This window comes from Schistocerca americana, chromosome 4 (assembly GCF_021461395.2).
Source record: "Schistocerca americana isolate TAMUIC-IGC-003095 chromosome 4, iqSchAmer2.1, whole genome shotgun sequence".
NCBI lineage: Eukaryota > Metazoa > Arthropoda > Insecta > Orthoptera > Acrididae > Schistocerca > Schistocerca americana.
In genome coordinates this window covers 309,186,992-309,331,170 of record NC_060122.1, presented here as the reverse complement: position 1 = coordinate 309,331,170, position 144,179 = coordinate 309,186,992, and the positions used below count along the sequence as shown (strand labels likewise).

The 144,179-nt window shown below is 42.9% G+C and overlaps 1 non-coding gene across 1 annotated transcript; it reads left to right on the top strand.

Annotated features, from left to right (window-relative positions):
• Positions 1–5,209: 5,209 nt before the first annotated feature.
• Trnat-agu lies at positions 5,210–5,282 on the top strand. Its single transcript has one exon. It is a non-coding gene; the product is annotated as a tRNA-Thr (tRNA).
• The last annotated feature ends 138,897 nt before the right edge of the window (positions 5,283–144,179 follow it).

Here is a 144,179-nt window from a genome sequence, read left to right as displayed (position 1 = left end):
TTGACGATTGCACGACACAAAGCTTTACGCCTAGCCTGGGTCCGTCAACACCGCCATTGTACTGTTGATGATTGGAAAAATGTTGCCTGGTCGGACGAGTATGTTTCAAATTGTATCGAGCAGATGGACATGTACGGGTATGGATTCAACCTCATGAATCTATGGAACTCGCATGTTAGCAGGGGACTGTTCAAGCTGGTGGAGGTTCTGTAACGGTGTGGAGCGTGCGCAATTGGAGTGATATGGGACCCCTGATACGTCTAGATACGACTCTGACAGGTGACACGTACGTAAGCATCCTGTCTGATCACCAGCGTCCATTCATATCCATTGTCCATTCCGACAGACTTGAGCAATTTCAGCAGGACAGTGCGACACCACACACGGCCAGAATGAATACAGAGTGGCTCCAGGAACACTTTTCTAGGTTTAAACACTTCCGCTGGCCACCAGCCTCCCTAGACATGAACATTATTGAGCATAACTGGGATGCCCTACAACGTGCAGTTCAGAAGAGATCTCCACCCTCTGGTATTCTTACGGATCTATGGACAGCCCTGCAGGATTATTGGTGTGAATTCCCTCCTGTACTACTTCAGACGTTAGTCGAGTCCATGGCACGGTGTGTTGCGGCACTTTTACGTCCTCGCGGAGGCCCTCCACGATATTAGGCAGGTGTACCAGAGTCTTGGGTTCTTCAGTGTATTATCCAAATGCCGTTCATTCTATCGCCCAAACCTTCATATAATTAATGCAGTGGATGAAACAGTTTTTCATTGGCAGCAAACAAGGAGTTCCCATTCTTCATGAATAATGACATAACCAAAAGCCTAATGAAGTATACCGATCAGTCAGCGAAATATAACAACAAGCACAAAAAAAATATAATCGCGTTGTTATAGAGATCAAAATCTCAACCTGTACATATGCAGAACGCACAGAATTACTGTTTTTGTACATGAAGACCGTATAAAATACTTTGTTTTGGGCAGCAAGGAGTGGATGACTGGTATTTGGATGTAGCCCTTACGTAAGGCGCACAAACACACACACACACACACACACACACACACACACACACACACACACACAGTAGCGCCTTTGCCGACCTGGCGTGTTACGAAATTGCGGTGAGCCGACCGGGACAGCGGCGATGTTCTGATACGGCGCCCGCAAACAAATTGCTTTCACTGGCCGCCTTTCCTGCACCTTCTGTATCACGTTTCTGGTCCAGCCAACACAATGGGGTAGCGTGTGGAGCTGAAACACCGGGCGTCCATTCACGGGGAAATGAGACCGACATCTAGTGATACGATCTTTCCCCCCTCGATATAGTTTTCAAGAGGTGCTGTCCTGTACTAGTGATGAAAACATTGTTGCGTGCGGGTCTGATATGCAGTTGTAGTTTGCAAATGACGCGGATGGCCGCAGAGTGCTTCAGCACGACACCAACTATGTATATTGTGTCCGGGGACTGTATTTCACACCATAGACGCTGAAGTGCTACTAGTCGCAGTAAACGATGTAACGCAGAAAAGTCACTAACAAATTTGTTCAGTCAACCATTATGTCCACGTATTAACAACACTGTGACACCACTACAGCTATAAGCACGACGGTCCAAACCATTACGGCCACTTGTTTAATACCGTGTGTTCCATCTTCGGAACGCAGTACAAAACAGCGATTTTGGGTGGCATGGATTCCGCAAGACGTTGGTAGATTTTCGGAGGTATGTGGCACCAGATGTGTAGATGGTTCAAATGGCTCTGAGCACTATGGGACTTAACATCACTGGTCATCAGTCCCCTAGAACTTAGAACTACTTAAACATAACTAACCTAAGGACATCACACACATCCATGCCCGAGGCAGGATTCGAACCTGCGACCGTAGCAGTCGCGCGGTTCCAGACTGAGCGCCTGAACCGCTAGACCACCGCGGCCGGCGATGTGTAGATGCAGGTCAAGCAGTTGCCGGTGGGTTCGAGCGAAGATGACGCCCAATAGCACCTCACATGTAAAACCATAAAGTTCTGTGTAAAATTGTTTTAAGAAATTCTGCAACCAGCCACTTTTTTATGTATTTTTATTTTTGCTAATACGCAGTTCGGGATTTCATCCATCTTCAGTTGGCGTAATACATATCTGAATACTCTCTAATTTCATCGTTAGAATATATCAACAGCGTGCTGCAGCTGGCCTGTGCAAAATAACAATTTCCTTTAGCTTCTACATTTAAAGAGTTGTATATTTGTTATATATTTCTGGTTAGGTGGACTTATTTACTACTCTGCTTGTCATGATCCCATTTTCGCATTTATACACGTGGCACAAACACTTTTCCGCTTGTATCTCACGCAAAAACAGCACAGTACCCGCCATGTTGTCGACTGGCATCTGTGTTTACATTGTAAAAATATATCTATGGTCGAAGTTATACCTTACTTACAGGTTCTCAATGTATTATCTTTAGTTCAAGCTTCGTTATGGCTAAAAAGAAATTGTTTAGCCTGAATGTGCTGAGTACTCTGTTTGGTTATTAAATAAGTGCAGCACAGATTGTTTGATTCGATTACGTGGAACGTTAAAAAAATAATGTACTCGTAGTACATTTTATGTAAAAAAATTAATATTACATCTTTTAGTCACAGCTGGAGTTACATTTAAAAATAATAAAAACAGAACAACACACTTACATGGTGATGGTTGTTCTGTTCCACAAAAGTTCTATTCCGCAGAGCCTTCATCTCAGTTTCAATTGCGGAATTCCATGTTTCATTCTGATACGTCGTGGAAAACTGAAATGCTTGAAATAGTTATCAAACGTAGCATTATGTTGGAGGATTCAAAGCACAATATATAGAGTGTTGCTTCAGGTTTTGCCGAAGGACTATCTGTAGAAATAGTTCTCGGGCGAGACGTCGGATGTCGTAAAATTCTCCGTCTTGTGTAAGAATCGTTTCTGCAACGATATGGCACATTTGCGGCATTTAAAGCAGGTGCCCAAACTGACATGCTACAGTCGAAGGCTAACAAAGTCCAGGAAACAGTCGGCTGTCTCCCCGGTTATAGGTCTCTCGTAGCAGCCCCTGAATGTCATTTGGGCAGCAATTACCAGCGAAATGAGTTGAGCAGCCTAATGGCAGGCCTCAACGTCTCGGCCTCTAGCATTATCCGTTTCGCAAACATTTCTTTCAAGTTCGGTGCATATGAGGGTAAAAAATTACGTGGCCTACAGAAAAACGTGAGCAAATAATATGGAGGTTGAAACTAGACAGCATAATTACAATAACTAGCGTAATGCAAAAACTTGAAATGAAGGGAGAAGAATAATCCATCTGTCCATTAGCTTTCCATTGCCTACAGTTACAAGGTAACTGTGACCTTAGATGTGGTAGTGTGTATCAAGAGAATAGAATTACGGCCCTGAGATGGCATACCATCGGGACTCAAGGAAGTTAAAGCAACATCTTGTCCATTAGCGAAGTTCAGTGACGAATCAGTCTACAATTATTTTGAACCATTGATAATTGTCTTTCCGTGACAGATTTTATTACATAATTCTTGTTTTAAGAGATGATCAATTTATTAACAGTTGTTTCGTATTTCGAGGACAAAGAATTAAAACCGATCGTTTATTTATGATGAAGGTGATCACGAACTCATTCCGGCTGTTATGAGTCACCTTCCGATACGTACCGATTGGTTACAGTATAACAAGCATATTGGGATATTTAAAGTTGAGGCAGCTACACGCGAGGAAGAAAGCGAAATGATATTCAGCAATGACGTAGCTATTCACGGCGACGAACGTGATTTGGTCGTGATCACATCCTGAATCATTGCGCACATGCTACTGTGGTAAATAGTTAATTTCTCGTTAAAATGAAATCATTTGTTTGTAAAATATAATCTTCCACGTACTGAAGTGTCACTCTTATTGGCATTAGTGGTCTATGTGCCATAAATTAAAATTTATATTTTCACTATATTGAAGTAATACGAATATATGGCTAATACCGAACAAAAACTGTTGGGTTATATCTGACAGTAAATTTCTAGGCCGAACCAATGGAACTTCGCTACCTGAGTACACTGGTAAACACAACAAGAAAAAAAGTTGCACTTATGGCAGATTCACTCACACAATATAATTGATAGTAGTAAAGGAATGCCTATGAATATAGCTAAAGGATTCAGCCATACTAAGAAAAATGTAGAAAAGAAAGAAATGTGTAGTTAATAAATGGGGGACCTGACAATAGCAGCATGCGGCAGAAACACATAGTTTTTCTTGAATGAGATTTTCACTCTGCAGCGGAGTATGCGCTAATACGAAACTTACTGGCACATTAAAACTGTGTGCCGGACCGAGACTCGAACTCGGGACCCTTGCATTTCACGGGCAAGTGCTACCAACTTTTTTTTGCACTTTCTTTTTTTTCTTTTTTAAATCTCATTTTGTTCGCTTTTCGCTTTTGTTCGTTGCACCTGCTCGGGGCGGACGTTGTACGACATCCGTTTAAGTTCGTTGTTGATCGATTAACTCAGTTTTTTTTTTATTACAGAGGGCAGCGAACCCTCTGACCGTATACGCTGAGCTACCGTGCCGGCACCAACTGAGCTACCCAAGCACGACTCTCGCCCCGTCCTCATAGCTTTACTTCTGCCAGTATCTCGTCTGCTACCTTCCAAACTTTACAGAAGCTCTCCTGCGAACCTGATAGAGAACAAAGATAAAGGTCCCGAGTTCGAGTCTCGGTCCGGCACACAGTTTTAATCTGCCAGAAAGTTTCATAGTTTTTGTTTCTTGCTATTAAACGTGACTGAAGGAGCAAAGTATCTCGTTTAAAAAGTGGTAAGACAGTTGCTGATTACATGCACTTGCTACAGAATGTGGTTACGAGTTTTGGCTGTTGCTTCACTACCTATCCATCAGTCTATTTTGAGCCAATAGTGTCCAAGTGTTACTCATTGAATTAATTGTTTGAACGCGAGGTGTCTGTTCTTTCCGACATGTCGCCTAGCTGGGCAATGGATCCCCTTCTTCAGTGCGGATGCACAAATACGTCCGACCTCCTGTGGGAATCTCAGAGTAGCGAACATGGAGGAAATGGAAAGAGACTGCAGATAGGTGGGGCTCGGTGGGCGTGTGAATCGACCATGGGGCGTGCCGAGATATTCCTCGCAATTGCGGTAACGCTGTGTCCCGGATGGCGCAGTGGTTAACGCTCCTGCCTAGTAAGCTGGAGATCGCGAGTTCGAATCCCGGTCCGGGACACATTTTCAATAGTCGCCGCTGGTTCCGCGTAATGTCCCAATGCAGCTGACAGCACTGATCCCCTCCCTCCCCTTTCCTTTCTTCCCCTCTCCACCTTCAATTTACATTTAATATATCGCAGCTGCGGATTCTGTGTGGTGTTTATCGTTTCGGACGTATACGAAAGAATAGACACCACGCCTTCATATAACTAGGCGTAATGGTCACGTAGGAAACAGGTGGGTGTCTTCGTAAAGCAGCCAAAAGTGAGGCGCCGATTACGGCAGAGCACCGCACAGACCGTGGAGTGCCATAGGCCACGGCCGAACTCTGCTCGCCCGCGCCCCTTCATCATCTTGTCTCCGTCCTCGATCTCTTGCTCCTCCTCCTCCTCGCCCCAAGAAGAATGCGGATACAGGTACAACACAATGCGAGCGGGAGAGCCGGCTGTAATGAAAGACGATCGGGAGAGTGCGACAGCCTCGCGGCTACTGTCCGCAGAACGCCTATAACGTCTCAGGGTGTCTCTACACGGGCCATATTTTGCAGCGCGTTGCAGTTATATTGCTGCCGTCAGCGTTACTGAAACAAACAGACGCACTGATAAAATACCTAAGAATTCGTCGGAAATATATCCATCATTTTTACTTTGAGCAAGTTCGTGTTGTCCACGTGGGCTAGAGAATATATCAAGTCAAATAGCACACTGAAACTAGTCAGCCACTGGAAGCCTTCTCTGGAGGCGTTGTGGAGGTCTTCAATTCCTCGTCCTTTGAAACTGTAAATTACACAATTTAAAATATGGTCCACGGTTTTAAGTTTACATCTCTCACAGAAAGGATGATTTGCTAGATCCCAATTCGTCATTAAGCTTTGACAGCGATCCGTTCCATTCCTCATTCTGTTTAATCTTGTCGAGAGTCTTTTTGAAAGGTCATGACCAGAAACTTGTCTGGTCACGTCAGCAATAAGGGATCTATTTTGTGTGGTGCTTCACCGCCAGTGTTCCCCTCAACCCTTTTTTACTCAAAATCTAATCTTTTGATGGTTTTCCAGAGTTTGAAAAACAGACATAATGTCTGCAGGGATACCGCAATCACTTTTTATATACTGTTACTGATAATCCATCTTGATTGCAAAAATGTTTATTCATATGATCGGTTTCGGTTCCTCTAGAACCATCTTCAGATCTGAAATGACAATGATACTAATTTAGTATTTCATAAATGCAAGCCTATTTCGTCCTACCCGATCAACATCAAATGTACCAGAACGTACCTGCAATTTCGGTTACAGGAGTAAACCGTCCACACACAGCAACCTTCACATGCTGCGTCACATTAAATTGGTTGACAGGATGCACGTCATTTATATTAATTAAAAACTCTTACCGACAGGTGGCGTCTGGTACATTTGTTACATTACATATGCACATACTGTATTAAGTAGGTTTTTCTAATTTACTTTTATCTCTAAAAATATTTAGTTAAGATCTATCGTTGTCAAGGTTAAAATCTGTACTTGTCAAAATTAAAACCGCAACCAAAACCACAACCATCATCATCATCAGGATATGTCCGGAATCGAATCCCTGTGGGACCACGAATATTTTCAGTGTGCCTTTACTCCAGGCTTCACCCGTCAGCGATGTGAGGAGTCGCCAGGAACGACAGTTGGCTCGGATTCCATGTTAAACTGTAGGTCTCCGTTCCCCAGTTCTGTAACGCAGGTAGATTATGGTCACGAAGTGGCGTTCAATTGGAAGACTTGCACCCAGCCACTGAGCAACACGAAATTATCAATTATTAATGTTTCCAGTTACAGTCCAAGTGGCATATGCTTCAATCATAGTCAATACGGTTCGTTCACTACTCATTTAGCCGTAAATTCTGCGTTATCTTCCATACATTAATTTGCTTTGCTGACGTTGTCTGACACAATAGTGAAAACCACTGCCCCAATATAGTGGAGAATAGTAACATGAAAAACAAAGGAAGGAATCTGTCGACATTGTAGCTGCAGCTTATTTTAGAAGACGACTTTTAGTACTAATGTACTAATATTTGGAGCCCTATTTTTAGTTGAACCTACTGTGCTTTCCACAATACAGAACTTAATTTTTCTGATTTTTTCAATCAAATTAAAGTTATGAATTCTTACTGTTCCTCAGTCAAGGAACTGTAAACATAAATTAGGGGAGTTGGAACTTTAATAGTGACAACTATTTATTTACAGCTCTTACAAAATAGATACGTGTTTCAAAGTTTTACTCACCTTCAATGTAGTTACCAGCATTGTGTATAATCCGTTGCCAGCGATGTGGAAGTCTTAGGATACTCTTAGCAGTGCCAGTTGTGTTGACAGTTCGAGCGGCGCGGTCTACTGCCCGACGAATTTGTAGCCATTCTGAAGCGAATGCAATGAAGTGTTTTCTTCAGTTTAGAAATCGAGTTGAACTCACGGGGGCTTAAGTCAGGGGAGTGCAGTAGGTGGTGTAGCACTTGAGCAGCCCCATCAGTCAAACAAATCAGTAATAGCTTGCACTGTACGTGCTTGAGCATTCTCCCGCAAATTGATAGTCAGGTCCTGCAGAAAGTATCATCACTTCTGTCTCTGTGCTGTTCATTTTTCGAGCACAACCTACGACCAGCTTAGAGACAGAAGTGATGACACTTCTCTGCAGGACATGACCATCATTTTGCAGGACAATGCTCACGCACTTACAGTGAAAGCTGTTACTGATTTGTTTGACTGATGGGGCTGCTAAGTGCTGTACCACCTACTGCACTCGCCTGACTTGAGCCCTCGTGAGTTCAACTCGATTTCTAAACTGAAGGAAACACTTCACGGCATTAGCTTCAGAACTATTACAAATTCGTCGGGCAATAGACCGCGTCGCTCCAACTGTCAACACAACTGGCACTGCTGAGAGTATCCTAAGGCTTCCACATCGCTGGCAACGGGTTATGCACAATGCTGGTGACTACTTTGAGGATTGAGCAGAACTTTTAAACACGTATCTATTTTGAACGAGCTGTAAATAAATAATTGCCACTATTAAAGTTCCAATCCTCGTACAAAGATGCTTATAAATTGACAGTGCACTACAAAATGCATAAATAAAATTCCTAAAAGAATCGTCGATAACAAGCCATATGAAGACAATCGCCAATTTGTAACTGGTGTACAGTCTCTCATATTGTTATTGGTCTCACCAGTTCTTGGACAAAGTTCATTTACGAAATATCCATCATCGGTTTTCTACATTCTGGTGAGGTTCTGCGGAATCAGACCTCCCTGTTTTGCCTAATGTTCAGAACAGAATTGAAAAATACAGCCTAAAACATTAATCAATGTTTCCATCACATTAAACTGTCAATGAGTTCATTTTTTGAAGCTACTAACTTACTTACACTGCACAGCTGTATGCCTAGCACCAACAATGCTCTAGTAAACACAGCGTGTAGAGCTGGCGTATAGTGAATATCACACAACTTACGATTAGGCAGCTAGCTGTCGCGAATTTACTCTCTACATTTGCACTGTCAATTGACGAGTGATCGTATACTACACGCAAGCAAAAGTCACAGCTAGATGTTCAATACTTGCTTTGTGTGCGCGTCAGCTTCATTATTGTCCACTCAGTTTCTGCTTAGCGAAACAAGGACGTCAAAACGCGTTAAGTTGAAGCCGCAAATACATGACTATGGACGAAGCAAACCCTCGTTAAAAGAACTGGTATGGAATCCTGTGATATCGGTGTTATCTGTCTGTTCGTGCCTATGGTAGAAGAAGCTTTCTGTTAAGCACTGTACTTGGAATAGAAACGGCCGTCATAACAAGCGATACCACACGCGTTTGCCCGTGAATACGTTTCCTGGCATTCACAGCTAGCGTCAGCACGTTTTGTTGCGTGCTTATCTGTATCAAGCATGTCAAATAAATTCACAACTTTCAGTTCTGTGTCACTGTAATAAGGAAGTCGGGTATAAACACGAAGTTATGTTTAAATGAGTGAGCAAACCAATTTACTAAAAGTACAGCCAAGAGTTATTCACTGCTTACGAAAGTTTCGAAGCAGAGAGTTTTGTGATTATCTTTAACCAAAACACGAAACTAACAGGAATAGCTCAGTGGGTTGAGTTCGACTTTATGGACCTGAGGCAAATCTATTATCGTAGGTAAAATTGTATTATCAAACTGATGTATTCTGAAGAGACATCTCACAACAGAGAACAGCGTTTGCTCATCTCTTGCAAATGAGATATTTTGAAAGTGAGTCATTACTTACGAAACTACTTATTACATTAATAAGACAACATAGTAATTATATGATTTTGTACACCGTGCAATGTTCGTTAACTGCTCATAAACGTTTGTGATAACACTGGTGCTTATTGTGTGAGTCGTGAATATCACCGCAATAATTTAATTTAGGACACCGTCTCGCAGCAGAACGAAATTGACGTTGTTGTTGATTCACCATATTTCTTCGGGACGGGTGGGTTAGGAATCCATCACTTGTCACTTGATGTCTTTGAGAACTAGAATATTATTTGAAAATTACACTGATTTTTGTTACGAAGAGGACAAGGTGAATATCTTCTCTGGCTGTCTTCAGATAACCAAGGAAAGTGTTTCAGCCTTTTAATTCTCCTAGATCTTTGGAATATGTTGCACACATCTTATTTTGGATTAAAGTCCACATTATTTCGCTACCTACCTAATTTTACAAAAATATAAGCAGCAGTTATCTCTCTATTTTCATAACGTACAGCATAAAACATGATTTGAAGCCTCGCTGCATCTTGCAGTTTATAGTATTCTCGTGAGAATTTTTAATTATGGCTATAGGTAAGTAGTTTAATATGATGAGAATTTATATTCCCTTATACGGATGTGACGGAATTAGAGAAATGAGATTCGAGATACAATAGACAATAAATCGTAGAAGAAGTACTCTACAGATTGGTTGGTATAAGCGGTGTGCCTGGCGATGAAGCAGAATTGTACCTAGTATCTTGGAAGAAAGTGGATTAAACTATTCGAGAAGCAGAGCAAATACAATTTACAGTAATGTAAAAAATATTAGTAATGTTCTCTACGAGAATACATAGGAGGCAGAAGCTAAGATGTACTGTATAGTTCTGTTACCACCTCAAACGGTTCCAAATACACCAGTATCACATACTTCGAATGGCTCAGTTGTAGCAGAAAAGGCGTGTGGCATTGTAGCGAAATATCACTTGTGGAACATGGACCGTGAACAGAATCCGTCAGCCTTATTCAAAACCCTTACGTTAGACCAAAGTAGCTACGGTATGAAAACAACTAGATATCAATTAATTCGGGGTTCCAGTTAAACAGTTTAAAGGACTACAAAACTCCTTAGAGATGATTGCAGCCTGAAAATTTATGAAGCAAAACTTTGCGGTACATGGGAAAACAAAAACAATTTCAGTGGAATGGCTGATCAGGAGACTGTTATAAATACGTGAATCTAAAACTCATTCTCTTGACAAACTAATTTTGCTATTGTAATCCAACAGGCCGCAGCAGTAAATTGATATGTGGGTTATGGGTTATAGGATTCGAATGTGTTTCTTTTTATTTTCATACACCGAAGAGGTGAGAACTGTCTTTCATTTTCAATATGTGACCTCCTGAAAACTTGAAACTTTATTTATTTACTTATCGTTATCGTAAAAATAACAAAGTAACTGTATTGCTGTATGTATTGTTTTGTATCATAATTTACAAAATTGGTTTTCAAGGTCAGATGTGATTCTGTATAAATATTAAACCAATAAAGCATAATGAATGGACGCAAATAATCAGTGTCTTCCATTCATTTGAATTGAAAACAATTTTGCGTTAAACCATCCTCTGTAATAGATGTTTCCACAACCTCTAGCTAAATCAGCGGATAGGGGAAGGACAGGAAATATATTTTTACAAAGATTTCTGAACGATTAAAATTATAAACTTGAATTTTGAGATAAATAATCAATGGCCGAAAAGAATCTATCAGGCAGTACGAACTCTTGAACGAGCAATGTACGTGAAGCAAGTGTTTGTAAACTGGTTACGTTTCGTAACAAACAACTGCCTGACGCATTGACGTTGGTAACACTACTTTGAAAAGCAATACACTATCCTGTGTGATTTGTCCACGATGGACAAAGTTTACTCGTTGCACGAACTTGTAGATATGCAGTAGCAAGATGAAGTTCCCGGATGTATGTAGACTAATTGGAATAACTAATTGATGTGGACAGTAAATTACAAGTAAATGGATCTTTAAGCCACGGAGAGCAGGTTAAGATTCTCAAGAAAGAATTGCCCGCGTAGCAGCATTTGAGGAGATGGTGTGTGATCATATGGGAGAATATTCTAAATAAGCACCCCTAAAAATACCCGTGAAAATGCACTCATCCAACTGGTGGAGAAGTAGTTACCCATCTATCATAAATAACGTCGTGCAAGCAATGGAGTCACGTAATTCTGAACCCAGACTTCACTTCTAGGAGTAGATTATCCATCGCAATACTGTAGTACTAATCTTCCGTTGTCGCTTCTAACGATTGCTATTCGTTCCATTGTTGCTGGTAACAGCATTAACTTGATTTACACTATATCTCAACTCGAACAACAACGCCCGCCTCTCCAAAGATAACAAATCTTTTTATAGTCAATTGGTAACGGAACACGGCGAAAATATATTTAAAAAAACACCATTCAATCAAAATCATGTTTAAAATTGCCCAAAAATACTCATTATAAAACACTATAACAAAATAAATACCCAGCACAAATCACTAACTACCCGTAGTTCTTGTACTTCGTTGTATGTTCTTAAGTTCACGGTTGTTTCAATTTTATTGAATTATTAGTTCCTTTGGGAGAGAGGCGAAATTATTAAGTAACTTCGCTACTTAAAAGAACCTCTTGCTCATAAGCTTGCAGATTGGTGGATTATAAATAGATGCCAAATACATTTTAAATAATATAAGAGGCTTTTTTGTTATGTTCATTGTAAGTTTATGTGTTTGTATGTTGGCAGCTCTATAAGCTGCATTAATATCACTGACAGCGCTCTACGCCCTCGCTAAGAGACTCTGTGGTTGGACGGACTCGCAGTTGAGAGTTAATAGCAGTGATGGAGGTTAGCAGTGTTAGCGTGAGCGGACAGTTTGGACGTGTATCCGTCATGGAGATTTAATGTTGGTTGGAAGTGGATTGTAAAATGATGATTTATGTATTTTCTAATGTCTGGGAAATTGAATTATTGACGATTATATAATTTTAGAACTGGATGTCAGATGATTAAGGTAAAATCTGCTAAATACATTGTTTGCTCCGAAACAAAATCTTTCCTTTCTAACCACATGCCTATTAGTAGTTAGACCCTATAGTAGTTAGAATCTTTTTATTTAGCTGGCTTTAGTTGCTGCTTTCTGTATTTGCTGTAGTTAGTGTCATGAAGATTTTCTGTAAGGTCCTCCCGGCCAACGATGCCATACGCTCATTTTTATTTCTTTGAGGTAAGTGACTTATGAAATATATGGGTTATTGTTAGAATTTCTTCTAATTCAGGGCCATTCTTCTGTGTTAACTATTTGCAGTCGGATTGCGTTGCGCTTGTATATTGTGAGCAATAAATGAATAGAATAAGTTTGAGTTGTATTTGCCAGGCAAAATTCTGTAGGTCAGTTAAATGATAAAAACAAGCAAAGGGACAGTAGGTTCAGATGAATTCAGGAATTTCGTCTAGTGGTAAAGACTATGAAGTTGCACTCATCTGCATTCAGTAGGTTCAGTTGCATTCAGAAGTTTAAGTAAAATCACAGAAGTTTTTAATAGTGATTATCACAAAAAAAGAAAATCACAATGATCTCTTTGTATTTTTGTTAGTATTTATCGTCCGTAAATATGATACCAATACTTTAAAAGTTAGATTTAGTAGCAATTTACTTCCGTTAAAATCATAACCACAGGTAAAACCAAATCATGATACAAAACACATCAAATCACACTCCCCATTCCTCAAACACATTCCTTCCGAACAAAAACATCCCGCTCCTTCTCCTCCTCTTTCGACAGTCATATGTCCCTATCCATCTCATGAACGTCAAAATCCAAACTTTTTAGTTAATCGTTCAGACTACATCCAGTGACAAAAACTAGTCTTACCTGTGCGCCGTTTGAAGTTCCTTATCCCAAAGCAGAGTTTCTGCAGTTGTCAATGTCAATGAAATTTACCAACAGCCGTGTAACTTAAGATGTTATATTATTTTATTTTTATTTTGAAGGCTACCAGTTTCAGCGTTTCACTATACCATCTTCAGGCCCCATGTACATCTCTCCAAATAAACGAAATATGTCATATGGAGCCATAAATCTCGATGTCGTGACTTCGATCGTTACACTAGTGCTTTATTCGAAGACTTGACAAAGTTTCTATCAGATCTCCGAATGAAGCACTACAGTAAGGATTGAATTCAACATCCAGATGTTTATGGCTCTATATGACATTTTCGTTTATTTGGAGAGATGCATATGGGGCCTGAAGACGGCATAGTGAAATGCTGAAATGGTAGCCTTCAAAATAAAAACAAAATAAAATAACATCTGAAGTTACACGGCTGTTGGTAAATTTCATTGACATCGACAATTACTTAACCAGCCGATGTCCTTTGTCCATGATGGACCAACAGAGAGTTTCTATAGTTTGATTTTCTTTCGTCAACCATGCCTATAATTTTGCTACAATCCCCGAAACACCCTGTATGGGTAAGTAAGGCTTTATCAGAGAGGAAAGTAATATATAAGGAATAATGAGCAGTATAAATCGGAGTATCAACCCTGATGTTAAGCAAAACTTGCAGTTCCCATACACACATCTTGACAAAATCACAATTGTTCAGTCGGGATGCTGCCCGTTTACTAATGATGTCGACTTGACATTAAGTTTAAAGGACTTCATTTTTACAGCTGCTAGTGCACTGCGCATCAAGTAATCTGCGGAACTCTAAGGAAGTCCAATGCATTCAGTGGAGCTCTTACGCAAAGAGCACGTGGCCGACACGCGACTCCAGTAGCCCTCGCATAGCTGCGGGCCGAGAGACGATACCGATGACCTCCGCAGGTTGCGAGCAAGGACATCGCGAACTCAAGAATGACGGTGGCCGCCTGCAAGACGTCCTCAAGACGGGTTGCGCTGGTTCATCCAGTACCCGCGACCTTGACGCTCAGCCGATGCCTCAGTGATGTATTTATGGGATGCGCAGAAGCGAGCGTGATCTAACGTCGCCACCGACAACAAATACCGAGACCGAGCTGCTTCGTCTTCGTTATGATAATTAGACTGGAGGCCCTCAAGCGTAAATAAAAGGCGCAGGGGACCTCGCAAACCACTTCGCAGGTTCGGAGCACAGCCAGAGATATAATCCGTAAGCAGTGTAAACATTGAGGAGAGTTGATGTATCGCTCAGTAATCATCTTGATTAGACTCACACTGCTCGACAATATAAGACTTCTCAATGTAACCGTCTCATAAATACAGTACAAGCAGGTAACGAAAGCATGTTGGTCTATACCGAACTATTCAATCGTTGAGAGGCCCTACCTGGCTGCCCAATACCGCACAACATGTTATTACGTTCTCTGCTTGTACTGATGGCTGTGATTGTCAGACGGCTAGAGAAATGCTCCACTGTGCTCGTCGTGCTCCAGAATGAGACTTTTAGCGTTATGTGTGGTTCAAATGGCTCTGAGCACTATGGGACTTAACTTCTGAAGTCATCAGTCCCCTAGAACTTAGAACTACTTAAACCTAACTAACCTAAGGACATCACACACATCCATGCCCGAGGCAGGATTCGAACCTGCGACCGTAGCGGGCACGCGGTTCCAGACTGTAGCGCCTAGAACCGCTCGAACACTTCGGCCGGCAGCGTTATGTGTGGTGATTAGACACTTCTGACAAGGGAACCTCCCCATCGCACCCCCCTCAGATTTAGTTATAAGTTGGCACAGTGGATAGGCCTCGGAAAATTGAACACAGATCAATCGAGAAAACAGGAAGAAGTTGTGTGGAACTATGAAAAAAATAAGCAAAATATACAAACTGAGTAGTCCATGTGCAAGATAGGCAATATCAAGGATAGTGTAAACTCCGGAACGCCGTGGTCCCGTGGCTACCGTGAGCAACTGCAGAACTAGAGGTCCTCGGTTCAAGTCTCCCTTCGCGTAAAAAATTTATTGTCTTTATTTCCGCAAAGTTATGATCTGTCCATTCGTTCATTGACGTCACTGTTCACTGTTGCGACCGCATCGCAAAGCCGTGTGATTAGTAGACGAAAGTACGTGCTTCTCCAATGGGAACCGAAAACATTTGATCGCAAGGTCATAGGTCAACCGTTTCCTCCACAGGAAAACACTTCTGATATATTGTATGCGACACTGGTGACGGCATGTGCGTCACATGACAGGAATATTTTGTCGACCCACCTAACTTGTACACTTAGCGAATGGGTAAAAAGATTCTTCTACCTTGCCCGATCTAGGTTTTCTTGTGGATGTGATAATCACTCCCAAAAAAGTGATGAAAACATAAGAGTTTGTCACATAAACTGAAAATAAAAAAGTTAAACTTTTCACTGGAAGGAAGGCTTGAACCAAGGACCTCTCGCTCTACAGCTGCTGACGCTAACCACGGGACCACGACACTCCTGAGCCCATATTTTCCTTGATGTTGCGTATCTTGCGCATGAACTACTTGTTTGTATATTTTGCTTATTTTTTTCATAGTTCCACACAACTTCTTCCTGTTTTCTCGATTGATCTGTGTTCAGTTTTTCAAGGCCTATCCACTGTGCCAACATATAACTAAATCTGAGGGGGGTGCGATGGGGAGGTTCCCTTGTGAGTCATGACGCTGGCCCATTTCTGCCACTTTGAGAGAAGTAGTTTCGAAAATCGGTGAAATACCGGTGTCCCTTGTACTGTGTCCAACTGCGATACCACATACTGAAATAAACGATACCAGGACTAATAACGTATTCGATCTTAAAGCCGCGTATATTTCTCGCACTTTTTCAGTAACTGCGTATATTCGCGATTGAATCGTGTAGAAGTAAGTTCCGACCTCTAATTCAAGTTTATAATGCAGATTTATTTTTCATAGAACATTCTAGTATTATCAACAATTATGGAAGCTCCCTCCCGGCCATTCAGAAATGTGGACGACACAGGAGGCTCTCAACAGGCTATGCTCTAGTACCACGAGAGGCAAGACCAACTTGCAGAAGTGGTTTCCTTTGGAGTGAGTTTTTTCCAAGTGTGATGCTACACAGTCTACTACAGTGTTCATCTCCAGCCACATCCACCATGAGACACTTAATGAGGGCGACACCGAATGCATCCGACGTGGTCAGTTTATGGTCAACCAGTGTACTGATGTCAACGATCGATTCCTTTCTGTTGATTATATACTTTGTGCTTCTGACACGATTATAAAAGAATAAACCGTTGTGGAACAGGACATTATTACTTGTTCACCTGAAAAGATTTGTATACAACAGAATACACAACGCGCATAAATACCGAAAAAACGTTTGCTACAAAATCCGTTGAGTAATTAATTTGTAACTGAAACAGTAAGTTAAGTCACTGTTCTGAAAAAGATATTTGACTGAATCTCGAATTGTTTTAATAACAGAAGATTTGTTTGATTTTTTAGTGCTACACAAGGTCAAAAACTTGTTATAAAATTTAAATTTTTGACTGTAGATTAATTAATTCAGTACTGATAGTAATGAAGTTCATTACACGTAACTGTTCTTGCATTATTTAATGTGAATTGGCAGTGACCATTCAACTTCAATTGACTGCAGTTTTCGTGCGAAGTTGGACTGCGTGCCGTATGGCGATATTATGTTAATATCCATGTATTTAATTAGATTTTTTCAATATAGTGAATACGAATTTGAAAGGCGTCGGTTCATCATCTCAGTAACTAGAGTGCTACCATTCTGTCACTGCACACATGATGAATCCAATTAGAATATCTGAAATATAGCAATGGTGATATATTTAAGTAGGAAGTGCTGTAGATGAATGTAATTTATTTGAGGGTAGTGATGATATCTTACTAAATTGAGGTCTCGAAAAGCAAATATTATCTTCATTCAGTTGCTTAAGACGGCCTAACTCAAAACCTGTAGAATATCATTTACTAGCCGCCCCAGTTCGGTATTGTAGTGGACTGGGCCTGTTGCAGGGAGAAGGATTGTTGTTTTTTCATCCTGGAACTGCTAGGCCTTCCCTAATCCTCCTAAATAGGCTGTGGCCAGAGTATACATGGCGGGTTTACGCGGAGGGTAGTTTCCCCACGACGGGGGGTGTTTCTAACATACGTTGCAGGAAAGGTTCCTAATGTCCTACCAGGAGGCAGCACCTCAGAGAAGCGGTATAGACAGGGGCAGCAAACGACTAATGAAAATATCTACTGCTAGTTCTGACTCTTTAAGAGTCCTATATGTTAAATAAATTTCGCAGAGGGATTTGGAGCTCGCAGAAATCTAGGAGGGGAGGGAGAAGGATGCATATTGGGGTTGGGGGGGGGGGGGGGGGGGAGAGGAGGCAGAGGGTGCGGGAGAACACTTGTAAGGTTAAAGCGTCAAGTCGGGCACTATTTGCGGCGGAGCTACCATCTTGAAAATCTGGAGTTAGTAATACTTCGCGATCAGCGAAGTTACTTTTCCTGTACGGAAAGCGTACAGAGTGTTTGATAGTGCGTTCCCGTGCTTGGGCGTCAAATTCTGTTAACGAACTTTTCCGTTTTCCTCTTCGAGTGTTGTGGATTAATATGAGTGTAAACTCGTTCGTTAAACGAAGGCCACAAAGCAGTAGGTGATGTTAATAGCTAGCTGGAGTTTTTGTTACATGAAAGCAACGGATTTGGTTAGGGTTAATGGACATGTATAAATTTTACTTTCTTCCACGTAAATTTCTGCTTCTGCTTTGTTGTTCTTGTAATTATCAGCGGCAGTTGCTAATAGCCAGTTGAAGGCGTCACATAGGTTAACGGCGAACATACGGGGCGACAGTTATTGAACTGTATGAAATAAAATCGTCATAACTACTGAACTGTTTGCGTTAGGACATTCAAACTGCACGGTTGGCCGCGGGACATGATGGGAATTAGTAGGCACATGGATGGTTTGCTTTAGCGACGAAGCCCACTTTCATTTGGATGGATTCGTCAATAAGCAAAATTGGCCCATTTTGGGGACTGAGAATCCGCATTTCGCTATCGAGAAGTCTCTTCACCCTCAACAGGTGACTGTGCGGTGTGCCATCTCCAGTCGCGGAATAATCGGTGCGACGTTCCTTGATGGAACGGTGACTACCGAACGGTACCTGAAGAATTTGGAAGACAATTTGATCCCACTTATCCAAAGTGACCCTGATTTCGAAAAGATGTGGTTCATGCAAGACGGAGCTCGATCCCATCGAAGTAGGAGAGCGATGTTGATGTCCTGGAGGAGCACTTTGGGGATTGCATTCTGGCTCTGGGGTACCCAGACGCTACTTGCATGGGCCTCGATTGGCCGCCATATTCTCCGGATATGAACACATGCGACTCCTTTTTGTGGGGCTGTATTAAAGACGAGGCGTACAGCAATAACCCCAAAACCACTGCTGAGCTGAAAACAGCCATTCAGGAAGTCTTCAACAGCATGGAAGTTCCGACACTTCTGCGGGTCGTACAGAAGTTCGCTTTTCGGCCGCGTTACATCTTCGCCAATGATGGTAGGTATATCGAACATGTCATAGCCTAAATACGAATATCTGTAGTAACGTTTATATGTTGAGTAAAGCGCGTGCAGGCCGTAGTCTATAACTCATGTACCGGGTGATCAAAAAAACAGTATAAATTTGAAAAATTAATAAACCACGGAATAATGTAGATAGAGAGGTAACGACATGGGGTTTTATTGGAACAAAAAAAAAACACACCATATTGCTATGCTCGTGAAAGATCTCTTGCGAGCGTCGTTTCGTGATGATCGTGGGCTCAGCCGCCACTTTCGTCATGCTTGGCCTCCCAGGTCCCCAGACCTCAGACCGTGCGATTATTGGCTTTCGGGTTACCTGAAGTCGCAAGTGTATCGTGATCGACCGACATATCTAGGGATGCTGAAAGACAACATCCGACGCCAATGCCTCACCATAACTCCGGACATGCTTTACAGTGCTGTTCACAACATTATTCCTCGACTACAGCTATTGTTGAGGAATGATGGTGGACATGTTGAGCATTTCCTGTAAAGAACATCATCTTTGCTTTGTCTTACTTTGTTACGCTAATTATTGCTATTCTGATCAGATGAAGCGCCATCTGTCGGACATTTTTTGAACTTTTGAATTTTTTTGGTTCTAATAAAACTCCATGTCATTCCAAGGATATGTGTCAATTTGTACCTCTCTATCTACATTACTCCGTGATTTATTCAGTTTTCAAATTTATACTGACTTTTTGATCACCAGGTACGTTTTTTTTTTTTTTTCATGTAGTTCAATTATTGTCGCCCTGTATTCCAGTCCACTGGTCTATTAATAGCAACTCAGAACTGACAGATCAACAACATTAAAGATGAAACTTTCTGGCAGATTAAAACTGTGTGCCGGACCGAGACTCGAACTCGGGACCTTTGCCTTTCGCGGGCAAATGCTCTACCAACTGAGTTACCGAAGCACGACTCACGACCCGTTTTCACAGCTTTACTTCTGCCCGTACCTCGTCTCCTACCTTCCAAACATTCTGGTAACATTAAAGATGTAAACAGGACGAGTTCAGAATGCCGCCCGTATGTTTTGCCGCATTCACTGCGTCAATTGTTTCTCCTTTTGTGCCACAATCCACTCCGCATGTCAGATAGAGACTGGACAATAATAATTTCGTGTGGCTCAAGGGCCTGGTGCACGTCTCTCAGTAGGAGACCACTTTGTCGACTTGCCTCTCGCAAACCTACACCCGTTATCCAACCGAGGTAAGGGAACCTACAGTTTAACGTAAACTGAGCGGTCGTGGGATCGAATCCCGCTCGGACCTTACATTTCTGAGTTTACGTTTTAATCTAGCCTTCACCTCTGAGCGACGTGGTGGAGACTGGAACACAGATGAGCTGCGCCCGCTCTCTGGATGAAGTTGGAACTGTCTGAAGGGCAGAGCGTTTTGCTGGGAGCGCAGAGCTGGTGCGTGACTCACCGGCGCAGCTGCCGGGCGCTGGATGGGTGCTGCAGCTGGGCGGGTTGGGCTGCGGTCGGCCGCCGTGGATGGCGCGGCGAGCTCGACTGGCGCGGGCCCGCCAGCCCGCCAGCGGCTGCGGCTCCGCCGGAGCTGTACGGCCCGGCCACGCCCTGCAAGGACGCGGCTCGCAGCCGGAACCCGCCACCCGGCACCCGGCGCCGCGAACCACCGCCGGCCTTTCCTTTGTCCGGGGCATTCCCACAGCGCCGGCCCACCTCCAGACGAACCCTCCCAGATACATCTGCCGAGACTGTGACCGCTATCCTACATCTACATCTACATTTATACTCCGCAAGCCACCCAACGGTGGTGGCGGAGGGCACTTTACGTGCCACTGTCATTACCTCCCTTTCCTGTTCCAGTCGCGTGTGGTTCGCGGGAAGAACAACTGCCGGAAAGCCTCCGTGCGCGCTCGAATCTCTCTAATTTTACATTCGTGATCTCAAACGTTCAAATGTGTGTGAAATCTTATGGGACTTAACTGCTAAGGTCATCAGTCCCTAAGCTTACACACTACTTAACGTAAATTATGCTAAGGACAAACACACACACCCATGCCCGAGGGAGGACTCGAACCTCCGCCGAAACCAGCCGCACAGTCTATGACTGCAGCGCCTAAGACCGCTCGGCTAATCCCGCGCGGCCATTCGTGATTTCCTCTGGAGGTATAAGTAGTGAAAGGGTACAGTACCGCCCGACATTGAAAATAGGTACAACATACTTCATTATTTTTGTCAGAAGAACACATTTTTTTTTTTGTAAAATAACTCAATTTCAATTAATACAGTGAAGCCGGATACCAGTGTGGGAAAGAATGACAATTTATTTATTTAATTGATCACATGTGCACTCCCACAAAGTAAATCCCTACATCCAGTTTGGTGAGATCTGTGAAATGAATGAATGTATGGTCGTCTGCTAACTGCAGATAGTGAATGTGAATATATGATCATCTTTGAGTCGATCCTTTGGCCACCTTTGGTGGGACCAAAGAGATGAAATTTGCCTGAGCTTTGAGCGCCTGAAATGTGGCTGACCAATGCGGTAGAAAGGTGCTCCCCCACTTCGACAGAGGTGGGAGAGAACCTCAAGAACGGCCATGTTTCAGCACTCTGCTGCTGGATCTTGTGCTGTTAAGACCTGTTTTAGTTGTGCTCCGTAATGACGAAAGAGTGGAGACACGGTATGCATGTGGAATATTTAAGAGTAGTTTGAAATAATAATTTCTCTATTTCAGGAACTTTTGTGGGGAGAATTAAATGTCGGGCAGGTAATATTAATGGGATTGTAGGAATCTTCGGAAGTGACCAACGGTCACAATGAAACCACGTGTAACAATAAGTTGAACTACTTCTGTGTGCTTAAGTTAAGCTGAATTTACTAGCGTGTGTACAATTTTTGTGCGTACAATATTTAAGAAATAGCATGTGTACCATAAGTTGAAATATTTAAGAAATGGCGTGTGCAGGACTTGAAATTAGAGACGAGTACTTCCACGTGGTGAGTACTGTGTGAGTCTCAAACTGTGTATGAGACAAAAGATAAAGAGAAGTACTCGTCCATGGTATCAGTTGAGAACTCGCGTGTGTGATGAATACGTTCTTAATATTACTTTGCGTGATATGATTCCGTGTGACGCTAGAGTCAAACTCTGAGAGAGAAGCAAGGTGAGTCGTCCGTCTATCCAGCAACGCCACTTGGCTTGCATTGCACAGGAAGACGTGCAAATATCTCCAGAGTTCATAGTAGGAAAGTAGAATTACAAAGGGGGGCAGTGTCGTGTGAAACTGGGATAAATACTAATTGAAGTGGGAAAGCTAAAAGTGATAGTGTTGTGACTATTTTGTGTTTTGTATTCCGTGTCGTAGTGTGGTGTATGTCATGTAATTTGGGTATGTGTGGTTTGCGTGGGAGAGTAGCAAGGTAGTTTCAAAAGATTAGTGGGTTATGCTTGTTCCTTCTGTATCGCTCGATCTGGAGGAAAGTTTCGTGATGATGATTGTGAGAGTCGAAGTGTGAGATATAATAAAAGATCCACCATCCTATCCAGAAAGTGCACTGTACCGTTAAATAATTACGAGACCATAATATAGAGATTCACCAATGTAAAGCTGTGCCCACTTGGCGGAATTTCTCATGTGTTATTGTTGTAGGTTATAGAATTTGTGTGATTAGGTTAGAGAATTTATCGGAATAAATAAGATAGTGAAAAGAAAAAGATTGGTGGACCTTTCCTTCGAATTGTATGTTGTCATTATGTCCCGAATTTATAATGTGTGCGCCATTCATATTCAGTGCGGTGGCCACGTGTAGACAAAAGCCGTTAAATAAATGACAAAAAGGAAATGTGGTATTGCCAGTGCGTAGTGTACAGTCTGAGTTCTGTTAATTACTGATAGTCAGATGCGTGTTTCCGTTGCGTATTAATCATATAGGAGGATAACTTGTAACTTAAGTGTGAGTACTAGAGTTCATGTTACTCGATAAATAAGAATGAATCCACTCGCTTGGCAGACCACTCATCTTGCAGGCCTGACTGCTTGATGCCACAGTATGAGCAAGGCATGTGGGTGCCTCTCAGTAGGGGGAAGCAATATATTCGATACCTCATCCAGAAACGCACCCTCTCGAAACCTGGACAGCAAGCTACACCGCAATGCAGAGCGCCTCTCTTGCAGGGTCTGCCACTTGAGTTTGCTAAACATCTCCGTAACACTATCACGCTTAACAAATAACCCTGTGACGAAACGCGCCGCTCTTCTTTGGATCTTCTCTATCTCCTTTGTCAACCAGACCTGGTACGAATTCCACACTGATGAGCAATACTCAAGTATAGGTCGAACGAGTGTTTTGTAAGCCACCTCCTTTGTTGATGGACTACATTTTCTAAGGACTCTCCCAATGAATCTCAAGCTGGTACCCACCTTACCAACTGTGGTGTGCATACTGTAAGACCTTCGGTACACACACCATCAAATTATATGACTTGTCGCTCTAACGAAGTAGGCGAGCGTCAGCAATATGTCTCGTGGTCTTATCGTGGCGTGTTTATCTTCTGCCATTAGGTCAGACGATAGAAATGCCACTTGCACGCTTAGAGTAGCAGATTGACGATGACCAACTTTAAACAGAACTTGATTAATTTTCACACACATTTATTAAAATAATAAAAAGCACAGACATTATGTAACTTGATTCTGGATGCTGTTTACAATTGACAATCGGAAGTTCCTTTGGTCTTGGTACGTTAATCTATTCTCACATATCTCTGATACTTGACAAAGTGTCTATTCATTTATCTTCATCGCTATGTACAGGAATATGGTAATCTTATTAGTCGCAGACTGAAACTTGACTATAGACTGGTACAGACAAATGCAGACAAATGCAGACTGACTCATCGGAGGTCTGTAAACTCGCTCAGGTATCACTGCGCGAGTGTGATCAGTGGGGAGAGTAGGTTCTACGTTAGCAGCAATCTCATTGGCTGCGTTACATATTAATACGCTGATCGGCGGAAGCAGAATTTGGTCCATCTCTAAGGCAGCGCCATTTCGTAGTGCAGAGACGGACGAGCGCTGCGCCTGTGCTGTTGTGCTTAGCGGGGCGCGCTCTAGTGGGAAAGTTGCGTGCGCGCTGACTACGTGGAACTATGTACACAACACCAACAATTAACTTTATATGATCATTCCACTTCAAATCGTTCCGCACACATACTCCCAGATATTTTACAGCAGTAACTGCCACCAGTGTTTGTTCCGCTATCAGATAATCATACAATAAAGGATCCTTCTTTCTATGTATTCGCAATACATTACATTTGTCTATGTTAAGGGTCAGTTGGCACTCCCTGCACCAAGTGCCTATCCGCTGTACATCTCCCTGCGTTTCGCTGCAATTTTCTAATGCTGCAACTTCTCTGTATACTACAGCATCATCCGCGAAAAGCCGCATGGAACTTCCGACACTATCTACTAGGTCATTTATATATATTGTGAAAAGCAATGGTCCCATAACACTCCCCTGTGGCACGCCAGAGGTTACTTTAACGTCTGTAGACGTCTCTCCATTGATAACAACATGCTGTGTTCTGTTTGCTAAAAACTCTTCAATCCAGCCACACAGCTGGTCTGATCATTCCGTAAGCTCTTACTTTGTTTATCAGGCGACAGCGCGGAACTGTATCGAACGCCTTCCGGAAGTCAAGGAAAATGGCATCTACCTGGGAGCCTGTATCTAATATTTTCTGGGTCTCATGAACAAATAAAGCGAGTTGGGTCCCACACGATCTCTGTTTCCGGAATCCATGTTGATTCCTACAGAGTAGATTCTGGGTTTCCAGAAACGACATGATACGCGAGCAAAAAACATGTTCTAAAATTCTGCAACAGATCGATGTCAGAGACATAGGCCTATAGTTTTGTGCATCTCCTTGACGACCCTTCTTGGAGACTGGGACTGCCTGTGCTCTTTTCCAACCATTTGGAACCTTCCGTTCCTCTAGAGCCTGGTGCGAGAGTGACGAAAACCAAGCGACGTGGTGCACTGATTAGACTGAAACCGCAGCTGAGAGGACCGGTGTCCACTTCCCCTGAGGCCTCCCAGATTTCCGTACTTTCATTTAATTGCTAAGGTTTCTTTCGACACCTTCATTCATCTCACCACACAAAATATTACACTCCGATTAAAATTACCCTGTGATGGACAGATTGCAGTGGTGGTGAGGAGGGAGAGGAGGGGGCAGTGTTGTCGTTATGCAGCCAGACACAGTAGGCAAAAGTATGTACCTACAAAACTGGCAACACGGCGAGTATATGGCGCTCGAGAAAGAACTAAGAATGGCTAGCGGCTAGCCTTTACCACTCGACTCGCTCAAACGTCAATCACAAACTAATTTTGATCAGAGTGTAGTAACCCTCTTAAAAGAGGACAGAGCGCCGTACACGGTGTGCACAGCTGGCGGCAAGCAATGAACTGACCCTCCACTGCTGTCGTAATTCGTGGCATTGAAGGGATGGGAGTGTGTGTGTGTGTGTGTGTGTGTGTGTGTGTGTGTGTGTGTGTGTGTGTGTGTGTGTGAGAGTCTATTTGTGTCTGTGTGTTTGGTGGCCGGCCGGAGTGGCCGGCCGGGGTGGCCGAGCGGTTCTATGTGCTTCAGTCTGGTACCGCGCTACCGCTACTGTGGCAGATTCGAATCCTGCCTCGGGTATGGATGTGTATGATGTCCTTAGTTAGGTTTAAGTAGTTCTGAGTTCTAGGGGACTGATGACCTCAGATGTTAAGTCCCATAGTGCTCAGAGCCATTTTTTTGTATTTGGTGTGTGAGAGAACGCCAGTCTGTTCTATGGGACCGAGTCTGCGAGGAGACGTTACAGAATGTCAGTAAAGACCGTTCGTGTTTGAACGGGTCCATGATCACGTTGTGAACGAAGATACACGATTTGTCGGTGTATCGACGTCGACTCTCAACGTATGGCATTTCTCACTGAATATCCTGTGAACTATGGATGAAGGGCAGCAAGCAGATTCCGTATTCCTAAAATTACGAAAATTGTTTCACGTAGTGGCACATACAGACTCTTAACGAAGGTCTGAACATAAGTTCTCAGGTATCACAGTGGCTCGAAGACGTTTCCAGTAACAGAATCTAGGATCTTGTCCTAGACGGCGAGACACAAGGGTACAGTCCGAGGCGTCCAATGGAAGTACACTGCTGGCCATTAAAGTTGGTGCACCACGAAGATGACGAGCTACAGAAGCGAAATTTAACCGACAGGAAGAAGATGCTGTGATATGCAAAGGATTAGCTTTTCAGAGCATTCACACAAGGTTGGCGCCGGTGGCGACACCTACAACGTGCTGACATGAGGAAAGTTCAAAACCGATTTCTCATACACAAACGGCAGTTGACCGGCGTTGCCTGGTGAAGCGTTATTGTGATGCCTCGTGTAACGAGGAGAAATGAGTACCATCACGTTTCCGACTTTGATAAAGGTGGGATTGTAGCCTATCGCGATTGCAGTCTATCGCATCGCAACATTGCTGCTCGCATTGGTCGAGATCCAATGACTGTTAGCAGAATATGGACTCGGTGGGTTCAGGAGGGTAATACGGAACGCCGTGCTCGATCCCAACGGCCTCGTTTCACTAGCAGTCGAGATGACAGGCATCTTATCCGCATGGCTGTAACGGATCGTACAGCCACAGCTCGATGCCTGAGTCAACAGATGGGGACGTTTGCAAGACAACAACCATCTGCACGAACAGTTGGACAACGTTTGCAGCAGCATGGACTATCAGCTCGGAAACCATGGCTGCGGTTATCCTTGGCGCTGCATCACAGACAGGAGAGCCTGCGATGGTGTATTCAACGACGAACCTGGGTGCACGAATGGCAAAACGTCATTTTTTTGGATGAATCCATGATCTGTTTACAGCATCATGATAGTCGCATCCGTGTTTGGCGACATCGCCGTGAACGCACATTGGAAGAGTGTATTCGTCATCACCATACTGGCGTATCACTCAGCGTGATCGTACACGTCTCGGTCACCTCTTGTTCGCAGGGGACGTTACATTTCAGATGTGTTACGACCCGTGGCTCTACCCTTCATTCCATCCCTGCGGCCGGCCGCGGTGGCCGTGCGGTTCTGGCGCTGCAGTCCGGAACCGCGGGACTGCTACGGTCGCAGGTTCGAATCCTGCCTCGGGCATGGGTGTGTGTGATGTCCTTAGGTTAGTTAGGTTTAAGCAGTTCTAAGTTCTAGGGGACTTATGATCTAAGATGTTGAATCCCATAGTGCTCAGAGCCATTTGAACCATTTGAACCATCCCTGCGAAACCCTACATTTCAGCAGGATAATGCACGACCGCTAGTTGCAGGTCCTGTACGGTCCTTTCTGGATACGGAAAATGTTCGACTGCTGCCCTGGCCAGCACATTCTCCAGATCTCTCACCAATTGAAAACGTCTGGTCAATGGTGGCCGAGCAACTGGCTTGTCACAATAAGCCAGTCACTACTCTTGTTGAACTGTGATATCGTGTTGAAGCTGTATGGGCAGCTGTACCTGTACACGCCATCCAAGCTCTGTTTGACTCAATGTCCAGGCGTATTAAGGCCGTTATTACGGCCAGAGGTGGTTGTTCTGGGTACTGATTTCTCAGGATCTATGCACCCAAATTGCGTGAAAATGTAATCACATGTCAGTTCTAGTATAATATATTTGTCTAATGAATACCCGTTTATCATCTGCATTTCTTCTTGGTGTAGCAATTTTAATGGCCAGTAGTGTAAATGTTTTGGCGCAGATGGTACGGATACATATGCGACTGCTAGCTGATGACTCTGCAGTGTATAGGGAAGTGTCGTCATTGAGTGACTATAGAAGGATTTAGGATGACGTGGATAGAATTTCTAGTTGATGTAGTGAGTGACAGCTACCTCTAAATCTACAAAAAATGTAAGCTAATGTTGATAAGTAGAAAAAACAAACCCGTAATGTTCAGATGCAGCATTAGTTGTGACATAGTCACATCGCTTAAATATCCGACCGTAACTCCCCTCGCTGACGGGACGTATGATGGGCAACAATCAGGCTGGTATTCCCCCGCTACCCGAGGAGTCTCTGCACACCTCTTCGCTGGACATTGGACTAAGTTCGAAGCGGGACTCATCACTGAAGACTATTTTACTCCATTCGATAAGATTTCGGGCCGAAGACGTGTCTGGGAACTTCCAGGAGAGATCTAATGGACCATGTCCAGCTAGACGCTAGTGAACGGGCACTGGTGAAAATAACGAGTACAAGTATTGAGGCAGAAGTTATTGAAATTTTCTCGAAACGAGTAGATCCGTATGTTACATTGTAGAGATTACATTGTAGAGCTTCATAGTATCCATGACAAATTTATTCTGACGACGTACACTTCATGCACTTACACACAAACACGCGCACACACACACACACACACACACACACACACACACACCATTACTTAGACACACCCGGTTTCACCGTTAGCAAACACAGAACATTTAAGTAAAAAGAGTATGAACGTACTACATATCACTCTTCGCCACATCGTGATCTTTCACATTCTAAGTAGGCTGTTTAGGTTTTTATGTTGGTAACTTCACGTAGCGCTCTGTATGAAAATCACTGGCTGTGCTGTGTGCAGTCTGTGGCTGGTTTGCATTGTTGTTTGCTATTGTAGTGTTGGGCAGTTGGATGTGAACAGCACGTAGCGTTGCGCAGTTGGAGGTGAGCCGCCAGCAGTGGTGGATGTGGGAAGAGAGATGGCAGAGTTTTGAGAGCGGACGATCTGGACGTGTGTCCGTCAGAAAAACGAAATTTGTAAGACTGGATGTCATGAACTGGTATATGTATTATGACTTTTGAACACTATTAAGATAAATACATTGTTTGTTCTCTATCAAAATCTTTCATTTGCTAACTATGCCTATCAGTAGTTAGTGCCTTCAGTAGTTTGAATCTTTTATTTAGCTGGCAGTATTGGCGCTCGCTGTATTCGAGTAACGAAGATTTTTGTGAGGTAAGTGATTCATGAAAGGTATAGGTTATTGTTAGCCACGGCCATTCTTTTGTAGGAATTATTGAAAGTCACACTGCGTTGCGCTAAAAATATTGTGTGTCAGTTTAGTGCTGATCAGAATAAGTAAAGAGAGTAATGTCTGAGTACGTTCAGTTCTGCTCAGCTGTTTGAAAATCAAATAACGTAGAGGTTTTCCAGCACTGTCATTTATAAAATTTTTTTAAGGGGACGTTTCAACATGAGATGCATTAAATTACAGGTTAAAAATGTTTGTAAGCGTAGATAATGTGTACAAGCTGCAGACGTATTCATCGTCGACAACGTATATGTAATACGTATCAAAACAGTTACAGGTAAATACATAGAATGAAATATTTACTACATAATTAAGAAGTGAATCAGTTACTGGCATCTGTGAAAGACACAGATGATCACAGAAAGCTGTAGGTGTCTATATTAATTGAGCTTTTCTTTGTGGAGCCATGGCAATGTATAATAATTCATAAAGTAATACATAACATATATATAAAATACACATTGGTGACAAACAGTTACAGGTGGATAACAGAGATTTGCGTTCTTAAATTGAAATCACCTCATAAAATACTTAATAAACAAAATTAAACAAATTGAAGGATGTCATTATTACCACCAAGAATTGCTAATGAACCTACTTTATTTAGCAACCAGTTTCAGTATCATGGCGTTCTTCAAATATTTACGAGGCCTGGGGCACTAACGTCCGTAAAAGTAAAGTGATCAACACAGAACTCTTTCATCTACAATTTTAAAGGCATCGTGGTACCAAAAACAAATTGAAGGATGTCATTATTACCACCAAGAATTGCTAATGAACCTACTTTATTTAGCAACCAGTTTCAGTATCATGGCGTTCTTCAAATATTTACGAGGCCTGGGGCACTAACGTCCGTAAAAGTAAAGTGATCAACACAGAACTCTTTCATCTACAATTTTAAAGGCATCGTGGTACCAAAAACCCTTAAAAATCGACCGTGATAAGATATATTCATCTTCCTGTATAACTTATTATTATTATTAAACCAACGAACAATCAGTAATCCTTCTTGCACAATACAGATTTCCAGTGTTTGTGCCTGCCATGATGTTTGCAATGCTTTCATGCTGTTACAAGCGTAAAAACTATTTCCCTCTGTTAGGCTGCCTGTAACTGTTCTGCCCTGACTCATTTCAGATACACACCAACAACTTTCTATGATGTCTGACACGCACGCTCGTAACTCATTCACTCTTCAATTATATAGCAAAGATTTCACGCTCTTTGCTGATCCGTGACATTTTTTAGATAGTAACCTGTATGTTGTCAACTTACGAACACACCTGCAGCTTACAATGTTCACTTGAGTCCATTATCCATGCTTGTAAATATTTTGTTCTGTAATTTAATGCATCATGTGTGTGTGTGTATATGTGTGTGTGTGTGTGTGTGTGTGTGTGTGTGTGTGTGTGTGTTAGTGTTTGTAAGCTGGTTTAAATGCACGTTATCAGAGTTAATTTACCATAGATACCACAAGGCAAGTATCCTATGACATAACGACCTTCTCGTTCCGAAAACATTTCCGCAAATAATGTCTCAATTTTCAAATGGTTCAAATGGCTCTGAGCACTATGGGACTTAACATCTGAGGTCATCAGTCCCCTAGAACTTTGAACTACTTAAACCTAACTAACCTAAGGACATCACACACATCCATGCCGAGGCAGGATTCGAACTTGCAACCGTAGCGGTCGCGCGCGGTTCCAGACTGAAGCGCCTAGAACCGCCCGGCCACACCGGCCGGCTCTCAATTTTCACCAACAAAACATCCAGCTGCACATGGCCCAGAGAATAATGTTCCTGTAACTCTTCCATCTCAGAATGAGCCTGCAGTGGCTTGACAACTAGTAAATGGTACAACCAAAATCAAAAAGCGACTGGTTGCATGTAACTTATATTAGTTGCCAATATCTTCGTTTTTTGTGAATAATGCCTCCCATCTAAATGAAACTGTAGTTAAATTCAATTGCTATAGAACTCCTAAGATATCGGAAACGGAGCGTAAGATTTGAACCAATAAGAACGGGGAAGGGAATCGACATGTTATTCGCAAAGGTATCCTAGCACCGACGTATGCAAATCATGTAAAGTGGATTGTGAGATTTTTCCTCCAAGTACATGTCTTCCCAGTGGTTCGCTATCTTCGTCTAAAACTAATGCGTAATATGTCTCTCAAGATACCACTGTTCATTGGACGTTAAATAAACTCTCCTTATGTACAGTTCCGTTATAAGATCTGGGTCGGGAATATAACACGTTTTTACGCTCACAGAACTGTATTTTACACTCTTTTCCTAATTTTATGGTTGAATGCAAGTAGCCAGTGCTATCTCAACCAGGCATTCCCGCCCTGTCACAGGGTGATATACAAAACGTATTACGTGTGTAGATTATTCAAATCGAGCAGCACACATAAGGTGTCGGTAGCGTTGGACCACCTTCTTGACTGATACCCATTTGCACTAGAATTATTGAAAGAGTTAAATCAATGATGCAGTGATGCAAGATAGTCAGGACACGTCTCCAAATTGAATCGGAGTTGCCTTCTCGGCTCAGAGAGTACGGCTGCTCGCTTGTACTATTGTATTCGCAGGTACAACACATTCAAACCACCACATCAGGGCAGTTCAGTGAAAGTGAAGCATACCAATGTTCTGGACAAATTTAAAAACTGGTGTATTAAACTGATAGAGAAACTGATACGCACACAAATTTTTGTAAGGTAACTAGACATTTGAAACTTCAAATTTAGTCTGTAGTTGCACTGCTGACGGAATTCACTAATGCCAGTTTCTTGAAATTACATTGTCATCAGAGAGAGAATATCTATTATGCACTAGACTAGCGAGGAAATAAACTGGTGTAGTTTCAGCTTCTTCAGAGAACATTAGACATGTGAAGAGCACACTGCGAAAGGTGGGGAGCTACATAGTGTGTTTCCTTTCAAAAATGCTGACGCCGCGCGTAATCACTGGCTTTTCTCAGTACATGCATGTTCTGTTTTTCGTAACGAGTGGAAATGTGCTATCGTTATCTTAAGAAGTAAACTATTTTAGCAAGGATAACTTCTCAGTTTCGTTCGCATAAAAATACTGGCGATTCCTATGTCCATTTACACAGCCACTGCCCAACAAAAATGGCTCTGAGCACTATGGGACTTAACATCTGAGGTCATCACTCCCCTAGAACTTAGAACTACTTAAACCTTACTAGCCTAAAGACATCACACACATCCGTGCCCGAGGCAGCATTCGAACCAGCCACCGTAGCGGCCTTGCGGTTCCAGACTGAAGCGCCTAGAACCACTCGGTCACTGCGGCCGGCCCACTGCCCGACAGGCCGACATACCTATTTCGGAGGCGCAGTCCTTTTTCATAGAAAACCAATAGTGTATAAATCACAAAATTTGATCAGTAGTTTTACTTATTAGCGAACATGTTCGATTTTGGAGATCAGGTATTATATATTAATGTTTTTTCCACACAGCATAGTACAGATTGTTCATAAAAGTAATTTAGTTTACAATCACTTTCGTTCTCGATGCCTTAAAATAGTATCAAAGAAACCCTTTGCAATATAAATAACTTTTATTTGTGATATACTTTTCGGCGAATATTAATTGTTACGCTGTATGCTATGCACCGAGGCTACAAAGTCATGGTATTGTGATATGCACATATAGAAATGACGGTAGTATCGCTTACAGAAGGTATAGGGGGGTAGCGGCCGGCCGTGGTGGCCGAGCGGTTCTAGGCGCTACAGTCTGGAACCGCGCGACCGCTACGGTCGCAGGTTCGAATCCTGCCTCGGGCATGGATGTGTGTGATGTCCTTAGGTTAGTTAGGTTTAAGTAGTCCTGAGTTCTAGGGGACTGATGACCTCAGAAGTTAAGTCCCGTAGTGCTCACAGCCATTTGAGTCATTTTTTGAGGGTAGCGCATTGGCGGAGCTGTCGTTTGCACTCAGGTGATTCAGGTGAAAAGGTTTCCGACTTGATTATGGCCGCACGACGGGAATGGTAGTTCGAGCTACGAGCATGAAACATTCCATTTCGGAAATCGTTGGTAAATTCAATATTTTGAGAGCCAAAGTGTCAAAAGTGTGCCAAGAATACCAAATTTCAGGCATTACCTCTCGCCACGTTCACCGCAATGGCCGACGGCCTTCACGTAGCGATCGAGAGCAGCGACCTTAGGATAGAGCTGTCAGTGCTAACATACAAGCAACACTGCGTGAAATAACGGGGCCACAGCTGTACGCGATTGAAGAACATTCTGAACAGATTGAGCGAAAGATTTGGCACGACATGAATCCCATCGAATCTTTGTAGGACATAATCAAGAGGTCGTTCGTGCACAGAATGCTGCACCGGCAACACTTCCGTAATTATGGATTGCTATAGAGACAGCATGGCTCAATATTTATGCAGGGGAGTTCCAAAGACTTGTTGAATCCACGCCAATTAGGGTTGCTGCACTACACCGGGTGAAAGGAGGCCCGATACGATATTAGGGAGGTATCATATGGCGTTTGCCTCCTCAGTGTACGCCATTGGTTGCTCAGTATTACTAGCAGCCCACCTCGTTATCAAATGTGGACTGCGTTGTATAACCTTGGACATATGGTACACTCCGCCAATAACTACTCAATGACTAGAATAAAGGTTATCGTCCACAATATATCTTCGCCGCCAATGACACAGCGTTTAACACTGGCCGATCAGAATGTAATGACCACTCGTTTGCCGTGAGAACTGGGACGCCTAGATCAAATCGTGGCACATAGCCCGGAAGAAGATTGATGCACAGGATACCAAGAAAGAAGTAGGCCAACTGGGACTAAGACAACAGGGAAAGCTACTGATTTAAACGACTTGCGAAAAGACAAATTGTGATGGTCCGCAGCTTGGGAACAGGCTTCTCAGCCATCTATGTGCTGACATATTAGCACGTACTGGAACCGGATAAACAACAGACAAACAGGTAATAGACGACAAGACGTTAGATGGAGTATTGGAGTACTGCCCGACGGGTAAATCACGAAAGGCGGCAATTTGTGGTGAAAATGAGACCACTGTACCATTATGGAAAATACGCGAGAATGCCAAAGCGCGCAATCCATCGCAATCTGTCGCAAATTGGGCGTAATAACGGACGAGCCGCACGAGTTCCATTGTTGTACCAGCGAAGTCGTGACTCATGGTTGCAGTATATGGGAACATCGTGACTGCGCATGAACAATGCGATGTAAGGCGACTAGTCAGACAAATCATCCTTTTTGTTACAACACACAAGACACAACGTCTTCCATGAGACCGCCTGATTGATAAATAAATAGCGAAACTCGTAGAGGTCGTTGGTAACAGTAGCAGCCAGCGAGCTGGGACTGAAAACGCAGTTGGGAGGCGCGTCGGTTCATATTCCTGTCAAGCCATTTAGGTTTTCTATAGTTTTCATTGCTTAAGGCAGATGCTGGAATAGCTCTTTTTGTTCCTGAACCCGAGCCTGCAAATAGTCCCTAATGATCCTATCGTCAACGAGACGTTAATCATTTTACTTCTTTCATAACAGCATTATATCTGTGCGAGACATGGGTCCTACAGTGAGAGAGTGCCATGGAACCTGTGGTCAGCTGCAGTGTTGTTACTGACACACCTCTTCATTGAAATAACAATATTTCAGACGTAATGGCGAATACGACGGTCTAAAATAGTGGTTCCTAACCTTTCTGAGGCCCTTATCTCCGAGTGCAATCAGATATTAGCTATTACCCCCTCTCCTTTATCCCCGAGTATCAAAAACATTAGAACCTAACTAAACTTTAAAATGAAAAAGAATTTTCTTTCAAAACTTGTATTTTTAATGTTACGAAAGGTAAATATTATTTAATTTAATTTGGTCCATGTTTTGAAGCTGTGAACGTGACTGTATTCAATCCACAGTAAGTTTGAATAAAAACGCTTTCAGTCGCAATGTTCGTGTGTTTTATTAAATTACACGATACATTTCGGAATCTGTGGATCCATCTTCAGGTGCAAATAGTTTAATAAGTGATTTACGTTTGCTCATGAGTGAGGTAAAATGCATTTTCCGAACAAATAAGGAAGAAGAAGTTGTAAGCAAATGTGTGTCTTGAGTGACGTGATGTGCGACCAATGTCTGCTGACCTCAAAAGGTTATAAAAATGTTCTTCCTTGTCTGTTTGGAAAATGCATTTCACCTCACTCAAGAGCAAATATATTAGACAACTTGCACCTAAATATGAACCCACAGGGTCCGAAATGCATAGTGTAATTTAATAACAAACAAAAACATTGTACTGAAAGCGTTTCTGTTCAAACTTCCTGTGTAAATAACACTTACTTTTTTAGGAGATTTATTAAACCACGAACTAATGAGTCGATGAGGCGACTGGTACCACTCATTTCTAACAGCTTTTTAATACAACGATGAAGCAATCCCAGTGCATCTCAAATGCTACCTACAGCTCCTTCTCTGCAAAGAAAGTTAACAATCAGCATTGACGGTAGGGACGTTTTGCATAACATGCTTTTTTCTGCACCACTCCTCTCCAGACCTATACTTGCTTCACCCACGCTCAGCCTCCCCATATAAAATCGACGTGCACTACACTTACAATTTGTAAATCACTTTACTGCTTAACTTCTTGCTTCTGAATTGGCAGCAATGGTGAGACTTCATGCTGGCAATGCCTTTTATGTGGCAATTGCCATAACATAGTTATTGTTCTACTGTGCTGTCAGTTCGTTTATCTGTTGCAACATGAATGAAGAAGCAGTTCCTGGCCCATTGCGAGAACTATCTACAACTCAGCTTTTTCATGAGATATTTAAAGCATATGTGTCACATTTGTACAGTCAAAGATTCACGGTACATGGAATTAAGTATGTGCATAGTGGGTGGAATCTATGAGGAGCAAGGCACGTGATGGTGTAGGGCTCACTGAAACCAACCCCGAAGGGAACAGGAAAATACGTTACGTTTCCGGACTTTTATATGTCCAGACGTAAAAGTTTTCGATCAGTCTGCAAAATTTCTTTAAATTTTTACAATAATATCAACTATTTAGAACAAAGTATAGAAGCAAATGAGTTGGTTCTTAATCACAAAAACGGGAAAAAATGTTTCTAGTAAGCCCTAGGTGTTTTTGGCGTAGAATCCGAATCTGCAATAAAAATGGGGGATTCCATTTGAAAACAAGAGGTGGGGGGGTAAGGGGTGGCCAGTTTTAATAGAGATATATCTCCTTCCACAATGAACTTGTTTTCAGGACAAGACGTATTTGCCGAGATAATTTGTGGTACCAAGTTAAAGCAAACTCTATGTATACAACATACACTGAGATGACAAAAAGCGTGGGATAACTCCTAACATCGTGTCGAACCTCCTTACGCCCAGCTTGGTGCAACAGCTCGACCTAGCTTGGACTCAACAAGTCGTTGGAAGCCCCTCGCAGAGATGTTGAGCCAAGTTGCCTCTATAACCGTCCATAACTGCGAAAGTTGTGCAGGTGCAGAATTTTGTGCACTAACCTCTTGATTGTGTCCCATAAATGTTCTATGGAATTTATGTCGGGTGACCTGGGTTGCGATATCATTAGCTCGAAATGTCCAGAATGTTCTTCAAACAAATCAGGAACAACTGTGGCCTGATGACATGGCGCTCTCTCATCCATAAAAGTGGCTGCTTGGTTGTCTTTTCCCTCTGTTATCGTTATCTGCGTTTTTGCTTCCGGGAAACTGCTATGGAGGAAGTGAGATCTTTGACCGGTGGGAACTTCGTGTGGTGGCGCGGAAGTAGGGGCATGCGCTGAGAGAGTCTGGTGGACACGGGAGGGCATTGTGGCTCTCCAGCGCGGACCAGGCGTGGTCGGTTGTACCGAGTCGCCACGTGATGTATGTCGGTTGTGTGTAACGAGCGGGTCGAGTTGACGGAAAAGTTGGTTGTATACAGAATCGCCCCACGAGTAGTTGCTGCTCATTTCATCTTGGTGGGATGTTAACAAGCTTCTTTAAATCCTTCGTTTCAACACTGGATTTAAAAAAAGGAGACACCTAACATGAAGAAGCGGTCACTACCCGTCAACGTTGCAGATAAGATGTGAACTCCGGTGACAGAGCGTGTTGTTACGTGACCGTGGCGTGTTGGGTACACTGGCGACGCGTGCGCGGTCGGATGTGTGGATCCTGGCCATCGGAGGTCGTGTACTGCCTGTTCGAGCATAATTGCAAGTTAAGTTAGTGGAAGGTTTAATCATTAAGTAATAAGTTAGCGTAACCAGGTCTCTTCTGCCTTGTGGCCTCCGTCGATCGGGTTTCCTGTACCCGGCACCGGTGTAACTGAAGACAGTGATCTTTCCTCCTCCTCTCGTTACTGCCCGATTGGAGGTGTACTTTTGACAGTTTAATTTTTTCGCTATTCTGTTGTGTGTTGTGAGTAAATTCATGCTTCATGTTGGTTGATCATGTGGTCGCTCATTCTGGAGTGTGTGGTGTAATGTTTCCTTGCACGAGGTTAGGTGTAATGCTGTCAGCAAGTTAAGCCATCTTGTTACAAGTTTTCGCTGGCTAAAGGTCGGTGCAGTGACCAGCCTGAGAGTGGCAATTGTGTTTACGGGCGTATTTAAATTGGTCAGTATTCTGCCTAGTCTGAGCATCCCTGAGTGGGTGGTTTGCGGCCGCCTTAGGCGGGTAAATCATATGTTATATTCTAATGATATTCCAGGACACTTTTGCTTAAAAACTTCTTTAAACTACTCCATTCCTTTATTGCCAGCAATCGTGTGTTTGCTGAGACCTTGGATTTTTTTTAATGGCGGTGTTGGTAGCTTCACTACCTCACCGTACTTTATTAACAAAGTTCTGTATTTACTTTAGTAGCCTGTTTACTAACGTTCTTTAAATTTTCTTAAACTGTTGTATTGCTACAAAATTACTTGATTGCCGTTAGCGGCATGTTTTGAAAGGCTGTTATTTCCTTACTGTTAGCTTCTGTGTTTTCTGTGTTGTCTTTTTTTTTTTAATTTAAGCTGTTGTATTGCTATAAATGACTTGACTGCCGTTTTTAAAAGACATTTTAAACTGTTGCATTGCTGTAAATTACTTGACTGCCGTTAGCGGGGTGTTTAAAAGGCTGTTTATTGCCGTACTGCTAGTTTCTATAAGATATCAATAAAACATTTGTGTGTGAAAATGCCAACTCGACAGTAAACTACTAGAAATTTGGCTCCGTCTCCCAACTTGTGGTGTGGCTTGTAGTAACCATAACCACTATGTGTATCACTGATGTATCAGTGAGAAAACTGAAAGAGATGAGAGAAATAGTCCACGGGACAAGGTAAGAAAAAAAGAATGGTATCTCTCAGAACAACATTCCCGAACGATCTCCACATGTGGTGACTGCGCGCGGGGATCTCACACTTGAAACACACCTGACACGGCCACGCTCCACTGCACAAAGACCGGAACGCCGGCTTCTCCAGGCCTTCCATCTTTACTCGGCTGGCGCGTTCACGGCCTGCGTGGAGGGTGAAAGTTATTAAGACGTTAAGTGCGTCGTAAACGCCACAGCCGCTGCGGCCCGGTGCGTGCGGAGCTGCTGGCAGGCACCCAGCACCCAGCGTCCAGCAGAGCCAGCTCGGCAAGGACGACGCGACGGGCTGGCTGGCGCTCTCGGGTCTCGAGTTACTTACCGCCGCAGGAATGCCGCGTGCGTGGCGAGGCAGAACGCGTCACGTGCCTCGTCCAGCGCCAATCCGCCCTCCTGAGCTGTCTTGGCTTTTTGCCTTCGTAATCCAGCTTTCATCCCAAGTTTCCCATCCGATGGCTGCAGCGACACTTGTTTCGACGGTATAACAAAATTCCAGTCTGCTCTTAAAGCTCCTGGTGGCAAAAATTGTGGTATAGCTTTATCCACATATACAGATGGCGGTAGTACCGCGTACACAATGTATAAAACAGCAGTGCATTGGCGGAGCAGGTATTTGTAATGAAGTGATTCATGTGATAGGGTTTCCGACGTGATTATGACCGCACGACGGAAATTAAAAAACTCGGAATGGTACACTACTGGCCATTAAAACTGTTACACCAAGAAGAAATGCAATTTGGGTGCATAGATCCTGAGAAATCAGTACCCAGAACAACCACCTCTGGCCGTTATAATGGCCTTCATACGCCTGGGCATTGAGTCAAACAGAGCTTGGATGGCGTGTACAGGTACAGCTGCCTATGCGGCTTCAACACGATACCACAGTTCATCAATAGTAGGGACTGGCGTATTGTGACGAGCCAGTTGCTCGGCCACCATTGACCAGACGTTTTCAGTTGGTGAGAGATCTGGAGAATGTGCTGGCCAGGGCAGCAGTCGAACATTTTCTGTATCCAGAAAGGTCCTTACACGACCTGCAACATGCGGTCCTGCATTATCCTGCTGAACTGTAGGGTTTCGCAGGGATCGAATGAAGGGTAGAGCCATGGGTCGTAACACATCTGAAATGTAACGTCCACTGTTCAAAGTGCCGTCAATGCGAACAAGAGGTGACCGAGATGTGCAACCAATGCCACCCCATACCATCAAGCCGGGTGATACGCCAGAATGGCGATGACGAATACACGCTTCCAATGTGCGTTCACCGCGATGTCGCCAAACAGTGATGCGACCATCATGATGCTCTAAGCAGAACCTGGATTCATTCGAAAAAATGACGTTTTACCATTCGTGCACCCAGGTTCGTCATTGAGTACATCATCGCAGGCGCTTCTGTCGGTTTTGCAGCGTCAAGGGTAACCGCAGCCATGGTCTACAAGCCCATAGTCCATGCTGCGGCAAACATCGTCGAACTGTTCGTGCAGATGGTTGTTGTCTTGCAAACGTCCCCATGTGTTGACTCAGGGATCGAGACGTGGCTGCAAGATCCGTTACACCCATGCGGATAAGATGCCTGTCATCTCGACCGCTAGTGATACGAGGCCGATGGGACCCAGGACGGAGTTCTGTGTTACCCTCCTGAACCCACCGATTCCATTCTGCTAACAGTCATTGGATCTCGACCGACGCGAGCAGCAATGTCGCGATACGATAAACCGCAATCGCGACAGGCTACAATCCGACCTTTATCAAAGTCGGAAACGGGATGGTACTCATTTCTCCTTCTTACATGAGGCATCACAACAACGTTTCACCAGGCAACGCTGGTTAACTGCTGTTTGTGTATGAGAAATCGGTTGGAAACTTTCCTCATGTCAGCACGCTGTAGGTGTCGCCACCGGCGCCAACCTTGTGTGAATGCTCTGAAAAGCTAATCATTTGCATATAACAACATCTTCTTCCTGTCGGTTAAATTTTGCGTCTGTAGCACGTCATCTTCGTGGTGTAGCAATTTTAATGGCTAGTTACAGCTATACGCACGGGACGTTCCATTTCGGAAATCGTTAAGGAATTCAATCTTCCGACATCCATGGTGTCAAGGGTGGGCAGAAAACACCAAATTTCAGTCATTTCCTCCCGCCACGGCTTTCACTTAACGACCGAGAGCACGGCGTTTGCGTACAGTTTTCTGTGCTAACAAAGAAGCAATAATACGAGAAATAACACCAGAAATCAATGTGGAACGCACACGAACATATCCGTTAGGACAGTGAGGCAAAATTTGGGGTTAATGGGCTATGGCAGCAGACGACCGACGCGAGTGTCTTTTTCTAGTAGCACGACATTGCCGTCTGCGCCTCTCCTAGGCCAGTGACCGCATCTATTAGACACTAGACGAATGGAAAACCGCGGCATGAGCCGATCAGCAACGACTTCAGTTGGTAAGAGCTGATGGTATGGTCCGCATGTGATCCGGACTCTGCAAAACCATGGGCCCAAGTTATTAACACGGCTCTGTGCTAGTTGGTGGTGTCTCCACAACGATGTGAGCTGTTTTCACACGGAATGGACTGGGTCCTCCGGTCCAACCAAATTGATCGCTGACTGGAAATGGTTATGTTCGGCTACTTGGAGACCATTTGCAGCCGTTCCACGATTCGATGTTCCCGAACAACGATGTAATTTTTATGGATGACAATGAGCCATGTCAACGGTTTGAAGAACATTCTGGACATCTGGAGCGAATGATTTGTCCACCCAGGTCTACCGACATGAATCCCATCGGACATTTATGAGACATATTCGAGAGGACAGTTCGTGCATAAAATCCTGCATCGGCTACACTTTTGCACTTCTGAATGGCTAGAGAGGCAACATGGCTTAATATTTCTACAGGAGTCTTATCAATTGTTTGTTGAGTCCATACCGAGTTGCTGCACTAAGTGGAGCGAAAGGAGATCCGACACGATATTAAGAGGTAGCCGTACTTTTGTCACCTCTTGCAATATGTTTGTCTTCGTATATCCCATTTGAATGTTGCTTGTTCGTGAGAAGATTGTTTTGTGTCTCGTTTACGCTGAAGAAGTGTCTATCAGTAGCTCCAGAGTTTGACAGCAGTAGGATCGCAGCCTATCTAGACTGCAGTTTATGGTTCCACGATATTGCTGCTGATTTTGGGGGAGTGGCACAACTGCCATTCAAATATGGAATCCATTATGACAGGAGGTCCATATTACCACCATGCAGTATCTCAAAGGCAACATCCGAGTTGGCAGACACATTACTCGTTCAGCCAGGAAGGATCATATAGTTTGTCAGGTATCGTGAATCTGTAAATGGGCTTGTTCGGATCAATTCATGTATCCACATGGACCATGAGACGACATTTGCAGTACCATTTGCCCACTTTACGGGAGCAGACAGAGGCGCTCCGACAGAAGCATGCCCAACACAGTGGACTCCTGAGTGACACTGAGCCAACGTTTCAGACATGTTCTGGTTCTACGCACAGCAAAACTACGGATGCATCAGTTCGTGGAGTCTGTCCTAGTCGTACACGCCCGTCAACTAGCGTGGTGGTATGGGGTGCTATTGTGCACATAACGCGAACATGTTCGGTTGACATAGCCAGTAACATTTCTGCCATGCTGAGATCATTGTCTGGCTCTACCTTCCAGGTCTCCATACCATGACTACATCTTCCAACAAGACAACGCAAGACCACGTGTTGACCGTGTTTTCCTGACCTACCTGGATACAGAGGGTGATCGACTGTTACTCTGGCCAGCAAGTTCTCCAGATCTCTCACCCAATGAAAACGTCTGTTCATGGATTGCCGAGAAAGTGGCACCACACGCCAGCCACTATGAATGATGGAGTCTGGCAAAGAGTTGAAGCAGCGTGGAATGACCTACCAGTGTCCGACATCCAAGCTCACGACTCGATGTCCAGCCGGGTTAGAGCCATTCTTGCTGCCACAGTTGGCAGCTCTGTACTGTGCACACTGGATAACTCGAAATCACCTACATATTTGTATACCTTCCAGTCGCATTAATGTGACCACCTGTCAATGGCTGAATAACCACATTTTGCGATGCGAGACGTGTAGGAACAATGAGGTCTGGCACGTACCGACAGCGATGTGGAGCCATGCTGACTGCGCTCCAGTGGCTATCTGCGCTGGTTTCTTGGCTGAGAATCCATCGTGCAAACAGCCCGAGCGAGGTGGTCCCATAGACCCTCGACTGGTTAGAATCTGGGGATTTTGGTGGTCACAGAGTACGCTAAACTCATTCCCGTGCTCTTTGAAACAAATACGGACACTGCGAGCTGTGTGATACGTTGCATTGTCCTGCTGGCAGATGCCATCATGCCTAGAGAATCGCCGGCCGAAGTGGCCGAGCGGTTCTAGGCGCTACAGTCTGAAACCGCGCGACCGCTACGGTCGCAGGTTCGAATCCTGCCTCGGGCATGGATGTGTGTGATGTTCTTAGATTAGTTAGGTTTAAGTAGTTCTAAGTTCTATGGGACTGATGACCTCAGACGTTAAGTCCCATAGTGCTCAGAGCCATTTGAACCATTTTTTGAACCTAGAGGATCAAACTGCATGTCAGGGTGGACATGATCTCAAGGACAGATGCATACTTTTATTGATCCATTATGCCTTCAAGAACGAAGAGATCACCCAGTAAATGCCCTCTGACCTAGACGCTTCCGACAGTTGTTGCAGGTTGTTTGCATTCATCCGTTTCACGCTGCACGCGCCATCGGCCGTCTGTCCGATGGAGCATAAAACATTATTGAAGTGGACATCCAGTTCTAGCCTTCGTCGCTGCTGAACAGCATTGGACATGGGTGCCTGAAACAAGCACCTACTGCGGAGGCCGGTACGTACCAGACGTTCGCTGAACAGTCGTTGAGGAGACACTGTTGGTGTCTGGGCAGTCAGGTGCTCCACAGCTGCTCCTCTGTTCGCCCGTATACACCTTCGCAGCCGTCGTTCGCTTCTGTCATCTATGGCCCTTGAGCGTCATTTCGCCTTGCACGGTGTACTTTAACCGCGGCGTCGCGCGAACTGCTTCCACCCTTCGCGCGAAAGATTATGAGCATGCTCTTTTGGAACTCGTATAAATCGCTCTGTTTCCGCGAGACGGCAACGACTGCACTGTTTTCGGTGCTCCTCCGACACGCTTTATATATCGTCCACTGCTAGTGCGGCCATCTGCCCTCTGAGTGTTAATTGCACGTGGACGTCGAATATAGGCGGCGGTCACATTATTGTAGCTGAACAGTGTATATTCTTCCTACTATACTGCACACGCACGATAAAACTTCGTAAAGTGATTTATTTCAAGCTTATATGTAAACTGAAGGTGGAGGAGAGGGAGAGAAAGGAAAGGAAAGGAAAGGTATTAATAATGCCAACTGCAGCGGGACATTACGCGGGATCAGCGCCGACGAGTGAAAATGTGTGCCGGACCGGGATTCGAACTCGGGATTTCCTATTTGCTAGGCACGTGCGTTAACTACTGCGCCATCCGGTACATAGTGTTATCGGAAGTGCGCGGTCTATCTCGACATGTCTCACAGCTGACATGTCTCACGGCCTCCCATAGAGCGCCACCCATCAGCAGTCCCTGTCCATTTCTCCATGCTCGCTACTCTGAAATTTCCGAGGAGATCGGACGTACTTGTGCATCCGCAGTGAAGAAGGTGGATCCATTGCCCATCTAGGCGAATCAATTATATGAATTCATGGTGGAACAGACACCACGTAATCATATAAATACCTCATGATGTTGTAATTTTAATAGTCAGCAGAGAACATACTTGTTATAATAAGTTTCCTTTAATTTACGTCTATGGTCACAAACGTTTTGTTAACAGATTACCGGTTTCGGTCTATAACGACCATCATCAGATCTGTTTTATAAAAACAAAGTTAAATGCAAAATCAGCACCAGCATCGTCAAATATATATAGGGGAACTCGGGGCAGAACGGGATAGCGGGGCACAATGGGAAATTGCTTTTTTCTAGACTAGACAGTGCTTCAACGTGTTGTATGGGCATGTAACTATTTCTCCGAATGGAAGGGAAGTGAGGGCAGCCATTTTGATTTAGTTTCAAGTGCGAGATCTGAGTGAATTACTGTCCGTCACGTTACCGCTCGCGTTGTTCTAATGTTTGGTGAATTTCAATGAAAGGTAAGCTGTTAATTGTTAATTGTATACCCTAAAATAACACATTCCCTTAAAGTGCATGGCATTTGTTATATTTTAGTTATTTAATGCGTTTAAGTACGTCAGTTATTACTCTCCATAAAAGTTTTTAACCTCAAAAGTGCTCTTGGGGCGCCGGCCGCGGTGGTCTCGCGGTTAAGGCGCTCAGTCCGGAACCGCGCGACTGCTGCGGTCGCAGGTTCGAATCCTGCCTCGGGCATGGATGTGTGTGATGTCCTTAGGTTGGTTAGGTTTAAGTAGTTCTAAGTTCTAGGGGACTTATGACCACAGAAGTTAAGTCCCATAGTGCTCAGAGCCATTTTGCTCTTGGGGCGGAACGGGACGGGGCAGAATGGGATAGTGTCCCGTTTTGCCCCGTCATACTTTGGTGCAAGTAGAAAGCAAACCCAGCCTGGATGTTCATGGATGTCAGACACTCCCAACCAGCTATGTTCGCCGAACAACTCAGCTTTCCAGATATCGCCCGAGGCTGTCGTTCCAACCCCACTAACCTGCCAAAATACTCGGCGGACTACAAGACGAAAAGGAAAAACCCTCATATTAACAGATTCTCCTTGTAAGAAGGAACTGCAGAATGCCGTCGCACGTAAAATAGGCCTACAGAAAGGAGGAGGGTGCACAAATAAATGGTTCAAATGGCTCTAAGCACTATGGGACTTAACATCTGCGGTCATCAGTCCCCTAGACTTAGAACTAAATTAACCTCGCTAACCTAAGGACATCACACACATCAAAAATAGCTCTGAGCACTATGGGACTCAACTGCTGTGGCCATAAGTCCCCTAGAACTTAGAACTACTTAAACCTAACCAACCTAAGGACATCACACACATCCATGCCCGAGGCAGGATTCGAACCTGCGACCGTAGCGGTCGTGCGGTTCCAGACTGTAGCGCCTTTAACCGCTCGGCCACTCCGGCTGGCCTCACACACATCCATGCCCGATGCAGGATTCGAACCTGCGACCGTAGCAGCCGCGTGGTTCCGGACTGAAGCGCCTAGAACCCCTAGGCCACCGTGGCCGGCGGTGCACAAATATGAACAAGCTGAGGACAGAGAGGTCAGGTGCAATGCAACTTAAGTTAAAAATATCGAACTGTACACCCAAAAAAACCAAAACAGAGGACATCAAAGACCTTAAGAAAAATATAAGGAAGGAGATGATGGAGAAGAGAGAATCAGACAGAGACGATGCTGAGTGTCTCTACTGTAGGGACTTCGTTTCTAATGGGGCTGGGTCGCATGCCAGAGGTGTTTCAAGTGGGCACACAATTCATGTTCTGGCATAGACAGTGAAGATGAAGAGGAAACACTGATTTGTGACTATTGTCGAAAGGACTAGTAGTTAGTGGTTTGGTGGTTATTAAGCATTGCACATTTTTCAGAATGACATTAAAATATTTCCTTATTTTGAAGAATGACTTTTTAATTGTTTAAACTATACATTCCTTAGTCTGAATTGCCTTTTACACAACATTTTGTCATAGTTTAATACGATATTCGTAATTCAAATTAATCGTTTATGCAGTAATTTAACAAAAAATAACCGTATCCCATTCTGCCTCGTTGGTGGGGCGGAACGGGAAATATGCAAGACTTTCTTTGAAAAACTGTAGAAAATACAAAATATATTGTTTTAAGTGATTTTAAAATAAGGTACATTAGGTTACACTACGAAGTGTTTTTTTATAACTTTAAGAAATGTTTCCTTATTGTATACAAAGTGTTAAACATTAAGTATCTCGTTCCGCCCCGAGTTCCCCTATATAAATAACATCATATGCACGAGTCATGTTGTCAGTAGCACCACGGTTCAAATCAACAACATGACTCGTGCATATGATGCTATTTATATGTATTTGACGATGCTGGTGCTGATTTTGCATTTAACATTTGACGATGCCACTATATCTGCAATACATTAGGACTGTTTTTTATAAAACAGATCTGATGATGGTCATTATAGACAGAAACCGGTAATCTGTTAAAAAAACGTTTGTGACCATAGACGTAAATTAAAGGAAACTTATTGCATATACTGATCACTGTTTTATTCGCGACAATGTCGCAGCTTGTCATACTAGTTATATTCGAATGAGAAACTAAATTGGTTTCTGCTCAGCTTGCACATCTCGTTTCAGAGTTACTAGAAGTTCTTTTCAAATAGCTGCCAGAGGACTAGTATCAGAATCAGGAGCTCGTATTCGTTTCATTTAGTATCTCAGGTTTTTTCCGACTCACGTCAGGAAGAAGGAAGCTAATCGTGTCCACAGTCCACTCCCAGACTCTTGTGATGTCGCGGCAAGGTCACGAATACACTTGAGTTGCACCTGCACTTGGTTGTGCTGAAAGGAAAAGCGTCCCTGTAACGGGGCGTGTAGCTAAGTGAGTGCCGCAAATGGACGGCGGTCATCGTGACTGTTTCCCGTGTTTGTGTTATTCCGTGGAGAGTGCATGCAGCTGTACGTGAGAGTGAAGAGCTTAGGTCCCTCGACCCACTGCTTATAGCAAGTCACCGGTGTCCGGAAGATGAGGGCGTCTACCTGCGGCCTCGGGACCGCTATTTGCTGTTCGATTATGGCTTGTAATGGCCTGTACGTGTCCAGCTGCTTCACAGAGCTGCTACTTCACAGTGAGAATAGTCACATCCACACGAAGGCAGCCCTTAAACTGTTTGCTTAACGGACTCCGAAGTATCCATTTCCTGAACCAACCTTGAATGAGCAAGCAATAAAAATGACAGCTCACGAACTCACTCGTCAATCGGCATACTCATTAAGGACTGAAGCAAGACCAGGCTTTAGTGTCTCATCGACGACGAGATCATTAGATACGGTGCACAAGTTCAGACTGGGGAAGGCTGGAGCATGAAATCAGTCCCTTCCCAAAGTAGTACAACGGCCGAATTTACGAAATGATAACTTCTACTGGGAAGCGTAGTTCATATATCTGCCATACTGAACATAAATCTTATCAGAAATGGGAGCATATAGCTAAACTACCACTTGAGCAGTCCAAGTGCGCAAAAAGAGTTGGTTCGATCCGCGAAATGACATACCACGTTGTATTGTATGGAACTGGGGACTGAGGACCTCGAAACCTCGGAGAGGCTTCGTCCCCGCCGTAGCCCTCAGTGGTTCACAACCCCACAACAGGCAACTACAGCAGTCCACTCATCCCACCGCCGCCCCACATCGAACCCAGGGTTATCGTGTGCGATTTTTTCCCCCAGTGGAAACTCTCCCCCCCCCCCCCCCCCCCCCCCCGGCAACGTCTCACACCAGACGAGTGTAATACCAATGTTTGCGTGGTAGAGTAGTTGTGGTGTGCGCGTACGTCGATACAGTATTTGCGCATCAATTGCCGTCATAGTGGAACTGAGGCGGAATAAGGGGAACCAGCCCGCATTCGCCAAGGCGGATGGAAAACCGCCTTAAAAACCATCCACAGACTGGCCGGCACACCGCACCCCGATACTAATCCGCCGGGCGGATTCGTGCCGGGGACTGGCACGCATTCCTGCCCGGAAAGCAGTGCGGTAGACAACACGGTTAACTGGGTGGGCCACATACAATGTTAATCATAGCTGTTTGCAGTAAAAGAATGCAGAGTTTCGCGGCGGTGTTATCGTATAAAGTTTTCACGGGCCTCCAGCCGCGTCCAATGGTTAAAATATGTTCAAATGTGTGTGAAATCTTATAGGACTTAAATGCTAAGGTCATCAGTTCCTAAGCTTACACACTACTTAACTTAAATTATCCTAAGGACAAACACACACACCCATGCCCGAGGGAGGACTCGAACCTCCGCCGGCACCAGCCGCACAGTCCATGACTGCAACGCCTCAGACCGCTCGGCTAATCTCGCCCGGCCCCAGTGGTTAAAACGCCACGAGCTTTCTCAGAAGTACTTCCCGGTTATTGATAAGTGGAATGACCACAGATGGGCTGCTGGTACGAACCAGGACGTACTAACAGCCCATCAGCACTCATTCCACTTGACAATAGTGAGCGCGTAATTGGTCGGAACCTTGTGGCGTTTTAACCGCTTGACGCGGCTGGAAGCCTGAGAACACTTTGTATAGTTAAAAATGGTACGGCCTAATTTGCAAAACGATGTTACACAAACTTTAATTGCATTATTGCACGGAGTATTGTTACGGGAGAAGAAACAGAAAACTGCCGACCGATTTCCCTACTGTTATGATTCGCAAATATAAAAGAATCGACTATGAAAGACATATCAATGAATTACTTAAATAAATACAAACTTCTAAGTGGTTTGGTTTCCGAAGTGATAGAATTACAGTATCATCCACAGTAGAACTCAGATAACTGGTACTTCATACTTTTGATAAAGATGAGTGTGTTATATAGATATTTTTAGATCTTTCTAAAACCTTTGATAGTGTTGATCATAAGATTCAACCAAATAAGCGACGAGCATAAGGAACAAAAAGCATAATGACCGGTTCCGATCATACCTAGCAGAGGAGATTCAAAGAGCAGAGGTAATACACAACTCAGCTCAGTCTAAACTTCTACTAAAACAACAGAATCAAAATACATTAATATAAATGTTCCTCAGGGTGGCATATTAGGACCAAAACGACTGATATACGTCAAACGTCGACGACTTTGGCAGTAGTGTTAGTCATGGGGATAAATTCCCTTTGCTGCAGACCGCAGTATAATGGTCACTGAGAAAACAAGAGCACCTTTAAAAAAAAAAAAAAAAAAAAAAAAAAAAAAAAAAAAAAAAAAAAAACAGAATAAATCCTAAAGGACATATGCAATTAGTCAATATGAAGTAAAGTGGCATTCGACACCAAGAAAACAAATGCCATGAAATTCAGTGTGTTGAGCAAAAAACACACTGTCAAATGAAATGTATATGCCACCTCTACAGGCTGAGTGGCAAACACAGACTTTCTAGGATTAAACACTGAGTCTCAATAGAACTGGTGTGAACATGCGAAGATACAAACAGAATATCATCAGCATGTTATCTCCTAAGAGTCCTTTTATCGCCAGCCGTTGTGGCCAAGCGGTTCTAGGCGCTTCGGTCCGGAACCATGCTGCTGCTGCGGTTGCAGGTTCGAATCCTGTCTGGTGCATGAGTGTGTGTGCTGTCCTTAGGTTAGTTATGTTTAAGTAGTTCTATGTCTAGGGGACTGATGACCTCAGATATTAAGTCCTATAGTGCTCAGAGCTATTTCTGAGGTCCTGTTTTCAGTACCCAGGTCTGTACTCTCCATACGTGCAATCATTCTTAGCAGCGGAATTCTTTTCTGGGAAACAAACGCATAAAACATGAACAGTTTTCAAATTACAAACTTAATAATAATAACCAAAAACAATATTCGAGCTCATTCTAGATATCTGTTCTCTGTTGACGCTGAAGTGTATGGGGTTCGTGACGACGTGGATACAACTTCTATTTGGTGTGATAAATGACTGTTTGCTTTAAATGTAGAAAAAATATAAATTAAAGCAAATGAGTAGGAGAAATAACCTTCCAGTACAGTATTAGTAGTGTGCTGCTTGACACAGTCATGAGGATTAAATTCCCAGGCGTAACATCTCGAAGCGATATGAAATGGAACGAGCACTTAAGATCATTAAGAGGGAAGTTGAATGGTAGACTTAGGTTTATTGAGAGAGTTCTGGGAAAGTTTAGCTCATCTTTAAAGGAGTTCGCGTTAGAACAGTAGTGCGGCCCATGATTGAGTACTGCTCGAGTTTTTGCGGTCGCAACCAGGTCGGATTAAAGCAAGGGATGTGTTGCTAGAATAGTTACCGGCAGGTTCGGTAAATATACGAGTGTTAACGGAGGAGGTCAACGGCCTTCTCGCAGTCGGTTCCCGTTAGATCACCGAAGTTAAGCGCCGTTGGGCTCGGTTAGCACTTAAATGGCTGACCGTTCGGGTCTGCTGAGCACTGTTGGCAAGCGGGATGCATTCGGCCTTTGTGATGCGAGTTGAAGAGCTGTCTGACAGGAATAGCGACTCCGGTCACGAAAACTGACAATGGCTGGGGGTGCTGTGTGCTGACCACATGCGCATCTATATCCATATCCAGTGACACTGATCGTCTGAGGATGACATGACGTTCGGTCGGTCTCTCGAGGTCTGTTCGAACGGAGTATATATTACGGTAGTGCTTCGCGAACTCAAGTGGGAATCCATGGAGAGAAGATGTTCTTTTCGCGAAAAATTATTGGAAATATTTAATGAACTATCACTTGTGGCTGACTGCAGAACGATTCTGCTACCGCCAAGGTACATTTCACATAACAACCGCGAAGATAAGACAAGAGGAATTAGGGCTCCTACGGAAGCATATTAACAATAGTTTTTCCCTCCCTTCCTTTGCGAGTTGAACAGAAAAGGGAATGATTTTTAGCGGTGGCTTGCGCATTATGCATGTGTGTATGTTTGTATGTAGATGTAGACCTTTAAATCCTATAAGCATGAAGAAGATCGAAGAGGGCAACCCTGCAAGGTGTTTTGTGATTTCGTTTAAGCCAGAGACGCGAGACACCGCCAGAAGTAGGCTTCTCAGATAGATCTACAAATAGACTCATGGGCCAGGAAGAGCGGCGTCAGACTGGTATCTAGTGACGAATGGTAGACTCGCCCACGCACCGTAACTGGAGACACCGCAGTCCGGTTTCGGGCCGACCAGGTAGGCACGCGCGGAATTTGGCTTCCGTCTCCGCGGTGCCTGTGATTCAGTCGCGTGGAGAAAAGCTCTGCAGAACTGAGTCACTGCGCAGGGTTTTGAACGCACAGCTCACACATACGAGTATGTGTCAAGGCTCCACGAGTAGGAAGAATCTCTGACATCAGAATTGCCACAAATCCGACGGTATTCACCGCACTGAGGCAGTAGAAGAAATTTGTGTGGAATGACGCCTATTGCCGTTTCAGCTATATGTGTCAGCCTCAGACTCAGAAAAACGTTCACTAAACTATATACCTGATGCAATCCTAGGAGAACGTTGCGAAGTCCCTATTAATAACAATTACTTGGCCGCTACTACTTTGGAGTACTATCATAAATGACGAAAATCTAAAAGAGACATTTATTAACGGTTAAGACAACAGACCAGCTGTTTAAAATCTATGGATTTTAAGAAGACATCTCTGAAGTTTCTGATATGACACCACGCAGAGTGAAAGTACTATTTCTTGATTGTGATGGAAATACGTTGTTTCATTGATCTTGTGACTGGTTGATATGCATACATTAGTATATTCACCGATTCCATTCTTATATCTTTACCCCAATTATTGCAAAAACTGACATCTTCTCAAGTTTTGTGGCGTTCTTCTACAGTTTGAAAGGCCCATTGCAAGATAACACTGTCAAAGAATTTGGGTACATTAATTTTCTTTGTACCATAACACGGTTCTTTTACATCCGCTCTCCAGATTTTGTCAGCCTCCTCAATTTATACAAAGCAAAATTCTCTTCTCTCGATGATAGAATGTGAAATTTTCATACTCTTATGTCGGCTAAGTCTGCTAGAATTCTAACTGAAGGAAGATTTTAATCTAACGACCTTTGAAAGTAAAAACCTATACACAGAAATAACACTCACCTTTGTTTATTAAACTTCTTTGTGAAATATAATTCCTTGGTCTCAAAACGGCACCCGTATATCTAAAAGGAAAACTCTTACACAATACGTCTGCGTTCATTAGCAAAGTAGTAAGACATTTGTATCATATGTATTAATGTTTTGCGAATTTATTATCTATAAAGTGAGACGGCGAAACAGATAATGACTCACTCGAGTAAGCTAATCAATATCAAGCAAGAAAAACAGGATGAAAAGAGAGAGAGACAGACAGAAAGACAGACAGAGTGTAGTATGTTGATAACGCGATACACGACGAAGTACGCTACATCAAGAAAGGAAGAATTAAAATATCATATTTCACCTCAAGGAACGAACAGTCTAAGGAAATGTTCCTTCAAGAAGAATATTACTCAGCTATATAAGCTCAAATATAACGTCACACGTATATCGACGAGACAGTGATATTGACAACAGGCCTTATTTGTTGCCGGCCGGAGTGGCCGTGTGGTTCTAGGTGCTACAGTCTGGAACCGAGCGACCGCTACGGTCGCAGGTTTGAATCCTGCCTCGGGCATGGGTGTGTGTGATGTCCTTAGGTTAGTTAGGTTTAATTAGTTCTAAGTTATAGGCGACTGATGACCTCAGAAGTTAAGTCGCATAATGCTCAGAGCCATTTGAACCATTTTTGAACCTTATTTGGTAACAGTTTATAACATTGAAAATAAACTTCATTCTGAAAATTGGTAAGCTGTATATTAGTTACACATACTTAGGAGAGTGTAGTAGGATTTCTTGGTTTGTCGAACTCTTTGCAGCTTCCAAAACTACAGTATTTAAGCGATGAGACGCAGAACGACTGACCTTTGACACAAACGTGGTCATTCTCATTGGTCACACCAGCTGACAGCCAATCTCTGTTAGGTGTTGCTTCCTGGTAGGCATTCCCTGATTGTTGCTTCCCACATAATATTACTGGGAAAATAGTTGAAAGTCTGTAACTCTTGCAAATTATGTGTTACATCGTCTGTGGTTTGCTTTAGTTAATGAAATAAGAGAAACGACACAGACTCACTGTAGTATTGCGGATAGGACAGAAGAAAGGCAGTACTTTCATGGCAACTTCCTGGAGGGAAAAAAAAGACCACGAAAATGGTGGTTAATCGCTATCCGAGAAGCAACAGACAGAAAATGAAGAGAGAAGATGAGAAAGAATGGGGAGATCGAGGCGTTTCACGACAGAGATGCGTGATAAGGCGACAGCTGTAGGACCAACGCGACAACAAGAAAGATGAAGTGCTTACAGTAAAATGTCTAATTCATTACGAAATTATAGCGACTAAACACGAGAAAGAACGAATCTCAACCGTTATGATTTGAAATAGCAACTTTTAATTTTGTTACAAAATACACAGGATGTTTCCGTAGGAGCATAGAGGATGCTCCACTGAACAATTTGAGGGAGGGCACCTGGGGTCGGAGAAGCCAACTTAAGGAGATGATATGAATAAAATCACGTTACTGTGCACTTTTTTATTTACGTTGGTTACAGCTAAAGTAACTGTAAATACCAACATTGACCAAATGAACGGTTCATTTGTACTGTATCTTACAAAATGTGCTGAAACTGACTCACATCACAGGCAGCTACAATTGTGATTACTAATTCGGTCTCCGTCTCCACTGGGGCCTCACAGACACAAGTAACTTTAGATATCGCCATAGGAAATAATCAAGGGGATTCAGGTCAGATGATCTTGCAGGCCATGGAATATGACCTCCCCTTCCAGTGCAGCGACCAGGAAACACTGCATTGAGATGGTTGCCGACATTCACACTGAAGTGAGGCAGTGCACCGAATAATGTTGTATCCACATCCTCTAACGAACAGCCAAGGGTATGTTGTGCAACAACTCATGTAGAACTCTTTGCACGAACCTCAAGTACAGGTGGTTATACAGACGGCCTGCTGCATCATGTCTTCCTAGTATTCAGGCTTGTCCTCCTTCTTTCCTTGCAGGGAATAAAGAATGTACATGTAAATAAACAGCACGGTACGTGTAAACCTGTACCCACGTTTGTTGTAAATAAGCTGGAAAACAGTAATGCTAGACAAAGCGGTAGACACGTTTATTTCCATATATCCTTAAGCTGGCTTCTCCGACAGTTTCACTACCTTTGTTACGTAAAATTAATTATATATTTCATGTTAGAAGTAGTAATATGCAATAATTTGTAAGTTAAAACGTAACAACCAACAAAAATACTTCTAACTGAAACTGTGCTGGTCAAACTTTTGTATCCAAAAGAAAGACGGGAGGTATGTACCTTATTTCGTCGCCTCTAGTCTAATCTGCTCACTGACGCAATGTCCGCCCCCGGTAGCTGAATGGTGAGCGTGATGGATTGTCAATCCTCTGGGACCGGGTTCGATTCCCGGCTGGGTCGGGGAATTTGCTCCGCCCAGAGACCGGGTGTTGTGCTGTCCTCATCATCATCCTATCATCCTCATCGACTGCAGGTCGCCGAAGTGGCGTCAAATTGAAAGATCGGCACCCGGCGAACGGTCTGCCCGACGGGGGGCCCTAGCCATACGAATAAATAAATAAAACTGACATAATATTTCCGCGTATAGTGGAGCTCGCTCTCACGGACGACTCCTTAACACGTGAGACTATCGCTAGCGACAATGGATTAATCTTACGTATTTCTGAAGGAATGAGTTAAACAGACTGAAAATTTCGTAACTCTATTGGAAGTAGCACTGAATCGTAACTTCCCACGGTGCCCGACGTTTGCGGAATCGATACATTTGCTACGGAGTGCTCTAGTGTGTTGGTGTTATTTTGGGAGTGAATCACCGTTATTCCACTCAGCCGCCGTGTCGCGCGCCCAACGCCAGAATAGCGCGGCCTTGGCCGTTGTGTGGGCGGACCGCGGTCCGAACGAAGACCAGGCTCACTGACCTTGCCACGCGGGTTGCCTGCGCCCAGGCGTTCCCGTCAACTCGCGGCTCCTGGCCGTATCCACTTGCCGACGCAGTGTGTTAGTTACTTTCTGCTAATATTTTAAAGCCGTATACAGTTGAAGCCGCATTTAAAACCAACAACGATTTTCGACGTAAGCTAGCGAATAATTTAGAATAGGTGCTGACAAATATGATAAAGCTGGAGATCGGGATATTCAGTCGTAATGTGATTAATATGTCACACTGACAGGTCCTTCAGCGAACACTGGATCATTTTTCGGCTTAATATATTCGAAAAGTCGACAGTACCCGTGCATATCCATGATACTGGCTACCTTTTGTTGGAAACTTTTGTTTTAAATGTAGCAGATCTTTTATAATTTCAAAGTCTGTGGTTGTTGTAGTGGTCTTCAGTCCAATCGCTGGTTTGATGTAGCTCTTCATGGTACTCTGTCCTGCGAAAACCTCTTCATCTCATACATATGATTAGAATACTGCGGATAGATAGGTATTAGGTGGGATTGTGGGTCGGCCGGGGAGCGTGACGAGATAGTCTGCGTAATTGTGATAAACATTGTGTCTGGATGGCGCTAGTAAGAGCTAGATCCTGCGTTCGGGACCAGTCCGGCGCACATTACCATTCGTCGCCACCGATTCCGCATAAAGTTCCGATGCAGCTGATATCATCAGTTCCTTATTACTACAACTTACATCCTTCTGAACGTCCGCCCCAGTAGCTGAGTGGTCAGCGTGACGGATTGCCGTCCTCTGGGCCCGGGTTCGATTCCCGGCTGGGTCGGAGATTTTCTCCGCTCAGGGACTGGGTGTTGTGTTGTGTTCATCATCATTTCATCCCCATCCGGCGTGCAGGTCGCCCAATGTGGCGCCGAATGTAATAAGACCTGCGATATGGCGGCCGGACCTGCCCCGCGAGGGGCCTCCCGGCCATTGACGCCAAACGCTCATTTCCATTTCCATCCTTCTGAACCTGCTTACTGTATTCATCTCTTCATATCCCTCTACGATTTTTACCCCAACACTTCCCTCCAATACTAGATTGTTGATCCTCTGTTGTTTCAGAAAGTATCCCCCAACCAATCCCTTCTTTTAGTCAGACTGTGTCACAAATTTCTTGTCTCCCCAATTCTATTCAGTACCTCCTCATTACTTTCGTGAACGACTCATGTAATCCTTAGCATTCTTCTGTAGCACCACATTTCAGAAGCTTCTATTCTCTTCTTGTCTAAACTCTTCATGGTTCATGTTTCACTTCCATACATGGCTACGCTCCAGACAAATACCTCCAGAAAAATATTTCCTAACACTTAAATCTATATTCGATGTTAACGAATTTCTCTTCTTCAGAAACGTTTTGCTTGCCACTGCCAGTCAACGTTTTACATCCTCTCTACATCGGCCATCATCACTTACTTTGCCTCCCAAATAGTAGAACTTATCTACTACTTTGAGGGTCTCGTTTGCTAATCTAATTCCCTTTGCATCACCTGATTTAATTCGAACATTGCATTGTCTGTGGTTAGCTGCTTTTATTATAGTTGACATTCAATGCATGACAAGTTCGAACTCTTGGAAATCTATGGCTCTGCACTGTATTGATCATTGATGGGAGCGTCTTTTATCTCCTGATTACGCACCCGAAGTGCTCAGTCGCACTGCATATGTGTTTGGACACAGATATGTCTTTCCTAGAGAAACACGGATTTGCGCGCTAGTAGTAGTTGTCGTGACACTGCTTGAATTCGCAAACTCCACACGCTGATTCGTTTTAATTTATTTTATCGACTGGTCGAATGATGTTGAAGTGCGTTTTTGGAAGACACAGTTACAAGTGACAACTGTATTTATATTTATGTTTCTATCTTTACCTCTTTTATGAGATTCTTGCAGGTTACTTCTGATTATGACAGTCTGCTTCTTCGAAACGCGTCAGTTTTATTACTGTTGCGTTATGAAGAGTGGTTGAGCCTATATTTTAAAACTCAAAGACTTTTATGAATTGAATAAAATCGGAAATAAGACTGCGGAGCATCTAAACGTAATAAAGGCAATGACATTTTCTGAATGTGAAGCCGACAGTGTTCTTTCGCATTTTTCTTTAAGCTACTACAGTACCCCGTTTCGATAAGATCCTCTCCCGAAATCTTCAAACGAGGAAAAGTGAGAGACAGTAGCGACAGAAACACAAGGAGTCCCCAGACGCCATCCGCAAATAGAGAAGCCCCGCCAGCAAGGACCCTTTGTCGCAACAGCCAACAGCCTCTCACATATCTCGTCGTTTCCACCACAGCCCTCGAGGGTATGCTAGGGTACTAGGAATCGTAGCACTCAGGTCGATACCACCTCCTGTTGCCTCAAATGCTGGTCAGTTCTAGGCAACGAGTCAACGGAACGCAGGGCCATAGATCCACACTAGACCCAAGGGCGTACATTTACTGGAAGTTTTATAATCCGCTACTGGTGTGGGCAATGCATGACCTAGACTATTAGCCTGGCTCGTTACAGTGTAGTACGGGTCGGTTGTACACCAGCGCTCTGAAGCCTACGCATTCACTAAACATATAACTCTTAGACCATTATACTTTCGTAGACAGGTTATTAAAATAGTTTCAAAAAAATGAACTGTATTAGTCCCCAAGAGATTAATGATGTTTTTGAAAGACGATAATTATCTTTTAAATGAAATAAATGTTTGAAACTTCCTGGCAGATTAAAACTGTGTGCCGACCCGGGACTCGAACTCGGGACCTTTGCCTTTCGCGGGCAAGTGCTCCACCAACTCAGCTACCCAAGCACGACTCACGCCCCGTTCTCACAGCTTTACTTCTGCCAGTACCTCGTCTCCTACCTTCCAAACTTTACAGAAGCTCTCCTGCGAAACTTGCAGAACTAGCACTCCTGAAAGAAAGGATATTGCGGAGACATGGCTTAGCCACAGCCTGGGGGATGTTTCTAGAATTAAATTTTCAGTCTACAGCGGAGTGTTCGCTGATATGAAACTTCCTGGCAGATTAAAACTGTGTGCCGGACCGAGACTCGAACTCGGGACCTTTGCCTTTCGCGGGCAAGTGCTTCACCAACTCAGCTACCCAAGCACGACTCACGCCCCGTCCTCACAGCTTTACTTCTGCCAGTACCTCGTCTCCTACCTTCCAAACTTTACAGAAGCTCTCCTGCGAACCTTGCAGAACTAGCACTCCTGAAAGAAAGGATATTGCGGAGACGTGGCTTAGCCATAGCCTGGGGGATGTTTCTAGAATTAAATTTTCACTCTACAGCGGAGTGTGCTCTGATATGAAACTTCCTGGCAGTTTAAAACTGTGTGCCGGACCGAGACTCGAACTCGGGACCTCTGCAAGGTTCGCAGGAGAGCTTCTGTAAAGTTTGGATTATAGGAGACGAGGTACTGGCAGAAGTAAAGCTGTGAGGACGGGGCGTGAGTCGTGCTTGGGTAGCTCAGTTGGTAAAGCACTTGCCCGCGAAAGGCAAAGGTCCCGAGTTCGAGTCTCGGTCTGGCACACAGTTTTAATCTGCCAGGAAGTTTCATATCAGCGCACACTCCACTGTAGAGTGAAAATTTCATTTTAAATAAATGTTTATTGATAATAATTCACACACTTGTGACTGGTGATGTTACACAATTGCGGATTCAAATCAGGACAAATAGTAGTAGTGCAGCAGAACAATAAAAACGGAACAGGTGCAGCAAAGTTAGTTCAACAATCCATCAGTCACAAAAATTCAATAGCACAGATTCTCACTATTAACCGCGATGTAAAACTGAAATTCATTATTACAGGGAATCACTGACAAAACAAGTCCACCATACGTGACTCTCAATATTAACTGCAGGAAAATGGTTAAAAGTTCTCAGCCGCCTCAAGTTCCATAAGTAAAGATTGGTTTGTATTGGCGATCAAACTCAATCACCTAAACCGCCGGCAAATATTCTAAGGCCAGTGGTGGAAGTATAAGACCAGTCTCTGCAAAATTATTCCAAATGCAACAGTCGGCACTCGAAAAATGGTTCAAATGGCTCTGAGCACTATGGGACTCAACATCTGAGGTCATCAGTCCCCTAGACTTAGAACTACTTAAACCTAAAGACGTCACACACATCCTTGCCTGAGGCAGGATTCGAACCTGCGACCATAGCAGCAGCGCGGTTCCGAACTGGAGCGCCTAGAACCGCACGGCCACCGAGGCCGGCAGTCGGCACTCGAACACAGTACACTCCTGGAAATTGAAATAAGAACACCGTGAATTCATTGTCCCAGGAAGGGGAAACTTTATTGACACATTCCTGGGGTCAGATACATCACATGATCACGCTGACAGAACCACAGGCACATAGACACAGGCAACAGAGCATGCACAATGTCGGCACTAGTACAGTGTATATCCACCTTTCGCAGCAATGCAGGCTGCTATTCTCCCATGGAGACGATCGTAGAGATGCTGGATGTAGTCCTGTGGAACGGCTTATCATGCCATTTCCACCTGGCGCCTCAGTTGGACCAGCGTTCGTGCTGGACGTGCAGACCGCGTGAGACGACGCTTCATCCAATCCCAAACATGCTCAATGGGGGACAGATCCGGAGATCTTGCTGGCCAGGGTAGTTGACTTACACGTTCTAGAGCACGTTGGGTGGCACGGGATACATGTGGACGTGCATTGTCCTGTTGGGACAGCAAGTTCCCTTGCCGGTCTAGGAATGGTAGAACGATGGGTTCGATGACGGTTTAGATGTACTGTGCACTATTCAGTGTCCCCTCGACGATCACCAGTGGTGTACGGCCAGTGTAGGAGATCGCTCCCCGCACAATGATGCCGGGTGTTGGCCCTGTGTGCCTCGGTCGTATGCAGTCCTGATTGTGGCGCTCACCTGCACGGCGCCAAACACGCATACGACCATCATTGGCACCAAGGCAGAAGCGACTCTCATCGCTGAAGACGACACGTCTCCAATCGTCCCTCCATTCACGCCTGTCGCGACACCACTGGAGGCGGGCTGCACGATGTTGGGGCGTGAGCGGAAGACGACCTAACGGTGTGCGGGACCGTAGCCCAGCTTCATGGAGACGGTTGCGAATGGTCCTCGCCGATACCCCAGGAGCAACAGTGTCCCTAATTTGCTGGGAAGTGGCGGTGCGGTCCCCTACGGCACTGCGTGGGATCCTACGGTCTTGGCGTGCATCCGTGCGTCGCTGCGGTCCGGTCCCAGGTCGACGGGCACGTGCACCTTCCGCCGACCACTGGCGACAACATCGATGTACCGTGGAGACCTCACGCCCCACGTGTTGAGCAATTCGGCGGTACGTCCACCCGGCCTCCCGCATGCCCACTACACGCCCTCGCTCAAAGTCCGTCAACTGCACATACGGTTCACGTCCACGCTGTCGCGGCATGCTACCAGTGTTAAAGACTGCGATTGAGCTCCGTATGCCACGGCAAACTGGCTGACACTGACGGCGGCGGTGCATAAATGCTGCGCAGCTAGCGCCATTCGACGGCCAACACCGCGGTTCCTGGTGTGTCCGCTGTGCCGTGCGTGTGATCATTGCTTGTACAGCCCTCTCGCAGTGTCCGGAGCAAGTATGGTGGGTCTGACACACCGGTGTCAATGTGTTCTTTTTTCCATTTCCAGGAGTGTATTTAGTGCGTGACTACTTCGCCGCCCTGACAATCTCGACTGCCGCCAAGCAGTCTGCTTACACGATACCATACGTAAAAGATGAAAGCCTCCAACAACGACAGACTACGGACAAATAAAAGACGAAATACCAGAAGGACTGTCTGCAGGCTGCTCCTCTCCTTTAAGTACTTTCTGTGATCTCACACCCTACTGAATCCACGTTAAGTATTGAGCTACATGTTAAGTATTGAAATAACGACCACCATTTAAAACTAAGGCTACTTGCATAGATAAATACTATTAGAATACTGCGGACATGTGGTTCCAGGTGGAAGCGTGGGTCGGCCGGGGAGCGTGTCGAGGTAGTCCGTGCAATTCCAATAAACACTGTGTCCGGATGGCGCACTGGTTAACGTAACTGCCTAGCAAGAGGGAGATCCCGGGTTCGAGCCACAGTCCGGGTCATATTTCACTCGTCGCTGCTGATTCTACATAAAGTTCCAAGAAAGCTGATATAATCAGATCCTTCGCCTTCCCTACCTTCCTCCCCCCTCCACCTTGAATAACATAATATGTATCACAGTTGCAGATTCCGCGTGTGTCCGTTCTTTCGGACATGAAAAGCAACAAAGCAACAAAGTATTACATACGTTATCAGCAGAAATTATAACCTTGCTCACATCTTATTTTCCAATAACAAAGCGTTACATAAAAATTACAAAATACCTGTAGCGAGCCTGAGGAAAGAGCATCTTCCCCCCTCTGGATGCAAGGCTTTTCATCCTTATGTTTTAATTTTCATTATTCACACTGCCATATCGATTAATTATAACTTTTTTTAGAGTTAATTTCGTAAATAATCACTTAAAGTATATTCAATAGTTTCCTGTCAGCTGATTAGGTGAGGAATTAGATAATTCCTACTGCCTTCGTGCTTTGCATAGCTTGTGTAGGATGTATGGCTGCGGCACATTACCGTATCTACATTTTATTGAACTGTATGTAGCTTTTGATCATACAGTATTTAGGTGTAGCCTATTGTGGTGTTTGCTGACATCATCAACTTTCATTTGATACATGACATGGCGTGATCACTCTGATAAAATATGTCGTGTGACTAGGGCTTCTCGTCGGTAGACCGTTCGCCGGGTGCAAGTCTTTCGATCTGACGCCACTTCGGCAACTTGCGCGTCGATGGGGATGAAATGATGATGATTAGGACAACACAACACCCAGTCCCTGAGCGGAGAAGTTAGTTGTTTATCCCTTCACTCAGTTTTTTTTAATTACAGAGAGCAGCCATTGCTCAGAGTACACTTCGTAATTGAAAACCGTTATAAATTTCTTAATACTATACTTTTGAAATAGCTGCTGTACCGATAAGGCGGATGAGAATAGTTAGTGACCTCCACTCATCAAATTTCTAATTATTTTATGTAAAATATTTTACCATTGTCTGTTAATACTCCTTTTTATTGCTATAATTCAGTTTTAAAGTTGCCTCTCCTCTACTTTCCTCCTATCTTCCTTCATTTTTCTACCTAAAAAAAAATTCTCAGTACTTTTTCAGTACAAAGTGGTGATTGATAATTTACACCATGTCTGGTTGTTATGTGTATATCTATTCGCGCAGGTATGTTACCTATTTGTCAGTCGCCGCATGGCACCAAATGGGCACATATGTGATTTTACGTGTAAGTAATTTTTTATTATATTGTTTTATTTAAAAACTTTTAAAAATTTTCACACAAAATATTCGGAGGCATTACTTTTCAGCATGACTCGTATATTTCAAGGATCCATAGCAATTTCCTCCTATAAAATAATACTATTCGTTAAGACTAACAGTTAACACGCCCTATCTTTGCCAAACAATGTAAACACGTGCTCTTGTTTGGCTGTTGAGTAGGAAAAACGCGTGTCGCTTCCGTCGCGTATTTTTTTGTCAGGAAAATGTTAATTTGTGCCACTTTAATAACGTGCACATTATTTGCATAATTATAGGGTTTCTTATGGTGTGAAGGAACGCGAAATTTCGGCTAGATCTGGTAATTAAATAGTTTTGGATGGTATCTAACATTAAAAATTAACATTATTTCTCATCCCCTTCATGAAGTTCACCGTTGTCGAGATAGTGGTAAGGTTACAAATTACTCACGAAAAGTAAAAAATATTCCATAATATTACTTCACCAATTTAATTTCTAAGTATCCTCCTGGAGGCAACTACTTTTCTTTTCTTTGTCAAGTCTGGTAAAAAACCAATAAAAATGTTTATTTCGTAAACAACCCACACTACTTTCCGACATTCTCCTTTGAAGGATAAACACATGATTCAGCGAGCCTCTAGCTTTTTTATGCCATCGTAAAAATAGGTTCAGTCAAATTTCGCAAAATACTCGTTGACTGCAAATGTCTTTTCCTCATTTAATGAAAATTTCTTCCGAATGAGCCAAATTTTCAACTTATGGAACGGGAAGAAGTCATTTGGGGCTCAGTCTAGTGAAAAGGGTGGATGAGGGATCAGTTTAAAGCCCGATTCATACACTTTCACCATTATTATCGTTCATATGTGGGATGGTGCATTATCCTGGTGAAAGAGCACTTTTTTACGTGCCAACCTCTGTCTTTTTTCAGCCAACACAAACTTCAAACGATTCGATAATAAAGAAAAAGGATGTTGGAAGATCTACTAAACTCTTATGATCTGACGCAGACTGTGTTTTTCCCAACCAGGATGCAGGGGATTAATAGCACAACCATAGACATTATTTTTGTTCATTCCTCATTATTAGACGGGTACTCTGTTAGTAAAAGGAGGAATGGCCTTTCAGACTACGGTGCACAAATATTAACTCTAGAAGGTTTTTGTACTTAAACAAATGATATATATAATTACAAACTATGTAGGAAAGCTAATCCAACGGCAATAGAGTTTTTTAAACCTCATTAAGCAACAAGAATACCAGGATGTTTATAGTGCCGATAACATAGATGACAGACATAATGCTTTTCTAAACACATTTCTCATGCTCTTTGAAAGTTGCTTTCCGTTAGAGCATTCTAAACAAGGTACTAGCAGTAAAAGGCAGCCTGGGTGGCTGACTAGAGGGATAAGGCTGTCAAGTAGAGCAAAGCGGGAATTATAATGTTAGAAGTAGACACAATCAAGCTACAGTAGCCCATTACAAACATTATTGAAAGGTGCTTAGAAATGTTATTAGGAAGGCAAAGAGTATGTGGTACGCAAATAGAATAGCTAATTCACAGGATAAAATTAAAACCATATGGTCAGTTGTGAAAGAAGTGTCTAGTCAGCAGCACAAGGTCGACGATGTCAAGTCAGTTCGTAGTAAAAATATTTCTGTTACTGATGAATCAGATATATGTACAGTATTTAACAATTATTTTCTGAGCATTGCTGGTGAATTAAATAAAAACTCAAGTTTCTACAGGGAATCATGTAACTCTCTCGCACAATGCCTTTGATGTCTGAAATACTCCTCTGTGATGCTGACAAGGGGGAGATTGAGTCAATAATTAAATCACTCATGACTAAGGACTCTCATGGATGTTCAAAAATGGTTCAAATGGCTCTGAGCACTATGGGACTTAACAGCTGTGGTCATCAGTCCCCTAGAACTTAGAACTACTTAAACCTAACTAACCTAAGGACATCACACACATCCATGCCCGAGGCAGGATTCGAACCTGCGACCGTAGCAGTCGCGCGGTTCCGGACTGCGCGCCTAGAACCTCATGGATGTGATGGAGTGCCTAGCAGAATATGAAATTAGTGTTCTGCACACGTTAGCCAATACTTGGCCATATTTGTAATTTTTCCTTTCAACTACTAAAGTACTCAGTAGTGAAACCGATTTTTAAAACGGGAGGAATGGGTAATGTAGACAATTTTAGACCTATTACTATGCCATCAGTGTTTGCTAAAGTTATTGAAAAGTCTGTATATGTAAGAACAACTGTTCATTTTATTTCACATAATTTGCTATCAAATTTAGAGTTCGGTTTTAGATGTCGTTTAGCAACTGAAAATGCTATATTCTCTTTTCTCTGTGAGGTACTGGATGGATTAACCAAAAAGTTTCGAACGCTAGGCATATTTTTTGATTTATCTAAGGCATCTGATTGTGCTGACCACAAAATATTGCTCCAGAAGTTGGACCATTATGGAATATAGGGAGTAGCTCACGATTGGTTCACCTCTTACTTTAACAACAGTCAGAAAGAGGTCATTATTTACAATGTTGAGAAGGGCTGTGATGTGGGATCTGGGTGGGGCATAGTCAAATGGGGGGTGGGGGGGGTGGGGTGGAATCAGTGCTGGAGCCACTCCTGTTCCTTATTTATATAGATGATATGCCCTCTAGTATTACAGGTAATTCTGTTTGCTGATGACACTAACTTAGTAGTAAAGAATGTTGTGTGCAACATTGGCTCTGTTTCAAATAGTGCTGTTCATGACATAAGTTCATGGCTTGTAGAAAATAAACTAATGCTTACTCACGGTAAGACTCAGTTTTTAGTTCCTAACACGCAATTCAACAGAACTCGACGTTTTAATTACACAGAATGGGCATATGTTAAGTGAAACTGAGCAGTTCAACTTCCTAGATATTTAGATAGATTGTAAACTGCCGTGGAAAGTCCACGTTCAGAATCTTGTTCGAAGACTTAATGCTGCCATTTTTACTATTCGAACGGTATCTGAATTAAGTGATAGTTCGATACGAAAAGTAGTCTATTTTGCTTATTTTCATCCGGTTGTGTTGTTTGCTATTATATTTTGAGTTAACGCTTCCCATTCTCAAAGTATATTTTTGGCTCAGAAACGAGCAGTTAGGGCAATAAGTGTTGTAAGTTCACGAACCTCTTGTAGACCCCTGTTCACTAGTCTCGGTATTTTGACATTGGTCTGCGACTTTCACTCAGTTAAGACTGGGCAGAAATCCAATCTGCATTTGGATCGCACTTCCTTGACTCTTGTGCACAAAGCTGTGCAGTATACTACTGCATACATTTTCAATAAGCTACAACAAGAATTCAAAAATCTTAGCAGTAATCTACGCGCTTTCAAATCGAAACTGAAGAGTTTCCTCATGGGTCACTTCCATTTTGTCGTGGGGTTCCTTGGAAAATTGAGCTGATTCCCATGTTATATTGTTGATTGCGTTTACATAAACTTACGGTTTGTCTTTTTTGGGTTCATAGACATTTTATTTTATCTGTTATTACTTTTATGTTGTAAGTTAACGTACTGACACGTTCCATAACCTTCGAGATTTGCCCCTCAATTTACCACAAAGATAAATAAAAATAAAATAAAATAAACAAATAAACATAATAGGGTCCAGTTATTGTTTGCCTTTTTCTAAGTAAACTGTGAGGATTATTCCTTGCGAATCGCACAAAACAGTGGCCACCACATTACCACCTGACAAAATAGTCTTTGCTTCTTCGGTGCACTTTCACCAGCTTTTGTCCATCATTTTATCTGCCATTTTGGTGGTAATGATAGATCCATGTTTCATAAACAGTCATAAATCGGAAGAAAAAGTCTTGTGAATTGCCATTAAACATTGCTAGGCATTGTGTTGAAATGTTGTGCCGTATGCGCTTTTGTCGACTGTGAGCAATCACAGCACCCATTTCGCACACCTATTCTTCATGGTCAGTTCTCCATGAAGGATATTATGCACTCTCTCAGTTGAGATGATAACAATCACAGCAATCGCACAAATTTTTATTCGGCGTTCTGGCATTACCATATCATGGATTTTGTCAGTGGTTTCCTTTGTGGTGACCTCAACTGGACAGCCCGGGCGCACTTCGTCTTCGGTGTTTGTCCGACACGTTTAAATTCGTTAATCAAAAGGTAAATGGTCTTCAATGATGGTGGAGCTTGATCCATTTCTGTTTTTATTTGTTTGTCAGTGCAACCCTTCATATGAAAATGTTTAATGACTGCATTAAACTTGGTCTTCTCCAGTTTCAATAGCAGTCGACACACTGACCAATTCAGACGGTTGTCAGCAGTGAACTGAAAGCTGTACATTGCTGACATTCTTTACACGATTCGTGGAATAATCAAGCTTACCAACCACGAAGGCGTAACGAAATTGTTCCGTTCGTCCGTGGAATTTCACCAGACTTGTCAAACCGCCTTCGTCAATAACCAGTTTAAAAGTAGAAGGTGAAATAACGCTAACAATAACAGTAGGGAATCTTAGATAGACCGGTATATTACATTCGGTTTTTCTCCTAACAATAGACATCGACCAATCCAATATTCCATCAGGAAATCTAGAAAATAAAACGCTACGGTAGTTGCTTATCCTCCAATATTAAATTCGTAATCAAGTGAAAGAAAGCCATGCAAACCTTGCTTCTCTATCAGAATGTCTTTTACAGGAGCAGTGTATAAGACAGCCAGGCGCCGAGCTCTGACACGCGAAACGCGTTGCTCACGATTTGCGTTTGACAGCGCGCAGCAGCCAGCGCTCGCCAATTCCAGGGTCCCCTCTAAGCGCATAAAATGGTTTCACTCCAAGCGGAGAGTCTTACCCTTGCTCCTGAGAAAAGAAATAACTTTCTCATTCAGTATTACCACGCAAAAGAGCAGCAGGGCACTCACTCTTTCAGCTCCGTTATGACGGTCTGCAGCCTTCTATCACTGCGCTCTCTAGAGCGGAAAAATATATTCAACTTTTTCTTATGAATAGGCAAAGCTCAGACCTCAACAAGACCTTAAAACTTGCCTTATTTTACATCCATTACTTTATAAGAAATATTATGACATATAACAAAACGGGAAACGCCAGAAAATATTACGACAGTAGAAAATAATGCCGGAAAAGCTGACTCGCGGACAGAGAAAATTCTGTGACCTGCATAAAGATATATATATATATATATATATATATATATATATATATATATATATATATATATATATATATATGTTGTTGTCGCCTTCAGCCCAGAGACTGGTTTGATGCAGCTCTCCATTCTACTCTATCCTGTGCAAGCTTCTTCATCTCCGAGTACCTACTGCAACCTACATCCTTCTGAATCTGCTTACTGTATTTCACCTCCTGGCCTCCCTCTACGAATTTTACCCTCCAAGCTGCCCTCCAATACTAAATTGGTGATCCCTTGACGCCTCAGAATGTGTCCTACCAATCGATCCCTTCTTCTAGTCAAGCTGTGCCACAAATTCCTCTTCTCTCCAATTCTGTTCAGTACCTCCTCAGCCGGCAGGAGTGGCCGTGCGGTTCTAGGCGCTACAGTCTGGAAACGCGAGACCGCTACGGTCGCAGGCTCGAATCCTGCCTCGGGCATAGATGTGTGATGTCCTTAGGTTAGTTAGGTTTAAGCAGTTCTAAGTTCTAGGGGACTGATGACCTCAGAAGTTGAGTCCCATAGTGCTCAGAGCCATTTGAACCATTTTTAGTACCTCCTTATTAGTTATGCGATCTACCCATCTAATCTTCAGCATTCTTCTGTAGCACCACATTTCGAAAGATTCTATTCTCTTCTTGTCTAAACTATTTATTGCCTATCTTTCACTTCCATACACTCTATACAAATACTTTCAGAAAAGACTTCCCGACACTTAAATCTATACTCGATGTTAACGAACTTCTCTTCTTCAGAAACGCTTTCTTTGCCATTGCCAGTCTACATTTTATATCCTGTCTACTTCGACCATCATCAATTATTTTCCTCCCCAAATATAAAAACTCACCTACTACTTTAAGTGTCTCATTTCCTAACCTAATTCCCTCAGCATCACCTGATTTAATTCGACTGCATTGAATTATCCTCGTTTTGCTCTCGTTGATGTTCATCTTATATGCTCCTTTCAAGACACTGTCCATTCCGTTCAACTGCTCTTCCAAGTCCTTTGCTGTCTCTGATAGAATTACAATGTCATCGGCGAACCTCAAAGGTTTTATTTCTTCTCCATGGATTTTAATTCCTGGAGATTAAGTATATATTAATTATCTGAAGCAGATGGAAGAAGAAAATACGGTAAAGCTTAGCGTGCCGTTCACGCAAATACAGGCCAAATCTCTATGTATAAAAGGAAACAGCCTGACTGATTCACTGACTCATCATTGCCAGCTCAAACTGACAAGTACAGAAACCTCAAACCTGGAGAGAGTGCTGATCTTATGCTGTAGGCATCGTTTAAAAAGTGGTCTTTCGGAATTTAGGATAGGGGATGAAAAGTTTTTCGAAAATATTAAAGCAATTTTAAAGCTAGAACTACCAAGATTAGTATTTTGTTTCTCGGTCAGAAATAAAAAATACATATTTCAGTACTTCTGAAAATTCATCCTCCAAGGGGGTGAAATACTGGGTGAAAATTTTTTCGAAAATGAATGTTATTAAAGAACTACTAAGGTATTTTTATAGCCGCGTCTATAAAAATTAATTTTCGACTTCCCAGTTGGAAATAAATAAAAAAATCAGGTTACCTTCCATTCAGAAGGCTGTTGCACGCAGCGATTGTTATATTGACATTTAAATAATTGATTTCAGCTATCAGTCGTCCTTTTTAAATTTTATTGGCAGGTCTAGATTTCAGCTATAAACTAGCTATTCTCAATGCACTATCATTTTTGATCAGTTCATGTAATGCCTGTTGGTCGGGCTTCATCCACAGTTCATTGAATATTCAATGAAGTGCCATTCCAATCGTGTCAGACGACTCTGCAAAAAGATATTAAAACAGAGAAAACTTTTCATTCTGGTGTACCGGTCAAATGAGATCTGTTCAAGCTGATCGTCACCTAGATTATGTTCAATCCTCGGAATATAATTCAGACTGATGTGAACTCAAACGTGGAAGTAAAATATCGGGTAACAGTCTTCTGTTGTAATTGCTTGCGTTGTCCCCCAACTTTCTTCTTAAGATCCTTAATTAATCTTTGATATATTAATGACCTTTCAAGAGTATCATTACCAGATGCTAAGATTATTTTGTTTGCAGATGGTACGAATGTTAGATACTGTAAATATCAAATCGAATGTAGCTTTAGAAAGAGTTGTTAACGAAAATTCCATGGTCATTAATAGATGTTTTCAAGCAAGTTCTCTATCATTCATCATATTCATCTTCAATCATTAGACCTTCTGCATTGGTAGTGGAGTCAATTAAAGCGACTTTGTCGAGTACATATTGATAGCACGTCACACTCGGGACAGTCTCTTCAGTGTGGTGGACTGTTGACAGCTGCAGTTGTTGAACTTTTTTACGTAATAGCTCACTTAACAAACGCAAATAAGCATTCATTTAATAAACTGAAAATCACTATATAAACACGAGCTGAGTGAAATTACTTTGTCTGCTCACATAAGAGCACTGGACAGGAGATCGAAAAGCGAACAGCGCTCATGACGGGGAAGTTGCCTTTTTCGAAAGAGCGCTACAGCTCCCATCATGATGAAAATTAATCAATTTCCCCTCTAGCAGAGTAGAACAGTGTGCAGAGATTAACGTAGATTCTGTTCACAAACGTTTCTTACATTAGTATTATTAATATGTCATATCTGTAATCCATATATCGTTAACTCACATTTTGGAAAAATGAACATCCCTGGACATGGCTACGCAGTGTGTCGCCAGTGATTCATTAGGCACACTACTGAGGATTTGTATAACTTCGTGAAACACACTGTAGTAGCTTCTTGTGAAATAATGGAGTAGATACAGTAGCGAATCACGTGCTCGCTCTTCAGTTTGCAGACGTATGAAAGAAGGAATTCACAATCCAGCGATCTATCTCCCGTCGCACATTTATCCTTCACCCCCACCCTTCCATCCTGTTATACCCAAGCACACAATTTATCCCTTGACACGGCTGCACTGCACGTACACGCGCTACTGACTTCATTAACAGAACCAGTAATTCTATACTATTCAAACACTATTTTTAGTACTCCACGATTTTTTTATCCTCTGCAACGTGTAAAACTATTAGTCCTAGAGAAAAAAGGAGCAGGACCTTTCTCGTAGGAAACTTAATGAAGTTCAATTTGTATCTGTAAACATTTTCACTGGAAGCCGCTATTTTCGAGTTGTTCGACATAAAAAAGTGACCTTCAAAAGCCCTCTCCCTCCCCCTCAACACCACCCTACAGCGATCGACAGGTACTTTCAGTATTTTGTTCACGACACTCCCTCCTAGCACTGTATAGAAATTTGTAACTGCATAGTTTTCTTCTTGTTCGACATTTTTTGGTCTTCATTGACCAGGCTGTGTTGTCGCCTGCCGTCACTGTTGTTGTCGTTCCGATATTTGCTTTTCATTGAGGTCCGATAAGTATCTTGTGGTTCATTGTTTTGTCCATGTTGTCGAATAGCGTTCACTATCAAGTACACTTAGTGTCTGAATAAAACTGACGAAACGCTCAATGGCGTGAGAATAGAAGAAATCAAATGACTGGACAAAAAGTGATTCCAAGATAAAGTCAATGCGATATACCATATCTGCAAAGATGCCTCATAACTATGGTGATACTGCATTAACTTTGGAAATTCAACGAAAGTTAACGAATGTTGACAAATATTTCTCGTTAAAAAAAAAAAAAATCTCCCAACATGTGGTAATGCATGCTTCAAAAGCAACTGATTAACTCACCGAACAATTAAAAAAATTTTCATCTTACATATTTCCCATTCACTTCACTTCAAAATAGGATTATTAACCTGATACAATCGCATCACCAGACACCAGAAACCTCGAAGGGACCAACGGAGGTTCATCCTTGTAACAGCTGCCTTCAGCAGCAACAACCGGGAGATCCAACTCGGCAGTGCCAGAAGTGGCACTGTATTCGGTGATATTCACGGAAAGAGCGTTTACTTTTCTGTTGTTTATACATCCGTATCAGCTCGCGTTCCGGGTTTCACCTCTCGTTTGGTCCACGTTAGTAGTGGCTGCTGTTCTCGCAAACCATAAACAACTTCTGAGCAGTGTAGCTAATACGATCCGTGTAATAAAACCTTGTCAACTGTTTCTATTTCTATGATACTGAACTAAAATACCCCAGGTACTATGCGCTTCAGTATGTTCACATTCAGATGTTTGTGGTAATCTCTTTAATAAACGCGTAAATGAATTTTTGTTTCATGGAGGTATGTTCTGTCCTTTCAACTAAATCAAAGGCTGTCTGTTTTACGCTACACGCCTTTCGCTTCATTTATTTATGAAGCGGAGACCTGTAATACGTGTTTGTTTATTTATACATAATTAATGCATGATGTAGTAATTACAAGTATATTACTATTTTACGTTCTCTCATGTTATTCTTTTTGTTTTTCAGGTTATTAACAACTGTTTCAGCACACATTTCGTGAGGATTAATTACAGTTTGTGTTACTTACGAATTCCAATGTTGTCAGTCCATGTGCGTCGTTCTGGAGACGTCTTTTACTCGGTCCCCATACTCCAGATGGTCGATTTCCACCCACGTATATTACAACACTTCACTTGCTGTTTTCACTGTGTGCTGAACGTGTGTGTGGTTACAAGTGTAGAGTAGCCTGTCACTCCCAGATATAATGATTCACATTTTCGACATTATAACTGATACATACCTGCTCATTTGTGTATATTTGATTTGTCTATTATTGTTTGTAAATGTGACTGGAGAGTGTTTCTTGTTCTGTGAGCAATAAGTAATGGTTCAAATGGCTCTGAGCACTATGGGACTGAATTTCTGAGATCATCAGTCCCCTAGAACTTAGAACTACTTAAACCTAACTAACCTAAGGACATCACACACATCCATGCCCGAAGCAAGATTCGAACCTGCGACCGTAGCGGTCGTGCGGTTCCAGACTATAGCGCCTGGAACCGTTCGGCCATTCCGGCCGGCAGCAATAAGTAATCCTTTTTTTCTTTAGTATATTTGTTATTTCGTGCACTGATTTATTTTTGTATGTTAATGTGTACCATTTTTGTCTGTTAGGCATCTCATAAGTGTTACTGTTACACGTTTCTGTCTGTGCTGCAGTGTCACTATTGTTTATGTGGTTCTGTGGTGTTTGAGTAGCCTTTCTTCATTTTTCCTTAGTTTTGTTTCTATACTGCGGTTGAGTCTTTGTATTATATGGCTGCTATAACACTTTTTTGTAGCTTTGAGTTGTATTGTTTGTAATTTTTCTCGCCTTTTTATTTACTGAATGGGATATTATGTAACAAGTTTCGTAGGGCCGCTAGTTTTTATTTTGTGGGCGATTAGACGTGTCATATATAACTGTTCGTGCCTGTTGGCTTTCTGAAATGTCAAATGTGACTTTTCGGATATCCCCTCACTCAGGATCGGCGAAAGAACATATGTATATCAGCTCACCGTAAAGGTGTATTGTGTTGTATTGTATTGTATTTTTGTGTTTCTAGCATGTTCCGCATCCTCAGTGATTTCCTCGCGAACATCTCATCTAATCTAATCTTAACTAGTTTCAATAACGATTGAGACGAAGTTCTCAGAAACGCCAAAAATAAATTTCTTAAACGGCTGGATATATGCGAAGAAGTGGGTCACGAGTATTCTAGGGCCTCTCCGCCCCGGCGCAGGTGTCGGAGAATGCAAGCGGACCCCCGGAGGGAGGGGACCGTTTATTAGAAACGGCAGCACAGCTCGATTATTGAGTTATGGGGACGGAACGGCGGGAATGCGATGTATTAAACCAGCCGGCAGTGCCACCTGTGGGCCGGTATTGGCCTCTGCACGGAGGTTGAAAAAACCTTCGACACGAGGTTCTGCTGTCGTGCACTGTAGTAGGCCTACCTCGAATGGTAGGCAAGTTTACCAATGAAATCCATATTCCTGGCGTCAGATTATTAGAGGGGCGTTTAATAAGTTATGCAACACATTAATTTCTCGGCCAATTTCAGTTTAAAAATATTCAGTATCTGTTGTGAGAGATGGTGGAATATTCCCGCTTCAGCCCCTATCGTTACACGAAGTTCCAATAGGTGGCAGCGCTGTATGTAGCCTTCAATGGCGCCTATCCCAGAAGTGCATTCCAAACGAAGATTTTCTTTTGGCGTAAATCCAGAGATATTCATAGGCGCTTGCAGAAAGTCTACGGAGAGCTGACAGTGAAGAAAGCACGGTAAGTCGATGGGCGAGGCGTCTGTCATCATTGAAACAAGGTCGCACAAACCTGTCCGACCTCACGCCTTGTGCATGCCGAGCGCACACAGCTGTGACTCCTGCAATGTTGGAACGTGCGGACACTCTCATTCGCGGTGATCGGTGGATCACGATTAAACACCACCCTTCATAACTGGACGTCTCTGTTGGTAGCCATGAAACACTCGTCCACCAGTTGGGGTACTGAAAGCTGTGTGCCTGCTGGATACCTCAGCACCTAACAGAAGGCTATAAACAGCAACGAAGGACCACCTGTTCAGAATTGCTTGCACGATACTATGCTGATCGTAACAATATTTTGTCGAACATCACAGGCGATGAAACATGGGTCCATCATTTCTAACCGGAAACAAAACAGCAAGCCATGGAGTTGCGCCACACCAACTCTCCTCCGAAGAAAAAGGTCAAACCCGCACCCTCAGTCGGTAAACTCATGGCGACTCTGAAGGGGTTATTCTGTTTGATATCCTCCCTCGTAGGGGAACGGTCAGCACTGACGTATACTGTGTTACCCTGAGTAAACTGAAGAAACGGCTTCAGTGTGTTAGTCGCCACTAACATGCGACCGAACTTCTTTTTCTCCATGACAACGCAAGGCCTCACACAAGTCTGCGCAGCCAAGAGGAGCTCACGAAACTTCATTGGACTGTTCTCCCTCATCCACCCTACAGCCCAGGTCTCGCACTTGCCAGATTCCATCTCTTTGGACCAATGAATGATGCACTCCGCGGGAAGCAGTACATTGATGATGAGGGCTGTTGATGCAGCTAGACTTTGGCTCTGACGACGACCAGTAGAGTGGTTCCGTACAGGCCCTTCCAGTAAGGTGGCGTAAGGCCGTGGCATTGAACGGAGATTATGTTGAAAAATAGGGTTTTGTAACTAAAACGGTGGGAAATAATATATTATTTTACAATCCTGAATGGAACCAAGCCGCCGGCCGCTGTGGCAGAGCGGTTATAGGCACTTCAGTCTGGAACCGAACTGCTGCTACGGTCGCAGGTTCGACTCCTGCCTCGGGCGTGCATGTGTGTGATGTCCTTAGGTTAGTTAGGTTTACGTAGTTTTAGGTCTAGGGGACTGACGACCTCAGATGTTAAGTCCCATAGTACTTAGAGCCATTTGAACCATGTTTTTGGAACCAAGCCGCTTTCAGAAAAAAGTGTGCTGCATTGACTTTTGAAAGCCCCTCGTACACAACCGCTTGTGAAAAGTGCGACGTCAAGAAGAGGACATGTGGTTGGAATGAAATTTATTTCTCAGACTGCGGATACGGCAATGGACAAATGACACGAATACAGACCTGTACATATCCTTTGGCGGTGAGAGTTCAGTTCGGTGCGAAGCTGCCATGTGCTCCAATTAGATCCTCTAATGTAGTGTCACGGAATCAAACTGGAAAAACACTGATAACCGATTTCTATAAAGGGCGATCAAAACATTTCCTTTTCAGTGCGTTGCTGTAACGTATACAGAGTGTATCATAATTAATGGCGTAAACGCATACAGTTGAAAGTACACGATACTAGAAGTAAAAAAGTATCAGTAAAGAAAGGGTCGAAAATGCGTACCTTAAGAGCTACGAGCAATTTTTCATTTCGATACTGTGAAGCAAATCTCTTCTACTGCAAGCTCTTTGCTTTTCATATTTTGGGAAGTGATAGTATGGACCAAAACAAGAAAAAATGTCCAGTAAACATGTGCTCTAAAATGCATACCTTAAAAGTTATGAGGACTTATCCATTAGAAGAGTTGTGTTCCAAAGTACCGCAGATGAACAAGTGCACAGAAAAAGCTGGCGCAAGCTTTTATTCAGTCGTGGATATCAAATAGCTGATGATGACGATGATGTTATATTAACGTCTATCAATACTTTGACCCCAGAGATTATTTTTGACAAATTAATTTAGAGCTGTCATTAAATCTTCAACGAACATATTTTGTTCTTACCCTTCAGAAATTGCCATTTAACCGCTCAAGGGGTATTTACCCCAGGCTGCGAATCGCTGCTCTAATAGCAGTGTTTGACTGTAGCTCACCGGCATTTCTGAGGAACATATCACCGCCAGAAATTCTACAATAACTAATTATCCCACTAAAAATAATTTCCCTAATAAACTGATTTTTTTCCAATTTTCAGACTTAAATTCAATTAATAAACGTAAACATGGCCTGTAGTAGGCTGTAATGCGATGTTTATTTAATCCTGCGATTAGCTAATTTCGACCAAGCGTCATTGTAGAGCAAATTTGTAGTTAAGAGTCATTTGAAAATGACATGAAATACAGACGTTGCAGATGTGCTTGACAACGACGCTTAGTCGAAATTAACTAATCGCACGGTTAAATAAACATCGCATTACAGTGATACTACGGACCATGTTTACGTTTATAATGCACCTGGAGGCTGTGGATCCCCACAAATAAAAATCCTAAATTTATAATAAAATTTCCAACGACATTGTATTTTCTGGAATAATTTGACAGTTTAAAATCCGAGATGTGCACCTGTAGTTAGAACGTGCCGTAACATACAAATAAAAATTTAGGAACGTCTAGATTGCTTCTACAGTTTAAAATAACTGTAGTTGGACCCCAGGGCGACAGTGGTATAAGAAAGTAAAATAAAGCAGATAAATTAGAATGCTGAATTGCCAAAAGCGAACTGTTTACGAAGATTTAACGTTAGTTGGGACCCACGAGCTACAGAGGTAGCCGCGGGGCGTTCAAGGCAAGTTACGCTCGCTCGTGAGTAGCTCCATTAGCTGTTACGAGACCGCAGTCCTTGCCTCTTCTTTTTGGACGCGTCATGCGCTTTACTTCAGGCAACTGACGTGAGGCGGTAATTAGCTACAGCGAAGTGCCCTTTCCGTCTACAGCCCCGAAGCGTCTGTGTCTTTTGTCTGGTCTGACAAAGCACGTTGCTAATAATGCCCAGCCATGTCTAATGGGTAATAAGGTTTCAGTGCATCAGGCGCATGACGGTATTCTGAGTCGTTGTTGAGCACACGAAATGTGAAATGGTCACAGATGCCGTTGGCTACAGAGGAATAGACAGGGTCAAACCTTGTCCTTGTTGTTATCCCGTTACCAAGATAGCAGATCTGAACCCAACATGTCACTAGTTCGAAACGAACATTGATAAGAAGAAACCCAAGATAATTTTCATCGAGACAATTTAAAGGAAGAGAAACGGAATAACGTCTAACGAAAATATTATACAACTCAAACGTTTAGGTACGTAAGTGAAAGAGGACATCACAATAGGAAAAAAGTAAACACCATTGCAAAGCGTTCATCTGACAGGAAGAAAAAAATGTGTTTTGGGCTTCAGATCGAAGACTGGTTTGATGTAGGAAGGCACTTGAAGCCCATAATATGCTGTCGCAAGGTCATGTATTTCATCTGAAAAACTTGCGTGAATTACATTAAATATGGATACCTGTACTGTATCACGTAGTATACAACTAAGGGAGGCGTAGCCAGGGTCCTAGTATGTACTCACGACTTGGACTCTTGCTCACATTAAATGGAGTATAAATACATTAAATGCAATTAAATATATTAAATGCAATAACATATGTAATGCAATACACGTAAGTTTTTGAGATGAAATACTCATATTATTACGACATTCCGTTATGAGGTCCAAGGGACCTCCCTTGATACTACACGTTGATTTTGCCACAAGCAAGTGGACATATCTTTGCTGTATATTGTCTTTCGAACGATGTGACCTTGGAATTATCGTTGCTATATTTTGTTCACTGCCAGCACACTAGCAGTTTCCACGTGTACGTTGCTACCATACAGAAGCTGCGTGGAGGCGGGTGTGCGAGTATATATGGGAGTTAGTCCTTTCTGTGCAAGTCTCGTCATCCCTATATAGCTGGTGTAACCCACATCCATCTGTATTTGATTACTGTATTCGAGCCTTGGTCTCTCTCTACAATTTTTATCCCCCCCCCCTCCCCCAGTATTACCTCGATTACCGAACTGACAATTCCTTGATGCATGAAGATGGATCCGAATAACCGAATCCTCCTTTTAGTTAGATTGTGTCATAAATTTCTTTTTTCTCCAATTAGATTCAGCACCTTCTCATTAGTTACTCAATCTACCCACCTAATCTTCGGAATTCTTTGCAGAACCACATTTCAAAATACTACATCGTCTTTTTGAAGACAAAAATGTGATGTGTGAAAACAGGAACTGAAGAAAAGACTGGTCAAACATTTTGTATGGACTGCAGTTTATATGAGGCAGAAAAATGTACTATAAGGAAGAAAGGCAAAAAGCAATTAGAAGCCTTTGAGAGATGGGCATCGGGGAAGTCAGCAAAGATAAGGGGGACGAGTGGGAAGGTCATAATTGAATCTTAAATAGGGGATAGAATCCGTACGTCTGGCAGTATTCTACGAGCTGCACTGAGTCAGCAGGCCTCATGTAACAACCTTATTCGATTTGGCTGTTTCATATTTGTAGGGACGGTTCACGTCAGCGCAAACTCCGTTAGTAGTGAGATATTTCGGTCAAAATATGTCCCTCTGAGCACGTATCCTAATGTATACAGCCATGATATTCAAATATAATATGGCTCCTTTTTTGCTATTCGATCCTGGTTTACAACTGCCCTCTTTTTCAATAGATTTATTATAGGGCAGGATCACTAGAACAGATTTTGTTGATCGCCGGTAACGATTTATTAACCAAACCATCTTCACAGCTATGGGGAAAAAAAAGGTCGAATAGTGATATCTACGTCAAAACTCACGGTTACGTACGGCAAAAGATTAAAATATATGTCAAGTCGTAACTTCCTCTAAAATAGTAAGCAATATGGCATGCTATGTCAAATGCAGTGCTACTACTTGAGTAGTCTACAAAATGTGGCGAATAGGTGTGCATCAACGGAACCTTTACAATGGATTACTGCTATAGTTTATAAATTTTTGTTTATTTTCGAAGCGCAAATTATATTCAAAAAGAGGTCATAACATCATGTGTAATTACAAACCAGAAATAAGACATAACATTTTGGTTTTTAAGAACAAGTGTTAACTGACATTCTATTAAAGTGACATGAATAAGAGACTTGTTTACAATCGGAAATGTATAAACATGTGTTAAATGAAGTGGAATAGATTATCTAGTATGCTTGTCTGTAAATATGATGGCGATCTGAACTGCAGGTCAGTTTAGTGATAATTTTAGAATAAAATCAGAAATAGCAGAATATGAAAAATAAAAAAGGCTTGTAAAGTTAGAAAAACAGAACTCCAAAGACGTTTAATGTCGATACGGGTGTAGTAAACCATTGTGGATAGGAACAATAACTAGCCTATGATGCTCGAAAAAATGTTTTCTGCAGTCAAAATAAACCGGGCGCGCAGTTGGAAAATTTAAAGCTTCAATGAAAAGACGTCCCATATTAGCTGCTTTGGATATATCAATTGTGATGCCGGCGTATGTGCAATAGTCATCATGTGGTATTGTTCAGAGACAACACTATTCATAAACATTTACGCAGTCGCTATGATGGAAACGAATTAGTATACATAGATATCTCAACAAAAATTAGTTATTTCTAGATCTAGGGCTACATTTGTTCGTCACTGCTTAGTTCAAAAATGTGTTGTGTTTTTCGATTGCTGTCGCAGATTATCGACTTGGATGGGGACTCTCTTTAGATAGTCACCAAAATCAAACACCTAGGTTCGATGCTAACAAAAAAATGGTGCCACTGTGACAGGATAAAAACTAAAGGTGGTACTGCACGGTTATATTTTCAAAAACGTAGATCTCTGATACGTAATTGCGATCTTGCCGAAATGTGAAGTGCAGTATGTTATTGCCACTGGGATCTTTGACAATTAAAATACCATCCACGAGCAGGATGAAGCAGTTTGAAGTATGGATTTCTGTTGCATGCTGAAGATCCCATGGGTAGATCACGTGAATAACGTGTTACTTCACAGTGCTGACGTCATAACCACCATCATTCTGATCACATCTTTAGAAACTAGAACAACAACTCCCATACAACATATGATTGAAGGAGAGTTACAAGGAAAACGTGCACGTGGTCGGTTGAAGAGCCTCATGGTGGCAGGTTCTCCGAAACATCTTGGACAGGGCCACCTTGGTTAGAATAGCTAAAAATAGAGAAGAATACTCCATTATGGTCGCAAACTTTCTGTAAGAAGTTGGTGCTCAAAGAAGAGTCACAGTAAGGTCCTTGCTAGGTATATGGCGACGGTAGCTCGAAACTTTTTGTGATAACAGGAAAATCGGGCATCAACATCACTGTCCTCACGAACCAATAAATGTACGCTATTAGAAGATGAGAAGGAAATTAGCGATAGCAATGTCAAGTTCATTCAATACATGTAGCAAGCTGCCGTCAACACAATCTTTTCTGCAGGATGGCTGGGGTTTTCCTTCGTCCACACCGTAGAGGAGGGTCTCACGTTATCTATCATTTATCCGTTGCTTTGATTATTGGTGTACTTCCGGGTATTGGTCCGAGTTGTTGTTTCCATTCCATGCATCTTGAGGTTGATAATGGAGGCAAGACACTTTTGCAGGATTTTACGACAAGGGAAACGCGTTCGGCAACGTACACTAATGAAAGATCGAAATTATCAGAAACATACATATAAGCTGCTGTAAAAGACGGGTAATATACAATATGTAATAGAACCAAGAGGGGAAAAAAAGAATAGAAGACCAGTACGAACTACTCTGATTAAAAACGGTGCAAGCCAGGAATGACGTCTTTCGCCCTACTGTTCAATCTAGCACAGAACAAGCACTCGTGGAAATGACATAAAGGGTCGAGAGTGAGACTGAAAGTAACGGTGGAAGGATATTAGTGATAAGTTTTAGTAAAACAGAAATGTGCTCTGTGGAACTGAAGAAGAATGACAGGACATGCATAACGAAATGAACAATATAGTGAGCATAGAATGTGGACTAGGAGTAGGCCAAAGAAAGTCGAGAACTGTGGAAAGCAGTGTAAATGACATTTATGATAAACTTACTATCCAAAGTGGGGACCATACAGTAGACAAAGTGAAACAATTTTGCTACACTGCACGCAATTTAATACATGATGCACAAAGAAAGGAAGATAAGATAAGAAATGAGGATTTTCTCCACAATGTCGTCACGTATATGAATATAACACTGACTAGAAGAAGGAATTAGATAAGACACGTGTAATAACCTCTATGGCAGTTGAGAGAGGCAAGAGCAACCTATTAATGCTTACTTTCCCTTGGGCAGCAGATCAGGTATTGGAGTGTGGATTCATAGATGTAAAACGGTTAGTTTATACTGACAGGCATAGTTACGTGCATTTATGGCCATTCAGAAAACATAAAGTCATAATGTTTGTGACCCAGTTTGTAGAAAGACTGTTTGAAACAGAAGAAAAACAACCAACACACCGATGTGTGTACATATTAAGGTACCACATACAAAAGTATCTGCAGTTACACCTGTTACACCCTATATAATCTATATATTTACATGGATATGGTGTCTGTTCTTTCGGACATGTCCGAAAGAACAGACACCATATCCATATAATTATATAATTTTGGTAATACCGGCCACGACCTTCTTCTTCTGTGCGGATGCACACATATTCCCCGAACTCTTACGGGACTTGGTCAGAATGTCTTCCTCGAGTAATGAGTGTATTGGGGTGGGACACTACGAATGTAGTGTGTGGACATACAAGGTGAGAATGTAGGTCTCGCGGGAGGCGTGCGTGAGATAGTCCCTGCAGTCGCACTATCCTCTGTGCCCTCGGTGGCTTAGACGGGTAGAGTGTCTGCCATGTAAGCAGGAGATACTGGGTTCGAGTCCCGGTCGGGGTACACATTTTCACCTGTCCCCGTTGATGTATATGAACGTCCGTCAGCAGCTGGAGGTATTAATATAATTATAATTTCGTTTTGAATGGACGTAGGTGAGATGATAACGTCGGCACAGGAGAGGAAGTCGTAAGGGTCACATCACATCAGTCAGCAGAATGATAACCAGGAAAAGATAGTGGGGTTGAATGTCGTGTGTGTATCCAGACAAATACTATACCATTAACTGAAAAATCCCTGGCGCCTGGTGATCATTTGTGACAAACAAATCTATTAGCAGCAATTAAAGTTCATCCTAGCAGCTGATTCATGGTGGTACAACATGATTTTCGTAAGAATCTACATTCTGTGGGGCACCATCTACTGAAAATCCTTGTAGTGCGTTAGACAGTAGGAAGACTAATGTCTAATGTGGAAGGGCAGACCTTCCGCGGAAATGGAAATTAAATGTAACTCCATCCTATGTCCGGAGTGCGGGACTTCAGCTGGTCGATTTCCAATAACAAAATACCAACAGCCGTTATTTTGGTTTTGTTTGTTAGGCAACCAGTTTCGGCATTCGTCTTCAGGCATGTATATATCGCGTAATGCTCGTCTTGGAAACCAATGCATCACTGACAGCTGGTATCGTGAGGACTTTTTTCTCACGGGCATGTGCGCTCCTTGGACGGTTGTCAGCAACCCAGTTGGTGGTATTTCACGATACCAGTTGACAGTGCTGCACTGGTTTCTAACACGAGGGTTACTCGATATATGCATGCCAGAAGATGGCATAATATAATGCCGAAACTGGATGCCTAACAAATACACTACTGGCCATTAAAATTGCTACACCACGAAGATGACGTGCTACAGACGCGAAATTTAACCGGCAGGAAGAAGATGCTGTGATATGCAAATGATTAGCTTTTCAGAGCATTCACACAAGGTTGACGCCGGTGGCGATACCTAAAACGTGCTGACATGAGGAAAGTTTCCAACCGATTTCTCATACACAAACAGCAGTTCACTGGCGTTGCCTGGTGAAAAGTTGTTGCGATGCCTCGTGTAAGAAGGAGAAATACTTACCATCACGTTTCCGACTTCGATAAAGGTCGGACTGTAGCCTATCGCGATTGCGGTTTATCGTATCGCGACATTGTTGCTCGCGTTGGTCGAGATCCAATGACTTAGCAGAATATGAAATCGGTGGGTTCAGGAGGGTAATACGGAATGCCGTGTTGGATGCCAACGGCCTCGTATCACTAACAGTCGAGATGACAAGCATCTTATCCGCATGGCTGTAACTGATCGTGCAGCCACGTCTCGATCCCTGAGTCAACAAATGGGGACGTTTGCAAGACAACAACCATCTGCACGAACAGTTCGACGACGTTTGCAGCGGCATGGACTATCAGCTCGGAGACCATGGCTGCGGTTACCCATGTTGCTGCATCACAGACAGGAGCGCCTGCGATGGTGTACTCAACGACGAACCTGGGTGCACGAATGGCACAACGTAATTTTTTCGGATGAATTCAGGTTCTGTTTACAGCATCATGATGGTCGCATCCGTGTTTGGTGACATCGTGGTGAACGCACATTGGAAGCGTGTATTCGTCATCGCCATACTGGCGTATCACCCGGCGTGATGGCATGGGGTGCCATTGGTTACACGTCTCGGTCACCTCTTATTCTCATTGACGGCACTTTGAGCAGTGGACGTTACATTTCAGATGTTTTACGACCCGTGGTTCTACCCTTCATTCGATCCCTGCGAAACCCTACATTTCGGCAGGGTAACGCACAACCGAATGTTGCAGGTCCTGTACGGGCCTTTCTGGATACCGCTGGCCTGGCCTGGCCAGGACATTCTCCAGATCTCTCACCAATTGAAAACGTCTGGTCAGTGGTGGCCGAGCAACTGGCTCGTCACAATACGCCAGTCACTACTCTTGATGAACTGTGGTATGGTGTTGAAGCCGCATGAGCAGCTGTACCTGTACATGCCATCAAAGTTCTGTTTCACTCAATGCCCAGGGGTATCAAGGCCGTTATTACGGCCAGAGGTGGTTGTTCTGAGTACTGATTTCTCAGGATCTATGCACCCAAATTGCGTGAAAATATAATCACATGTCAGTTTTAGTATAATATATTTGCCCAATGAATACCCGTTTATCATCTGCATTTCTTCTTGGTGTAGCAATTTTAATGGCCAGTAGTGTAAAAGCAAAGTAACGGCTGTTGGTATTTTATTATTGGAAATGGATATTAGTTATCGCCAGCAGACACACTGCACACTCACAAGCGAATGGGGAGATGATGGCGGCCGGGTGAAGTGCTGAGAACCGAACATGACCGATCGGCATCGTCCGCGCAGATCGTAAAAGCTCGGTGCCGTTGGCGCCACCGCAGGCTCGTAAAGTGCAGCCAGGGGTCGCCCGCCGCCTACCGGAGAAAGGGGGGGGGGGGGAAGGGGGGATAGGAGCTCGGGAAACCCTTTGTTGGTAATCGGCTCCGAGAGCCGAGGCGGGCGCTTATTGAGAGTGAAAGCTTGGAAAGCGGCTTTCCGCCGCGGCGGTGGCGCCGCCGCTGAAGACCCTCACGTGAGAGAACCCACGTGGTCCCCCCCCCCCCCCCCCCCCACGCTGGGATCAGTGGGCTGACAAATTGCTTAGAAAACACCGCCACCACATGTATCGGAGTACAGCTCAAGCGCCTGGGATCTATATCAGGTTGTTGTAGCAGAGGATACCGAGTGTAAACAGAGAAGGGCAACCTTTAGATTTACCATAAAGAATATCTCCAGCCTCATACATAAATACCCAGATCCACATACACACTCTGCAAACCTCTGTAAAGTTTGTGGCACAGGATGTTTAGGGTGGTACCACATATTAGGGATCATTTCCATTCGAATTGTATACGTAATGAAACTTCCTGGTAGATTAAAACTGGTGCAGGACAGAGACTTGAACTCGGGAACTTTGCCTTTCGCGGGCAAGTGTTCTACCACTGAGCTACCCAAGCACGACTTTCTTTCAGGAGTGCTAGTTCTGCAAGGTTCGCAGGAGAGCGTCTGTAAAGTTTGGAAGGTAGGAGGCGAGGTACTGGTGGAAGTAAAGCTGTGAGGACGGGGTGTGAGTCGTGATTGGGTAGCTCAGTTGGTAGAGCACTTGCCCGCGAAAGGCAAAGGTCCAGAGTTCGAGTCTCGGTCCGGCACACAGTTTTAATCTGCCAGGAAGTTTCATATCAGCGCACACTCCGCTGCAGAGCGAAAATCTCATTCTCGAATACGTAATGCTTAAATGCCTCTGTGTATGCTGTAGTTCATCTAATTTTGTATTTGCGATTCCTACAAGGACGATATGTTGTGGGACACTCTTTCCAAATTTGTTCTGTATCCCAGTTAATAACCCACCACTCAAATGAGACAACCAAATCAATCAAATTACTAGCGACGCATGAAAGTACAGATGTATCTCACACAAACACCAATGATCGCAAATTCAGTAAGTACCTCTTCATTTCATTTCTGTATGGTGAAGGATGTAATGCTTCTCTGTAAGCTGGATCCACTGACTGACCGTGGGACGGTGAGGATCACAGGAGTGCAGCCGCAAGCAAGTCGTAAAAACGTTCCTCGCTGAAAGACAAAAACCCCGCCAGGAACACAGTCAGTGCGTAGCACTGTCAGAATAGTGTCCCACATTCGAATAAGAGCGTTGAAGAGGACAGTAAGTGGAATTCGGCAGGTTGTAAACTTCCAGTCTGAAGAGCACCATAAAAACATTCTTAAAAGATAGAGGTCTGCAAGCGGATGCAAAAAATGTACTCAGGGTGAGAAGAATCTGTTGGACTCAAATGAGATCAGCAGCAAATGATGTTTTAACACTTTTACTGTCATATATTTCAAATTGATACACAAGGTGACTACACTGGCAGGCCATGTGCATCAAATTGATACACATATTTCAGACCATGTGTATAATTCGTGTACACAGCTACACTGATTTCACATGTTTATAAACTGATAAGCAAAAACAACTGCCCGCCAAGACGTTGGATTCCGCTTGGTGGCGTTGCGGGCACGTGACACGGTAACAAAAGCAAGCGGAGCCGACACGGATGGGGGATCATCTAGCGAAGATATGCTCTGCAAACAGGGAAATCCATTGAGATGAGCGACTCTGACAAAGGTGAGGTTATTATTGTGCAGAGCCTGTGAACGAGTATCTCGAAAACGGCGAAGCTGGTCGAATGTTCATTTGCTAATGTCATGAGCATCTACAGAAAGAGGTAGGAGGATTGTTAAACTACCATTAAGAGCTAAATTGTTGGACGCCCACGACTCTTTACAGAACTTGGGGTACATAGGCTTGCTGCTCTGTAAAGTAGGATACATGGTGACCTGTTGCATCTCTGCCGAAAGAGTACAATGTTGGTGCACACACAAGTGTTTCGGAGCACACCTTTTATCTTACATTATTGAACAGACCATCCCTAAGTGTTCACATGTTGACCCAACAGTATCGTCGTTTAAAATTGTAGAGGCCACGGGACCCTAGGGATTCAACTGTCTATCAACGGGAACGTATCGGTTCTTCGGGTGAATCACATTTTTGCTACTCCACGTTGGTGATCATCTTTAAAAACGCCGTCATCAATGTGAATGGGGGCTCTAAACGAGCAGCTCGCCACGGACGCAGGCTCGTGGGAGCAGTATTATGCTATGGGAGACATTCTTCTGCGCTGACATGGGACCTGTGGTAGTAATCGAAGACACACTCACAAGTGCGAACCACCTTCATTCCTTCACCCTTGACGTCTTAGCCAAAGGCCATGTCATTTTTCAGTATTATAATTTTCCATGTCTCGGAGCCAGAACCGTGCTATCGTGGTTTGAGGAGCATTATAGTGAATGCACGATGAATTCTCGGCGATCAAATTCGCCTGATGCAAATCCTATGGAATCAATCTGGGTCGCTATCAGACACCATCACCCTTACGCAAATCAGCAGCTCGTTATTTACGCGAAATACGTGTCCTGTGCGTGGACATCTAATGCCACTCAACCTACCAACAAACTGTCGGATCCGTTATACACAGAATCAGTGACGTATTTCGTTCCATAGATAGTCAAACAAGCTATTACGCAGGTGGTCACAGTGTTTTAGCTCATCAGTGTATACTTGCCCAAGCCTTCTACAGAGGGCGTGCGCTTTTGATTCCGAAATTCATGAAACTGTTGATTACAAATTCATCATTTATATTATTTTTGCTCTGTTCTTCCAAAAATAAATGTCAGTCATCAGAAATGCTGAAAGGACTCTTAATTTGAAGGGAGCCCATGACTGGTTCACCAAAATTATTATTTTTCTAGTGGCGATGGAGACTTGTGAGTGCATATGTATAGCCGCTATGATTGGCCAAAACATGAAACCACCATCATAGTGAGATGGAATTTCTGTTTTCTGCCGCATTCAAAGATGGAAATGTGAATTAGTGGTTAATCACAGCAGACTCTTTAGGAGATGGGAGAGTGTTGCTATTTTCATACATTTTTCATTTGTCGGAACTCGGAAGGTCTACAACAATCGGCCAATGGGAATCCAATGCTGGCAGAACCAGCAACATTTTGAGAAGGAGAGCAGATGCTCTTTCTATTTGATAGTCAAAGGAAGAGATGTTTTCGCCTTACAGGTGCAGAGGGGACACCTTCGTCCCAGAGCTGACCATAGGTGCTAGGGATGAATTTATAACTCTAGCTGCCACAGCAGCCTTCCTCTGCACCTGGAACTTAGAACAGAGTAAACATGAGCCACATTAGCATACGTTATGCTGCGGGGAGAACGATCTCGCTTGTTTCGAGTTAGAGTTTTGCTTTTCTCAATTAATTCACGCTATCAGTGAGATGAATTCAACATGCACTTAGGTAAGGGAACTGATGCTGTCCTGAGAGCCACAGCCCAAGCATTACGCTTCTCCACACCTGAAGATGCCTGACAGGTACGGACCAGATCAACCCACGTGACGAAGATCGACATAAGCCTTAATGAAACATGTCGAACCACAGCTGGGTATATAAAACCTACGTCTCCTTACACAGAGCTATACACAGCTGCTGGTCTTGCGAGCCCCAGCTCCCGAAGAACACCTCACGAATTCACAGAGAGACTCTGACAAGCCATTGATTATCGACATCCTCTGTTTGGCATTGAGTGCGAGCCTGGACGACTGATATCCCGTAAAAGGTTCTTAAACACGGCCATTGAATAACCATTACCTCGCCTGACTAATCACCAGGACATGTAGTGCCTGGCGGTTCCCCTGCGTAAGAACAGAGATGGCGCCAGTGAAAACAAACATGATCAGGTGGGGCTATGGTAACGTGAATGACATCAAGTGTGACTGTGGTGCTGTGCAAGATATGGAACACCTCCTGAGCTGTCCAAACTGTCCCTACGGATGCAACATCGACCATTTATGGCTGGACAAGAATGAAGTCCTGGACGTGGTCCAATACTGGGCTGAAAGACAATGACCGGTTTCTGAACATGAAAAAGTAAGTAAAGTAAGATCCTTATGTGTAGTTTTTGTGTCTTTTTTAAAAAAATTTTAATTAATTCGGCTACCATTAGCAGTTTCTGTGGACATGGTTATTGTGGTTGTTTCCTCTCCAGTTCCACTCACCTGTGCCAATGTATTATCATATGTCTTTTACATTTCATTTTAACCATGGTGCACCTAACAATTATTTGCCACGAAAGCATATGGAACCGAAAAAGGCCATACATTCTTCACCACAGTGGTTCTTAAATTTTGTAAGTATACTTTCGTGGAATTACTGGTCTCTATCTTCAACAGTCTCCGAATTCAGGTTTTTCAAAATTTCCATCACACTCTCCCGCGGGTCATACAGATGTTGAAAGTATCTAACCCAAATTGTATCCTTTTTTAATTTGTGAAAGTATCAATGATAAGATTGTTCCAAATTAATTATTCAACAAACTAACGTTATCAGAGCAAAGTTATATCAAATAACTAATTTTATGCCATTGCACAACTGGCATTATTCAAGTCATGTTATAATTTCATTAAGTAAACATCAGGGCCAAAAGTTAATTTTTCAGTACCATCTTAATGCCATTGCACAAACGGCATTATTCTCTTAAACTTGATTGCTGAGTCAAATACATGTTGCATTTCTGGCAAAATGGAGGAGTGCAAGAAACAAGTTCACAGACGCAGTCAGACGCAGGTTTATTGAATAATTAATTTGTAACAATCTTATCATTGATACTTTCACAATTTAAAAAAGAATACAGTTTTGGTTAGATACTTTCAATGTGACCACTCATGCTACCTTTCTTTGTATATATTCAATATTCCCTGCTGACCCTATTTGGTACGGGTCCCACATACTTGAGCAACACACTAAGATGGTACTCTTTTGTATCCTGACTACATTCACGCAGTATCTTACTAATGAACCAAAGTCTTCCACCTGCCTCAATCACGGCTGAGATTGTGCGATCACTGCATTTGATACCCCAACAAATTTTTACGCATCAGTATTTGTATCAGTTGATAGATTCTAACAGTCAGTCACTTATATTGTAATCATAGGATACTATTTTTTTTTTTTGATTTGCCCGAAAGAAGACACCACGAATTCATATAATTGCTTCGCCCGGAAGGGCAATAGATCCACTTTTTTTTATGCGGATGCACAAGTACGACCGACCTCCTGTGAGAATCTTAGTGTAGTGAGCATGGAGGAAAAGAACAGGTACAGCGGATAGGTGGAGTTCAGTGGGAGTGTAGGTCGGCCGTGAGGTGTGCCGAGATAGTCTGAGCAGTTGTGATAAGCACACTGTCCCAGACGGCGCAGCAGGCGCAGTAGCTCAGCGTGATCGGTCAGAGCACTGGCTGTTCTCTGTAACAAAAAACTGAGTGAAGGGATCAACAACGAACTTCACCGGATGTAATGTGACGTCCGCTACAGCTGAATACAACGAACAATAACGGACAAAATGCAAAAAAGAAAAGAAAGACGCTGTGTTTAACGCAACTGTTTAGAAAGTAGGAGATCCCAGGTTCGAATCCTGGTCTAGCACGCATTTTCACTCGTCGCTGCTGATGTCGCACAAAGTCCTGATGCGATTGATAACAATTATCCCCCCTTTTCTGTTCCTTTCTTACCCATCCTTCTTCAGTTAAATCATAAGTATAAAGATATTGACAGTCTTTGTCACTCTGAAACGTTATCGAGATTTGATTGAATGGTTCAGAAGCTTTCTTTCTTCTCCATAAAGTATTTCATTATACACTGCTGGCCATCCTAAATGCAACACCAAGGAGCACTGGAAATATCACGATCTAATTGATTTGGGAGATAACACGGTGAACGGAGATCGCATGATCGAAAGTACAGCCCTATGTGAAGTTACGAAGATGATGAAATCAGTGTTGAGTGTTGCACTCCTGGCTATAATCGCTGCTACATACCTCGGCATTGAATCAAAGAAACTCTGGATGTATTGTTGGGTTAAAGCAGTCCATGCTACTTCCACATATTGCCAAAGGTGATCTGGTGTAGTAGCGGGTGGTGTACCACGGGCCAGTCGTTCCACAATCATCTACCAGACGTCTTCGATAGGCGAAACATCGGGAAAAGAGGGAGACCAAAGCAGCAGTTCAATCCGATGGGCGACAAAGAAGTCTTGAACGTTGCATGCGATGCGTAGTCGCATATTATCCTGTTGCAATGTGGCCATCGGCAAGTTCCGAAAGTATGGGAGGACAACAGACGGCCAGTGTAGCCGAGCGGTTCTAGGCGCTTCAGTCTGGAATCACACGACCGCTACGGCCACAGATTCGAATCCTGCCTCGGGCATGGATGTGTGTGATGTCCTTAGGTTAGTTAGGTTTAAGTAGTTCTAAGTTCTAGGGGACTGATGACCACAGATGTTAAGTCCCATAGTGCTCAGAGCCATTTGAAAATTTTTTAGGGAGGACAACAGGCTCCGCCACTTCAGAGAAGTGATGATGATGAAGTCCCATACTCCAAGGAGCGTAGGGAACGATGCGGGAGACCCGCACCGCCGACTAGGCAAGGTCGTAGCAGAGGTGGTTTGCCTTTACCTTGCTCCGACCGTAAAGGGGATGAATGATGATGATGGAGACAACACAACAAGACCCAGTCATCTCAAGACAGCGAAAAATCCCTGACCCCGCCGGGAATCGAACCCGGGACACTGTGCGCGGGAAGCGAGAACGCTATGCAAGACCATGAGCTGCAACGCTGCTTATTAGTGTACCGGCTATTCGTAATAGGGGGGCTCGCGAGTGGAATCCAGTACCACCCCGTCTCATGATACCGGAAGCAGGACCAGTGTGGCGATGCATAAGGCAACAGTTCAACAGTCTCTCACCAGGGTGTCTCCGGACTCTAACCTGATCATCGTGGTGGTGCAGGCAGAAACGGAATTCCTCGGTAAAAAAAAAAAAAAAAAACAATGTCGTTCTATTCGGTTGTCCATGCCCGTCGTTCATCGCCTGTGGCGTTGACTTTAGTAAACGCAGCAATGAACGCCTTGCGCACAGACCACTCTGCTGCGAACGACGACGAATGGAACGCGACGACACTGCTTGTTATGCAACAGAGACTATTTGTTGTGATATGGTTCGCGATGTGGCAGAGCGATCCATCATTGTCATGCGCACAATACGCTTGTCATCACGTGTAACGGTGCAACCAGATGGGTGCAATCGGTCCCATCGGTCCGTCGTTCCCTTCTGCATCCAGCGATTACAGATCTGCATCACAGTTATTTGGTTCCGTCCGACACTATCACCTATTTCTCCGAAGGGTAATTCGCAAACTCTATAAGCAACTATTCTTCCTCGGTCGAACTCCGAAACGTGTTCGAGTGACACTCACTGTCTTCTACGAGACATAATGAAGTAGTGATGGGGAGCTCGTGAATGAGTCGTTCAAATGAACGCTTCACTCCAGTGAAGTGTGAACTAACCACTCAATTTCAATGAACTGGTACTTCAAACTCTTCACAGATAGCACACTCCACACTTTTTTCTAGTTCACTCACTCTCTTCCCCTCTCCCCCTCCCACTACATCGGCGCTATGTCACTCATTCTCCCTTCACTTCAGTCCTCCCTCTACTGCCAGTCGACGAATCGCGCGGCGAAATACTCTTAGAACAACAGTTGCACTTTGCTTTCCCATCACCTAAATCGGCGAAGAAACCCCAAATTTCACTACTTTTACGCGATCGCGAGTTGCTAGCCATTGTATAAGCGTGAATAAACACAAAAACTGCTTTCCGAATAAAATAAAGAGGCATTTTACCTGAAATGGTACCAATGACTACAGGTGACAGTTTACGTTTTGAATTTTGAGGGTTATTACTCTCAACAAAAATAAAATCTACAAGAAAACTTCTGAATAATTACTTAACGTAGCTATATAGACTTTGTGACAGTGGTAAACATACTCATTCTGTTTTGTAGCTTTCAGTCCATGAATACAACAAATAAGGTTTCACTTGGCAGATAAAGACTTTTTTGGGCGCTTCGTGAGAAAATGTCGAGCTTCATTAAACGTAATACCTTCTTTATATGTGACAGGCTTCTCTGTTTATCTTTCCTTTGTCCCCTTCGACCATGCACTGTTCAAGTTAGCTCAGACGCTGTAAATGTGTAAAACGTTGCGTGCACGTTACTGCATAGTTCGGCCATCTGTTTGTAAACTTATGAAGTATTACGAAGCTTCATTGTACGAGCGAGGCGATGCCAGCGTAGCCGCGGCTGAGCGGCGAACTGGGCAACTTCGCCAGGCTTCCGTACTTCATGAATGAACTACTTCATTTGAACACTTCACGGCAAAGAGTGAAATGAATGAAGTAGTTCACGGGAATGAACGAGTTCGACCCATGTCTATAATGAAGCTGTTTTCCCCAATCAGCCGCACAAAAGAATAATTCCATTACGTCCACACGGCCATCTGTTGCCCCACTACACAGCGCTTGCGGGTGTCGCACGTGATATGCGCCCGAGCTGAAATGCTAATCATGTGCAGCTCTCGTTCCCGCAAACGTGTGCTGCAAATTTCACCTTCGATGCTTCCTTCAAGGTTTTGCATTTCGGGTGGCCATCAGTGTCGGTAACTGCATCATCTGCGTAGTGTCTGACGTTGTCACTAATATTATCTGTCAGGTCACTAATATACAACTTGTTCACATAGCGTAACGAGCAGCGCTCTAGCTTGTGAGCCAGGCAGGGATCGAATCCGCGCGGCTGGTGTGCACTGGCCAGCCTGAGCGTGGTTTTTAGGTGGTTTCCTACGCTCGTTAAGACAAATGCTAGCCTGGTCGCCGCCTCAGAAAATACGATACTCAAACAGTTAAAATACGATGGCACGCAGAGCAAAGTTCACACGATCGACAAGCCATTGCCCTCCTTCACGTAATGGCTGCGACGTCAGGTAGGGTACCGGCTGAAAAGTTAAAATGAATTTGTTAAAACTTGTGTACAGCGCAGCTAGTAACACATGAGGTAAACGTTTAACGAAAAGGAGGTTATTAATACAGAGCATGAGCAGCAAGGATTCCAATACATTTCCCTGGGGCACATCTGAAGCCTCTTCTACATTTGTCGATGACTAAGCATCAAGCATAATATGCTGTATCTTTTACGTTAGGAAATTTTCATCCCAGTCATAAATTTTAATTGATAACTGATAGAATGGAAACTCTGCTAATGTTGGATGCTTTTTGGAATTTAAGGAATACTGAATCCACTTGATTTCCTTGATCCACGGCTTTCAGGATGCCAAGCGAGAAAGGTACGAGGTGGTTTCAGCATGACAGAAGTTTTAGGAATCCATGCTCGTCGGCATAGAGGGGGTCACCCTGTTCAAAATAAGTTTGCGTACAGAATATGTTTTAGGTTTCTATAATAGATGAGCACCGGTGAGATTGGACGGTGGTTCTGTATATCGCTTTTGTTATCCTTGCGGTAGAACGGTGTGAGCTGCGTTTTTCTGCAGTCAATGGGCGTAGTTTCTGTTCATGCGATCTACGGCATATTACTGTTCAAACGGAGTTAATCCGTCTTTTGCAGCTGAATGCTTAATTGTACTTCCAACCAATCGTGTTCCTCCTTTTCGCATTAAGCATCATCAGTGGTATATAATAAAAATAGATTATTGTTAATATATTCTGTTGTGAGAAACGTAGTCTTTCCTGGAAGCACATTTAGGTTATCTTAATATTTAGCTATTTACATCAACAAGATTTTGATTTAACGCTTACTTTTACATGTCTTCCTTTTGTGCGCTAATTAGCACATTTAGGTTATATTAATATTTAGCTATTTACATCAACAGGATTATGATTTAGCGCTTACTTCTACATGTATTCCTTTTGTGCGCTAATTAGCTCTCTTAAGCTCTAGATAAACGCAACACAATTTTTCAATTTGACGTAGCCAGTGAATGGGAAACCTGTATTGTATTAATCACTTTGTGACATAAATTTAGTTGAAAACGTATAGTATGCTCACACAGACACACCACACCGGTCGTTTTCAACTTCTTTTCTTTGTGGATTCTCGATAATTTTCCTTAAGTTCATTTCCGCTACTGATAATATGTTATTTAGAAATCACTGTCCCACATCTGCAGACTCACAACACAGCACAATTTTTTCAACGACCAGCTTTGTATTTGTACAAAAATACAGGGCTATTACAAATGATTGAAGCGATTTCATAAATTCACTGTAGCTCCATTCATTGACATATTGTCACGACACACTACAGATACGTAGAAAAACTCATAAAGTTTTGTTCGGCTGAAGCCGCACTTCAGGTTTCTGCCGCCAGAGCGCTCGAGAGCGCAGTGAGACAAAATGGCGACAGGAGCCGAGAAAGCGTATGTCGTGCTTGAAATGCACTCACATCAGTCAGTCATAACAGTGCAACGACACTTCAGGACGAAATTCAACAAAGATCGACCAAGTGCTAACTCCATTCGGCGATGGTATGCGCAGTTTAAAGCATCTGGATGCCTCTGTAAGGGAAATCAACGGGTCGGCCTGCAGTGAGCGAAGAAACGGTCGAACGCGTGCGGGCAAGTTCCACGCGTAGCCGCGGAAGTCGACGAATAAAGCAAGCAGGGGGCTAAACGTACCACAGCCGGCGGTTTGTAAAATCTTACGGAAAAGGCTAAAGCAGAAGCATTTCTTAAACAGGAGATTGGAAAACCGATGGATCGGTCGTGGTGGAGATCATGATCAACAATTCATGTCATGGCCTCCACGCTCTCCCTACTTAACCCCATGCGATTTCTCTCTGTGGGGTTATGTGAAAGATTCCTCTACCAAGAAACGTGCCAGAACTGCGAGCTCGCATCAACGGTGCTTTCGAACTCATTGATGGGGACATGCTGCGCCGAGTGTGGGAGGAACTTGATTATCGGCTTCATGTATACCGAATCACTAAATGGGCACATATCGAACATTTGTGAATGCCTAAAAAAATTTTTGAGTTTTTGTATGTGTGTGCAAAGCATTGTGAAAATATCTCAAATGATAAAGTTATTGTAGAGCTGTGAAATCGCTTCAATCATTTGTAATAACCCTGTATAATAATTTTTGTAGGCATCGTTTGACCGTTTCCGTACTCCGTTATGTGCTAGGTAAGGAGTATAAACCGTATCATTAGTATGAGTCTCATAATCCATGTAGGAGCCCGCTGTGTAGAGCAGATACCTTTGAGCCCTGCGTGATGTTATAACAGCTACAGAAACTCGCACGTGATATGTCTGGACGTCGGGCAGCATGCTATGATATTGCATTTGATCACTGGAAGTTCCTCATATATGGCTTTCAGCTACTAAGGCATAAACTGTTTATATTTGTCTAGGGCTTGGCACTAGTAGTTCATTTCGATTACGTCGAAAATTGGTTTCCTCTGTAGCTCACTCCATAGCGCTGCACCTCTCTCAAGCATCTGCAGAGGGCGCTGCGTTTCCGTTTTATTTATACCAAATGCAACACGTTGAGCGCAACTGATTGAACAAATACTAATGTACCGGAATCCCTGCATGTAATACTGTTATACCATATGTATTGTATGTGACACGTACAGTTTGTAATACTCACAAGCATAGTTTGTTTCTCTATTCGTGCAATGCAATCTTTATTCCAATAAGCATATGTTCCCAGATAAAAGTGTCTACACATTGAAAATATGTATACAAACACCGTCCGTCATAAAAAATGTATCTCTAAGACGTTTCTGCGCGAAAAGATAGCGCTATAAAACGGCTCTTCATAAGTCGTGTACTTTCCAATAAAGGACAAATAGTCGACTGTCTTGACTAAATCAGTGCAATAACATTTTTCACAATTTCGTAAGATGTGCATTTCTCTTTCTTTCTTCACAGTCAGCACTGAGTTGAAATCCATTTTCACTTTTTCGAAATGTGTTACGAAATGTTAAGCGAGAATTTAAAGGAATTATCTTCAGAGAATATGAGTGTCCCGGGTTGAGGAACTTTAACAAAAAAAACTCGTAATGTTTGTTTTCAGTTATAACACCCGGCTGCAGTATGTATGTGTACATAAATACAGCCTTAACGAAATTCAAATAGGGTTATATAAGAGAATTAAGGCTTAACGCAACCGATGTCTGCGTCTCAAATCTACTGCGCTGTATACAAGAACGCCAGTGACACTTTCAAAAGAAAAGTTAAAAACGCCAAATGATAAATTTTACTTTGTGTGTTGTCATGGCCATATTTTTTTGCTTTCCACTAACTGCAAAGAGCGTGATATCGCGCACGACAGCAAATAAACTGTCAGATGCAACATACGCTTTTAGGAGTACAAAATCCTCAGTAAATAAATCGAGAAAGATTTGACACAACGAAAAATTAAAAGAGACCATATCCGTTGCAAGTTTGACGTATTTGAAAGTCTGAGTAAACGGAAAAAATGTGCCTTGATTGATGGTATGCGTCTCAATATTCAACAAAACCAGCAATATATGTCTTCCTCAGTAGATACGTGCGTTTTACATTTGAAATTAAAAAAAAAAAACTAATATCCAGAAAAAGGGTAACCGTGATTCGCAATTATTAATTTTTATCTCTTTTTGGTATCACCGAATTTAACTTCTAATTTGATTACGTATATAATCCATGGAATACATTTCCACGGGGCGAAACATCTTTGCACACAGTTAATCAAACGTCATTTATGAATTTGAATGAATTATTTGAGCGTCTGATCACAATAATATTCCTCATTTTTAATGGAATGTAAAATATTTAAAAATGAAAACTACTTTCCGCCACAGGTATGAATGTGTTATTACGCTTGTACTTTTTAATGCAGATCTGTGTTTGCATCTTTCCACTGAAAGGTTTATGGAAAGTGTAACTGGATGAATGAGATATATCTTCCAGTTAACAGCGTTTTTGGGGCAATGCAAAGTAGTGAGTGTATGTTTCATGGAATTTACAGAATTATGCCTTTTTTTTGACGTAAAACAACCACAGAGCTTGATGAATGTATAAAACCCTCAGTAAGAACGACGGTACTAGTAAGGACATTCATTTTATATATTAACTGAAATCAGGACTTCAGCCACTTACAGGCGTTCCTATGAATCAACGGTGAATATCGAAAATTTGTGCCTCACCGGGACTCGAAACCAGACGTTCCACTAATCTAGAACGGTTGACTTAAACGCTTTTTTTTTTCGAATTCGGGACTTTTGCCTTTCTACAGGCTAGTGTTTTGTTTTCAATTCCTTTATTAGGCGACTGCGTTTTTTTCTTTCGTCTTACATTTTTTCATAAAACATACAATTCAAAGCATAGTAAAAAAAAATTACTGTTAAGAAAGTTCGAACTAGAGGCTCTTCTATTATGCATTTGTTGTGTTTGACAGCTTAGCACTTTATTAGCAAACAATATAAAACAGATTACAATCAGAATGAGGCTATCCTGCCGGTAGTACAATATAAGAACGATGACAACTCGAAAACGTCATTAAATTTAACGCTGTCTGGTCTCCACCATGGGGTCTCGAGCATGTCTTCGCGGAATATATTCTTGTTCAATTGTCCATTTCGAGATTCAAGTAAGTGTCCACCAGCATCAGCTTCTCTTACTCAGTACTACCCAGTTGCGGGGAGGATACATGAATACATTGTTACGCAATTAACAAAGGGCTGACGATTCTGGAAATATAGTAAAACGAAACTCTTACAGCCATCCTTATGATGTCACTTACTGTATGGCTACCAGTTTTGTTGCTTCAATGCACAATCTTCAGGCCTGTATACATAAACACTAATAACAGCATCATCAGCTTACCAACCATGCAATATAAAGACAGATTAAAAACAGAATAAGAATCAAGGACAAGATTCTACAAGCGAATTTACAGTAATCATTCATTTTTAGAGTGTCGCCCTTGTTCTGTTTTTAATCTGTCTTTGCTTATTGCTTAGTTGGTAAGTTGATGATGCTATCGTTACATTTATGCATACAGGCCTGAAGATGGTGCACTGAAGCACCTGATCTGGTAGCAATACAGTAAGTGACATCATAAAGACGGCTGTAGGTGTTTCGTTACATAAGCGAACGGCTGAAGCTCCTCAGACCTCCAATCACAAGGATGGGCATATAAATACTCGGTATCAGGAAATGAATTGTAATTGATCGTGTAGTTGCTGTAACAATTCCGAAATTCAAGCATCACTTTGAGACCTTCCCGAAGAAGGCAGTACACAGAAAGTCCCCTGATTCAGTTAATCGCATGTGTCTTTGATTGGGGAAAGTAGATACTAACCGGACGAAGGAGCAGCCCGGACTGAACTGTGAGCGGAGATAGAAAGAAAGCATCTTCCTAATTAGAAGCGACACATCTGCGGAAGGTCCACATTCCAGGCGATTCTCATCCGTGTCTATCGCACGACACCGCATACTCATTGGGGAGTCAGCTAGAGCAATGGTTCAAATAGCTCTGAGCACTATGGGACTTAACATCTGTGGTCATCAGTTCCCTAGAACTTAGAACTACTTAAACCTAACTAACCTAAGGACATCACACACATCCATGCCCGAGGCAGGATTCGAACCTGCGACCGTAGCGGTCATGCGGTTAAAGACTGAAGCGCCTAGAACCGCACGGCCACACATGCCGGCTAGAGCAATGTTTTGCAGTTTTCTTATTCTTGTCGAAACCTTTCATTGACGACGAGGTATCTGGTAGCAGGATCTCCGTTGTAAAATACCGTTGGTGGATCGCTCGCCACACCGCAGGCCACGCTACTCCTGGGCGGTGTTTTTCAACCAAATTTCGAGTATGTTTCGTCATCAGCTCATCGCATACATCACTCGCCGTAGAGGCCCTCGTACCGGGGAAATTCGTGTGCACAAGCTATAGGCCTAATCGGGAAAGAACGTTTTGGTGTTGGAGAGTTCAGGCGCTATGTGAGCGGTTGCAGTAGGGGGCAGGTAGGATGGAGACGCTTGTTCATATATTGACAATGGGTCCACATCTTGATCATGGTGTTGATGTAAAGGGCTTTCGTTGCGTGTGTTCGAACGTTGATAAGTCCCAGTTCTGCGCTGCAAGGCGGGAGGGTGAGGGCATCATATAGGATCTTGAAAAGACTTCAAAAGGCCGCCTGGATCCGCTGTGCCATCAGTGGAGTCATCGGTACGATCTGCGCCAAATGAGGTATCCGGGATGCCTTGTGGGTGTTAATGAAGGTGGCCCTTTGGATCATATCTAAAGCTTGGAGGACTCGGACGCTCCTGTGAAGAGCTTGTTAAAAGCGTTTATAGTTCAGCGCTGTCCTTTGGTAAATACAATGCCCAAACACCAAAGTGTGTCCATCGCCCACAGTGGGGCCACACTCCTCTCTCGAAGCCCTCTGCCGATTTCCATGGCGCAAGACTTGATCATGGTACGGCCTGCCACATTCCCATATCGCTCGATCCATCCTATCGCCATACGATGTCTTCACACTGCTCCCGCAGCGGTTCAAAAGATATGGTGCATTGGTGCATCCGCACTCAATCTAGAGCCGTCCTTGCCAACGTTCGACTTAGATTTACAGATGATATGGAAGTGTTATCAAAAAATTAAAACTGTCTCCAGACGGCCATAGAATGCATAAGGAAGTATTTTCAGAAATAATACGAAAATAAATAGTAAGAATATCGACATCTTTGCAAGTATTCAAGTTCCAACAGCAAAAATTCAACGTCTGGATGGAGAGGACCCGAAGCAACTCTCCAGTTTTAAATAGCCGGGTAGTAGAATAACAAAAAAATGGTTCAAATTGCTCTGAGCACTATGGGACTTAACTTCTGATGTCATCAGTCCCCTAGAACTTAGAACTAATTAAACCTAACTAACCCAAGGACATCACACACATCGATGCCCGAGGCAGGATTCGAACCTGCGACCGTAGCGGTCGCGCGGTTCCAGAACTGATTAGACCTAACTAACCTAAGGACATCACACACATCCATGCCCGAGGCAGGATTCGAACCTGCGACCGTAGCGGTCGCGCGGTTCCAGACTATAGCGCCTAGAACCGCTCGGCCACCTCGGCCGGCGTAGAATAACAGAGGCGAAGTATATTAGTTTAGACATCAGGAAAGCGTATGTAAAAATTTTGATTCGGACCGTTGTTCTATATGGCTCGAAAACTTGGAGCGAAGGATAATCAGAACGAAAGATACTAATGGCTTTTGCGGTGTGCTGTTGTAGAAGAGTCCTAAAGATTTTTCAGGTAGAGAGAATGAGTACTGAAGCTGTTTTCAACGGCTGGGGAAAGAAAAGATCGTTCTGTGAGATTGTCAAGGAACGGAGGGGTCCAATGAGTCGGACACCATGGCTCCCTTGGTTCTGAAGTGACAGAACGAAAATGCAGGAGAATGCACGAATAAGACCAAGACTTCAGTACACAAGCAGATGAAACAGGATGTGAAACTGACTACATACACGCAAATGAAAAGACTTGCAGAAGATAGGGAAAAACTGGAGAACCTGAACTGCTGCAGGTGAATATATGGACCGAGAACAAATAAAAAGGAAGAAGAAGAAAAGTCAGGAAGAAGCTGTAAGTCGTTGTATAACTTTAGGATGCCGGAAGATACTCTGAAGATCCGAAGCGGCTCTTGGCCGTTGAAATGTGGCGCTTTTCAAATACTTGCGAACTGAGGGGCACCCTCTACATTAAATATATTCATGTTATCTTTCTCGCGTCGGTCTCCATTCGGTGTCGTGTGTCCCCTCAGCCGTATTCTACATCAGTACAGACCTGGCCAATGTCCAGAGGATCTCCGTCTAGTCGAGGTCACCCGTGGATTTGTGGCCCTGACCAGGCCGCTCCTTCTCAAGTGTCCCTTCCTGCCGCACCCAGCCTGAGTCCTGGCCAGCCAGCTAAGCCGCGACGTGCAACTGGCCGGGACGAGAACAAAGGGCAAGGCTTCACAAGCGCTCAGTTCGTCTGAGCAGTCACTTCCAATTCCTCTCCAGACCTTGAGTGTCAATCACAACATCAGGAAAAAGCTTAGAATCAGGAAGTGCAAGTATAAGGTAATTTACTAGACAGAGTCTCTGAAGTCTATTTACACATCAAAATCCTCCGTCACTCGCTTGAACAAACAGCCGCTTGTGGAATGTTCATAATGCGCATAGGGGCAGACCTCCCATTTCTCTTTTGTATGTATGTGTGTGTGTGTATCTTTCTGTGTGCATGAGGGGAGAGGGGGGGGGGGGGGAGGGATAGGGGGCGTCGCCAGTCTTCCAAGTGCTTTCATGCAGCTCGCCACGACTACCTTAGCTGTACCAACGTCTTCAGCTCGCGTTAGCGCTTGCACCCAGCATACTCACTTATTTGCTGTATACTTTACACTAATCGCGATATTTCACTGGAAACAGTAACTAGTGCAAAATGCCACTGAGTAACCATCTCGAACAACTTAAAGAGCTATGCCCACATAAGAAAAAGACTTTTTCAAAAAAAGATCTAATGTTTCGTGAAATGATTTGGCTAATAGTAAGAAATAAAACAGATTGTAGAAACATTTGACACGCCTTTGAAAATGCTCGAAATCCTTTACAACAAATGAGATGCCGATTGAGAATTTAAAGTTCAATGTTTTAAAGGGTAGGCTTGCTAGGACATTCATGATAGAAAGATGTCAAAGCCATAAACAGCACGCTACACGGTCTACATAATACACCAGACAGTACCGTCTATCCTGCGTAAAACACTGAACTTTAAGCTCTCAAACGACACCCTACCTGCTATACCCCAATCTGCTTTCAAAGGCATGTTGTAAGTAGGCTGTTTATGTTTTCTTATTGGCAGCGTTACATAGCGCTCTGTGTGAGAATCACTGGCTGTGCTGTGTGCAATCTGTGGCTGGTTTGCATTGTTGTCTGCCATTGCAGTGTTGGGCAGCGGCAGCTGGATGTTAACAGCGCGTAGCGTTGCGCAGTTGGAGGTGAGCCGCCAGCAGTGGTGGATGTGGGGAGAGAGATGGCGGAGTTTCGAAATTTGTCATGAACTGCTATATTTATATATGATGATATCAAGGTAAATACATTGTTTGTTCTCTATTAATATCTTTCATTTGCTAACTATCCCTATCAGTAGTTAGTGCCTTCCATATTTTGAATCTTTTATTTAGCTGGCAGTAGTGGCGCTCGCTGTATTGCAGTAGCTTGAGCAACGAAGATTTTTGTGAGGTAAGTGATTTGTGAAAGGTATAGTTTAATGTTAGTCAGGGCCATTCCTTTGTAGGGAATTTTGAAAGTCAGATTGCGTCGCGCTAACAAAATATTGTGTGTCAGTTTAAACACAGTCTTTTGTAATTGTTCAAAAGGGGACGTTTCAATGTCGAATGTTTCCCTAGTCTACCTGATGTCTTATTTTTACATAAATATTTTTATGAAACATCTGACCATATTTTCAATTTTTTTACTTTCAAGTTTTGTTCAAAAAGAAAAGAACAAGAAGATAAATTGTTCGGCTCCTCACTTGTCTTTCTAGAGTCTGCTCCTTTCGAAAAGTCCTGAATTTTGTACTTTATTCGATTGGAGCACTTTGAGAGTTAAATATCACACGACTGTAACATTCTAAGTGCCAAATATCTAGGCCGTGAAGAGATGAATTTATCATCACTGAATTTACATAACAGTTTTCTCTCAAATCACTGAGTTTTCGTTAATTACCGTGATTGCTTTTTAGCAATTAAATATGTTTTGCAAAATTAGACTTCACGGTGGTCGACCTGGTATCCTACTTGTCCATTTTTCACTCTTCGTTAGGCTATAAAAAGATCAGAACTGAATTTTCCCTAAAATTAATGATCATGTTTTCCTTAACACGATTACTTTCAAGCAATTAAACTCTGTTTTGGAAATCTATACATCACTTTGGTAAATTTCATACCCCATTTATCCATTTCCCAGTATTCGTCTGGCAATGAAATTTCCGACAAAAACTCATTCTGTAATTTTCTCTCAATGCACTAACTAAGTTTTAATTACGGCAACTACTTTGAAGCAATTAAATATTTTTTCGTAACTAGGCTTCACGCTTGTCTATCTGATACCACATTTGTCCGTCTCTCATTCTTCGTTTGACCGAAAACTAATATTAGAAAAAGCAGCTGTCAGGATACGATTCACTGGGAGAATCTCAACGACAGTAGGTTACAAAACAGTTGTTCGAGCGATTCTTGAGTTGGTACACCAATCTTGGAGTCTTAGTATGTTGGATTAATAGAAGAGAGGGAGAGAGAAGATCCAACGAAGTGCATAATGCTACGTAACCGGATCATTTAATAAGCGCGACAACGTTACGGTGGTGCTCAACTAGCTACAGTGGCAGATGCTATAAAAGACTGTCAAGAAAAGTTGCACAATAAATTATTTCCTCCCATATACGTCTACCGAAATGACAGCGAGAAGAAAATCAGAGAAATTAGAGAATCATCGTTCCCACATGCCAATTTTTATGGGACTGGAAAAGGAGGAGAGCTGAGGAAGGATTATGATACGATTCAACGTTCGCCATGCAACGTAAGGTGGTTTGCGGTGTGTGTATGTATACCAGTCTCTGTCTTCCCCTACAGTTTTTACCCTCCTATCGTCTTGACCCTTCTGCTAATCAGTTTTCTCCACGCGTACCTTTCCTCGCTTATTTTTCAGAAAATCTCCTCATTCTTTATCTTATTAGTGCATGTAACTTTCAGCACCACATAACAAACGCTTCGATTCTCATCGCCGACCGTTGTGGCCGAGCGGTTCTAGGCAGTTCAGTCAGGAACCGCGCTGCTGCTACGGTCGAAAGGTTCGAATCCTGCCTCGGGCGTGGATGTGTGTGATGTCCTTAGGTTAGTTAGGTTTAAGTAGTTCTAAGTCTAGGGGACTGATGACCTCAGATGCTAAGTCCCATAGTACTTAAAGCCATTTGAACCATTTTTTATGAGAAAAATAGGAGTAAGCCATAGGAAAACATTGGTAATATGCAATATGTAGAAGAACAAATAGCGAACAATGAGGCTGGAAGACCAAGAACGAAGGGCGTAAGATAGAAATGCACATTGTACATCGAAGAAGCAATTACGGAAATAAAAGTTAGGTGCAAGAGGAGGTTAAATTTCAGGTGAAGGAACAGTAATAAAAAAATTCGCTGATGACATTGCCATCCTGAGTGAAAGTGTAGAAAAATCACAGGATCTGTTGAATGAAATCAACAGTGTAATGAGTAGAGAATGTGGACTGAGAATAAACAGAAGAAACAGGACAGTAATGGGAAGTAGCAGAAATTAGAACAGCGAGAAACTTAACATCAAAATTTGTGATCATGAAGTAGACGAAATTATGGAATTCTGCTACCTTGGAAACAAAATTACCCACGCCGAACGAATCAAGGAGGACGTAAAAAGCAGACTAGGACAGACAAAATGGGCATTCCTGGCCAAGAGAAGCCTGCTAGTATCAAACAAAAGCTTTAATTTGAGGAAGAGATTTATGAGAATGTACGCCTGGAACAGAGCATTGTGTGGTAGGGAGATGCAGAAAAGAGTCAAAGCATTTGAGATGCGGTGCTACAGAAAAATATTGGAAATTAAATGGATTGGTAAGGAATGAGGAGTTTCTCCGCAGAACCGACGAAGAAACGAACATTTGGAACACACTGACGAGAAGAACGGTAAGGATGATAGGACATGCGATAAGACATTAGTGAATAAGAGGGAGCTGTAGAGGGTAAAAACTGTAGTGGGAGACAGCACATCTAACAAGTAACTGACCACCTAGGTTGCAGGTGCTACTCTGAGACGAAGAGGTTGGCGAGGATCTCGTGGCGGATCGCATAAAACCGGTCACAAGACTGATGACTCAAAAAAGTAAAAAAGGAGTCTAATACTCTGCAAGTGTTAAAATTTAACGAATTCAAGCTTAGAAAGTTTAAAGCTTAACGTTTGGTCGAAGGTGTGGTCATTAGAGGCAAAACAGTTCCTTAGCTGAAGAAAAATAGAGGAAGAAATCGGCCCTGGTCTATACAAGGAACGACGCAAACATTCTCCTGAGCTGATTCAAAGGGTCACGTAGGACCAGCACCAGGACAACAGTACGGGAATCCACTGTACCGCCAAGCACGGGGCTTGAGACATGGGGCAGAACGGTACGGAGGAAACTCAGACGACTCATAACTCGGTTTATTCGCAAGACGGAATACACACGCATACAAGGCAGTAAGGTGTGTCCTTGCCGCTAAACACAGCCATCAGGGAAACTAATAAGAGTCATGAAACGTGCTTGCGCAGATAGGTGGTAAGTGTGACGTCCATTAAAGCATAACATGGCAAGGTGGTAAGTTATCGTCCAGGCAATAAAGCCTGTGTTTTATAGGTCAAAAACGCATTTCCTTCGGTCAACTTCGAGGTTACTGCAAATTGTCCGACCGCAGTTTTTCAGTAAATGTAACTCATATACGAATGCTCATTCTGTAAGAGTTGCACTATAATTTTTTGCAACCGTTACATCCTCTTCATTCCATTCGTTTCCTAGCCACAGTGCTTCAAAAAAAATATGAGGATAGAAACAAGATGGTTTAAACATTCGCGAATATGATGGATGTTACAATGACTGTGCCTTCAAACCGCTGAATTTTACCGTTGTGAGTAGGTGCATCTCTCTGAAGGGTGGTTGTATAGCTATATAGTACTCAGGTACTGTACTCACTATACAGTACGCGAGTACCGTATAATAATACAAAAGTTGCACAGTACCACAGAGAATTTTTCCGCCTGTACGATGCATGGTGCCGTGTATAATTAATCTAATGAATTTATTCTAATGATATAACTAATGTAACATACGGAGAGTTTTGTTTGTTTTCACTTGTTACACGTCCCGGAGTTCTGGCGAGCGCTGACGGTTGAACCTCGCGCAGCGCGCCTTTGTCATGTCGCCGGATACAACACCGAGCTGGTCGTCGCCTGTGCATCCTAACAAGAAGTCTGAAGTTATGCGGCGATTATGATGTCGTAATGAAATAAATGACTCACAATGTGTGTCGTATATTTATTTAAAAATTTACTCAGTCTTCTCTTCACCGAGAGAAGTTAACCAGAGAAATCTACCTTGGACCACAGCTTAATGTCCATAAAACAAAAATCAGCCCTGAAAGTCTCTAACATATGATTTATAAAAGAAACATTTTATTACGTGGATAAAGTATGTGAAAGTATTTCATGGAAAACAAGGAATATTCATTGAACGTTACTTGCTACATTATATACCCAACACGAACATAATTTCATCTGTATTTATTGTGGAATCTTAGCGAAGAAGTTAAATGTTTATGAAGAACTTGTTTAATTTTTAGAAGTTCTAAAAGTCAAAAGTATATCTTTGGTGCTATTTTATGGAAACCATAGTCGTGTACAAAATACAGGTTGATTCTTACAAAAAAGCAAAAGCAACCAGCCACTTTTAATAATGCTATGTATTCACATAAAATAGCGCCGTTACTGGCTTCGAACCGACGGCTGTTTGCCTTAAGATACACTACTGTTGTTGTCTACCCTAGTTTCCACTTTTAATTTCCTCATGTGGTGAAAATTCCTTGGGCTGCTGATCGTTCACAACCGACACACGATGTCAGAAAAGTCCTATTTATCTGTAATTGTACATAACGACGGATGACAATGTAAATAAATCATTAACGTGAAACTGTTTCAGTTTCATGATTTGTTTACATCCTTTTCAGTTGTTATTAGGTACAATTATAGCTGACTAGGCCGTTTGTCACATTGCCTTTTAGATTGCAGAGCACGATAACCCAAAAAAGTTTTTACCACAATGCGGAATTAAAAGTGAAAACTAATGTAAACAACAACAGCTAGCTATCTCACGCAAACAGCCATCTGATGATGAACCTGTTGGTTCGAAACAAGTAAAGGCGCTGTGTAGGCGAATAAACAGCATTATTAAAAGTCCTCTCTGCGAGAATTAATCCATATATCTGTGGCGTCGCAATATTTCTAACACGTGATTTTACGAATGAGTATTATGATGTTTCATGGACTGGAAAGAGCTAAAAACTATATGCTAACGAAAATTACGCAGTCCGATTATGTGCAAATTAATCCTATCGAATATTAATGTTGAAAACCATTATTTTTAAGTGTAATTGCTACTACAGAAAGAAACTATTCGCCAGTTTGAGTCTCCGTTTAAACATCATCAATACCTCTCAGTGTAAAGGATGAAAATCAGCAACTGAATTTTGCGATTATTTCTGAAAGAGATGTTAGAAAAGGATTTCGTTTCTTTACTTTTTTCTTCCTCAAATGAGGCGAAACTGAAGATATAGAAGAAATTAATGAATTATTTACTGAAAACCGAAGTCTGGTACCTGTATGACTACGATGTAGGATCCCAGGTGAAAGTTCAGTCGACGTCAAAGTTAAAATTATTAGCCTGAAAGAGACTGTGAATCATAATAAAGATATTGTATCAAATATCAGACGAAGCTGTGGTGGTTGCGGGACAGCACACGTTTGAGACATCATAAAATATATTCACTAAATTTTAAAAATCACGACACACCAGTTACATCACAACTGATTAATCTGCTTTGTCCAGTAAACTTACGTACTACTTGTCAGTTTATCTGTAATGTTTTACAAAGCTGTCAGTAAGACGATTATCCTTCACAGACCAGATAGCAGTGGTCGTAATTTCTTCGACAAATGAATTCGAATTTACCACTGCATTGGCTTCTTGCGTCGATTGGTAGACGCGTGTTTCATCGAAAGTTTCAAATCTGTTGGATCACCCAAACGTCTAATTATTGCTAGCAAATTCGTTTTCGCATTAGCTTATAGCAGTGTGCAATAAACGTCGCAGATATTTTACTGTTACTGTGATAGGCCTATGAGTCAACTATTCTATGTACCTTTAACCGTCTTTGGTTCAATGCTATGCTTGCGCTTTCTCAGTGTTTTCATCTGTTGTTATCGTTTTGGGACAGCCTTCGCATAAAATATTTAAATGCAACCAGGAATTGAAGACTTTAAATTTCTACTAAGAGTCCTACACCAAGTAATATTTTTAATTACGCTAGCGTCTGGAATTTCCAATAAGAAATGAGAATATCTGAGTTCTGAATATGTCATACGAGACGTAGGGGGGTTCTTCAGAACTCCTTTCAACGCCAACAAGGTAAATATCAGGCGGATTTTAAATGAAGTCCTAGTGTCGTCAAAAGCACACCTCCAAAAGTTTGAGAGAAAAATACTGGTTGCTTTATTCAGGACGTCTGTCAGTTGCAACACAATCTCGTTTCTACGATGTAGTAAAGCTATCTAGGTTGTATGAAAGGTCTCGCAATTAGTTTATGTTTTACTGTACTCTGTTTCGTCATACCGGTAAAATCTGAGCTTTCGGCGCAGGTATGAGTCCCAATTGCGAAGGCTCTTTTACCAATTAACATCGCGTAATCTTTCCTTTGAAACTGTCGTCTCTCCGTGTGCTGGGTTGTCGTTTAATCAAGCGTCAATTCCAGATAATCTCTCTGCAGTTTTCGCGCTGGAAGATTTCTCTTATTATTCTCTACTTTCATTTTGAGGCCATTCACAAGTTTCCTTTGCGAATACTCTCGTCTACTAAGGTATTTTTGATAACACCTCGTAGCGAAAGGTACCATGTCCCGGATATGGCGATACCGGTAACATTCTTCTGTTTATATCCACCGTTTCATTACAGTTAATTCTACAACTTGCATTGGCAAGGACAGCGATTTGTCGCGTTCCGTGCAGCAGTCATAGAAACTTTCGATTTTGTAGGCCACTCAAGCCGGAAACTTACAAACGGCATCTCGTTTGAGCACCAGTGGATGCAGAGTGAAGTATTTTAATCTCTATGAGCTTTATATCATCGTAAAATAATGCAATAACAGTCTGCAATATTCTTCACTTAGACCTTAACCTACTTCTGGCGCATATGAATACCATTAAGTTACATCAGGCAACGTTCCCGGTATGATGCATAAACTCAATGACATTCCATTTGCTGATGTGTTTTTCCCTTGCTATAATACATTCGTAAGCATCACAACTGACAATACACGAAAGTGGGAAAAGCCTCGAAGATAGTGACAACGAACGTATTTACACTGACGAGCCAACTCTAAATGACCACTGCCCACTGCGATATTGAAGGCTGCTTAGTTTCCACAAGCGAAACTTTGTCTCGAAACCTGGCAGAAAATCCGAAGACATTCTGGTCGTATGTAAAGTATGCCAGTGGAAAGACAAAATCAGTACCTTCTCTGCACGATACAATGGAAATACTATGAATGACAATGCTACTAAAGCAGAGTTACTGCACACAACCTTCCGAAACTCTTTCACCACATCGAATCAAAAACAGTTGCCAGTGTGAGTAACTTAGAAGAAGATATCCTCGTAGTAGTCAAACAACTTGAATCACTTATTAAAGGCAAGTATTCCAGTCCAGACTGTATACCAATTAGGTTCCCTTCGAGTATGTTGATGCAGTAGCTCCATACTTAACAATAATTTACAACTGCTCCCTCGACGAAAGATCCGTACTAAAAGAGTGAAAAGTTGCACCGGTCACACCAATATTAAAGAAAGGCAATAAGAGAAATTGACTAAATTACAGGCCCATATCACTAACGTCGTAATGCAGAACGATTTTGGAACATATGCTGTGTTCCAACATTATGAATTACCTTGAAGAGAACACATTATTGGCACACAGTCAACACGGATTTACAAAACATCGTTACTGTGAAACACAACTAGCTCTTTACTCACATGAATTCTTGAGTGTTATTGAGAAGGGATTTCAAGTTGATTCCGTATTTCGAGATTTCCAGAAGGCTTTTGACACTGTAGCTCCAAGCGGTTCGTAGTCAAATTGCACGCTTATGGAATATAGTCTCAGTTATGTGACCGGATTCCTGGTTTCCTGTCAGAGAGGTCACAATTCGTAGTAAATGACGGAAAACCATAGAGTAAAACAGAAGTGGTCTCTGGCATTCCCCAAGGTAGTATTACAGGCCCTCTGCTGTTCTTTATCTATATAAAAGATTTAGGAGAAATCTGAGCAGCCGTCTTAGGTTGTTTCCAAATGATGTTTTTTTTCTAGTAAACTCATCGGAAGAGCAAATCAAATTACAAAACGATTTATAAAAGATATATGTATGGTGCAAAAATTGGCAGTTGATTCTAAATAATTAAAAGTGTGGGGTGATCCACTTGAGTGCTAAACGAAATCCGTTAAACGAAATCCGGTCACACTATAAATCAGTCAATCCTATAGGCCGTAAATGCAACTAAATACCTAGAAATTACAGTTACTAAAAACTTAAATTGGAAAGAACACACAAAAAATGTGGTGGGGAAGGCAAACCAACGACTGTGTTTTACTGGCAGAACACTTAGAAGATGCAACAGATCTACTAAAGAGACTGCCTAAAAGATGGTTGTCTGATCTCTTTTGGCGTACTGTTGTCGTGTGTGTGGGAAGCTCGCCAGATAGGATTAATGGAGTGCATCGAGAAAGTTCAAAGAAGAGTAGTACGTTTTGTATTATTAGTACGTATCGTGTTATCGAGAAATAAGGGAGAGAATGTCATTGATATGATACAGGATTTGGGATGGACATCTTTAAACTCCATCCGAACAGGCCTTGGAAGGCCCAACGGTACCGACCGGCCGCCGCGTCATCCTCAAGCCCACAGGCGTCACTGGATGAAGATATGGAGGGGCATGTGGTCAGCACACCGCTCTTCTGGCCGTATGTCAGTTTCCGAGACTAGAGCCGCTACTTCTCAATCAAGTAGCTCGTCAGTTTGCCTCACAAGCGCTGAGTGGACCCCGCTTGCCAACAGCGTTCGACAGACCGGATGGTGACCCATCCAAGTGCTAGCCCAGCCTGACAGCGCTTAACTTCGGTGATCTGACGGGAACCGGTGTTACCACTGCGGCAAGGCCGCTGGCGACATCATTAAAACAAAGGCGTTTTTTCGTTGCTGCGGAATCTTCTCACGAAATTTCAATCACCAACTTTCTCCTCCGAATGCGGAAATATTTTGTTGACGCTGACCTACATATGGGGAAACGGTTATGATAATAAAATAAGGGACATCAGAGCTCGCGCGGAAAGACATAGGTGTTCGCTTTTTCCGAGTGCTGTTCGGGATCGGAATAACCGAGAATTATTGTCAAGGTGGTTCGATTAACATTCTGCCAAGCACTTAAGTGTGATCTGCTGAATATCCATGTAGATGTAGTTTGTTATGGGCTCAAATAATACAAAGTCTTATTAATAGTGACAAGTGTTTTATTTCACGACACATGACTAGTCCTGTTACGATGTCTGGCTCGTAAATAACTTCTCCAGTTATAACAATGGACAGTGCCAACACGAAACATGTACAGACTGTGTAAACGAGTCACAGCGTGGAAATCCAGAATGAGATTTTTCACTCTGCAGCGGAGTGTGCGCTGATATGAAACTTCCTGGCAGATTAAAACTGTGTGCCGGACCGAGACTCGAACTCGGGACCTTTGCCTTTCAATCACCAACTTTTACCTCCGAATGCGAAAATATTTTGTTGACGCCGAGTTCGAGTCTCGGTCCGGCACATAGTTTTAATCTGCCAGGAAGTTTCATAACAGCGTGGAAATCTTTCTAACAAGATATGATGAGAAGGTTGTGGAGATTCCTCAAAGACAGTAATAACGAACGTATTTGCACTGATGAGCAAACTCTATATGACCACTGCCTACCGCGATATTGAAGGCTGCTTGGTAGCATTACGAAGACGGTATGCGGCAAGGAAACTATATAAGCAGAGCAGAGAGAATGGGGAATCATTCTGTCGGGATGCGGGCCGCAAATGAGAATATCCACTGACATAAGCAAATCTGACAAACGGGCGGATTATTATGACTAGGAGCCTTGAAACGAGCATCTCGGAAATGGCAAAGGTGGTTGACTGTTGGTGTAGTGGCCTATTGTCGTGAGTATTAGGGAAAATGGTTGGAGGATACCGAAACCACGGGTAAGTGGCAAAGTGTTGGAAGTCCATACCTCGTGACTGAAAGCGGAAGTCGGAGGCTTGCTCGTACTCTAAACTACACTGAGGTGGGGAAATACTTGCGATAGCGATATGCACATACTTAGATGGAGGTAGTATCGCGTACACATGGTATAAGAGAGCAGTGCATTGGCGAAGCTGTCATTTGTACTCAGGTGGTTCACGTGAAAACGCTTCCTGCGTGATTATAGCCGCATGACGGGAGTTAACAGACTCTGAACGTGGAGTGGTAGTTTAGTTGGAGCTAGGCGCACGAGACATTCCGTTTCGACATTTTTTTTTTTTTTTTGAGTCATCAGTCTTATAGCATTTTTGCTTTTTTTTTTTTTTGAGTCATCAGTCTTATGACTGGTTTGATGTGGCCCACCAAGAATTTTTCGCCTATGGCAACTTCTTCATCCGAGAGTAGCACTTCTAACCTACGTCCTCAATTATTTACTGGATGTATTCCAATCTCTGTCTTCCTCTACGGTTCTTACCCTCTACTGCTCCCTCTAGTACTACGAACGGTATTCCGTTGTGTCTTAACAGATGTGCTATCATCATCTGCCTTCTTTTTATCATTGTTCGGAAACATTTAGGGAATTCAGTATTCCGAGATCCACAATGTCAAGAGTGTGCCGAGAATACCAAATTTCGGAAAACGCAGAGACCGACGGCCTTCACTTAACAACTGATAGCAGCAGTGTTTACTTAGAGTTGACAGTGCTACCAGAAAAGCAGCACTGCGTGAAACAACCGCAAAAATCAATGTGGGACGCGCGACGAATGTATCCAGTAGGACAGTGCGGCGAAATTTGGCGTCAATGGGCTGTGGCAGCAGACGATCAAGACGAGTACCTTTGCTAACAGTACGACATCGCCTGCAGCGCGTCTCCTGGTCTCGTGACCATATCGGTCGGATCCTAGATGACTGAAAAACCGTGGCCTGGGCAGATGAGTCCCGACTTCAGCTGGTAAGAGCCGATGGTACTGTTCAAGTGTGGCGCACACCCCATGAAGCCATGAGTGCATCAACAAGGCACTTTGTTAGCTGGTGGTAGCTCCATAATGGTCTGGGCTGCCTTTACTTGGAATAGACTGGGTAATCTGGTCCAACTGAACCGATCATTGACTAGGAATGGTTATGTTCGGCTACTTGGAGACCATTTGCAGCCATTCATGGACTTTGTGATCCCAAACATGTTACTGAGCCACAACTGTTCGCGATTGGTTTGAACAACATGCTTGACCAAATGACTGGCCACCCAGATCACTTGACGTGAATCGCATCGAACAAGGGTGGGACAAAGCCGGGAGGTCAATTAGTGCACAAAATCCTGCATGAAAATAACTTTCGCAATTATGGACGGTTCAGCATTTCTGCTCGGGAATTGTTAAGACCATGCCTCGTCGAGATGCTGCACTATGACGGGCAAAAAGAAGTTGGACGCAATGTCAAGAGGTGGCCCATGACTTTTGTCACCTGATTGTAGACTGTCGACGATCTATGGAAGGGCTGACTACAGAGTATGATACTTACAGAGGCAGACTCTTCAGCGCACATCGTTGAACTTGTAACTGTGCAACAGGCGACCTCAACGTGTTCCCATGTTAACCCAACGACATATTGAATTACGACTGCATATGGCACGGGGTCATCGAGATCGGACACTGAACCAGTACAAATACGTTGCCTGATCAGATGAATCACGTTTCTTGTGACAGCGGGTCGGTGGTACTGTCATACATTGTCATCCAGGCCACCAGGTGCTCGAGATACGCACAAAGCAGGCCGGTGGGACAGTATTATGCTACGGGCGACTTTCATCTGGGCTTCCATGGGATCTGTGGTAGTAATCGAAGGCATCATGACAGCCGTGTATTACGTGAACATTATTTCGGACTGCCTACATCCCTTCATGCTTGATGTCTTCTCCAACTGCGATGGCATCTTCCGGCAGGATAAAGGTCACAAGGCCAGAATCGTGCTACTATGATTTGAGGAGCAAAATAGTAAACTCACATGTTTTGGCCACCAAATTCGCGTGATCTGAACCCGATGAAACATATCTAAAACACTACTGAGCGCCAACTCTGCTTCCACAAAAAACACCGCTCCGTAATTTACGGGAACTACGTGCCACGCATCTCCGGAAACTTAACAAGGACTTGTCGAATCCATGCCACACCGAACTACTGCTGTATTGTGTTTCAAAGGTGCACCATCACGCTGTTAAGCATGCTGTTGTAATGTTTCGGCTCAGCAGTGTATAACAGCGCTAAATGGACAAGCTATCAAGCCAACGACGACTAATAAATCTGTTTCTCTTGACGGGACAGCCACAATTATTATTTGTCATCAACGATAAAATCCGCTACAGTTTAAAAATTATTTATTTCTAAAAAGGAAAGCACAACCTGGTTTCAGCACATATGTCCTATCTTCAGGTGCATATCAAAAATGTGAGCCCACAAGTGATGTGAAAGTGAGGTTGAAATAGGTTAAAATAGTCCATGCCATGTACCAGCGATGCACTATTTTAACACATTTTAAGCTCAGTTAAACATCGTTTATATGCACATGATGATGAGACACGTGTCTTGAAACTTGGCTGTACTTTCCTTTTTAGAAATAAATAATTTTTCTACTGTAGCGGATTTCATTATTAGTAAATATATCAGTGCTAGTCGTCATGTTTATGAAATCTACTGGTCTGCTGATTAAACAATGTAGCATATCCCTGTGTATAAAGTAGCTGATAACATGTAGAAAAAGCGTGCTATGCCTGAATGGGCGTAAAAAACACTTTCAGTACAAAGTATCGATCAAAGCATTCGTCAATGTCACATTATGACGAGAGGTGTTTCTCAGCAGCTGTAGCAGGTAAACTTGTGAAAAGTATTGGCAAGAAAGAGCACATTCAATAAGAGGCAGTACGCAGCAAAAGGAGATGACAAATGAGAGTTCTTGTATTCTGCTTCTGAGGCTGATTGATTGAGAGGCGGATATATTTCAACATTTTCGGAAGTTGATCGGAGCTCGCTGAAATTGATGTGTCGGCTGGCAACCCTTAGTGGGACAGGAGGCCTGTCGTGTTCCCTGTAGGAGAGAAGGTAGTTTATAGAAATGTTCAGTACTTACGAAATCAATGAAGTTTCTGATCAACGCAGTTATCTCCCGAGATGAGCCTACAATGGTTCGAAAGGGTGTCCCTGTACATAAGCCTAGAATTCCGTTGGGAATTTCTGCTTGCTAAGCCAGTGTTGCGGTTTAAATACAGTGTGGCCCATGATAAGTCATCTGATTTGTTTCATGAATAACACATTTGCTTTTGACAAGATTTGTAATTCATTGATGTAGAAGTAAAGAATACAGCTTGGAAATACAACCTAAACAATCACATGTTCAATATGACTGCCGTTTTGGTTTACAACCTCTTCAAGTCGCACACGTGCATTTGTGACGACTCTTCGACAAATCTTCTGAAATGACGCGGCGTAACTCCACAATGATGGCCCTAAGTTGCACTGCATTTTCGGGTTTTCTGTGGTAGGCCTTCTCTTTAAGGAATCCCCAAAGGAAGAAGTCACATGGGTTAATAACCGGGGTGTAGGGTGGCCACATTCCTCTTCCTGCATAACGTTCTGGAAATCTGTTTGACAATACCCCAAGGCCAAGTCTTTCGTGTAGGAAATAAAGTACAACGTTGGCAGTATGGGGGCGTGCTCCATCCTGCGTGAACCATTGTGTCTGCAATGGAAGACATGAGGGCATGAATTGAGGGAAAAACGGGTTTCGCAGAATTGTAAATAGCGTTCATCGCAGAAGAACGGACCAATGATTCCGTGGCTTGACATCGTGTCCCACAAGCACAATTTCTCCCTGTAAGTATCTTTCATGTGGATTATTCGCCGCGGTTCACGTGCCCAGAATCGAACGTTCTGTTTGTTCACAACACCGTTCACGTAAAAATAAGCTTCGTTAGGAAACCATGTGTTGTGTAGCATTGCCTCTTGGTCTTGCTCGATTGCCCACCTTGCAAATTGCAGTCTGCGCTCCTTATCTCTCGCAGTAAGCTTACGCGCCACAGTCATCTTGTATGGATACAAGCGAAAGTCGGATTGAATAATTCTTTGTACAGATCGGCTTGAAATTCCCAACTCGGCACTGGCTCTTCTTGTTGATTTACTCTGACTACGGGTCGAAGTCACTCGAACTGCTTCAATGTTTTTCAGCGAGCGTACAGTACGTGCATGCGGCCGCTGACACTCCAAAACAGATCCAGTACCTTCAAATTTTTGGTGTAATCTGTGTATTGTCTGTGGGCTGGGAGCCCTCCGTGCGCCTAAATGAGCACGGAACCTTCTCTGTCAATGCAACACTGATCGTTGCCGCAAACAGTAACACAATCTTCGTCCTTTGTGCGACGGTCAACCGTCCTTTGTCCGCCATCGCGGCAAACTGAAATGGCGAACTCACAACGGAAGCAATGAACTCGCAACGACATCTGGTGTAATTTCCAAGAACTGCACGAAGTTGAGCGCACAATTTGAAGCTATTGCCCCAAAAGTATACTTCTAGGATCAAAATTCAATCAGGTGATTTACCATGCGCCACCCTGTAGTAAATGTCCTCGGTAGGCAGAGGTATCTTATCAGATCATGAAGCGACTGGCTAGCTGGAAATGTGGTTTATAGAAGTAAACAGCGAAGTTTTAATTGGACTAATAAACCACATTCGCATCCGAAGAAACTCGAAGTGTGGTGCTTTTGTGTGGCTTTGTGCTTGATAGCCTTTGCTTTTCTTCTGTTCTATTTTTGTGATGGTTATCGGATGAAGTTAACTGCCCGAGAAAAAAACTGAAACATCAAATAAACGTGGTCGGATTCAGTGTAGCTTCGCACACGAACACACCATCGATGGGTATGTAAACAATTGGAGCCGCAATTCTCAGTGACATGTAGAACTTCCACCAGAGTTATTAGAGTTGTTTAGCGCTGCTTCCAGGCCTGGTAGAGTAGGTAAGGGCCGTGAACAGCGCAGATGTTGGGAGACACGAGGATGACTCATACTTGTGGGAGACAGCATTATCAGCAACTGACTGAATCTGCAAGGGGCATCGCTGCGGGTCTTCATTTGGCCGGTTGGTCGACATCGCATCAGAAATGTGATGGGGAAGCGTGGACTGCTGATAAGTAAGTGGCTTCGTATTATGCTCAGCTATGAGTAGCGGTCTGCATCACCGCAAACGGGTATCGTTGGCTAGTATGTCTTGGGGAAGCACAACAATGTTATTCCTGATGCTAATGAGTGGGGAGCCATCCGGTATGACCAGTTCACGTCTGACAGCAACCGACGTAACTCTTACGGCAAACATCCTGTGGCCTCATGTGACAATATCATGGTGCAATTTTCCAACAGGACATTCCTCGTCCACGCCAGTGTCTCTATGGTCTGCGTGTTGCTGATTCTGCCGATTGCAGCGATGCAATATTATTGTTAAAATTCATGGTGAAAGCTGTTATTTATTTTGCATAATTCGCTACTAGTTTCGGTCAATGGTCATTACCAAGCTTAGCTGGCATAAACGGCTGGAATGTTATACCATACTTGGAATAGAAGTAATTTGCTCTTTTAAGCCCACCGTACTAAATGCTGGCTTTGTGACGCATGTATATCTATAGTTGTAAAGCAACATACTTCTCACGCTGTTGTAACTGCATAATGCAACAAGGAAGCGTTCTCCAGCTTCAGCAGTGATCACAGGGTTAGCAGTTTGCATTTTGAATACCTGGACAAACGCTTTTAAATCTGGCTTTTCACGGAGTACGTTAGTACATTTTATTTGTCGTTTGCTAAAGCGTGCTGGCGTACCATTGGCAATGGAGGCGTGCAAGAATGTTATCTGCGACTGTTTTATCGATGACACTATTGAACATATTTGTTGCGAAATTTTTCCTTTCCTGGTTTTAAGGTATATATAAACACGTAAACAGACCCGTCAAACGAATGATATCTACATCTTCGACGACAACTATTGCGGAATCAAATTCAATTTAAATACTGATTACCGTATTTATTATCAGGGTATACATATCTTCCGTAGCTTTCTTGACCATGAAATCCGCAGCTTCAGATTTAATCTTCAACATTCCAGTGATGCGGTTCTTGTTTGCACCGATGACCAGGATTTATCTGGTGACAAGCATGTCTACTAATGCATGTTACCGTCATCATCGGGATAGCTTCGTGTATTTGGTACTATAGTCTGCTACACTTGTTGTCCTTTCTTTGAACACTGACGAGAAGTCTCCAATCCTTTTTCCCTCACTACAGTCACCTCACTTACTTGCAATGGATATAGACTCGTACTGATGGGTCAAGCAGGATATGTGAGCTCTTGTCTGTAGTTCAGTAGGAGGGGAGGGAAGGAGCGAGGTGCATGGGGGGTTGGGGGGGGGGGGGGGGGAAGGGGCCAAAGCCTAGGTGGAGCGTCTCCTTACACTGTAGCTGAGAATTTATTGTGCAAAACGCGTGTACTCTAAGGATATTCATTTTATAATTTAAAAAAAAGAGAGACTGTTTTTGGACGCCATTTTTCCAATATGGTGGTACGAGCGGCGAAGATACGAGATGGTAAAGTGAAATTCCAATAGCGCACGTCGAAATCTACGAAAATTCCTAGAAAACTTTTCAGGTAACCCCAGTTTCGAGCACCAAATGATTGTACTATTTGGACTATACCACTGGTGAGTAAACCAATGAGAAGCGGGAGGCAGAACCTGCAGAAGTCAGCGGACTCCCTACGACATCGATGTCGTTTCAGGGGCGGATATCAGGTGTCGAGCTGGCTGTAACACAGCAGAGACCGTCGTTCACATCGTCCAGCTGTGAGTTAAGATGCGACTGTCTCTGGTCATGGCTTAATGTGGGTTTCCTGTAGTATATGAGCTGCGTTTTTGGACGTTTGAAGAGCTCTAGGAGCGGAACATCCAGCGTACGAATGGATAACTTCCAAACTCATCGATGCCTAGGTCTTCGCAAACACTTCGACCTGAGCTCGTGTCGCCGACCTGAGATCGCTTATTATAATAGAGAACTAGTGCAGTGAGCCATCAGAGACACGGGTGGCTGGTGTTAAAGACGTTCACACATCATATGCATCAACGGAGGGGAATGCACCCTTTAGCATCACCTGACGCTTTCTTGCAAATTTGTGCTGTACGTACATAAGACTTTCCTGTGGTTACTAGAATCACGTCGATGATCAAAACTGAAACGAAACAATGTGTAGGAGTAATTTTCTCAGGCATTCGCCAGTTAGTGCATAAGGCAGGCGGAATATTTCTGTCCAGCTTATGCATGACGACTTTCCTTCTGTATTACATGTGCTTACGTAGCCTAATGAGTCGTATAAATTTTCATTCTGTTACCCTAACTATTATGATATGAACTGGATAATAACACCAATATTGAATTGTTTTGCTGCTGACTTCAGTCGCACTCTGAAAATGTAGATATCTCCAATGTGAATCCGTGACACTGTTGCCTAGTAAAATTGGAATTGTGGAGGGAATTATTGCTCAACATTACAACATGCCTGAGACAATAGGCAACAAATGGGATCTAATGACTGTACATCCAGAATCAAACGGTTTCCATGCTAGCGGCCATTTTATTCCTGCCGAGAGGAGCTGTTCGAAGTGGCCCGCATCAGCCATTGAGGCATGTATACATAATCATCAGCATGGACTGTTGCACTAGTTGAATTTCATCAGTCTGTATCCAAATGGTGTCACAGTCAGCATGGGCGTGCTATCCATGTAAATCCTACAGGCACCACGTGTATCTTTTCAGGTTGCTCTGCAGGTGGAAGTCGTTGATTTCCAGTGATTGGCCGGGCCTGAAGTGCACAGCGCCTCATTCGACCGATTCACCGGGAAGTCAAAGTGTTTCTACGTAGCCTACAGATGGGCGAGGGTTGATGGAGCATGGGTGTTGCAATGCTGCTTCCATACTCTTTATCTGATCCAAAACACATCATAAATTCGATAATAGATGAGAGTGCAATGTAGCTGCGGTTAGGCAAACGATACTGCAAGTCCATAACTGAAATACAAGTCCGTAGTACTGTTATTAAAATTTCAGCCGAAGTCAAACACCAATAATAGTCCAAGCTCGCAGTCTTGGTTGTAAACAAGGGAGGAGCCGATGTCTATGTTATAGGTTGTTGTTGTTGTGGTCCTCAGTCCAGAGAGCAGCTCTCTATGCTACTCTATCCTGTGCAAGCTTCTTCATCTCCGAGTAGCTATTGCACGCCACATTCTTCTGAATCTGTTTAGTGTATTCATCTCTTGGTCTCCCTCTACGATTTTTACCCTTCACGCTGCCCTCCAATACTAAATTGGTATCGCTCGATGCCTCAGAGTGTGTACTACCAAATGATCCCTCCTTGTGGTCAAGTTGTGCCACAAATTCCTCTTCTCCCCAATTCTGTTCAAAACCTCCTCATTAGTTATGTGGTCTACCCATCTAATCTTCAGCATCATTCTGTAGCAACATATTCCGAAAGCTTCTAGTCTCTTCTTGTCTAAACTATTTATCGTCCATGTTTCACAGCCATACATGGCTACACTCCATGCAAACACTTTTAGAAAAGATGTCCTGACACTTAAATCTATACTCGATGTTAACAAATTTCTCTTCTCCAGGAACGCTTTCCTTGCCATTGCCAGTCTACATTTTATATCCTCTCTACCACGACCATCATCAGTTATTTTGCTCTCCAAAAAGCAAAACTCATCTACCACTTTAACTGTATCATTTCCCAACATAATTCCCCCAGCTTCACCTGATTTAATTAGACTACATTCCATTATCCTCGTTTTGCTTTTGTTGATGTTCATCTTACATCCTCCTTTCAAGACACTGTCCATTCCGTTCAACTGCTCTTTCCAGGTCCTTTGCTGTCTCTGACAGAATTACGATATCATAGGCAAACCGCAAAGTTTTTATTGCCTTTCCATGGATTTGATTTCATAATCCAAATTTTTCTTTTGTTTCCTTTACTGCTAGCGCAATATAAAGATCGAATAACATCGGGGTTAGGCTGCAACCCTGTCTCACTCCGTTCCCAACCACCGCTTCCCTTTCATGCCCCTAGACTCTTGCAACTGCCATCAGGTTTCTGTAGTAATTGTAAATAGTCTTTCGCTCCCTGTATTTGACCCCTGCCACCTTCAGAATTTTAAAGATCTGTCTTGTAAGATAAGTCGTAGGATCAGTATTGCATCACGTGTTCCAACATTTCTACGGAATCCACACTGATCTTCCCATGTTCGGCTTCTACCAGCTTTTCCATTCATCTGTAAAGAATTTGTGTCGGTATTTTGCAGCCGTGACTTATTAAACTGATAGTTTGGTTATTTTCACACCTGTCAACACCTGTTTTCATTGGCATTGGAAATATTGTATTCTTCTTGTAGTCTGAGGGTATTTCCCCTGTCTCATACATCTTGCTCACCAGATGGTAGAGCTTTGTTACGGCTGGCTCTCCCAGGCCTGTCAATAGTTCTAATGGAGTTGTCTGCTTCCGGTGCCTTCTTTCGACTTGTGTAGACTTAATATGATGCTGGATTGTTGTCACCGTGCAGCCAGCTTTCCCCGCTCCATTAGATCACGACACGTGACCTGACGTGGCGTAGTAGGGCGTCTCCAGCAGGTCGTGGTTGCCTGCTGTCTGCTGCACATATGTGAAGTCGCCGGATGTAGGAGAAAATAAACAGTCTCGCTTTCTGAGTCACTGTCTACAGCGAAGGGTATGTGCTGTACAGAGGCATGCATGGAACGAGTGAAATCGCCTCTAGCACGGAAATTGCGCGTTAATAACACATGTTCGTTACACCGTATTTGTCCTTATACTCCAAAGAAGCTGTGCGATTGTCTATACCACGGGTGAGCAACCGCTGGCCCGCAACCGCATCCGGCTAGCGACTGCTTTCAATCTGGCTCGCGGAAGAAATTCTAGGTGAACTTAAAATGAATGTATTCCAGAAAACACGTGTTTTGAGGCATCATTGTTGGGGTGGCATATCGGGCAGGTGGTGCGCTCATATCGGTGCGTTACAGTATGAACATTAAAGTCACGGACGTTACAGTTTTGACTTCACGGGGTAGGAGCATTCTTGTAGGGTCGTGACGATGCGTCCCTCGAGTTAAGTACGGTTCAATAAGTGCACTCCTGGAAATGGAAAAAAGAACACATTGACACCAGTGTGTCAGACCCACCATACTTGCTCCGGACACTGCGAGAGGGCTGTACAAGCAATGATCACACGCACGGCACAGCGGACACACCAGGAACCGCGGTGTTGGCAGTCGAATGGCGCTAGCTGCGCAGCATTTGTGCACCGCCGCCGTCAGTGTCAGCCAGTTTGCCGTGGCATACGGAGCTCCATCGCAGTCTTTAACACTGGTAGCATGCCGCGACAGCGTGGACGTGAACCGTATGTGCAGTTGACGGACTTTGAGCGAGGGCATATAGTGGGCATGCGGGAGGCCGGGTGGACGTACCGCCGAATTGCTCAACACGTGGGGCGTGAGGTCTCCACAGTACATCGATGTTGTCGCCAGTGATCGGCGGAAGGTGCACGTGCCCGTCGACCTGGGACCGGACCGCAGCGACGCACGGATGCACGCCAAGACCGTAGGATCCTACGCAGTGCCGTAGGGGACCGCACCGCCACTTCCCAGCAAATTAGGGACACTGTTGCTCCTGGGGTATCGGCGAGGACCATTCGCAACCGTCTCCATGAAGCTGGGCTACGGTCCCGCACACCGTTAGGCCGTCTTCCGCTCACGCCCCAACATCGTGCAGCCCGCCTCCAGTGGTGTCGCGACAGGCGTGAATGGAGGGACGAATGGAGACGTGTCGTCTTCAGCGATGAGAGTCGCTTCTGCCTTGTTGCCAATGATGGTCGTATGCGTGTTTGGCGCCGTGCAGGTGAGCGCCACAATCGGGACTGCATACGACCGAGGCACACAGGGCCAACACCCGGCATCATGGTGTGGGGAGCGATCTCCTACACTGGCCGTACACCACTGGTGATCGTCGAGGGGACACTGAATAGTGCACGGTACATCCAAACCGTCATCGAACCCATCGTTCTACCATTCCTAGACCGGCAAGGGAACTTGCTGTTCCAACAGGACAATGCACGTCCGTATGTATCCCGTGCCACCCAACGTGCTCTAGAAGGTGTAAGTCAACTACCCTGGCCAGCAATATCTCCGGATCTGTCCCCCATTGAGCATGTTTGGGACTGGATGAAGCGTCGTCTCACGCGGTCTGCACGTCCAGCACGAACGCTGGTCCAACTGAGGCGCCAGGTGGAAATGGCATGGCAAGCCGTTCCACAGGACTACATCCAGCATCTCTACGATCGTCTCCATGGGAGAATAGCAGCCTGCATTGCTGCGAAAGGTGGATATACACTGTACTAGTGCCGACATTGTGCATGCTCTGTTGCCTGTGTCTATGTGCCTGTGGTTCTGTCAGTGTGATCATGTGATGTATCTGACCCCAGGAATGTGTCAATAAAGTTTCCCCTTCCTGGGACAATGAATTCACGGTGTTCTTATTTCAGTTTCCAGGAGTGTAATACAACCATTTTTTTCCGAAAGAAGGTTAGCTTTATTCAGGATTCCAAGACACCACATTATTTCCTACTCTTTTGGCTGCAAAACGCTATTTTAACCTCCGTTCAATGCGACGGCATTAGGTCACCTTAGCGGGAGGGCGAGTATGCCTGCATGGTACCACTCTACTGGTCGACGTTGGAGCCAATGTCGTGCTGCATCAATAACCTCCCATCGTTCTCCTACTGCTTCACGAGAAACGCATCCTTCATTGAGCTAAAACAAATGGAAGTCGGAAGTTGCGACGTCCAGGCATACACCTTAGAGTACCCCAACTGGTGGACAAGTGTGTCAGCACTACCAACTAGACGTCCTGTTGTGCTGCAACATATCTGGTTGTCGTCCGTCGATCACCTCGAATGAGAGTGTCCGCACGTTCCAAGACTGCAGTAGTCACAGCCGTGTGCTGCCGGCCGGCACGCAGAAGATCGGACAGATGCCTCACATAACGACTCACCGTGCTTTTGTTCACTGCCAGGAGCCCGTAGACATTCTGCAAGCAGCTACGAATATCTGTGTTGCTCTGGTTTTCCGCCAAAAGAAACTCAACTCTCTGCTTGGAAAGCACCTCCGTTATCTCCGTTACAGAGGACATTTTGAAGGTTACGTGTAGCGGCGCCATCTGCTGGAAATTTATGATATTATAGGGGCTGACTCGGGAATATTCTACATTGTCTCACAACCAATTACGCATTTTTTCAATCGAAATCAGCAGAGAAAAAGGACTGAACGCCCGTGATAAGTATCTGAATCAGATCCACGGATCACGAAAGGTTGCCCATGCCTGGCCTAGACTTTCCAGTAATATCCTGCCGGTATATACTGAAATCAATTTTAGAATGATTAATTAGCTCTGTGTATCAGCATTCCTTAGCCGCGCGACAGTTAAAGGAGCATCGCAAGCAGTGTAAGGGTGCCAAGCACGCAAGCGACTGTCCTGGAAGCTGCGATTTTTTCTCAACGTCCGGATAAAATAATGCGGTCAACGTCTCTGGTGGCCTTTGCCATATACTTCAAGCTATTGGAATGGGGGATTGTCTGAAGGATGTTGAGATTGTTGTCTCGACTCGAAAGCTCGTGTGCTAACGACGTCACGAGCGATCCTCCACGGCAGATAGGAGGAGGCCCGGCGGTGTTTCCATTGTGCTGGAGACGCTCGCCTCCTGGAAGTAGGCTAGCAGCTGAGATACGGCGCTGGACCACTTTCGGTCACTCGGCGGGCTTCACGGTTGAGCGGAGACCCACATACTGCTCGCGGAGGGACAAAACACGCTTGACCGTCACGCTGGCGGCGACGCTAATTGGGTAATAACACTGGACCGGGGATCGTTTTCAGGTGCCGGATTAGCCAACTTTCCTGCTCTCGCGGCGCTCTTCACCGAAGGTACAGACCTCTCTCGTTCTAGTAATCTGGCTTGGTAAAGTAACAATGATCCTTTCTCACATACTGTGAACTAGAACCAGTCAAGAGCAGCTGTCATGTGCGTCCATAAATTCGCGTGCAAGCTTACTAACTAGATAAAGATATATGCAGACACGTCATGTCAATTTTTAAGAAATAACTTCTTGCAAATACCGTCATAAGCTAGTGTTACAATAGCACGAGGCGAATTCAAAATGCAAGAGCTGTTTAACCGTAAAAAAATATATTCGTTAGAAGGTAAAGCTATAGTCATTCCGGAGGTTGGCTTGAACTAGGGATGTTTCGATACAAGTAAATGCAAGTAAGAATTAGATACTTTTCTTTCGATTTCGAGAGCTTTTACAATCGAATAATTCTTTCGACACTTACTCGATATCGAATATAATTTGTATCGAATCTATTTCGCGAGTTTCGTCCAACATATATAAATAAATTATTTTCATTACTTAATCCTAACATTTACCTTGTAGGCCGAAGTTTATTTTCTTTTATGAACGAGGACTTATTTCAGAGGGAGATATAAAATATAAAAAAATAGTTCTGACATTGCTATTTTTATCTACAAGGATGTGCGGTCTTATAACATGGCCGAAAGAAAAGGCTTCTTATATATTATGAAGGAGCTGAAGCTACTTTCAAAGTGTCTCGCGCAAAATATTTAAAAAGATGACTCAAGAAAAATATGAGGCTTGCGTGGCTGCAGCTGATTCCATGTCGTGAAAAATAGACAGTATTTGTCTCACACTACATATTTGGACTGAAACAATGAGAGAAATAGATTTTCTAGGTGCGACAGCGCATTTTCTACCAAACGGCGAAATGTGGATGTTATACCTAGCTATTCGTGCACTAAACGAAAGACATACAGCTGAATATATATCGAAAGCACTTCTGGATAGTTTTGGTAAAGTATAATTCGTGCCGTGGCGGCAGATGATGCCAGTTCTATATTAGCAGCCATAAGAGCAACTAATGGTGAAGAGAAACATTTGTCGTTTTGCGCAGACGATAAATTTCGTTGTCGAAAAGGCTTCAAAATGACATGGCGTTAAATCAGTTGTATACAAAGTTCGAAAAATAGTACAGTGAATTAAAACTAGTGTTGTGCAGTCAGACAACTTAAAAAAATTCAAACGCGAAACGATATTCCTGAAGGTTCACTCCTGAAACTTGTTGCTGATGTTAAAACTAAGTGGAATTCGGCCTTTTCATTGTTGGAGCGCTTCTTCCCTTTGAGAAAACTGATATCTGAAATTGTAAATGACAGTGTTTCAGGTCCTTACATGTCATCTGGTGTAGAGATGGAAACACTCAAGCAACTTATAGCTTTATTAAAGCCTTTTGAATACGTCACAATAGAAGTGTCTGAACAAAAGTATGTTACAGTATTCAAAACTATGCCAACGGTTAAATTTTTGTCAACACACTAGTCTCATTTTCTCAAAGAATGCGAAGACGTTTTACTGAGAGAGCTGAATAAAAGTTATTGAACTAAACGACCATACAGTCATTGCTACTGGATTGGACCCAAAATTTAAAAACCTGCATTTTCAAGAGCCAACAGCAAGCAGGTGAACCATACAAAACCTCAAAAGTAGCTCAAGTGAATCGGAGGAAGATGCTGCGTTGACTACTGTAACAGGGAATATGACTTTTGGAAACATCATAAACAGCAATCGCACGGCTGCAAAAAGAAAAAGGAAACACACCGAACTGATGAAGTAGCTCGCTACTTATCAAACCCTATAACATCTTTAAGAAGCAACCAATCTGTTGAATGGCAAGACATGAAAGTCGTTTTCCCGTGTTTGCACGAAAATGCTCAACAATGTTATCATCGTTGCAATATCTGTGCCTTGCGAGTGTTTATTTTCAAAACTTGGTTCGACTACGACTGAGAAAAGTAATAAGTTGTCTCCTAAGTACTCTTTTTGGGAAACCTCCCAAAAGGTGACCTTTTTCTTTGAGAATTATCATCACTAAAGAAATAAAAGTAATTAGTGTGTTTTGTTAGACTACTAAAATAATCAGTCAAGTGAAATCTGTCTATACACAGGGTGAAAAATAATAAAACGGACAAAATTGCATGAACGGCAATGGAGGAAAAAATATCCTACGAACATGTGTCCGGAGATGCATTGTTGCCACGGTAGATGGCGCTATCGAATAACAGTTTCTCTGACCATGTGCCATGTGGTCTTTGTGTTTTGCAGGCTGTGTGATTGACGCAGGGTACTGTAAGCAGCAGAATGATCCGGTATTCAGGTCGTGAACAGGCCGATATTGTGGCCGGCCGCGGTGGCCGTGCGGTTCTAGGCGCTGCAGTCCGGAACCGCGGGGCTGCTACGGTCGCAGGTTCGAATCCTGCCTCGGGCATGGATGTGTGTGATGTCCTTAGGTTAGTTAGGTTTAAGTAGTTCTAAGTTCTAGGGGACTGATGACCTAAGATGTTAAGTCCCATAGTGGTCAGAGCCATTTATGAACCGATATTGTGTACGGTCAAGCAGATGGAAACGGTCGAGATACAGCACGGCTATACCAAAACAAGTACCCGCCACAGACACCAACCACATCACATAACATTTCAATCCCTTTTTAGGTGTTTGTGTGATCATGCTTTCTTTCAGACGAACGTGCAGGGAGGTAAAAGTCTGTGCGTTTACCAGGTTTGGAGCACGCGGTTCTACAGGATACTGAGATGAACCCTAGTGCAAGCTCCAGGCAAGTGTCCCGCCAACATGATGGAAGCCAAAGTACGGTTATGTGTATCCTTCATGACAACCGCTACTATCCCTACCACCTGCAATACCATGAAGCCCACTTTGAACATCTGTTGTGACGTGGATGCAATGCAATTCTGTACCGTAATGTGGGACGATTTTTTGTCTTTGCACGCACTCCGTCCATTTCCGGGCACATGTTCGTAGGACCTTTTTTTCTCCATTTCCAGTCAGGAATCCGTCCCTCCAATTTGTCCGTTCTGTTAATGTTCACCCTGTACATAAAAGGCAATGTTCCGACTGACTCCTTACTGTCCAGCCTAAACCACTACGGAAAGAAACTTGAAATTTGGAGAATGTGTTGATCTTACACTACAGGCGTCGTTTAAGAACGGATTTTTCGAAATTCGACCCCTAAGGAGGTGAAATACAGGATGAAAGTTTTTTTGAACATATTTCACTATTTAGACAGTTTTGAAGCTAGACCTACGAAAATTTGTATTTACTTTCGATGGTTCAAATGGTTCTGAGCACTATGGGACTTAACATCTGAGGTCATCAGTCCCCTAGACTTAAAACTACTTAAACCTAACTAACCTAAGGACATCACACACATCCATGCCCGAGGCAGGATTCGAACCTGCGACAGTAGCAGCAGCGCGGTTCCAGACTGAAGGGCCTAGAACCGCTCGGCCACAAGGGCCGGCTATTTAGTTTCCCTGCAAGGATAAATAAATAGATGTTTCAGTATTTTTGAAAATTTAAACCCTATGGGGGGGGGGGGTAGTTTTTTAATAAACCATTATCAAAGAATTGCTAAGGAATTTTGAAGCTTCATCTACGAGCATTGGTATTCGACGTCTCGGTTAGAAACAAGAAAATAAATGTTTTGTGAAATTATTTTATTAGGAAAGCATTTTTAATGATAAAGCTACGAAAATCTGAATTTGGCTTCTCGGTTAGAAATGAAAAATACATGTTTCACAGTTTTTTGGAAATTCAGTCCCTATGGGAATGAAATGTAAGATGAAAGTTTTTATGAAAATATTTCATTGTGAAAGCATTTTTGAAGGCAAGGCTTTGGCTTTTCTGCTTCTTTGTTAGAAATAAAAAAATGAACATTACCTCCTTCTGGTCATTCAACCTCTAATGGGGTCAAACAGGGGTGAAATGTTTTATAAAAATATTTGATTGTGAAAGCATTTTTAAAGCTAAATCTTAGAAAATTGGTATTTGGTTTCTCGGTTGGAAATTCAAACATGCGTGATTCACTGTTTTTGGAAAATTCAGCCCTAAGGAGGTGCAAAAGTAGGTGAAATTTTTTTAAATAAACCATTCTTAGAGAACTGCTAAAGCATTTTGCAGCTACATCCATGAAAATTGGTGTTTGATTTCTCAGTTACAAATAAAATAAATACGCAGTTCAGTGTTTTTGGAAATTCAACCCCTAAGAGGGTGAAAAAAGGATGAAAAATTTTAAGCAATGTAATGGGACACCCTTTTCTAACACAACACTTTTTTTATAGAAGCTGTCGGTACCAGGATTAATCCCGAACATCGTATAGGTGAACATTCTCGGCTGTTTCATTGAAAGAATTTCATTTGAGTTTGTATACGATGTACTATATTTCAAGCTAAAATGTATAAAAATAAATTAATTTATTACAATCGATATGTACTTACGGTTAAAATTTCTCTTCTTTTAAAAATGTTTGAAAGTACGAAATATCTGACATACTTAAAATTCCTATTGTTAATTGCACAATCTAACGCGAATTATTAAATTTATTTCTGGACTCGTTTATAAAATAATGATATAATTTAATAAAGATCCTTCTTTTGTCAGGAAGGTTTGTAAACTCTTTTACTTTGTAAACTCTTTGGAATATTGTGAGTATCGCAGAATGTAAGTAGCAGTGGGCATGCCTCTGATGGAAACGCACGCATTTTTTTACACTTGTAAACCACAATGTAATTTGTTTTCTGAAGTGAAAATTGTAAATTCAGTGTGATATATCAGAATGGAATAAAATAAAAGAAAGTCATAGCAATAGAAAGAGGTTCATCAATTTTTTAGTCATCAGGAACCTACAAAATAAAAATTACAGCCTCAAGAATGTACCCCTAGACGCAAGAACTGCAGCCAACAACAAGAAGAGAAAATGAAGATCAGTAAAAAGTTTTTCTTCTGTATATCTTAGGCCTCTCGAAGCTTTCAAAACTTCTGCAGAGACAGAGAATTTTAATAGTGATGTGTGGGAGGGTAAGATTACTGCAACTATTTCTTTATACTGAAAAAAATTTAAAACTAAATCTATGAAAACTGGTATTTTACTTCTCGGTTAGCTATGAAGAAATGTGTGTTAGGGGATGAAAGTTTCTTTGGAAATATCACCACAAGAACACAAAAGGCATGATTAACAAAAACCTTAGACTGCAATCACCAGAATCCCTTTCTGATTAGAAGAACAGTCGGAAAAGACCATGCTTCTATGGCCTTACTTAGCTTGAAAAGTTTATAGAGCGTTGCAATTTGTGAACATACAAAATCGATGAAAGAAAAAAAAACAACAAAAAACAGTGCAGACCTTACAGTCTACGTGGGCGAAACAGCGGGCGCTAAACTGGTATTATATATACTCAGCACTACTTGATTTGGATAAAAAAATTAAAAACAGTATCGATATGAGCAGGTATCGATAGCTTTGGAGTACTCATAAGACGATTTGAGTACTACTCATGTGAGTAGGTAACGATACTTTGATGGTGCAAGAATATCCACAGTTTCAACAGCACAGTGCTTTACTAGGCATGGTCCTGCTGGAGGTGACATGTCCTTCCGTCCTCTCAGCTGACTTAACCAGACAGTGACGGATGGACTCCGAAAAACGGTGCAACTCGGCTTCTTTAATATTAATAAACATTTGCAGAGGTGAGAGAAATGACAGAGAAAAATCTTAGGACTGACCGGTGACAGAACTCCAAAGCTTTGAATTAATGTTCTGCAACCACAGAGCTACCAAGTACTCGTTAGAAAAATTTTGTTCTTGCTGTTTAGTTTCCTCCAAACCTACTGCAGTGTTCTATGTAATCGCCGCGAACCTCTCATCACTTTTTGCAACGTTTCACTCGCTTCTTCAGTCCCTATGGATGTAAGCTGTCCGCCTGGAAATAGAACCAGATGGCAATAGTGGGCTTGAGTACCTCGGCATCCTCAGGCCGCTGTTTCAGGCGCAAGAAGGCGTAATAGTGATATGTTCGTCGGAGCTGCGGAGTGAAGAACTGTGATGAGTTGGGAATTTCCGCGAAACTGCTTTCCCTTCCTGGTAAACACTGCCTTCTGGTTATTAGAATCGCCTCGTTACGAAATAACGTCTGGGGCTCAGCTAATAAGTCCGGCTGGCAATTACGTGCCAAAGCTTGCAATTTTAAGAGAGTCTGGAGGGGAGCTTTAGAAAAGATGATGATAACTGTTAGAAAAGCTGTAGCAGAAGTATCACAGACAGTGAGCAGCACAAAAGGCAAGGAATTGTAGCAAACTCGAATGGAAAGCTTCTATCTCATAACATTTACACGCTTCAATGAGGGTTCCTCCCTCTCTATTAACAAGCTTGCACTCTCACTGTTTTCAGTTACTACACAGTGTCTGTCTTGAAGCACCGTTTGACACAGTGCAATACGTTCTCTTGGCCGCATGAAACAACCACGAAACTCTGGCATTGCTGTGCTTAAAGAAAAATTAAGTTTCGATTATCTGAAAAGTATAAAACATTTTATAGATATCTACGTAAGCTCTTCCGCGTATAACGATTATTATTCTACAGCTTTGGAAGGAAGAAAGAGAGGTTTGGATTTAGCGTCCTGTCGATGACTATGACCTCAGAGACAGAACACAAGCTTGGATAGGGGACGTAAATCTGCCGGGATGTTATTAACTTAAGCAAATTAGGAAAGCCACGGGAAACCTAAACCTATATTTAACCCAAACGAATACAAGTCGAGCGTCCTGCAACTGACCTAAGGCTTTGGACTGTCCTCAGATATCTCCATACATCCATAGTTGAAATGGAGGGCAGTGGGATGTCAGCTGCTATAAATATATATTAAAAATGAAGAAATTCCTCCAGCTGTATTTAAGGTGTCGATTTTATTTTGGCAACTAGTTTCAACTTTGTAACAATGTCATCTTCAGGCCCATACACTTGTTGACGTCAACTGCGTGCGGCTGATACTAGAATTCAGTCCTCAGATATGTTCAGGGTCTCTCTGCAGTTCCTGTAGTGGGAAGACGGAAGCTATAATTTTGAAATGGTATTAATGTCCCATCCTATACTCTCCCTTCCTTTTCTTTTCCTCTCTGTGATTGCGTGGCGGCAGGCACAGTCCCCTAATGTAGACAGCGAAAGGTCCTTGGAAACTAGGGCAACGTTGATGCACATAGGCCTTACTGCGAAGGGATGGACAGCGTTCTGTAGTCGCGGTGAAGTCAAGCTATCGAAGGAGTGAGGCCGTGAAATAAAACCTTGGCAGGTGTCCAGACCATAAGGTGGCAGCCGCACTAGGACACTCGGGGCTTGTGGGCTGATAACCCGCACCACCAAAACACATATCGCAGAAACTAGAAGGAGAAATAGCCGGATAGATCTTAAGGATATGACCTTTGGCTTGAAAAGGAAAACTCGTATTGGTTTTTGGAATGTAAGGTCGTTGAGAGAGGCAGGAAGGCTAAGACAGGTTGAAAAAGAGATAGAGAACTACCGGATAGATACATTGGGACTACGGGAAATAAGGTAACCAGCATCTGGGGAATTCCAAACACAAAAAGTGGAGTGTTGCTCTATGCGGGTCAGACAGGTGAGGACGCGATGCATAGGAATGGTGTAGGGCCTTTACCATCTAACAGCAGCAAGAAGAGCTTACTGGAGTGGACACCAGTCTCAGAACGGATAATAACCTCACGCTTTAAAACAAATGTGCGATATGTCACTGTAATTAAATGCTATGCATCTACTGAAATAGCTAAAGGAGAATTAAAAGATGGATTTTATACAGAGCTTAGCGGAGTCCTTAGACAAATAAATTCTAGGGACATAAAAACTTTAATGGGTGACTTGAATGCAAATTTGGTTCAGAAAATGAAGGGCTTGAACATATCATGTGTGTGAATGGCATGGGGATCAGAAATGTAAATGGTGAATTGTTGATAGATACGTGAGCTGAACATGACCTAGTAATTCGAGGCACATTGTTTTCACATCGTAACTGCCATAAGATAACTCGGGTTTCTCCAGACCACATTACCGAAAATCGAATAGACCACATAGTCATAAGCTGCAAGTTTCGACACTCCCTGTTAAATGTCAGAAACAGAAGAGGAGCAGACGCTGGAAGTGACCAGGAATTCAGACGGAAGATAGTGGCAATTAGAACCAAGCTCAATCACAGGAGCAATAAATTAGACGTTGCAAGGTTAAAACACAACAGATCAAAGAAACATTTGCCTTTGAACTACAAAACAGATCCCAGGTCCTCTCTGAGGAAAACTTTATGCAAGAGAGAATTGAAACATGTCGGCAAGAAATCAAAGACAGTTATTTAGATGTGGGAGAAAAATACCTTGAAAAGACGGAAGAAGACAGAATTATTGTCCATCAGAGATAACAGACACTGAAGGGACGCGAGATATTAAATAGTCAATCCTGATTACCTAAGAGAATGGATCCAGTCGAACGCGCTACGTAAAGTGTCTTTTAGGAGCCTAGAATGTGGAATAGCGATCCAGAGACGCCCTTCCTCCACCCTCCCTTTCGGCATGGACATTTAAAAAATAAAATGATTTTCTATCAGTACATAAATCCACCTTTCTTGCTTTATGAGGATAAATTTTACCTATTGAATTAGAACGAAAAGGGATGAAAATCATGCAGGATAATCTTGGACCAGACTACAAAAACAGGATCTGCATAAGATAATCTCAAACGAAGATCACTTCAGAATCTAAATTAAAAACAGTGTGAATTTCAAGAAAGATCTTAACAATATATGCACTGGACCAGAAGACGTACATGGCCGAGACTTACTTAGAACAGATGACTTCTGGAACACTATGAGATGACAAGTGGCTAACTGGCGCGAAACGAACAGGTGAATGCCGAGCGTCGATGAAAAGAAGCTAAGCCAAAATGCTAAATGACGATTATTATTGTCCCTAGCTGACCGATTAGGGAAACAACGGTTTCAATTTTGTAGAGGTTAAGCGACCTGGACGCCTATGAAGAAACTATCTTTATCATTTAGTCCTGTCGTATCACAATATCCATTCATTCAGTTAGTGAGGGGTTTGGCCTGTTTTTCAGTTACCGAGTGAAGCCGAGTGAAGTTCTTCCGTTGAGAAGGCAGCATAATATGTCCCAAAGAAATTTCTGGGTCTTCGAAACGATGCCACTTCTCATGACCGGAAACGTGAAATTAAAGCAGGAAATAACTATATATGCCGCTTGGCAGTACTTACGTCGAAGAGAAGAATACAGTTGCAAGGATGGTCCTCGCCATGTTGTTGGTCACTGGAGTCCAAGACCAGCAGACAGTTTCCAGTACTTCACCTGGAAGGAAAAACGACACTGATTCTAGTGGCGATACTGGAAATATGTCGGCTGATCTTTAGTTGGTAATTTAAGCACGTTTCATACAATTTCACTATACGAAGTACTCGTCATTGAGTAGCTCATTCTAAACCTGGCCCACAGTTCCACACTTTCAATAAAATTTCCTGAAATGAACAGATATTTTTTGGCTTTTGTAACAGGATTCAGAAACTAATCATCGATTAATTTGGATATATACTTCACGCATTTCTTCTGCGTCAGATTTATATGTACGTCACCATCATCAAGAGTTATCTGTAGGATGAGTGTACTTTACTTAGACTGCCGAATTATATCATGGAGGCGTTGCGATGACACGGAAATTCTATATTCTTCCAGAGATTATTTTGATGTCTGCGATGGAGGATTTTGTTAGGTGGTAGAAGAGTCAATTTTTCTGTGCAGCGTTACAGTCTCAAGCGTCCGCTTCCACGTGCTGCTATGGATACAGGCGCTTCGATGCTTAAACTTGTTGTTGCACGTTGTGATGGCACAGAACTTAGGCAGAACTACGGCTGGTGAAACGTTCGCATGATAATGCTGACTATAGACGAGGTACGAATCTGGCTCAAAAGAATCCTAATGATTATTTCAGTGTATGAAACGCACTGTACTATTTGTTCAATAACTGATCAACATCTATGTGAAAATAATGTGTGATATGTGTGCTTACGTGAAAATTTAATCCTTGATATTTACAGATTATAGGGACTTTCGATAATCCGGATAAACTTCCACCAAATCCGGATGAATGAGGTTCCACTGTACGACTTACCTAATACAGAAATAAAGCGTTTCTGCAACCATATAATATATTTTGTTCTTCTCTATCTGCACCTGTGTTAACGGATCGGTCACATCTTTTTGTTATGTCCTGTACACAGAACTAGTCGAAAACAGTACACTGCAACAGCACATACTGGAATGAGAGATGAGTTCTTATGGATGCCTATTGTCTACCGGTTGCATCACACTTGGTTTGTCTTCGCGCATGTTTACCGTCCAAGTAGAAAGTTTCGCTAATTCCCGACTGATGGTCTTGAAACGCTAAACAGCATGCAAAGTGCTTGAGTGGACTGTGCGGGCTTCTGTTTTACTTTCGCGGAAGTATAAAGCGCGCATCTGCGGAACTCGTAACAGGCGTATCCGGACGTCTCGAAGCTGAGACCAGCTTTCACAGGAAACCACGACGAAGGGGTTGGAGGAGGACCCCTGTAACAGGCAGCCTAACCACAGTGTACAGAGCGAGACGGCAGCCACTCGGAAACGTGAAACTTATAAACATAAAGAATTGTTTTCTATAGGTCATCAGTTTCTCACTGGTTTGATGCGGTCTGCCAAGGTTTCTTGTGGTAAGGGAACCATTATGGATACCTCTTCTAAATGAAGATCGACGTTAGCAAGCATTTCCTGTGGCTGCGACATTCCTGATGTTCTAGAACCAACACACTTCTGAAAGCTATAGTTACGCGACAACGGCCGGGCAATCCCAGGTAGACCGCACGCGTCTTTCGTGACGTTGGAACGAGTTAGGCGGTGTCTAGAGTTCAAGAGAGACAAGAGGGCCCAGAAACGCGAATAGAAGTTTAATATCGAAGTATAGTGAGTCTACAAGTGATGCGGAGCAGTATTTGAGCCGTGTTAGTTACTGAAAATTCTTGGGAAGTAATTTTATGAAGCACAATTGTGTACAATCCTGCAATCAAAAAATTTCGAAAAATATTTTCACCTCAAATTAAAGAAAAAATACTGCTAGTTTTAATTAATTTTTTTATGAAGGATGAAAACAGCCAACCGGTTTTATTCTTGCGATGTCTTTACTACTGTGATACGGGTCAACAAAGCACGAACAGTGAAAACTCCAGACGACTCTAGCTTGCGACGAACGCTTGCGTAAGATAGGTGTGCAACATTCGGTTGTTTGATCATAAGAGTCCTTCCTGTAGTCAGCTACGTTTGATGTGGCAGACGATCAGATGTTCATATGCTCTGCTTACGCCATCGGTTTATTACTCCCTGATGTCCTCAACACCTCTCCTCACATATAAAATATCTATCGCCACTCCGTAACTGCAATATCACATCAGATATGTCCAGAATCTTGGCTGCGTTTTTGCACAACACTATACCCTTCTCCATTTCCTTTCCATATCGGCAATGCAATTATGGAACAAATCATCCTGTCACTTGCATCTTATCCTTAACTACCCTGCTTTCAAGAGGAGACTAAAGTCTTGGATTTTATCATCATCGTAGCTTCCCTTTCGGTATATCCCAGCTGTTTTCTTTCTGTAGTATCTCTGTCACCTCCATTTGTGTTTTCTTCTTTCGAGTTTCATCTGCTAATCTTGTCCTATTTATTATTTCTCCCTCTACCTATGAATAGTCACATTTTTTTTTCTATGTTGATTTCTTCTGTACTGTTGCCATACGTTTCTGTTAGATGTCACTACCCAAATCGGGCAAGAGCGCAATAAGAAAATTGCTTAATGTTAGTAAGTATGAGATTTTTTAAACTCCACATCTTCATTTATATATACATTCCCATTATTATTATAATATATTGATCAAGGACGATACAAATTCTAATGTTCGCTCACTGAGCATCTCTATTTATATGTAATAGAGAGCCTGAAGGCCCTAACCTTGTCACATGAAATAAATGTATAAATAAGTAAATATAGGATGCAGAGCGTAGATTGACTTAGGCACATGGTTCAATTTAATCGCCGCCTACGTATCTGATGCAACAAATCTCTTTCAGTCATCTCACTGAGTGAATTACTCAAAGAAGCAGAAAAAAGGGGTTTACCCTCTGCTGCCAAAATCTTTTCATCTGACAGAAAGCACTTATACACAACGTCCTCAGCTGAGTCATTTCTAAAATGGATCCTTCTCAGCCGCGCGGTATTAGCCCAGCGGTCTAAGGCGCTGCAGTCATGGACTGTGCGGCTGATCTCCTCGGGAGGTTTAAGTAGGGGGAAGCAATATATTCGATACCTCGGGCAAGGGTGTGTGTGTTTGTCCCTACGATAATTTAGGCGGCTGATCTCCTCGGAAGGTTTAAGTAGGGGGAAGCAATATATTCGATACCTCGGGCAAGGGTGTGTGTGTTTGTCCCTACGATAATTTAGGTTAAGTAGTGTGTAAGCTTAGGGACTGATGACCTTAGCAGTTAAGTCCCATAAGATTTCACACACATTTGAACATTTTTTGATCCTTCTCAACTTGATAAAAGTCGTCTATTATGGTTTGTCATTCTTCAGTGTTAAATTCGTCATCTTACAGTAATGGCGTCTCGCTCCAGTAGTTGATGTTAATACAAGGAGCTAACAATATTGTCATCCTTGTGCTCCACAGCCTCGATATCTTGTAAGAAAGACATATCTTCATATCACAAATTGTGCTATTAAATAATATTCCATTCCGATTCGAATAATTGTGCATAGCGTCATTATCTGGCAGACTTCACAGCCCGATGTTGTTTATATCATGTATTCATCATTACATATGTACCTAATATACTTATTTAACACATAGGAGGGCAACATTTTTTTTTAGCTCCGAAATGGAAACCACTGTTAAAACCAAAAAATGTCTTATTTGCATCATTTAGCTACACCTTCTAGTTACTTCTCCACATAATCGCCATCCGAATTAGGCATTTGTTGTAGCATGGTAATAACTTTCCAATATCCTCGTGACACAAGGCAGCCGCCTGTACTTTGCCGTCAGTTCCCAATGCTGGTCTGCAGGTCATTGTCTGTGCCAAAATTCTGTCCTTATAGCCAGCGGTTCATTTAAACGAAGAGACGAACATCAGACGGAGCAACTGTAGGGTGGGTACTCGAACACTTTCCATCTAAAACGCTGCAGGAGTGTCGTTGCACCAGCAGTGAGTGGCCGGGCGTTGTCATGAAGACGGAAACGCATAACAGTTACGTTATGTGAGCTCGACGAGATCAGGCGGAAATCCTCAGCAGACACTTCACTCTTGGTTGGAGTCTCTATTCTTCTAAGCACCTTTACGTGCTTACTGTGGGCTCTGAATTGAAAAGTGTGATGTGACGCGATCGATGGGCATAGTAAAGACACCGCAACGCATCTACATCTACATCTACATTTATAGCCCGCAAGCCACTAAACGACGTGTGGCGGAGGGCACTTTACGTGCCACTATCATTGCCTCCCTTTCCTGTTCCAGTCGCGTATGGTTCGGGGGAAGAACGACTGCCGGAAAGCCTCCGTGCGCGCTAGAATCTCTCTAATTTTACATTCGTGATCTCCTCGGGAGGTGTAAGTAGGGGGAAGCAATATATTCGATACCTCATGCAGAAACGCACCCTCTCGAAACCTGGACAGCAAGCTACACCGCGGTGCAGAGCGCCTCTCTTGTAGAGTCTGCCACTTGAGTTTGCTAAACATCTCCATAACGCTATAACGCTTACCAAATAACCCTGTGACGAAACGCGCCGCTCTTCTTTGGATCTTCTCTATCTCCTCTGTCGACCCGACCTGGTACGGATCCCACACTGATGAGCAATACTAAAGTATAGGTCGAACGAGTGTTTTGTAAGCCACCTCCTTTGTCGACAGACTACATTTTCTAAGCACTCTCCCAATGAATCTCAACCTGGCACCCACCTTACGAACAATTAATTTTATATGATCATTCCACTTCAAATCGTTCCGTTCGCATACCTAGATATTTTACAGAAGTAACTGCTACCAGTGTCTGCTCCGCTATCATATAATCATACAATAAAGGGACCTTCTTTCTATGTATTCGCAATACATTACATTTGTCTATGTTAAGGGTCAGTTGCCACTCCCTGCACCAAGTGCCTATCCGCTACACATCTTCCTGCATTTCGTTGCAATTTTCTAATGCTGCAACTTCTCTGTATACTACAGCGAAAAGCCGCATGGAACTTCCGACACTATCTACTAGGTCATTTATAAATATTGTGAAAAGCAATGGTCCCATAACACTCCCCTGTGGCACGCCAGATGTTACTTTAACGTCTGTAGACGTCTCTCCATTGATAACAACATGCTGTGTTCTGTTTGCAAAAAACTCTTCAATCCAGCCACACAGCTGGTCTGACATTCCGTATGTTCTTACTTTGTTTATCAGGCGACAGTGCGGAACTGTATCGAACGCCTTCCGGAAGTAAAGGAAAATGGCATCTATCTGGGAGCCTCTATCTAATATTTTCTGGGTCTCATGGACAAATAAAGCGAGTTGGGTCTCATACGATCGCTGTTTCTGGAATCCATGTAGATTCCTACAGAGTAGATTCTGGGTTTCCAGAAACGACATGATACGCTAGCAAAAAACATGTTATAAAATTCTACAACAGATCGATGTCATAGATATAGGCTTATAGTTTTGTGCATCTGCTCGATGACCCTTCTTGAAAACTGGGACTACCTGTGCTCTTTTCCAATCATTTGGAACCTTCCGTTCCTCTAGAGACTTGCGGTCCACGGCTGTTAGAAGGGGGGCAAGTTCTTTTGCGTACTCTTTGTAGAATCGAATTGGTATCCCGTCAGGTTCAGTGGACTTTGTTGAGTGATTTCAGTAGCTTTTCTATTCCTTGGACACTTATTGCGATGTCAGCCATTTTTTCGTTCGTGCGAGGATTTGGACATGGAACTGCAGTGCGGTTTTCCTCTGTGAAACAGCTTTGGAAAAAGGTGTTCAGTATTTCAGCTTTACGAGTGCCATCCTCTGTTTCAATGCCATCATCATCCCCGAGTGTCTGGATATGCTGTTTCGATCCACTTACTGATTTAACGTAAGACCAGAACTTCCTAGCATTTTCTGTCAAGTCTGTACATAGGATTTTACTTTCGAATTCACTGAACGCTTCACGCATAGTCCTCCTTACGCTAACTTTGACATCGTTTAGCTTCTGTTTGTCTGAGAGGTTTTGGCTGCGTTTAAACTTGGAGTGATGCTCTCTTTGCTTTCGCAGTAGTTTCCTAACTAGCTTTATCGTGTTTTCACTGTGGTTTTTATCACGCGACCTATCGGAAGTTGAAAAAAAAAGTGATCCTCGTACTTTCATTGTTGTCTGAAAGGCCCTTCTCATGGAAAGGAGGTTGTTTAGCAGGGAACTACTGTGGCAGGAACAAACAGGTTTCCGGACCACGTGGTGAAGACGGTGGAGATTTTAGATTTTAACAGACAGTAGCCAAATTTCTAAAACAAAAATAGAATCTGCAGAGAATCTTGAGGAAAAGGAATGAAACGTAAATCAAAAGTAACATTTATTCCTGCAAGTTGTTCAGATTTAGCTTGCTTGGTGACCACCTTTCATCTAATTAATCGCCTTCTAACGGACTCTTTCTACTTACATTTGAGGATAACAAAACATGTGACCTTGCCACGATGAACCAGTGTACTAGAGAAGTGATTGACTAAAACATAATGAGACAGCAACAAGCCTATGAAATATGTTCCAGGCAGTGTTATGGACATATATTGAAAATACCTCAGAAGGACGTCACAGACTAAAACATTACTAGATGCATTTTGCAGCCCTGCTGCAGATATATGAACCTTTACTCTGTTTTTAAGACAAACCATTAAGTATTCGGTGAATGAAAATTGCATTTCTTCTGGTCAGAATCTTCCACATGTTCCGTTCCTTGCCGATTCTGGAGAAAACCTCTTCATTTTTTATCAGTTAGCCGATTTTCAGTGTGCTACCGTAACACCACATTTTAAAAGCTTCGATTAACTTCTTTACCCGGTTTACGACGAAGATCTTAGGAAAGAAATAATCCATCTATTTCCTTGTGATACGTCCATCATACTGTTCGGAAACTGTGATACAACACATTATACGCTTTTATAACAACAAGTCAATTTCGCTTGCAAATGTGTTTGTACTCTCAAATGCAACTCAATTTAGTTGAAAAGTAATAAAAAATTACAAGTGTGCGGCGTTAATGTGAGAAATAAAGAGAGAATTTTATGATATTTATATTTTCTTTTGTGTATTCTACATACATTCTACATTATATTGCTTATTAATTTTGTTCAGTGAAGTGTACCAAGATGTACTAAACATCAAATAATGAAAGGAAGCACAGGAATGGGGCCTCGGACGACGAGCGGCAGCGAAAAACACCCACATGATTAAGCATCCTGTGCTTTTCGACTGTTTTTGTTAAGAATCTGGTGTCTGATTCAATTATGTAACTCTTTACGAGCAAAATACAAAAGGCGAGTGAAAGGGCGGGAAGAATAGATTGCAATGCCACGGTCGGTTGGCGACATTGGCCTTCTGGCTAAAAGTAAGTGTTAAATGGAACGGCCAGGCCGCATGCCACTAAATTCAGGTATAATTTGGTGTCACGGAATGAATTCTAGCGTAGTTTCAGCTTTCAGTATAAAAACGTGTCGATGGCCAAAAACGCTGTATTCTGACAGTAAATAATGCACTTTTCACGGGTAAATTGAATGGAAGCATACCTTTTTATCAAGCGATGCTTGTGAAGGCACGCATCTGAAATAGAGCAGGAGGCAATTAACGAATATCCCACAAGCACTTTCTGCGTTTTTTTTAATACTGAAGCTCAAGCACGTGACTCATCAGTCTTACAGGAACCATTTTTAACAAAGAAATTCTTTGTTATAGGTTTTATATATCTTGGTTTCATATTTCTCACATAAGCTCTTATAACTCTCTGCCCTTCCTTTTTGATATTTATCACCATTTATAGGGAAAAAAGTTGAGTTCTAGTAACCATTCTGAATGGAGATCATCCGTCTTTACTACTTATTTTGAAAAAATTTCCATTAAGTATGTAAAAATGACTGCTTTATTGCGCTGAACAGAAAATTCTTCATATTACTTGGAAAAGGGCCTGAAATTAATCAATTTTGGGTGCTTCCCGCACTGAACTTCGTTAGTAATAAATTATTTATCTCACCAATCCTTCTCAAAACGGCTTCATTCTTAACGCTTCTTGTCCGGTTTATCCGTTCCATTCTCCTCCGACCTTTTTTCACCGTACTTCTTTATCGTCCACGTTTCTCTGGCATACAGTTGTCTGTTCAGTTCTCCACATACTAGCTTTTCCTACCTGTCGAATGCACGCTTCGTTATTGTAGTCGAGAATTATGGAAGAAGTTTCTGAAAGTATAACGCTGAATGGCACAGGGAAGTGAGAAGTTGCTCATGCAGAAAAAGAAGACAAAAACGAAAAGAGGGAATTAGACGGGTCTGGAAAGCTACTTGAAGGGTCCTGCACACATTCAGTATTTATTGACAATCTATTTTCTCAAATCTTCAATATACTGAAGCGACTCTCACACCGTCAATAATATTGTCAGTTCTCAAACCGAATTTACAAGGTCAAGATGTGGAACACCCAAAAGAAAGTGAAAAAGCGGAAATGGGTCCGAGAATTGTTCAGAAAAGGCGCGACGTCATATGTTAATTTACTGGCTAGTATTATAATCACGGGCCCGAATGATTTCATAAACTACTTTCGGTTGAGTCGAAACTTCTTACAACAGGTTATTGATGTCGATATGACGTAAAATCAAGAGGCAAAATACATTAATGAGAGAGGCAACCGCACTCGAAGAGAGCTTACGTGTCTTTGAAGTTTCTGGCTACAGGCATGTGATTCTAATGCATTAATGTTAGTACTGTAATATCAGCAAACACAATAATAGCAAAATTGTTATTGAAGCCTATGAAGTAATCACATCTGTCCCATAATGATATAATCAGGTAATTCACATAATTTTCATACGTATTGTGAGGTTTTGCTGAAACAGACATGTATTTTGCAGACATCCTACTTGTCATTGCGTATATATAACGTACTTTTCGATGTGCTCTCTAGACTGCTGTGTAATTCGATAAGGTAAGAGG